Source organism: Barbatula barbatula, assembly GCF_947034865.1.
Source record: "Barbatula barbatula genome assembly, chromosome: 4".
NCBI lineage: Eukaryota > Metazoa > Chordata > Actinopteri > Cypriniformes > Nemacheilidae > Barbatula > Barbatula barbatula.
Genome location: NC_136768.1, coordinates 2,258,219 through 2,378,957, shown reverse-complemented (window position 1 = coordinate 2,378,957; position 120,739 = coordinate 2,258,219). Strand labels below are relative to the sequence as shown.

Genomic DNA, 120,739 nt, shown 5'->3' with positions numbered 1-120,739 from the left:
GTTTCTTGTGGCATCATGTTGGTAAACATGTGCGCACGGTGCGTGCCTTTGAAAATGACTTTGATTGGTGTAAAATAATACTTTTGGGTCACGTTCAATAATGTTTATGCCGTCACCTGAAACATGTTTAACTATAGTCAGAGGATGATAGTAAGCCAAAAGATATTTGCTGGGGATAAACGTTACACAGTAACATATCAGTCACAAACAAACATCACAGAATCCTTAAAAGATGTAAATATAATATAATAAATACCGTACATGTAGCCTAGATATAAAAGTTTGTATAGGTGGGAAGAATTGTGACATTTAAAGAAAACTACTATGTGTCATAACATAATTATTTGACCCTCACAAAGTTTTAGTGGATTGAATGGTTAAACGGGAATTGTATTTGTTTTAGCTGGTGATGCGTCGTCTCTGTGATGCTGTTAATGCTGACTGACAGGGTCTCTGGGAACGGTGCGTCCAGGCGGAGGTTTGGAGGAGGCAGGAGGGAGGAGCTTCACAAACTCCGAGTCCTGTGACTGAAAGTTTACAGATTTGGGAGTGAAAGAGAAGCTGAAGCTCGATCTACTGTCACTTTCTTGCCGCAGATCTTTCTAAAGGACGCGCACTTTCGTTCATCTTATCGACCAGGTACGTTTGCGCGTCTCCAGACTCGAGACTTGACCAACTTTACGCACTTTATAAAAACTCTTCCTCTTCGTTTGGTAAAGCATTAACCATTAGGCGTCATTATTATTGTGGCTTATCTCGCGTTTTATTATGAACAATTTCTATTATCTAGTGTGTAATAGGTTTTATATTGCATTTTTAAAAGGTTGGGCTGAAAAATCAAACGTAATATAAATATACTTTGTGCGTAGTTGTGCGTTTTAAACAAAGGCGTTGTAGTGGTGTTTTGTTATGTGGATGCTTGTTTATCAAAACCTTTTTATTTGTTTTATCTCTCTTTAAAGCTTTCCTCCCACACCCACCCTTGCACAGATCTTTATCTCGTTTAAGAATCAGTCTGGGTTTATTTTCCTCTGCCTTGGAAATAATCCTGTCTGTACTGGTTGACAAGCTGTCTAGATATTATTTGAATATCATTGGTGTTTTAACAACATGAGCAGGTTCTGTCCTGTATTAAACTGACGAGATGGGTCCCATAGCATTCCGTATATGTGGCTGCAGCCTACTCAACAACAGGAAGTTCTCATCTCTTGCTCATTTTGCAGAGGATGCATTACACTGGTCCGCCAGTCTGAAAATTGTTTAGCAATACTTGCGGGGCTTTGTGTAAGCATCTCATTCAGAGGTCCAATGACATAGTCTAAACAAGGCGGGCGCTATTATCCCATGCCTCCTAGATGTGTGCTATGCTGTTACATATTAAGATTCTCGGTGGTGTCGTCCAAAGTGGATTTGGTGTTTCCGCGCTCTTAAAATATTTGCGGCGTGGAATCACCGGGCATCAACGTTCTTATTTAGTTTAATTCGTTTCTGTTGTGGGATTTGGAAGGGAGGATGCTTTGGGAATTTTTCAGCTGAGAATGTTGGGGGATTTCGGTGTTCGCTTAACCTCGATTGTTCCTGTTTTAGTTTTGGCAGCCAAACCATAAATCCAGACACGCCGAAGGATGCACGCACGGTACTACTTATTGCAAACTGTTTAACACAACCGCACAGGCCATGCTTCATATCCTCCTGTAAGGCGGCTGCATATTTGGCTGATTCTCCAACCAGCTAAAACAATAGCGTGCATGCAGCTTAGTACAGAATCTGTCATATTCCGTCTGGGGAACTGGTTTTATTGCTCTGACCTTCAGCTGTACGAGAGCTTGAGAAAAAGTCTGAAAGCAGAATAGAGGAGTGATGAGACATCACGGTATCTGCGCGGACAGTGAGGCGTTGTGCACGGAACACTGCGGAGCGAGACGGGGCCAGTAATTGGCCATGAAACTGGATCTGATAACAGTGTGGTGTTTGGAAAATATGCAGGGAATGCCCTCGCCTTAAAAGGAACATATTGAACACGGTGACCGATTATTGGAATAGCTTCTGAAATGCTAAACAGGCCCATTTTGCTCCTTATGGGTTTCTCATGGGCCTCAGAGTTAAAATTCTCTGATAACATGGGTGGCACTGTCCTGCATTGCTGCAGTTTGTTGGCCCTCACGTTTATAGACTGTGTTTGAGTAAGTCGGTCCTTCAGACACATTTTGCCCTTCAGGTACTTATTTACTTAGAGCTGTTGGATTTACCAGAGCTTGATTTTAATCTCCCTCGAAAACATGCATCTAGATGAGCTGATAATTGAATTAGCATGTTTGCGTGTTAGAGGTTTCTCTTAAATGTGCAACGCTCTTAGCACTTGACCACAGTCAAGCTATTGGTTTTCCACAAAACATCCCCAAATGACTAGGGAACAGACATGGAAGATTCATAACCATCACTTGGATGCAACTAAAGCATATAAATAAAAAACATATATTTCTGTATCGCAGAACTGAAATCATATTTATTTTAGATATCTCTTACGAAATCTTTCATTTTTCATTGGCACGGTTGACATGCAGCGGTAACCTCAAGAGATGCAACCCAGCTGCCCCTCCCCTTTTTCTCTCCTCTGCTTTGAATCCGATAGCCTGTAATTTAAAAGCGTCGGATCCAGGAACCGCGGTTGTGTAAGACAGCGATGAGTGCTTTCGGAACAAACAAGCTCCACAACGACGGTGACGATCGGGAGACACGGCGAAACGGAGGGCATTCCTCAAGTGTGAAGTCAGGGTCGTCAGAAACTTTCTCTTGTTTATCTAGGTCCCTGCAAATATGCAATAAGTGCCGCAGATGTTTCTTTAGTAATATATAAAGCTAAAATTCCTTTTATATTAAATCCTTCTGCAGCGAGGGTGTGTTTTTTTTGGTGTGATTTGACTTTGCGGTGTGTTTGTTGTTCTTTTGAGACTGCAGGTTTCAGTGGAAAAGTCTCAGGGTGGAACGACAAATGTGCCCTGGGGCTGCTTCTGTGGATTGTCGGCTTACAAACAGACCACTGATTTGCAGTGATGTCAGGGGGATGATGGGTGACGGACATTTATACTTCACCACTTTCTTTCTTTAGGACAGAAGCATGTTAGAGCCCAGCATCCAGATGATTTACCGGGAGGAACACGGACATGTTTAGCCCCAACCCAAAATTGTTGCTAAAGTCAGGATCGAACAAGAATGCAAATGTTGAATATGTGTTTCAACAAATTAGATATGACTACAGGGCGAAATTGATATTCGTGAGCAAAGTCGATACATTTTATCACTTTATTATTTAAATAATTGCATTGTAATGTAACCAAACAGATTTTTTTTGCTGTGGTCTCATTCTCATCTGCAAAAACATGCACAGTCGATTTTCCCATCCTCAGCCGACTGAAGGCCCATAAATCCCTTCCCCACCTCACCCCGCTCCGGCCCTAAGCTAAACAAACAAATCTAATTGAGATATGTCCATCCGAAAGCACTGTGAGGAATTAGAGCACACATTTAGGGTCAACAATGATGCACAACCGCAAGAACGCATGAAAATTGACGTTGATTCTCGCATGAGGTCATGTTGATGCCGAGGATTACGTTGCAAGCGTGCCAACGCTCCCGTAAAGGGGACGAGGGAGAGCCAGCAAGCAATGATTCGACGGATGCCGATACCGATGAAGTAACAGCGCTCTAGCGAACAGCTACTCAAACAGACTGAACTCCTCCGACCTCCTGGCCTGAGAAAACATGCACGCTTTTCTTTTCCTCTCACTGTCAAGCCTTACATGGTCACATCTACATGCATTCGTATCGAGAGCCAAACCGGGTCAAAGAGCCAGCCAGTTTGGTGATGCGATGTTGCAGTTCGCATGATGTTGAGGTTGTCAAGTAACACGAAACAACCTCAGGGATGGTCGCATTGAAAACTGGTCGCTAGCGTAGCCATCGGCGGTCTTGTTTGTGTGTTTGTTAATGCTTTAATAGAGGTGGTGTGTGTGTGTCTGTTAATGGTAGCAGCCAGCGGTAATTGTTTAAGAGTGCCTTTATGGACTGAACTCTTTTCTTCTAATCAGAAGCATATTTACGTGCTAGCATGCTAGCCTCGGCGGGATCCTCAGGAATGCGAGGCGGCGCTGCACGCACCCTCTTTCGTTCCACTTCACATGTCGTTGCGTTGTTCTTGAGAGCCAGTTAAAGTCTGAGATCAAAGAAACCAGGGCTGTCATTCAGGACTCTCTTCCTAAGTGTATCGAGCATGTTAAATGAAATGCGTCTCCGCATAACTCAAACTGTACATAATGTTCATTATAGGGGGTCAGCGTGAGAGCTGAGAGGCACAGCGTCCGTCCACACAGTCTGTTTCTTCATCGTGCCGTAGCCGACAGCTTGCACGGAATCAGTTTGAGAGTTTTTAATCTGAAGTGTTCTGTGAAAAGAGGAACTGGCATTCGGGAGAGACTTGCCTCATGTGAAATGTGTTATTAATGATTCCCCGTTATAATCGCTCACGCTATTAATAAACATCTCAGGTCTGGCTTTCTAAAAGTAGGTTTTATTACCCTTCAGCTGTAGTCCAAGCTAGCGTATGTTGCTGTTCGACTAATGAATCTAAGCAGGAGGAATTGCATGCTGGGAATTTACTTGGTTGGTGTCCCGATGGTCGATAAAGATCAGAAAGTAATAAATCAAATCAAGTGATTAAAAAGTGGGAACCGTAGAAGTATACATTGTGCATGATATGTGGAACAGGAGCTTTGTCTCAAAACCTTGTAAGCTAACTATCTTTTATAAAAAAAGGCTTTCCCAGAATGCACCACAACAGTTGTTTATAAGACAAGATTAATATAAATAGACTTGGTTACCAAATCCAATAATAAATATGTCAAAAGCCCAATGGAGCGAAATTAGCACTTGGCGACGATGTGCCTAAAACAATAGCAAACAAGACCTTGTTTATTTCATCCTGGTCTGATGCGGTAAACAAAACGGCGATTCAAATTAACGTCAAGTCTGATGTAATTACAGACCCATTATTGCTAATGACAGATACACAAAGATTTCAAAAAAGTGGGCGAAGCAGTTTTGTGTCTTAGGCTTATTATAAGTTGTGCAATGCTGGATAGGTTTTGATGAATGCGATGGAGCTCAGTGTGTGTGTGTGTGTGCGTTGGGTTATGTTAGGCCAGCAGACCTCATTATGGTTTGTTTTAATGAACATGGCCTGAGTAACTAGAACAATGGGCACTTGTTACAAACCCGTCTGGCGGTCTGCTGTGTGTGTGTGGTTGCAATGCCACTCAAATCCGTGACAGACGTCTGCGAGACCACCACGGATAATGGGGGCTCCATTAGTTCAGGTTTAATGAACAGGAATTGAGTCGCAGATGCCCGGGCCCTCCTTAAACGCAATCGCGAGTCATAAAGGATCTATGTCAACTCAGCCAATGTCAGTAGACTCTTCATGGGTGTGTGGTACAGGTGTGTGATGGTAAATACGCCGTCTTTGGAGTCGCTCTAGTGGTACGGGGGATTTCTGAGTAATCTCATTTCCAGTTCAGCCACTAGTTACGATCCGACCACCAGAAACCCGAAACCAGCCCATAGCTCCAATATTCAATTATTTACAATTTCATGCTTGCCTGGGATTTGTGTTTTTCTTGTGAATGTAAAGATTACGCAGCGGACGTCATGATTTATGCAGCTTTTTCTTTAAATGCTGTTTCAAGAACGGAGGGGCGCGCTGATTCGATCTGCATGACCGAGAGCGCTGGCAATCAAACCGCCGCAATATTTCGCTCGACTTAAATAGAGGAATTTATCGTAAAGCTAAGTGCACGTGACTGCGTGTTGAAGAGGAAGAAAAGAGCGAGTTTTCCTGGAACTGGCAGAAAGAAAGATTTTGAGGTTTCCTGAAACGCAAGTAGCTGCACAGCCCTGTGGCACTAAACATAGACCTGGTGATTTTACCAGACGTCGCTCGACACCGTGACGTGGATGTCGCATCGACGTGGGCGTCCATATACCTACGTCGCCAGATTTACACAAAGTTGCCGTCTCTTAAGTGTCCGCAGCGCTCAGACCCCCTAAAAACGCTGGCCTGGAGCCATGCTAATAATAACAGCCAGCAGAAATATGCTCAGAAGAGGGGAGATCCAGTAGCGTAGCTGGAAGAGAGGGGCACGGGAAAGGGTTCAGCATTCACACAGGAATGTGTGATCTGAGGAAAAGTCACAGAGTACAGCAAAGCTGCACATGAATGTATTTTGCAATGAATGTGAACGCAAATGCTTTGCGAATTAATTTGTGAGACATAATCTGCGATTGCAGTGATCTTTTATTGAAGAAAATATGTTGGAGCGTTCCTTTGGATAAATTTGGACTCTTTTGTCGTCGTCTTTCTTAGGCTCCTGACAAAGTTTAGACAGTGTTTATAGCTGGCTGCTTAGAAAAGGACACGATTTACTTAATCATCCTATTGGCATAAACACATGAAGGTAACTCTATCGCCCCCTTGAGTAATACCGCCCGAGTCATGTGTTTGCAAAGCCTTGGTGTCAACGTAATGTGACGTGTACGGTCTATTTCTTGTGTTATGTATATTGTAAATTAAGCATGTACTTTCTTTTGGATGTCAAATGGTAGAAAGGCTTTGTTTCTTGTTGCGTCTCTGAGGCTGTGATAAAGATTCTTGCGGTTGCATTTAGTTTCATCCCTCACCAGCGAAGATCTTTCACTGCCCGTCGTGAGCCAGACATGTTTTTATCTCAGAGGGCTTTTAGCCAGTCTTGCTTTTAGTTAGCGATGACGTACATTATGTGCGTCCATTTGTTCAACTGTCACAACGCGTGTTCTGGTTGTTTGCTCACAAGAACTGTTTCCAGAATTTCTGAATGATGCTTCCCATCTCACAACCTCATGAATTCCAAGTAACGTCTTTCGGTGAGGTCATCTAGACGGATGCTTGATCTTATTTCTACATAACTCTCGTGAGGAACGCGGAGGCCTTCGGTTTTCATACAGTAGATTATTTTTCTATCAATCAATGATTATAAGATCTAACAAAACGGCACATTTCGTTGAATCTTGAGCTATGAACGGTGATGATTCATTTTGTAGCAGTATGGAAAAAAATGTGTCCTTGGTAAGCGAGTGTTGTCATTCCAAAGACTTGCGAGACATAAACAAACATCATGACAGAAGCTGGTTTTGAGGGCGCTGGGATTAAGGAGAACATGTCTTACATGGAAGCAATACAAACCCAAAGACTGACGCGCGCGGCCAACATGTGTAAGGCACGACTAAGACATGTCTCCCATGTTGATGTTGAATAGCGTCTTAAATCACTCAGTTCATTGCTTCAAGCGATGTCACGGTTATCCAGCAGTGTTCGACAGGCACGTTTTACAAGACACACATCCGGAACTCTTTAGCTTTGAGAAATACATTTTTATGTTCCATTAAACGCTCCAGCTAGTGTAACAGATGGGAGAAAGGACACATAGGGTGTTTATATTAATTGCGATTAAATGCAAATGTTTTAATAATTGTGACCCTGTCTGTGCAAACCCAGCTGAAATCATTTTATTTGTGATTTACTGATTTCAACATAAAATCACCTACGTAATGTGAAGAGCATTACTGAAAATATAAAATCTTTACATTCATTATTTATCATATTGTAAACAAAAATTTTTTTACTTTTTGAAATCATTACTAGATTTAGCTAATTTATTTTGGACTTTACAGACAGGGTCACATTTGGAGCGTTCAAAAACAAACTTGACATCCCAATGATACACCGCCGTACACGATTGTTTTCTGTATGATATCCTGCTTGACATCACGGTGAGCTCGTTCATGCCAAATCTTGATAAATGAATGCATCAGAATTGCTGGCACAAGCATATTTCATTTTTAATTGGTTGTGAAAATGCCTCTTTTTACAATATATGAATTTTAATCCTCTATAAAACTACATACGTTTTTAATGCATAGACCAACCATATCATCAAATCTCAGTCACACGCCTCTTCAACGCATATTCTGTCACAGCTGTATCTTCATGGCTGGATATTTGATGAATCTTTTTTCCACTCACAGTTATGTAAGAAGAGGCGCAGCTCTTAAAGCTAAAACCGCTCAATCTTGGACAAAAATGCTGGGAGGGAAAATAACTTATGTGCCATTTTTTCCTCAAGTGCAGAATAGTATAGAAGAGTGTTTGAATGTGGTTTGGGACAGCTAGTACCCTAGCTAGTATGATGATGCTGTTTATTGGCCCTGTGGAGTGCAGTGTTTAAATATGAGGGCTCTATCTGACTGCGCAGCATGTTAGAAAGCTTTGAGTTTTTCTTTTTTGTATGCGTGTTGCTTACGGGAAAGAGAGCTTTTTCCTACCATATTTGGTCATGTGGAGCCACGCCAATAGGCAGCAGACGTTTGATGCCGTACAAGCATCTCCATTTGGCCTTTTTCCTCTACTTTTTTTCACTTTTGAGGACCTCGCATGCCGACACTCGCTGATAGGGGTGCGATCTTTGGACGTGCATGAGAGGACCATTTAAAATCGGCGTTTAAAAATGCATAGCTTGAAAGCACGTGCGCATCTGAAATGCATTTTCAGGAGCGCAGCTGCTGTCGTGTAGTAATAAATGGCCCTGGGTGTAATGAGTTAATGGCTATGAAAATCGCCCATTCAGAAACGGAAACGAAAACGTTTTTTGGACATCCGAAACCTTTGTGCTTACATTTTTCTTTTTTACTTGGTGTAGGAAAGGAGGAGTGAATGTTTTGTTTAAATGACGACTGGTGCGAATTCGAGAATGTTCGACACTTCAACCAATTCCTCTTGAAGAAATAAATATAAAAGAAATACTACTTTTATATCAAATTGAAAACTCTTTGGGATTTTGCACCATTTGCATCTCACTAACCCAGCTGATGTGTTTGTCCTATACCTTTTAAAATGAACAAAATCAAGAATTACTTGATGAAAATGTTAATTGTTATTGGAGTATTTATATTAACTTATTACATTTATGGATCTATTATCCGAGAGCCTTCAATTGCATTTCGAATAATTCAAGTGGATTGATGCATATTTGGTGTCTTACCAGGTAACCGTAGACCAACAGGCCCAAAGTGATTCACAGGACATGCAGACGTGTCGGGGAATGCAAACCATTGTCTGGGAATGCAGGAATCTGCTTTTCCATCCCCAAGTGGAAATTAAATGATTCAATGATTTGGATTTGCTTGATTCCTTACATTAGAAATTTGTCTAAATTTGGTCATTTATGGAAAATAAACCCAAAAATCAGGACCCTGACATGAAGCTCATGTTTCCTGTGCCACCTTCAAAGGATTTATTTTGTGCTAAAACAGCTGACTCTACAATACCCCACCACGGGTATTACTAAAATAATGGAAAAGCTTTACAATGCCAAACAAACAAAATGAAGTATTCCAAAGACTGACTTTTATTAGTGATCAGAATTATGCCTGCAGATGAAATGAAGTATATTTGAGGGAGAATGTAATATGTACTGCTAAATCATATTTGTGGATTCTTAAAATAATGCCTTTTAGAATCAAATAAAAACGTTTGATTTATTTTCTGAAGAAGTTACATTTGGGGCATGTAGGGATAGTGAGGATCGTAAATTCCTCAGGTCATGCATCACTGCTCTTGCATTCAGGACCAGGCGTTTTCATAACTTAACCACGTTTTCTCCTCTCTTCTCCACTTGTCTTTTCTCTCTCCTCTCCTATACTTGCATATCTTCTTTGCCCAGTGACAGCCATGAAAAGCGGTTGCTGCAGTTCCTGCCAAGATCTCGTCTGAATTTATAGCAACACATCCTGCTCTTCTCCTTTCCTCGCTATCTCATTCCTTGGGTTTTTGCTAAAGATACTGGAGCTGTAAGCATGCTGACGCAATGGAGACGTGGAACCTGCCTTCAACAAGCCAAAAACTACCACCTCAGTTTATAATTTAGATATTTGAAATTTACAGCCCTCCAAACGGACAAAAAATATTGATGACTCATCTTGCACAACGAAGACTTTCGTCCAATTAAAAGCTTTCTAGTTTGACAATACCCCTCACCACTGACATATTTGGGACCTTGTTGAACATTAAAGGTGTCCTGAACTTGCAGTTTTTATTGTTTAATACTATTGTCTGAGGTCATCTTATGATATTCACGTGGTTTTTACATTCGAAAACAGTAAGTAATAGGCTATTTTCTACCCTCCGTTTTATGGACGTGCCGCATTGAAGACTTGGAAGTAAACGGCCATTGCTATGATTGTAAAGCAGTTTGCGTAGTAAACTTTGTTGGAGCCTTCTGTGAATTCGGTTAGACTCATAACGTTAGGTTAGGCCAAATATCTGCCTTTGTGTTTAGCAGAACAAAGAAACGTATACAGGTGTGGGACAACTTTATTTTTGTGTGAACTATCCCTTTAACTGTACTTATAAAAACATCTCAGTATATGCACTGAAATGTAGATTTTTTTAACCGTTTGACCTTCTGTAACGTTGAATGTCATAGATATATTCAATCTAGAATGCTCAGCATTTATATATAAATCTAGATTTTCAAAGTCCATTTTTGCTTGGTTCTCTGAAGGGCCTGTGGGGGTACATAACGTAAGGTCTAGAAAATACTGCCTCAGCGCATCCATCCCCTTCCCCTCTTAAGAGCTCTGAAACACAGCAGGTCTTTGAACGTCTAACACATAAACACAGCTGTGTGTTAATAGGAATTGTTTGCCTGTCACCCGGTTGTTATATTGTACACGGACCAGACCTGATGCTGGAACCCTGCCATCACCGTCCTGACACTGTCCTGAGATCTGCGGTCGTGTGCCGACCAATCAATCACCTGCCTTTATGGGACAGTTCGGTTTTCTTATTGCTCTCAATTTCCTGCACATCCCACCATAATTCTGTAAGGGGTCTATAGTCGTCTTCTCGTAGACAGATGGATGAACAGTATGGTTTTGGAGACACAGGTGCACATACTGTGTACATTTTCGGTGTTGCTTCAGTGAGATCTTCATTCTTTGCTCAACCCGTGTTGATCTCTTTACAACTCTGCAGTTTGTTGAGTGAACAGCATTCAGGAGGGAATTCAGTTCTCTCGTCTTCTCAGTCTTGGTCTTCCGGTTTCCTCCTGTCTGTCTGACTGACAAGCGTCTGGAATCTTTGCATTTTTAACCAGGTTCAGAGGGCAATCCGGCATGTTCCAAAACCAGCAGTCGGAAAATGTTTCTTGAATTATTTCAACGCTTTTTATTGCGACAGTTCATCATTCGAAAGTTTGTTTTGTGGTCAGACTGCTGTTTTATCATTATGTATGATCAGCACGGTCTAGAATGAACCTTGTTGCATCTTTCAACAGTATGTTTTGTGTCCGTGATATTTTTTTTTACCGCCATATTGCAGACAAATCTTATCTCATTGACCATAGTTAAATATTGTATAGGACTGTTAGTGTTTGTGGGCTTTAAAGAGTGAAGTTTTAGGTTTTGATTTAAAGGATTTGTTGGTAAAAGTCTGTTAGCGGTCAGCGGTTTCAATCCAGATGAAAAGCCATAGTTCACATTGCTGGCATACCTGGAGCATCTTTTAATGAGTTAGTGGGTGTAGAAGGCTTGCGTGTTTGAAGCTGTAATGCGCTAATGACGTTGAAGATTTCTGGGATACCAACCTGCACCTGGTTGTAGATCACCTGCACTCACACAAACTCGTAAACTTGGAACAGACATTTCAAATTTGTCTTACGCTTTTCTTGATCATGTAAAAGTTTGAACCATAAATAAGAACCATATCTTTCTTACTTTTTATTATCTGAAGAAGCTTTTTTTCGCCACAACGAAGCTTTTGTGAAACTCAAGGGTTCTTCAGATGTTAAAGGTACTTCGATGCCGTAGCAAAACCATCGGTCCCATGTTTCGGTGAAGTTTTATTTGTGTAATTAAACCTTGAGCATCAACGTTTTTAATTGATACTTCAGGTTTTAAACCGTAAAGGACCAATAGAAAATTAGATGATACATTTATGGTACCTTGTATACCAATATAAGACACACCTGCCCTCTTTTTGATATGTGCGTCACTCACTGTTTGCAGACTGTTCATCCGTGCAATTGTCCTGCTTGTTTGTTTAAGTTGGCTGGACAATATAAACGTCTTTCATTATGGCCTCATTACGAACTAAAATCGCAGTCAATATAACTGTACCACAATAGGACATGTTGAAAGCTACACATCTATTTGCGCTCCTTATTCCTGTAGGAAAAATGCCATTTTATACAGCGCTTAATAGCTCCGTATCACTGTGAAATGTACATTCCATTTCGCTCAAATGTTTTTTAATGTAACATGTCTGAGTGGCCGCTCCATCTGTTAAGGTCTTGGCGGAAAAAGACTGTCAGAATCTTCCTCCTTCGCCAGACTCCCGCCGCGGCCGTGGAGAGCGTGTTAACATAAACTCTGATAGCGAAGCCTGTGGACGTTAATGGACCTATATTGACAGACATGCAAATAAGGGCGATGGTTTATGTTGGCAAGATTCTGCTCTCTTCCCGAGCGGTAAATGTAGTCTCTCGCTCGAGTCGTCCAGAGAGGCTGAGGTCCAAAAGACGGTGGGTGGTAGATCCAAACATTAGTTATTTAATCCTTTTGGCAGCGGGGATGTAGATCACATCAGCTTTGGCTCTGGATGTAAAGAACAAGCTCTTTACCTCAATATTTGTCTCGGCGAAGTTGTTCAGGTTAAGTGTGTCGACTGTAATCTTGTAATTTTTAAGTGTATATGCGTAGTTTTAGTTTCAGACGTATAGTAATACAAAAACATAACTTTTTTATACTGACCTACATTAAGTTTAAGATAACACATTTAAGCATATACAGGTATGTATAATGCATAATACAAGTTGTTATATTGTATTAACTATGACTTGTAATGCACCCAATTACAATTTGTAATGTCTCATGAATAATTTTAACTATGCGTAAATATTTATTGTTACGCTTTGCATTTTTAATTAGCTTATTCCTTAACAACATTTGAATGTATTACAACACACATTATTAACAAATATAATGCATCATACCCTTGAATAGCTCTTTATAATGCATTATACTTAAAGGCTTTCAATGAAGTGTTACCAAATTGAATTAATCATAATTGATCATATTTGATTATTGATCACTTATTTTAGTATGTGAATAAAGTACAATGAACAAACGTTCTTGAATGCTTTTCCATAAACTATAGACAAGGCAGAATACATTTATACATATACACGGTGTACATACGCACATACAAAATGAAAATAAAAGTACATTTGTCTTCGTCTTTAATCAAAATGTAATATCTTGCTTTTTTTTCAACAATCTTCACATCCCGTGATTGATAAATTATGAACAAGTTGGTTTTATATGCTATCGTCGATCTCAAATGATTCAGAAAAGCATTTCTTTTAACTTTTAGGCAAACATCTCGAACCCTTTGACCAACGGTTTTCACTTCAACCTACACAACGAAATCTGTCTTCTCAGCCTTTACCAGCTTTTTTTCCCTTTGAGTCCTGCAGAGCCGAATCTAAATTGTTCTTGTGGTTTGGCACAAACGTCCACACTGTGTGTATTTGCGACCTGGAGAGCGTTGCAGACTGAGGCTGTGTAACGCTGCAATCCCATGGGTCATTGCAGCAATGAGGTTTGATGAAGGGTTAAGCAGCACTTACCAGAAACATAGTAATTTACCAGGTGAATGTGTTATTATAGCTACTAAGACAGGAGGCGTCTCCCTGCTCGCTGGGGGCCTGGAAAATGAGCCAAGACCCCCGTTATGAAACATTCTGGAGGGAAGACGTGAGTGTAGGAAAGACTAGGAGTCTTTATCCTGTTGCTTATGTGTTACACACGGGTGGTCCGCGAGAGGAAGAGACGAGTCCTTTTCTGCATTCTTTCTCACAAGACAGGACGTTATCGTTACTAATACACACCACGGCACCAAAACACAAATATAACACTCGGCACTGTAAGACTGTGTGTTGTTGTCTCTTGCGTTGCACTTCAAAGATTTACTTTTTATTTCTAGGGGGTTTGTTTAATAAGGTAGGTCGGCATGTGTTGTCGTCACAGCGCCGAGTCTGATGCAGGTTATGATACAGTTTCAGTTCATGAATTCGCGTTCCTGAAAACGGAAGATCAGGCTAAAGATAGTGCGGATTCCAGCGGTGTGTGAATGAGGGCACAGGGTTGTCAGATAAGGAAGATCAGCTCCATCGCTCCCTCTCTTTTCTATCTCACATTCCTGGTTTCTTATCTCTCTCTCTCTCTCTCTCTCTCTCTCTCTCTCTCTCTCTCTCTCTCTGTCTCTCTCTCTCTCTCTCTGTCTCTCTCTCTCTCTCTCTCTCTCTCTCTCTCTCTCTCTCTGTCTCTCTCGTGAATATGGAGGAGGGCTCAAGAAGGTGTTTCCTGTTCTTCTGTGTCATAGCATTGCTTTTGTATACTTTGAGTTTGAAGTACACACTTTGCATAAACTAACACCACCACAAAGGTGTTTTTATATCTCAATTTTGTCTCTTTATAGCTATGTACAGCAGTTATTATGGTTTTGACCTTTTACAGTGACATTTTATGTAAAAAAAAACTAACCGGCGATAACTGCATCAGTAGAAGAGAGATGGAAGGAATGATGTGGGGAGAAAATCACTGGAATGAGATTAGGAGTCGGGAAAGGGTGAAGAGAGGGACAGTTTGGAAACGGGAGAGAGGGAGGAGCTAGAGCTGCTGTGATTGACAGTTTGCACTATAATGGTAGGGAGAGAAACAGCAAAGGAGGGAGGGTGAAAAAACGGGATGGGAAAAGGCCGGATTTGGCCGTTTTGGAGTAGCTACAGCGGCAGAAAGAGAAACATACTGAAATACACTTCGTGCTGGGAATGAAAATTTAGTTTTCAATCTAGTTTTTAAGAAGTTACGTTACAAACGTTGTAAACAAACATTTTAGTTAGTTTGTTTGTTTTTGCAAATAAAATGGGGCTGTGGGGAATATAGACCACAGTCTGTTTCATATAGACAGGGTCTTGCCAAGTCAGTTTTCGTCACATGCAATTTATTTGGATGGATAGCAGAGATATAAGAGAGAAAAGATAAAAACATCACATGGCGATGCAAAATTGACAAAAAAATACAGATGCCATCTAGCTAGACTGAGACGCTAGATGCTTCCTTGCATTTCAGAATATACCAGAATTGGTAAATTCCTTACGATTTCCATTCCCTGTTTGGATTATTGAGAAAAGAAAAGTGTCAATAGACTGTTCCAGAGGTTATCATCAGTATGGTTAAGCTACGTCGGTCTCCAAACGCCTTGTCTATAGCGTCACAGGGCCGAGATTAATGACAACAGCTCTATATCTCCTGGGTGGGCCCTCTTTCTCTACTATGTAGTCCGCAGTATATTTAGTGAGACTCTTTCTGCTCGACTGAGTGGACATCCTGTGTTAAAATCCTATCCTCGCTCGCTCTCTCTCCCACACAATTTCCATTTTAAGTGGTATTATGAAAACAAACTTCTGATCTGTTTGATGTCAGGCTGAGAAAAGAATGGCTGTAAACGTCTTGCATATGGGAATGCGTGATTTTTTTTTTTTTTTGGTGTGTGTGAAAAGGTTAACCAAATACACACAGCTGCTGTGGAATCCAGACGTTCAGAACCATATTCAGTAATATGCACCATGCCGTGTAGAGGGAATATTTAGTGAGTTTGTGTAGGATTCGTGCGTGGGACTAAAGGAGATATATGGTATTTTTTCAGGGTCACGCTCTCAGGACTGAACATGGATGATGATTTCGAACGGCGCCGGGAGCTCAGGAGACAGAAGCGCGAGGAGATGCGTCTAGAGGCGGAGAGGTAACGTTTTGATCAATCTTGCATATTCCATTCAGATTCACAAGTATTTGTATTAATGAAGGCCATGTGTGCTACAGTTTTAAATGCGTGAGCCCTTTAAATTTGATGAATTCTGATAGGCTGTCTGTGTTTTTCATTAATCGGCAAAAAAATGCTTTTTTGTATCATTATTGTTAGTTATTGCTACGCTATTCAATCTTATAACCATTGTTATCCTTCTTTGTGCAAACCTTAAAGGGACAGTACACCAAGAAAAAATTTAATTCGGTCGTGGTTTACTCGCCCTAGAGTTGTTTCAAATCTGTATAAATACTGTATATTTGTTCTGGTACACACAGATAGTATTTTGAAGAATGTAGAAAAGCAAACAGTTCTGGGAACCTTTTGACTACCACTGTACATTTTTCTACCAAGCTTGTCAAACCTCGAGGGTGAGTGAATCATGACACAATTTTCATTTTTGGGTGAACTGTCCCTTTAAGTTATCAAAATAATACAACGGCACAAAAAATTGCAAAGATACGATATTGACAATCCAGTTAGTCAGAAAAATGTTGTGTGCAGATACTGACTGATCTTATCACCCTCTTTGTCGTCTGTGCGATGATGGAATTCACTATTTAAAGCAGGAACACAACGATAAACAAATGTTAAACATTCCAGGTTTGACACATTTGCGATGCTTTTGACCATTTAAGGAAATGTGACACTCCCATACACACTGGAACCGCTGATCCATTTTGCATCGGAGAGCACTGATTTCCTTTGAGCTCTGTGCATTTTGCTTAAAGCTGTGTCATGGAGACATATGGCCCGTCAAAAAGAATTGTGGGGAATGACTTTTAAACATGCAACTATAGCTTATTACTCTGAAAAACAGCTTGCCTTGGTGGATCGATTGTCTGCTTTGCGCTGATTCAGATGGTTTCCAAGTCCGGCATGTTCCCAAGGGCTCAAAGCTTCTTTACTATTTTCTTTTTATGTATATTTACCGCAGCCGGGAAGCTTCATATAATCCTATTTTTTATTTCTATTATCACAAGCTCTAAAATTTGGCAATTTTTACAAAGTACGTAGGGTGCGATCCAAGTGTCGGGTTCACGTCTACTAAAACCTTCCCGTTTCCTCAAAGCTTGTTTCCATAAAATGCTTTCACGTCTTTTTAAATATATGGGATATTTCCACCCAATCGGTGGGCAGAAGCTGGATGCTTCTAATACATCGATTAGAACCCATTATACTTTACAGCACGTCAGAAAACAAATGCCGTTTCTGACTTTACATTGTAAACCTCTGTAAGGGTGGAATTGTATGCCTCATGCCAAATAATGCATTTGGCAGCAAACGTATGCAACAAAAGATTAGAAATGCAACTCGTTCAACTCGACTCCTGTGTTTGTTCTTGTGGAGTCGTTTCAATTTGGCCTGCTCCTCTCCTGGCGCTCGTGTGTTCGATAAAAGATTCAATCGTGCTATTAAATTGCTTCCATTTTGCAAAGATGCTGTAACAATCAATATTTACTCTTTTCCCGTAATTGACCTAGTCAAAAGCACATGTCGCTGGCCCAGTCCGTTCGTCCGCCATCACAATGTGAAACGTAGCGCAGGCACACTTTTCGGGGTAGGAGCGATAAGTGCTGTCATCCTGCCAAAAAGCTGTACGTTAAAAGCGTTTACTCACGAAGATTTGCGGCGCTCCCCTTCCCTTATGTATTTACTGAGTGAGAACAGGGCAACAACGGGCGGGCAGATGTTGGCTCGGCCCTGACGTACAAAGTCTGATAACACGAGGCTTGGCATCCGAGCTGTGTTGCATTTCTATCAGGCGATGATGGCTTGACGTGCGCCAGTTCTTTCCTCTGAAAGATGTGCCAACATTTGAATGGGTAGAAATGACAAGTTAAAAGGAAGGAATATGTGCGAGCGAGCGAGATGTGGCCACGTGATCAAATTTTTCTCTACCTGTATCACTTTGACTCACACACGTCAAGAGGTTTGGCTTTAGTTGTGATGAAGTGTGAAAGAGCTTTTAGGTGGTCTCATGGACCGTACAGATCTGAGGTCCCCCATATGATTGGCTGGCCCCTTTATATTTTATAGGTATAGTTTTTTGGGATAGTTCACCCAAAAATAAACTTGTCTTCATTGAAAACGTCATTGACTCTTTCTTTAGTGGAACACAAAAGAAAACATTTTGAGAAAACAAAAAATATATCCGGGGTTTTGTGTTCATACAATTGAAGTCAATGGGGTCCAATGTTGTTTGGTTACAAAGGTTCTTCAAAATATCTTTTGTGTTCTGCAAAACAAAGTAATACAGTTTTGGAAAGACATAAAGATGTTTCTTTTTTTGGGTAACGTATAAAAATAATACAAAAGCCCCCTACAGGATTCACTAACACCTGAAGGTCTCCCATCCAGGTATTCGCCAGACTCAACCCTGCTTAGATTTCTGATCTCCATTCAGCCTGGCTTCCCACAGAAGCTGTTTTGCATTTTAAATAAAATGCAAAAGGGTCTGAAGAGTTCCTCTTTACACAAACGTACGCAGGCATAAATGCGCACACACGCCCCGTGTGACTGCAGTGGCCTTTCTAAAGACGGCTCCATGTGTTCCAGCACAAAGCTAGGTCACTACTTCACATGCACACACAGGAATGTTTTGACTGCTGGCTTGGTGAGGATTGCTCAGAGTAATGATTACTAAAACCTGCCGTTTCTATCCAGCTCAGCGCTACCATTAAGGGAAAATTTAAATGTAATTTGCTTAATTTTATTGTTGGTATTGCAAAGCTATCCATTTACATAACTAGGAGGAATAAAATCGAACAGAAAGGAGAACAAGAACATTTAACAGCTTTTAAGAAAATGGTAATATCACGACTTCTCGCTCTCTCGCGCTCTCTCTCTCTTTCTCTCTCTCTCTCTCTCTCTTCTCTCTCTCTCTTCTCTCTCTCTCTCTCTCTCTCTCTCTCTCTCTCTCTCTCTCTCTCTCTCTCTCTCTCTCTCTCTCTCTCTCTCTCTCTCTCTCTCTCTCTCTCTCTCTCTCTCTCTCTCTCTCTCTCTCTCTCTCTCTCTCTCTCTCTCTCTCTCTCTCTCTCTCTCTCTCTCTCTCTCTCTCTCTCTCTCTCTCTCTCTCTCTCTCTCTCTCTCTCTCTCTCTCTCTCTCTCTCTGTTATTGGAAGACCGTTTTGATTATCATCATATAAACTTTCTCAGATGTTTCTACTAAAATTCCTTGGATAATAGACAAAAATGTGCTAATTGTTGTCAGAGATATATGCTAATGTGCAATGCATGGCTTACAAGCTAAAAAATGGCGGGTTGTTTTGCTTCATGGATGGGTAAGAAATTTACAAACCAAACCACTGGGTTTTAATTATCCTGTGCCGGATTGTTTTAACCGAAATTGCTGGAATGTTTTATTTTGGGTCAAATATGGAAATTTTCTAGGTTCATTTAAACTAATGGTTGAGTTCATCCTTATATTATACCAAACAATGGGCCAAAACTACTTTTCACGGCGGCAGAATCGTATATTTCAATTTATGTTTATAATGTGTATAATTGAAGAGAAGCGAGGGGTTAGTAGATGCATAAGATGAAGATAGCAAAGGGAGCGTGGGAACAAAATGGTCTCTCTCGCTCTCCATCTGTTCTTATTCGTTCTCCAAACCTTAGTGTAGTGTCTGCGATTGCTCTCTTGAGCTTTGGTCCCGTGCACTGTTTTCATTGACATTTATTAAATCTTTGGACGAACTGAAAATCGCTGGGATACGTCCCGCGTTACAGTCTGGATGTTTGTCAGCTGGATGTAGTAATCCGCTCTGCGTTTTGTCATCTGTGTTATTATTGCGAGCATGAAATTAGCTGCAACATTAACTCCATGTCAGTGTGATTTCCCACACTGTAACCGTGGCTTTATTTATCGAGTTTATGAATGCAATAAAATGTTGCTCGCTAACCGCACACACTATAAAACAATTAATGTTACGCTCGCCTTTGAGACGTGCTCCATATGGAAACATGTTTGGCTGGGGTCTGGATTTAAGTCTGGAATGGCTACATGTATTAAAAATGCCGGGAGGTGGGATGCTGTTACAGCATTGCCTTTAAAGTGGAGTTTCTAAATCCCTATAGGTTTTCTTTCATAGAAATACTTACGGTGCAGAACGTTAAAGAAGCATCGCCAATCCAAAATCCACCTCGTGAAGTTTGATCTCTCGCATCACAAGACCTTGAATTATCCTAAATCATTCGATGTCTTTGTCTATAAATGACAAAGTTTGTCCATTGTTCTAAAAGACGTTGAAGGAACGCTTTCACAACCTTTACGGAACCCATCCGAGCACACTTTCCGAAAGTCATTTCAGCTTGTTTAGAATACATTTATTTTAAACGCATTATTTTGTGATCCTGTCATATTGAAATGCTATTGAAATTGTCTTAACATTTAGTCATTTAGCAGACGCTTTTATCCAAAGCGACATAGAGAGTTCAGGGAGCAATAAGCGATATGTCATACAGTAGCAAAGTTACTAGTTTCAACAAATGCCAGGCTGTTGAGAGAGAGGTTTTTTATTTGTCTTAAGTATTCTGAAGCGAATCGATGCATTTGTTTAAGATAAATATCCATATTGACAACGCTATAAACGTTGATGTCAAGCTTCCTTCATCTCTCGAATGCGCATGAACCAGAGGCTTGTTCTTCCGGCAGCAGACTGTGAATATGGATATTTCTCTTAAACGCATCGATTTGCTTCTGAAGAACTATAAAACCACGGAGCCGTGGCGAGCAGTCCTTGGATCGATGGATGCACTTTTGGGAGCTTCAAAATGTCAACACCCGTTCACTCCCATTCTACTGTTTGGAATTAAAATGATACGTGGTATTATAATGCCGACTGCATTATCCTTCCAGAAGAAAACCATATTCAGTTAGGATACCTTGAGGGTGAGTAAAGCATGGGGAAATTGATTTGGTCGTAAAGCATCCCTTTAAATTGAATTTTTAAAGACCGAGTAAAAGATCAGATTTTGCAAGCGGTCTAGAACTCTCTATATGATATCACTCTCCCCAAGGTTTTGCATGGGCGTTCAACACATTCCTGATCGCAGTACATTCAGGAAAACCTGCTGCTCTCTGTTCGCACATACAGCTTCTCAACAAGTTTGGTGTGTATTTCAAAAGAAATGATATTGTGCCAAATTAACCAGGATTAACTATCAACCACATATATGTCCTCGCCCTGTTCTCATCATGGTAACGCATCTGGATGTTTTACTATGTTTGAGTTTGTGATTCTCATTGTTCTCAAAGATGGTTCTCATTTACTAATAAGTCATTTTGAGGCAATCAGCATCAAACTGTTTAGATAATAAATCAATATTTGTTGTGAATTTAGTTTATCGTAATTGGTGTCGGGAAGTGATGCTGAATTGCTTCAAAGATTTTAGTAATTTTATATTCTTAAAGTGTAAAAACGTCAAGTGTATAAAGTGGACGGAGCTTTAGCTGGAGACACTTGTAGAATCTCAGAAAATGCGTGAAAGATCTGGAAACCTTAAGTTACTCACAAGTCTCCGGGCTGTCGGGTAGACTGAACGTCAAGGGCCTTCATCATCTGCCAAACCTCACACACAATCACACACAGCTGACAGGCAGTGAAAGTTCATCTCCAGCAGTAGCAGCTGTGACAATGAAAAACATCCTGTCTGCCAAAGTGACTTGAGCCCCGAGTCATGCTGTCTCCTGTGGAGTAACCGTGTGTGTCTGTTTTCAGGATGGCGAACCGAAGGAGCGAGGAGGATGAGGAGGAGGTCGCCCGTGAGCGCCGGAGGAGAGCACGACAGGAGAGACTCCGCAGTAAAGAGAGCGAGGAGGTGCCTGACAACACAGAGCTCAACAACAGCCACAGGTGACGCACACAATCCGTTACATTTCTGATGTAGACCGCTGAATGTGATTTTATTTAACATTTTTCTAATATAATAGTGGTTTGGAGGTTATAAGCACCAATATACGATAATTAGTACCAACTAACAAGAAAGTTGAATAGAAAAATGTGCAAGAACGTCTTTAGTATTGGCATTTTACACTCCGGCTGGCATGGCCAGTTTGTTCAAACCCTGATGATCAACATTATCACAACGTGAAAACATCATCTGAGCTTCACAGGAAGTGACATCATCTGACCTTGTTTACAAAGGCGTTTGTTAAAAAATTGTCATTTATTCACGGGTGTAATCTGGACCCTTTTTCCATAGCGCCTTTACAGTATATAATGCACAAAGCTATCACACCGGCTTTCACGTCAGAGACTAAACCTTTGTCGGACGAGCCATGCGTCGTCCACTGGTGGGCGGCGATGATGAATAACTTCCTGCATCGGGTCATGGTAGCGGAAGCTCTGGACTCCTCTGACACACACAGACACTGAGTCTTTGTGCTGTGAATGGACGCCGAAGACGGACAGACAAGAGCAGAATTGTTTCTGATGTGTGAGCAGACACAGCTCCATCTATTGTCAAATGAGCTGATGTAGAGTAAACGTTTGCCAAGCGGTGCCGTCAGACTATATTAACCTACAGTGTCAGGCGCATGGCGATGGGCTGAGCGTCCAATGTCCTAGTGCCCACTGGTTATGAAGTCCTATGTTGCGTATTATCACTGTCGGGCGAAACCAAAATGAACCCTGCTGTAATATTGCAGTGTTTATTATACATTATTGATTTGTGTGGGCCATTTTATTCAAGCGCCCTCATGATCTTTAATCGAAATCAAATTGTATGTCTCGGCCATGAGGGCCAGGCTTCTACCTACCAACAATCCAATCAATTCCCAAAGATTAAAATCAAGTCCCGCCCATTTTTCTCATTCAAGAAGCTGTTTCACTCAAATAAACATTGTTTCATGACGACTTTAACTATGAAAAATATTTTTTGTGTCTTAAAAATAAAGGTTTTGGATATACAAGGTTTCTGCTGTGCAGCGATATTTTGATGGATTGTCTCTTGTGGAGATTGAACCAATAGCCAATCGATTACCAGCCCCGATCTTTGTCCTTTTAGCCAACTCACATTTCAGTTTTTGCTTAAGGATTTTGCATATATATATATATAATGTATATGGATTATAGTGTTTTACCTATTTTAATTATTGTGGGTTTTTAGTGCGAGTTCTAATGTTTTTGTTGATCTGGTTTGGTGACCCTAAAGTTGACCACAGCAGCAGAAAAACTATTTCAATCAGCATCAAGCTTCATATTTAGAGCACCATCGTGTCTACTTATTCTAGATGTTTTATCTTCTTCTGTCCTCTTTTCTTCCAGCGTGACTGTGACAGAGACTGTGTCCTCCTCAGTGGTGACCTCCAGCACACCGGGAGACGAGGACGAGGAGGAACAGGCCCTGCTGGAGCGTCTGGCTAAGAGAGAGGAGCGCAGGCAGAGGAGAATGATGGAGGCGCTCGACAGACAGCGAGAGATAGAGAGCCAAACCTCTCACTACGGTCAGGAGGAGAGCGGCGTCGGCCTGCAGCGTGGGCGGAGCTACGAGGCTGAGGAGGAGGTGAACAGCAAGGAGGCGGCTCGAGAGGAGGAGAAGGAGGAAATTCCTCGAGAGGAGGTCGTAGTTGAAAAGCCTCGGAGGTCTTTCCTGAGGGAACAGGTGTGTTCGCTTTTTCTTTAGTTTTCTAGTTAATAACCTCTGTTTAGTGCTGAGGATTTGTGTTTATGTTATTTAACTTTGTTCACACGTAGGAATCGGTCGAGGAAGCTTCTAAAATAGCTGATGAGGTATAGTACGGAGATGGGTGCTCGTTTTTTGTTCTCTTTCGACACATTAAAGCATGTGACTGAATTTCCATTTCTAGGGCGAGCAGAGCGGCTTGCCTCCTTTCTCCAGAGAAAATGAGGTGATTTTAAATGAAGTGGCAGATGATTCTGCGGTTGTTTTGGAGACGGAGGTGGAAAATGACACTGCGGGTGTATGGGAGGAAAAGAGAGAGTTTGAGAGAGAGGGGTTTACAGAGAACGGATTGGATGAGACGAGAGAGGCAGAAAGCTTTGAGAAAGAAGAGACGGAGCTTTATGAGAATAATGAGGTTTTGGTAAGAGGCTGAAAATGTGCACGGGACTGTGTTAGGATGGATGGTTTGGATTTGGGGTGAAAAAATGAAAAACAATCCATCATTCTGAAAGGCCCTGTGGAATTTAAATCGATCTTTTGTGAGTTTATTTACAAGAACAACTCGAGGCAATGAAAAAAAGTCAATGTGTGACGAAACTTGTTTTATAGAAACAAGTTTCTGTTTTAAAAGGGTAATTGCGTTCATTAAACCATTTCATGGTGCGTTTAAAAGTTTTGGAGACGGGTGTGTAATATGTTCACCCCAAATTCTTAAAGCATCCAGGCATGGGTTTTAGCACAGCGTGTTGTGGTTTCACCAGCGTTTTTCATTCACAGTGTCAAAAAGTTCACATTAAAGCAATGACGGGATGCCGATCCGATCTGTGGTTACACATTGTGTGTCACTGCCTGCTGCACAACCGTGTGGAGTTGATGTTGTCTGTTTGTGCATGTGGGACGGTCTGTCATTCTCAGGAAACCATATCATTTGTATGATTTCTAGTATGTCGGTTACTGCCCTGGTTCTTTGGGATTTGGTCAAATTTTTGCAGCGTTCAGATCAAATCAAATATAAAAGGTTTTCCTGAAATGCTCTCGCACAGTTTCCTGTGAATGACACATGAATACTCCCCGCTCTTTCCTTTTATTATTTATCCACGGAGTGAACCAGTCGCACCCAGCAGTTCCTTTATTGAACATTATGTTCTTCCAAAACCATTTCTTTTGTTCACATTCTCTCACAAACACACACCGATTACAGCACATCACTCAGTTGTTTTTGTATGCGTGTAGACGGAGGATGAAGATGTAATGAGGAAGAACAAACATCCGAATGGAGCGGTGTGTGATGACAGCCCTCCCAAACACAAGAAAGCAGAGAGGACCTTCAGGTCAGTGCCGATGTAAATACTTAATAATTGTGATAAGATTGTCCAGGCTTCTTATTCCAAACAATTTGGAGATTTCCATATCAGATGGTGAATATGAAAATCACAGCGTGAGAACGTGCAGGAAGTTAAAACGACGTTGACGCGTGTCAGAACGAATCGTCTGTTTGGGGAGAACGTTGGACTTAACAAAATAAAGTTTCAACACAACTTTGTTTGCAACATAAATTTTGAGGATGTATAAGTGATTCTTGATGCACAACAAACAAAAATCAGAAAGATAATAATAAATATAATAATAAATTTAGTAATAAACAATATAGATATATATTTATGGAGAGAGAGAGAGAGAGAGAGAGAGAGAGAGAGAGAGAGAGAGAGAGAGAGAGAGAGAGAGAGAGAGAGAGAGAGAGAGAGAGAGAGAGAGAGAGAGAGAGAGAGAGAGAGAGAGAGAGAGAGAGATGAAATATTGATACATACATACATATATATTTAATTAATAAACAAACAAACAATTAATAAATTAATATATATGATTATTTATTAACAACAATCTTTGGTTTGTTGGTTTATATCTTAATCTTTATAAAGCGTTGAGTCATTTTTGAGTGTGGCAATCTGTATCTTACTATTTTCAAAGCGAAACGTTTCTTTCCAAAACAAACAAAGCCACAAGACCTGTTTATCTCAGATTGAATTACCAAACATAAGTTTGACATCTCTATTGACATCTAGAAAACAGGCCAAAGTTTTGTGAAGTATATGCGTGGTCACCCGATCCCAGAGTCCTACGGGCTTTGCTCAGCTGTAACCGGAGACTGTGTCACCTTAGACAGGAGCTTGCTGATTCACCAACATTCTGTGTGAATAGCTTATGTTCTCCTTACACGCAAACATCACATATATGACCCTCTTAACATTTCCCTAAACAAAGGCATTCTGGCATGTGCATTGTTTGTTTGTGCGCGTGACAGCCGAGGCAGCCTGCGCTCTTCCGAGGCACCCGAGACGGAGGAGGCGGACGGCGAAGACGCTCGCCTGGAGGCCGAGAGAAAGCTGGATGAGCTGCGGAGGAGGCGAGATGAGATGGAGAGCGAGGAGTTCGAGAAGATGAGGCAGAAGCAGCAAGAGGCCGAAGTGGAGCTGGAGGAGCTGAAGAGGAAGAGGGAGGAGAGGAGGAAGGTGCTGGAAGAGGAGGAGCGGAGGAGGAAGCAGGAGGATGCCGAGAGGAAAGCCAAAGAGGAGGTGTGTTTGATGAACGTTTCCTGGTTAATGTTTCACCGCTGTAATGGCGTTTTTTTTTCTTTGTGGGAAATCATTAATGTTCTTTCTTTCTGTGCTTGTGCGAAGAGGACTTAAAGTATACAGGCTTCCAAATGTGCCCATTTAACAGTAACGTGATATTGCTCACCGCTCCTCAAGAAATCTGTCACACATACCTTCTGTATATTCACAATCACGATAAGCTGTCATAATTCATCTGCATTCACATGACGTACAGTGTATATATATTTACAGACCTCATTCGACATGAGCTCCGTACCACCCTACGAGAATGATGGCCACCAGTCCTGCGCTCAGCATTGTAATGCCATGCGCTCCTTGTTGCTAATGAAAAGAGGCAGTAAATGAAAAAGGACTAATTAGAGATTAGAGACCGGCGGGCCGTGGCAAAAAACCCTGTCGTAAATAAGGCTTCTTTATGAAGCCCCAGCTGCTAAGGAATGCGGCCAGCTGCCAGTTCACTGTCGTCACACATCCACCGGGTGACATAGATAGATACGGTCTAGATTGTGTAGTTTATTTTTCACATTATTATCCTTGTTTATTGAAAGAAGGACATTCGCTGATATTGTCTGGGACGCGCGGATCCCAAATCAGTCCGTGTGCGATTGGCTTTACGTCTGTGGTTTGGTTGATGACTCCGTTTACAGGAAGCGTGCCGGTGTGATGGTGACCGTTTGTTTTATTCTGCAGGATGAGAAGAGACTGATGAAGGAGGAGATCGAGAAGCGGAGAGCCGAGGCGGCCGAGAGGAGACAGAAGGTGGAGGATTCAGTGGACGGAGAGGCCGGAAAGCCTTTTAGATGCGTCAGCCCCAGAGGATCATCAATGAAGGTTAGAAACGGAGCTGTCAATCAGCCCGGCCATCAGCTGACTCATGGGAACGCAGAGAACTCGTGATAAAGCAGTTATCTGCATTATCTCTTGAACTTAACAAGGAGAACAATGTGATGATTGTGCACTTGTGAAGTTAAAGCGAATAACAAACATTGTTTTAGACAAAATACATACGTTTAATCGAGCAAATGATGATTCTGAAAGTTAAAACAACAGTTCAGTCATTGGCATCAGTATTGGCGCGTCTAGTACCCACATAAAGCGATAAAAATGTTGTGTAAATATTTTTTTAAATAGGATAGCCTTGACATCATATCACAATATTTAAATCAATGTCAAGCACTAATAAAAAAGTGCTATTTGTTTTTAAACGATAAATAACTTGAGTCTTGAAAGACACATTTCGTTTTGTTTAATTAAATATTATAAAATAAGAAATATTCATTAATATAAATAATAAAAACAAATTGAAAAAAGACATGAATAGCAGCGTATACACATTAAACACAGATGCTGAACACCACACAAAAGTTTGCATGTCGACAATTTTTAAGCCTTTTTACTTGAATTTGCAAGGAAATTGACAATAGCAAGCCAGATTCAAAGTTCACATGAGCATTCAGCTCCACGTTAAACAATAGGCCATAGCTTTTGTGAACCTTGTATTATTTATCCTTTTACAGAAGTGACATTTAATGTTAAATATTGTTTTAAAAAAGAAACTGTGGCTACCATAATAAGGTTTTCTAAGAAAGTGAAATCTTTTGTGGTTGTATCAAAACTTACACATTTACTTCTCCATTTATACTTCATATACAGATGATTCATACACAGATGTGCTTTGTCATCTTGTACACTGTATGTATTGCATGTGTCGTGTGGTGTTTTTGACGATCTACATCGTTGCTTTATTTTGTTGCATTTTGCCAAACGTGATGATGTTAATCTCCTTTCCAAATTATTCTCTTATCTTCGCATGCTTTGAATAGCAGTTTCCCGCTGTCAGATGACTCTTTCCTTCGGAATCCGCAAAAACACAAAATGGCGTGGTGGTGTTTTTGCGAGATAAAGGCGAGCTTTTCTCTTGGAGATGTGAACTCTGGGGGGACGCAGGAAGACCATTAGACTAATAGGATTACTTTAACCGCATTCTAACACGGCACGTTTCAAACGCGCCTGAGAATGGGGAATTTCCTGCTGAGGTCTGTTTTAGGAACTCCCACATTTGGTTGGGGGGATGTGGACTTTTTTTGCCGACAGTGTATGCGTGTTTGTCCGCATGAGTTTGCTTGTTGCTTCACGGTAACACGTCCCTCCTCCCCAGCCCTGTCGTCATATGTCATGAACACCGGCCGCGGTTCCCATAGAGGGAGGGCCGTCTAGGGCCCTTGCTTCTCCTGGCCCTGTTACAGTTGCATACTGAAAGGAACAGGCTAGTCTTGTGGCTCTCAGAATAGCCGTCCCGACATACAACTCGCATCTCTGTGTTTTTGTGTGTGTGTGTGTGTGTTCCACATGTCTAAAGCAGTGACCTTTCTTAAACCTTTCTTCATGTATGATGTCTCTTCACAGATCGGTGAAAGAGCAGAGTTCCTCAACAGATCAGCACAGAGAAGGTGAATGCATGTTTTATTCCCTGTACAACTTTTTCACATCTTAGGTTTTCCAAAAACGTGACTAGTGTCTTTCCACAATTGCCCAAAAAGGTATAGACGTAAGTGCATTACAACACAACGTATCAAACCCAAGTAGCATTGTTTATTAAAAAACCATGCTTTTTTACAACAAGAAATTTACTAGACGTGTAAATGATGGCAATATTTACAAAAGTTGCTTTATGGCCTTAATTTATTTAATAAACTACTCCTGTCATTACTTTGACACCTGTGTGAACTTTATACAATACCTCCACATTTTATGCATCCATCAAGGTTATTACAGAAGTTAAGAAAACCAAAATATGAATGACCCACGTAAAGCCATAACATCTTATGTTAAAATATTTTACACGTTTACTTTATCCCACCAGTAACCTTGACGTGTTTACAATCTGTCATTTAAATTACAATATTTATATCAGTACATATCAAACAATAAAGAAAAGGATGCAAAAAATATGCTAAAAAAGGAAAGTCATGGGTGAAAGACAACATTTCAATCTTGAATTGTTAATCTTGAATAAAAAATATATGGATGTGATAAAATATATATACCAGATGCATCCATCAAAGTTATTACAAGGGTTAAGAAAACATTATTTGTTTGTGGATGCTATTTGGTTTCATATGCACTGAGAAAATACATTTGTAACCGTCAGGGTCCGATCTTAATTATCTAGACAAATTCATATTGATTTGTAATGTCATGTTTTATTCATATGTATCATAAATTCCAGCATGGACTTACCTGTCTCTCTTTGTGTGTGTGTGTCAGTGTCAGCTCAGTGAAGGCGTCTCACACTCCCGTGGTGTCTAAGATTGATAATAGATTAGAGCAGTACACCACCGCAGTGCAGGTGAGTCCTTGTAACATTATCATCTTTCCAAACGTCTCTTAAATTCAAGCGAAAGATAAATCCCAGACTACACAGGATACCCGAATAGAGCATTGCATGATCTCTGCTTTGCTCTCATTGACTACATGGTTGTGTACACTAGACTAAAATTAAACTACATCACTGTTAAGATCTCCAGTTATTTATGTTTCAGAAATGACAGAACTGGAACCAATTATTCCCTCTCTTCTCATTTGCTTTCTCTGTTCAGAGCAACAAAGAGGGGAAATCTCCCCGATCAGCTGCCATAGATCTTCCGATGGTGACGGACGGTATTCGTAACATTAAGAGCATGTGGGAGAAGGGGAATGTCTTCGGGTCTGGCGGGAGCCAGGCATCCACCAACAAGGTTTGGCACGTTCGGTGGGCGGAGGGAAACCCCTCTTCCTCTAGGATCCATTTCCTGTCAAACCTTGAATTCTGAACTTTGACCTTAAAGGGAGTGTTCTCTCCCGCCCTATACAGGATGCAGCTGTGATAAAAGTGGGCGTGGCTGGCCGCATCAACGATTGGTTGAATAAAACTCCAGAGACCGGCAAGACATCAGGAGGAAGACCCGCGGTAAGCCCTCGCACCTGTGCGTCCTGTTGGAGTCAAGTCTGCGAATCAAGTTGTAGCGTGTTGTCTGGCGCCATCTAGTGCTAGTGCCGATCACCCAAAAGAAAAGAAATCAGCAAATTGCTAAAATTAATTGTGTGAATAACGTTCGACAGGTTTTGAGTTGAATAATAGTATTTAGAACATGGCCTCCTGCGTATTACAGCATGCCAGAAGTCCTTTATCTCTGATCGGTTATTTTAAAAGAAAGGCTCTTATGGTTGAATGGGAATGCAGGAATGGATGCTGAAAATATTTAAAAGTGTTGGACCCTCGCTATGGAAACCCATCAGGTCAGGCGACGTCACTGCGCTTTCTCAAATGATGTCATACGTTTGTGTAGTCATGAATCAAGTCACACACAGTTTAGAGTATCAAGCTAAATGTGATCACAAGAACCACTGTCTGCCAAATCAGAGAAGTCCTTCATAAATTCATGAATGTTTGATGTATTTATAGACTATTAATTTGACATCGCAGTGAAAATGATGCTGTGTTCATTTATGGTTACTGTTTCTTATCCCGGGGTAGTTTTGTTGTGGGTTTAGTTGTTAGAAAGCAGAATAAGGTTACAGGGTGACTTCACACCTCATTTACACGTGCCTATGGTGTTTGATATAATAACGCAGACCCGGAAGTGCAAAACCCAAACCAACCTGTGGGTGCAGGTTTTTAAAACTTTGCACTATTTTGCTAATTATACTAATATTTTAAATTTAGCCAAAATAGACTTACACTTCATTTATTATTTGATGGAAAAAGCATATTTTCTTTAATTATCAAAAACGTATCAATTCGCTGCTGTCCTTCTGAAACCTCGTTTCTCCATATTTTGCGATTTTTATTTTTTTTATCATAATCGTTGTTTTTATTAAACATTTTTGTTTGCATCTCACCAATGAAAAGTATTAAAATAGGCTTGTCAGCAGTGTTTTTACTTTTCTTGAAAAACTGTGGATCTGAGGTTTCTTAAGGACACCATCGATATTTTATAGTGTTTATTAAAGAAACTGCATATTTAGTTTATGGTCTGATATGAAATGATGGCCTGGTTTCCTGTCTTTTTACATTTTTCCTTTCTCCTATACATTTAGATTTTCTTTTGCATCTCGGTACGTCTGTCTTCTTTTCCCCGGGGCTTCTTCCTTCTCCCTTTCTTCTGTTCTTTCTCTCTCTGCCTCAGATAAGGTATGATATTCACACATCCCTACCCTTCGAGCATGCCGTGTGTCCCTCCTCGTGGATTGGCATTTGTGTGACGTGAGTTTAGTAGTTCAGGGCCATCCGGTGTGTGATATTACCCTCTCTTCTCCCTCCTGCAGGACCTGAAGCCCGGTGACGTGACCAGCAAGCGCAATCTATGGGAAAACAAAGGTTCCTCTGATACGAAGGTAACACAATTCTCTCCAATCGGCTCTCTCGGTTATTTATTTATATCCAGAGCATTTTTCACGTCCCTGGAGAATGAATTTATAAAGCACTTATTTGTGCAAATAACAGCCTGTGGTATTTTTGGAGAATCTCGAAGACATTCCTTATGACCAACTTTGGAAACGATTAAAGAATAGTAATTCCCTCCAAAAAAGTCTTACGACACGTTGAATGAGAGTCGGACAGTAACATTGCCATAACGTTGCCTGTGCTTTTATTTTAAGACTTGCTAATTGTCTACAGATCTGACCGACCCGAGGAGGTAATTGTTGCTTCATCACAAAGGAATGGCCGTGTTTGATCCACGCTTTATGCATTCATCACCAGGCAGTTTAGGATCTCGCCTCACTCTTGCACACTGCCACGAGAACAGGAAGTTGTAGCAGGAAGGAGGAAGTACCTTTCCTCTGCTAATGGGGTATATGCACACATGTCGATGACATTTATCGGCTAAAATTTGAACGTTTTCTTACTAAACACATCATCACTCTGTGATAAATTCCTTAGTGCTATGAGAGCGGAAGTGACCCTGCTGGCTGAGATTTTAGCGGAAGCGTGTCATCGTCCCGCGTGCATATACCCCATTGACTCTTTGCTACGCTTTCTAGGCTCTGCCCCTTTTGTAACCCCACTCAAAACTTTCCAAACACATAACATCCATAGAGTTGCATTGGACACGAGCAAAAGCATGTCTGACAATATGGCACGTGGCAGGGTTGCTAAGGTAGCATAGCAAAGGGTCAGTTTCTCCTCTCTTTCTCGATCTCTCCCATCACCCCTGCACAAAGGACTCTGTCTGTCGTAAGTTTCTATTTTTAATGCTGGCGTGGACGTTTCACACTGAACCAGTTTACCAAACATGGCGGTCGCGCGCACAATGCAACTCACGAATAGAAACCAATTCTAATCTTCGATCTCGTCTGAAGTTCAAAATGCATATTTACACGAGCCCAGGGACTCCAGATCAAACTCACATTTAGAGTAGGTGCCTCTATCTTTGTATGTGGAGGGGGTGCGGGGCACGATCGAGATCTACTTCTGGGCCGTCACTGAAGTGTCAAGACCTGGCCAAGGCTGTGGTTAACCACACACTGCAGTTTTGGCCAGATGCTTTTGAAGGCTGGTGGACGGTGACGTATGAAGCCTAATGAAGGGAAATCTGCGGTCGTAACCGCATCGATGTTACCCAAACCGGCAGAGTTATTTGCTGAGGGCTGGAAAGAATGAAGGGCTTTGTATGTCAATTTGGAGAAGAAGTGCTATGTGAAAGCCACGCTAAGCATATTTGTGTTGTTGTACACGCGGCATGACGGCCACAAGAACTTCTGCTGATGGGTTTTGGAGCACATGTGCACAAAATGAGAGATTGAATGTTAAAATGGAAATATCATGTGGAATTTTATGTTTGTGTTTCTCTTTGCGTCCCTGTCTGCTTTTCTAGACGAGCAGAGAAGAGACTAAATCCGTCACCAATGGTAAGTGATGGTAACTTGTCTTTAGTTGAACGATTTTTTTGTATCCATTTATTTTCTTATAAAAATGAAGTAATATACTATATACTTAGCACGAGGCAGAGTTTAAGTGTATCCAAATGAGGTCAAAATAAAGTCCTGCTGTGAAGGGCAGGTGTCAACACCGGTTGCGTCAATGTTTAATATAAAGGCATCCGTGTTCACTTTGTGCTTGTGGTTCAGCTAGAGAGCCCTGCCAATGATAAAGCATCGCCGCAGGCTCTTTGTTTCCTGGGCACTGTGTTTTAAAATGCCTCTTTGGCATTGTGTTCTATTTTAATAGCAGACCATTTGTTCCTCTAGATGGGGACACTGTGACCTTCAAGCATAGCTAACGTTTTTGGGTAATGGGCAACGGGTCATTTTCTGAGGTTGCCTTGAACGCCCCACACACACACGCACACACACACACACACACACACACACACACACAACTGTGGGTTATGGGCGTCTATCTCTGCCAGAAGAACTAAAGCACTTTGTTAGTCACATTACTGCATGGGTGGACAGAAGATTAGCACGTTCATGTGCGATACGGAGATGAAAATCTACATTCGTTTAAGAACTGAACAATAGTCATAAACAAGTATCGGTGCTTTGGATTGGAAAATTATCATCAATCAACATTTAAAGTGCCAATTCTCTTCTTAGAAAATACATTTAAACTGTCTAAACTTTTTTATTGACCTTTAGCTAATATTTAGCATTAGACAAATGGTACATTTGTAAGTTGCTTTTCATTTAAGCGTCTGTTACCTGAATAAATTTAATGTAAATAAAACATTGAGTAATTGTAAGGCAACACAGAAACACTGACCTTCAAAACCTACTGTAAAAAACTGTTGAACTTTTATGTAATATTTTCAAAAAATATTTTCATGTGTTTAAAGACATTTTAAGGACGAATAAATAGAGATAAATTCATATAGACAACTTAAATGTAAACACTGGTTCGGAAACACTTATATGTTTGTTATTTTGTGACTTTCTTTACAGGAATGGGCCATTAACCCTTCAAAGATGCAAGAGAGGCAGGGACCAAGAGAACGCAAAACATTCCTTTTTAAAACTTTTTATAAACGTAATAATACCAAAAAAAAACGCAAGCATTTTATACTGCCCAGGAATATCCATGTGAGTTGATACAGTATGAAAGAGAGAGAAAAGTATATATTTGTTCACTTTTCACAGTCCAGCGTCTTGCACCATAATGTCTTTAATGTAGTGCTTTTGCACAGAACTTCCTTTGAGATGAAATTTAGGCTGTGAAAATTCAGCATGAATTTTATTGTTTAGATTTTAAACAATATATATATTTTATATATATAGCAGCCAGATCAAAACATTCCAAGATTCCTTGTGTGGAAGAACAAGGCGTAACATTCCAAAATAGTTTTTTTCGTCTTTTCGTCACCCTTTTCACCTAATTTATAACTAAAGCAAAGCTTCACGTCATATTTCATATCAGCCCATTTCGGACACCCGTAGAGTAGCTGTATTTTGTACGTTTTTTTAAATGGTCTTAATAATATATGTTAGCACATAGTGTAAGTTTTTGTAATTTACTTTATATTTTACTGCTCGATACATGATGCTGTCTTCGCTCACGCTCTCAATATTATATCATATCAAAGCAAGTTTTAAATCGGCAGAAGAACATTACCATTATCATTATTACATTATCTTGAGCTTTTTTACTCTTTGATGCACTGTTCTAAAGATTTTTGTGGTCGTCTTTCTAAGTGTTAATAACTATGTGTCTGTATTCACACACAAAAAAAGCAGTGTAACTGTTTTTAGAACTCTGAACAAAGGGAATGTGCACTTTTGGCCTAAATCAACAATATTTGACTCACTAAATTTGCATTTATGCACCGTCAACGAAGACTTTGGTTACTTATCCCACCCCTGTTGGAAAAACCATCTTAGACTAGTATGGTTTGACATGTTTTATGTTGGTTTTTGCTGATTTGTGTGTTTGTAACTGGTCATGCTGGTTTTCAGCGGAATTTTGGATCTGAAGATCAAAGCAAAAAACCTTTTAAAGTGGCTAAATAAGTTTAAATAATTGTTTTTATGGTCTACTACATTTTTGCAACAGTTCTGCGTTTTACTTCGACATTGTTTGTTGTTTGTCAGTAAATGTTGTCATGCAAACATTTCTCATAAAGAATATTCGTGTTTAAATATTCTGTATTTCTGACAATCATGTTTGTTTCGTCTTCCTAACACGTATTGTTTCAAAATACCACTATGCAAGTCGCACCACCTTTAATTAAAGTAACCTTGTTAAAACTATGACTAATTGTAGCCAACGTTTTCCTACAAAGCAAATGTTTGAACGATGTATCACGTCTCCGAAACCACAATAAAGAGATCCATTAAAACCCTGTGATGCCTCTGGATTGCTTCATCTAACAATAGTCTCAGTTCCAGCAGCCAATCAGAACCGAGCTTCTGTGTCACGTGATCTTGCAGGGGAGTGTATTAGGTGAGCTTTGGGGGTTTGTTTGAAGCTGTCTGATGCCTGGACCCTCGAGATAAGACCCCATTTCTCTCTCCTCGGTCAGATTTCAGGTAAGGGAGACTGTTGAACCTCATCACCCATAATGAAGAGTTTGTTAATGTCAGTTTATTCTCTTGGTTTCTAAAATCTGTGATTTGCATGCTCATTGGATAAAATTCTGACTTTGTGATAAATAGTATCAGATGGTTCACATCCTTTGGGTTTTTCCTCTTAACATTCCTGCCACCGTCAGCTTGTGATATTCCAACCGGAGTAAAAGTGGCTCTCGGTTATTAAACTAAAACTCCAAAGTGAGACCGTTAATCTGCTGTTAAGACTCTGTGGATTTGGAGAGATGAGGTCAGACACACCGTGCTCAGATTTCGTGCTCTCCTTATCAAATTAAGCTTTATCCGAGTCATTCATTTAAGTACTTTTACACGAAATAGGTTGAAGACCCCCAACAGCCCCAACATGCCTTAGCTGCTTAAAGGTGAAAAGTGGAAAAAGTGAATAATCTTTTGAGATTAACCATTAGAAACGGACACCAAAACGAGACCTTTTCTTAGAACAAAGTTCCCTTTTATTGGCCATTTGTGCCATAACTTCTAACCAAGTGTACACAAGGTCGCTGTTCGTGGATTGAGTCCATTCTCAAGTTCACAGGTGTCTTGACAGATGAACAACAGGTTATATTATGTACATATTCTGCATGTCAAAATGTGGGATGTTTCTGTTCTTTTACATTTGAGAACCTAACAAATTAGTTTTAACACGTCTAAACACAAAGTTTTGGTGCAACATGAGAGGACTGCCAAGGTTTAAAGTTTTGTGAATAGAAATGTCTGTTGCCACAAATAATGCATTAATAAAAAATGTGAATAAAGAAATTGAGTATCTTTCTCAGTATGAATGAAACACAATCATGTTGTTAAACAAAATATGTTGCAAGTTTAATCGCAGATATAATCTTTGAAGTCAGTAGGAACAATAAGGGGCACAAACTATGTACGTTTCAAAAATAGATGACAAGGACACATGTGTTGTTGATTTACATGGTGAATGAGTGGCAGGCTGGATGAGATCAGCCAAGTTCATTGTTTGGAAGACACCTGTCCAAACCTTTCTTTATTATTGGCAAGAATAGCCACCTCCACTCATTCATCACATGTTTATAATGTGACTGTATATTTCCTGGTGGACGTGCGGCATTCGGCCTCGAGAACATCTCTTCCTAGGACTACGAATCTATTTTAAGTGGTCGCCAGTTATTATTTAATAAACACAATGTAGAAATATTGCTCATATGTATGACGTTAAGGGTCAGAAGTTTGAATGTAAACATGGACCTCATGATGATTTATAGCTTATATTTATAACTTTGGATAAGATGTCCAACTTGGAATTGATCAACGTCATTGTGTAACCAGGACGGATTTGCTTTTATCAGGTATCAAAAAGTCATGTCCGACACAGAGGAAGTCGTGGAGGAAGAAGTGCAGTAAGTATGACCTCATTGCATCTCAAACATTGTAGCCTTTTTAGGGATGTGTTCAGAATGAAATTTAGCGTACTACTTACTAAGTAGGCAGTGCAGTTCATTTTGCACAGCATTATTTACTTTACAGTAGATGTATTACATTACATTATCATCACGTGACGACATCAGGTTGCATGTGACTTGACAACACATTGCTATTCACTTTTAATTCATGTTTGTGTCAATATACGTCTGTGCATACTACACACAGTGTATACTGAAATAAAGGATTGTATCTTGGTATGCTATTCCAAACTTCACCCAAGTCCTTCAGCTAATCTTATGCCATTCATGAATCATCTTGTATATTATATAATCAACTCGGTCATTGTTCATCTTCCGCTCTTTTCTTTTTCTCCCTTCACCGTGTGCTTGTGTAGGGAAGGTAAGCCAGTGTACCATTAGTCATATCCATGCACTAATCTTATGTCAGGAGCGCATGAGACCACTTTACTATAGACACAAGTATTGCATTTGTTATGTGCATGTTCAGAATGACTGTGGAATTGAATTACACGAGATATGTGGAGTAATGCTCAGAACTTCCTCTCGGATGTTGCCCCAATCCCCTTGTGTGCTGTCCAATGATCTACTTGTATTGATGGATTTCTTTACTTTGGGGAATCGTGATGTCTAAAAGACATATTTAGTTTCAATCATAATTATAGTAAGAACGTAGAAACACTTCTTGTATAGCTCATCTAAATATTTCTCATTTACAAGCTGTTGGGTGGATCTCAATGTTCTGACAATGATGATGACATGTGCACTGAATGAACACTTGATTCAGCATCTTGATAATGTAAAGACTGATCTCAGACTCCTTTTGCTGTTAAATCTATTGGCTACTAATCCTTATTATGTTCACACTGCAGTGGAGGAGGCTGAAGAAGAAGGTAAAAACAAGTTTATTGTTTTTCACCTGCATGCGTTTTAATTCAAAATCAACTTTAAAAGTCATTCATGATTTCTATTAGAAAATAATGTATTAGGTTAATAATTGAATAGTTGATTGGAAATCCCTGTTTCTTTCTAGACAAGTGTCTGTCACATCCAAATATTTGACACGCATGTGAACATACGTTTATTCATTTACACGATGTGCTAATATTTATTTCTTGCTTAATTCTGTCACACGTTCGTTCCATTTCCTCTCCATCAGAAGTTGAAGGTAAAGCTTTTGGATTTATGATTTATTTAAGTCATTATTTCATTCACTTAAGAAATTTGCTGCAGGATAATTTTTATCCACTTACAAGTCATACATCTCACATGATTTTCATTATTTGACAATCGTCCTCCATTTTAATTGTTTCTTTAGTGCAGCCTCCCCCAGAGGAAGGTAAATCATCCACCTTCTCTTTTGATTATAATTTCTTCTTAGACATTATTTGAAAGTAAATATTTTGTTTTATATATTTTCTTATTAGAACCAGCCCCCGAGGTGGAAGGTAACATTTCCCCAATTATATATTTTTGTGATTACTTCATTTATTGTAACCTTGTGTATTTTGTTTATTAACTGTTAATTTGTATGTCATTATTACAGAAGAATATTGATAGGTTATTTTCTAAATATCAGATCAACACTCAATCTGTGCAATATAGAAAATTCACCAAAACATTTACAAATGAACGAATATTATCCATTTCAGCAATTTGAGTCCTTTTCTTTTAAGAAAACGCAACTATAGTTTTAACTAATTATTTCATATTTGTACAGAAGTGCCTGAACCGGAACCTGAAGGTAAAACTCTTTATAACTTTAACTTGATATGCACGTACGGATTATTATTCCAACATTTTAGTATGGACACATTTTTTAGCTGATTTGTGGTGAGATGTGCAGGAAAAACATCTGGTTATTTCACGCTTTGTGTTGGTGTAATTGGTCACCACCCATTCAGTTCAATGCATTTATTTCTATGAAATCTGATTTAGTGGGTTTATGACATGAATCGTTTTCTCTGCTCATTACATTAAATGTGATGATTTCATGATGTAGATGTAAAGGTTTGTCGCAACGGGAGGGTGTCTGTTTGCGATCCATGTGCGTGAAGTTTGCATGACTTGATTCGTAGAGTATATGAGCTTGTTTTCATCGCATGTGCAAGATAAGGTCTGTCAGAACATTGGGTCGTCACATCAAACTGTTACCAAAAATAATGAGCCTGAAGAAAATGCACAGCTGAATATGTAAAATAGAATAATCCCATTTTCCTGTTTTCAGTTTACATTTGTTTGTTAATATGCTTCAAATCAAATTTTTGTTGATGTAATTTTCATTCCTTCCTCTACTGTGACGTGTCAGAAGCCCATGTTGAGGAGGAGACCACAGGTACATTATACACAAGATATATGATTACTTGTGAAAGTAAAATGTGACGTGTGCTGATCTCGGTATGTCTCGGCTGATGGATTTCCTGTGTTTTTCTCCCCAGATGAGCTAAAGCCGAAGCCAAAGTGTGTTCTATAATCTCCTTAGCCTTTGCTTTCTTTAATACACATATTCATAGTGTTTTGATTCACGAACCACACTTTTACAGGTTCATGCCCAACATCACTGCTCCAAAGATACCCGAGGGAGACAAGGTGGACTTTGACGTGAGTAAAATGTGCTTTGTTTCACCTATTATCCATCCCTTCCTGTGAAATCCTCCGAGTAAATGTAAGTGTGTGTAACAGGACATCCACAGAAAGCGTCAGGAGAAGGATTTAACAGAGCTGCAGTCTCTCATTGAAGCTCATTTCATCCAGAGAAAGAATGATGAAGAGGAACTGATCGCTCTGGTCAACAGAATCGTGAGTGCTGCGTACATTCAGCATCGCACATATTGGGTCATGTTGTGGATCAGATATCTATTATTAAAGTGCCAAAATAAGTCTGACTACATTAAGCTGCTTCTGTAACAGTTTTCTTTGTGGACTTCATGCAGGAGAAGCGTCGTGGGGAGAGGGCAGAGCAGCAGAGAATCCGTGCCGAGAAAGAGAAGGAGAGACAAGCTCGTCTCGCTGTGAGTGATGCTTCCTTCGGCCGATAGGACACTTCCATAATGCCACGGGAAGTTGAACGTAACGACAAACTAATACTGTAGTGCATCTCTGCAGGAGGAAAAGGAGAGAAGAGAGCTAGAGGAACAGAGAAAGAAACTGGATGATGATGCCAAGAAGAAGAAAGCTCTTACCAACATGACGCACCAGTATGGAGGAATCCAGCAGAAGGTCTGAATGAGGAGATTTCAGAGATGCCCGGTTTCACAGACGAGGCTTAAGACCAGTCCCAGACTAATGTCTTAACTGAAAACAGTTTGCTCTGACATATCTTAAAATATGTCAGCGTCATTGTTTTGTCTCGAGATGCACACCAGTGCTTTAGTCAGATTAGGATATTTAAGTCACTTTTATTAAAATGCCTTCGATAAGAATATCATAGTCCTGCCTTAAGCTTAGCTTTGTATGTGAATCCGGGCCTCAGTCCTGAAATGTTATATTAGATGGATTTGATTTAAAAATTGCACTGAAATGATTGACATTAGATCATGATGATAAGTACGTTACATAAGTCGCATGGCTACCTTCAAATGCACATTAATGGTAAAGGTGGTTTTTGGACGCATAATGGTGTGGTTACAACATCTGCAGGCAAAAATGTGTCAGATTGTGCTTGTGTGTATTCCTGCAGGGAGAGGGCCGCAAAGGGGCAAAGAAACAGACGGAGAGAGAGAAGAAGAAGAAGATCTTGGCGGACAGGAGGAAGCCACTTAACGTTGATCATCTGTCTGAAGATAAACTGAAGTAAACTCGCTCACACACTTATTCTGGAAGAAATTTGATCGTTCAGATTTATTTTTGCTTGGTCGTGTCTATAATGACAAGCTTCTGATTGGTCTTCGCAGAGAAAAGGCCAGTGAGCTTTGGCAATGGATGATGCAGCTGGAGGCTGAGAAGTTCGACCTCGGCGAGAAACTAAAGAGACAGAAATATGATGTAAGAATTGTTTTTCACATTTTGTGGTAGTTTAACGATTTAAAATTCATTCATTTAAATTTTGTTAATCTTAAATGCACATTGCTGTTCTTTTTATTTGTATCGCATTTACACCTTCACGGAGCTTTACAGGAAATCTACATAAAAATGCCACCAAAATGCAATTATTCATAACTATTTTTTATTCCTCCCCTCCAACCGCAAGTCATGTAAAGACACACTTTACACAATCTGATCTATTCATGTAAAATCCCATCAAGCTATTTATAAATAAAAATCATTTTTTATTATGAGGTACAAAGGGGTTTTTATGTTTACTTAAAGTTCGGGGAGCAATAAGCGATATGTCATAAAAGAGCAATAGTACATTAGATGCTAATACAAAGTTACTAGTTTCAACAAAAGCTAGACCAGCTAGTTTATAAGTTCAGATCTTTGGAGCTGTGATCACAGCGTCCATGGCATGCCTGTCTAAAACTGTGACTTGCTTCCAGATAAATGTCCTCCAGAGCCGAATCAATGAACAGCAAATGTTGTGAGTAACTGGTTGTAAGAGCGTAAAGCTCACGGGTGTTGTAGGTCAGACGCGTCACGTGTCTAGGCTCTCGATCGATTGCCGGGACATCTGCTCATCCTCAGGTTTCCATCCTGTTGGTTCAGTTTTGTACTTTGTGCTTAGTAAGGCTTCCGTGTTTGTCCCTTACAGATCACACAGCTACTCGCTAGAGTCCAAGATCATCAGAGGTAAGTACGCTGAGCCACACTGGTCACTTTCCCCTGGTTTCAAAGGGCTTTAGGTACAGAGGAAGAAAGAAGAGGAGCAAAGTTTGCTTGTCCTGTCAAGCCGACCAAGATGAATGGTGATTGTTGTGGGTTTGGTGTGCTTGACAGACCCCTGCTCTTCTCAGAACCTTGGCCTGAGGAGTCGAGTTTGGAGATAGCTCAGCATGTTGTCTCGACAAGACTGTTTTTTGCCTGTATGTGACCTGTCAAAAGGTTGGGACCTGCCTTTTTATATGAGTGTATAGTCCTAAAAAAAGAATCAGACTCAGATGGAAGTATGTCGTTTAATTTTGTATATGATATTTAATATAAAATGTATTCCTAGTTCTTATGTCGTAGGTAGGCTGCTACTTGTTTTATTTTTCATTTGTTTTACTTTTTATCTGACATTGATATATATATTTGTATACAAATACATAAAATTTGTAATAAATATTTAATGTATTCATTTCTTTACAAAACAAATAGCAAGCCTTTAAGTTGATTTGTCATATCATGAAAAACATGAACTCTGTTGACCCCAAACATTTGACAGGTCTTGTATGTTTGCATGTGTATTTGTGTAAATAATATGTGCCTCCGCTAATTCTGTGATCCGCCACTCTTGCTAATATTCATATTTCACTTAAAAAAATTATTCTTGTATTCGGTTGTTGAATTTGTAAGAAATCATCACTTAAGACAGTTTAATCATCGGTGTTCAATATAGACTCAATGTTATTTTCTTTGCAGTGCCAAAGGTCGTGGAAAGGGTAAAGTTGGTGGGAGGCTGAGATAAACAAGCAGGACATGGAAGTGCTCAAGAAATCCAGAAGTTTTTGTCACTGTTGCAACATAGATAGTTGTGGTCATTTTGAAGCTGTTGTGCTGTTCGATTGCAGTGTAAAAACAGTAAAGATACTTTTTTTGCTTTTGTCATGTTGTCTTTCTTTTTAAAGGTCTTGATATCCAGAAATCCTTAGAAATATTGTATTAAGAACAAAATGGTATTTTTGTACATCGCATTATCAACTGATATAACATGTCATAAGCAATAATAAGGCCATGGGTTTGCAGGGGTTCTCCTTTTCGACTCCAAGGCTCCCTATTGTATTAAACAATCCAACGGCCCCACTCACAAAACCACAATTTCTACCCAATAAAATATTTAAGCTCTTAAATATTTTAAACTAAAAATGGCCAAATAAGAAATAGTTCATGTAATTCAATGCTTCTGTAATAGTCTAATTTCACAATATTGGTCATTTTGAGGCCCCCTTGGAAGTCAGCTATGGCCCCCTTGTGGGCCCCTGTCCACCTGTTGATAACCACCGGATTTGAGGGAATAAATGTTAAATAGATTATGAACAATTCTAGATGACAATCATTGCTTAAATTGTTTCCCATAGCAAAATAACCAATCAAGATATTAATGCTGTCCCGTAGGGCAATGCAATTTACTCAAACCGCCACTGGTGGGCGCTGAAATGCACTCACGCAAGTTTATTATTAACGACAAAAAGAATTATTATAAACATTCGTCTATACAATGAAATACAATAGATATATAACAAAGATTTGCACATTAGGGGCTATTGTTAATTTACATGATGATATTAAAGAATTTACAAGTTTTCAATGTTTTAATTGCTTTTTGCTTCATTCAAGAAAGAAACAGATTCACTCCGATTTTCTATGAAGTAAAGCAAAAAAAGGTTGTTGTTTTTTTTACAGGAAAATGTACATTTGTGAACATACAATTTTGTCATTAAAATAATCAAATTAATTATATCAATCTGACTATACTTGATTCTACAGTTCTACCAAATACCAACTAAAATATGTTCCCAAAACAATAGAAATTGGTCATCAATGTTTCTTGTGGTAAGATCACATACATTTAGCCAAAGTGGTCTTACAAATGTGCAGTGCCAGAATAAGTGAACCACAGTTTCAGGGCAACTGTCACAAAAGGTGCAATAAACATCAATATAAGTTTTCAACTTTATAAAGTCATGTTTTACAGGGTATATTATGTATTAATTTGAATGATACCTTCTTAACTTTGTAATTAAATAGTGATTAGGTATAAGCCATTCCTTTTACCACACAATATATTTTGGAATCGCTTTACAGAATATAAGGCAAAGTCACAGAATTTCTTTGAAATAACTCCTTTATAGATCTGTTTTTCGCATTAAGGGAAAAACAGATATTGTTTTGTTTAAATATTTTGATATTTTGAAATTGTTTATTTGCAAATAAATTCACAACAGAAAAGCCTTGGCAGTGGTTGGTTGGGGGGTGGAGGAGAGTACTGACACAGAGACAATTATATTTAGAGAGTTGGACTTGAACCTTGGTGTTAGTGGTTTCTGACATTGACAATGTAACATTTCAAGAACACTTGCAAATGTGCAGAACCCTTTCAAAAGTTTTAAAAACAACTTACTGAATTACGACGCATGAGCGTTTGACGTTTTTTATACCAGAAGTTTAACTACTTTCTTGGATTCCATATACTAAGGGATTTGAGCCAGAACGTTCACACACTAAATATGAAATTTCAACCACTGACCCATAAGTTGTGCAGCCTTTAATTGAAATATATAACACATGTTGATCCAAAGAAGGCATCTTGTTGTCAGTAGTTGGTAGCTCAGTGTGATGAGAACTGGGCTGCAGTACAAGAACACCCAGGTTCATGCCACTGTTTAGATGGTGTTTTTCTCTTGCAGACTTTCCAAAGAAGGTGTGGTGCTGTAAGCGATTGGTAGCTCAGTGGTGCACCTCAGGGTGTTCTCATTGTTTTGTGGTATGGAAGGAAATATAAGCTGTAGTTGTTGCAGCCTTCCTCAGGTATAATGTACTGTTCTCATACGTAATGGGGTATATATGTTTGTCAGTGTACAGAAAATGTTGTGTTGGTAATGAGGGTTCAAGTCCTGCTTTTGGTGTCTGTATATTTCTCATGGAGAAGTAGAAGTATTTGTAGTATGTGGTGTCTTGTGGCTCAGGGGTAATGAACACTGGCCTTGTGCTTAGTGGATTAGGGTTCAAGCCCAGCTTTGGATAATGTATAATTTTTTTATGTGGCCCAGGTATGTACTGAAATGTTAAAATAACAAGGAGAATGGTTTGTTAGCTGTATTGCCTAGTGGCTCATGGGGCATGAACGATGGCTTTGGTCTTCGAGGTTCAGGGTTCAAGCCCCGCTTGGGGCATATACTTACCTTATTTTCTATATGGTATGTATAGAAAAGATAAAATTACCAGGAGAATTGTTACAAGCATGCAGTGTCCAGTGGCTCAGTGGTAAGGAACATTACCCCTAGATCAAGAGGTCTGGGGTTTGAGCCCGGGTGTTGACCTGCATCTAAATGGTGACCTGCAGGAGAGGGAGGAGTAGGAGTAGGAGACACATAGAGAAAAGAGAGAGGGGCAGGGGAGGAGAAGAGATGGAAGGCGTGGAGTAGGAGACGCAGAGACAGGAGGAGTAGGAGAAGAGAGAGGGGAGGAGTAATTGAAGGGGAGGAGTGAGAGAGCAGGAGAGGGCCCAGGGGAGGAGTAAAGCAGGGGAGGAGCAGCCCAGCAGAGCAGGAGAGGGCCCAGGGGAGGAGTAGAGCAGGAGAAGGCCCAGGGGAGGAGTGGAGCAGAGCAGCAGGAGAGGGAGAAGAGAAGGGGCAGAGCAGGAGAGGGAGTAGAGTGGAGAGGGCTCAGGGGAGGAGGAGCAGCGCAGGAGAGGGCCCAGGGAGGAGTGGAGCAGAGCAGAAGGAGAGGAGAGGAGAGGAGCGGAGCAGGAGAGGGCCCAGGGGAAGAGTGGAGCGGAGCAGCAGGAGAGGGAGTAGAGAAGAGCAGGAGAGGGCCCAGGGGAGGAGTGGAGCAGAGCAGCAGGAGAGAGAGGAGAGGAGAGAAGAGAAGGGGCAGAGCAGGAGAGGGAGTAGAGTGGAGAGGGCCCAGGGGAAGAGCGGAGCAGAGCAGCAGGAGAGGGAGAGGAGCAGAGCAGGAGAGGGCCCAGGGGAGGAGTGGAGCAGAGCAGCAGGAGGAAGAGAAGGGGGAGAGGGCCCAGGGAGGAGCAGAGCAGGAGAGGGCTCAGGGAGGAGCAGAGCAGGAGAGGGCCCAGGGGAAGAGTGGAGCAGCAGGGGAGGAGCAGCGCAGGAGAGGGCCCAGGGGAGGAGTGGAGCAGGAGAGGGAGTAGAGTGGAGAGGGCTCAGGGGAGGAGGAGCAGCGCAGGAGAGGGCCCAGAGAGGAGAGGAGCGGAGCAGGAGAGGGCCCAGGGGAAGAGTGGAGCGGAGCAGCAGGAGAGGGAGTAGAGAAGAGCAGGAGAGGGCCCAGGGGAGGAGTGGAGCAGAGCAGCAGGAGAGAGAGGAGAGAAGAGAAGGGGCAGAGCAGGAGAGGGAGTAGAGTGGAGAGGGCCCAGGGGAAGAGTGGAGCAGAGCAGCAGGAGGAAGAGGAGAGAAGGGGCAGAGCAGGAGAGGCAGTAGAGTGGAGAGGGCCCAGGGGAAGAGCGGAGCAGAGCAGCGGGAGAGGAGCAGAGCAGGAGAGGGCCCAGGGGAGGAGTGGAGCAGAGCAGCAGGAGGAAGAGAAGGGGGAGAGGGCCCAGGGAGGAGCAGAGCAGGAGAGGGCTCAGGGAGGAGCAGAGCAGGAGAGGGCCCAGGGTAAGAGTGGAGCAGAGCAGGAGGAGCGGAGCCCAGGGGAGGAGTAAGAGAAGAGCAGCCCCTTCTCTACCCCTCCCTTTCTCTACCCCTCCCTTTCTCTACCCCTCCCTTTCTCTACCCCTCCCTTTCTCTACCCCTCCCTTTCTCTACCCCTCCCTTTCTCTACCCCTCCCTTTCTCTACCCCTCCCTTTCTCTACCCCTCCCTTTCTCTACCCCTCCCTTTCTCTACCCCTCCCTTTCTCTACCCCTCCCTTTCTCTACCCCTCCCTTTCTCTACCCCTCCCTTTCTCTACCCCTCCCTTTCTCTACCCCTCCCTTTCTCTACCCCTCCCTTTCTCTACCCCTCCCTTTCTCTACCCCTCCCCTGGGCTAGGGTTAGGGCTACTCCCTTTCTCCCCTGGGCCCTCTCTACTCCTCCCTTTCTCTACTCCTCCCTTTCTCTACTCCTCCCTTTCTCTACTCCTCCCTTTCTCTACTCCTCCCCTGGGCCCTCTCTACTCCTCCCCTGGGCCCTCTCTACTCCTCCCCTTCTCTCCTTCTCTACTCCCCTTCTCTCCTTCTCTACTCCCCTTCTCTCCTTCTCTACTCCCCTTCTCTCCTTCTCTACTCCCCTTCTCTCCTTCTCTCCTACTCCTCTACTCCTCTTACTCCTCCCCTTCTCTCCTACTCCTCTACTCCTCCCCTGGGCCCTCTCTACTCCTCTACTCCTCCCCTTCTCTACTCCTGGGCCCTCTCTACTCCTCCCTTTCTCTACTCCTCCCCTGGGCCCTCTCTACTCCTCCCCTTCTCTCCTTCTCTACTCCTCCCCTGGGCCTTCTCTACTCCTCCCCTGGGCCCTCTCTACTCCTCCCCTTCTCTCCTTCTCTCCTCCTGGGCCCTCTCTACTCCTCCCTTTCTCTACTCCTCCCCTGGGCCCTCTCTACTCCTCCCCTTCTCTCCTTCTCTACTCCTCCCCTGGGCCCTCTCTACTCCTCCCCTTCTCTCCTTCTCTCCTCCTGGGCCCTCTCTACTCCTGCTCTGCTCCTCCCCTGCTCTTACTCCTGCCTCTCCTGCACCCTTTCCCTTCTCTACTCCTCTCTCGTGGGCCCTCTCTACTCCTCCCCTGAGCCCTCTCTACTCCTCCCCTGGGCCCTCTCTACTCCTCCCCTTCTCTCCTTCTCTACTCCTCTACTCCTCCCCTGGGCCCTCTCTACTCCTCCCCTTCTCTACTCCCCTTCTCTCCTACTCCTCTACTCCCCTTCTCTACTCCTGGGCCCTCTCTACTCCTCCCTTTCTCTACTCCTCCCCTGGGCCCTCTCTACTCCTCTACTCCCCTTCTCTACTCCTGGGCCCTCTCTACTCCTCCCTTTCTCTACTCCTCCCCTGGGCCCTCTCTACTCCTCTACCCTCTCTACTCCTCCCTTTCTCTACTCCTCCCCTGGGCCTTCTCTCCTTCTCTACTCCTCCCCTTCTCTCCTTCTCTACTCCTCCCCTGGGCCTTCTCTACTCCTCCCCTTCTCTCCTTCTCTACTCCTGGGCCCTCTCTACTCCTGCTCTGCTCCTCCCCTGCACCCTTTCCCTTCTCTACTCCTCTCTTGTGCCTTCTCCAGCTCTGCTCCTCCCCACACCTGTCCTGCACCGCTCCTCTCACTCCTGCACCTTTTCCCGTTCTCCTCCCCTCCCCTCCCCTGCTCTGTTCTCCTCCGATAATCCCCTACTCCCTTCTCTGTTCTCATCCTCCCCTGTTCTGTTCTCCTGCTCTGCTCCTCCCTTCTCTACTCCTCCCTTGTGCCTTCTCCAGCTCTGCTCCTCCCCTCCCCACACCTGTCCTGCACCGCTCCTCTCTCTGCTCTCACTCCTCCCCTGGGCCCTCTGCTCCCGTTCCCTTCCCTGATCGCTCAACTGCTCCCCCCCTCTCTGCGCCTGCCTTCTCTACTCTCTCTGCTCCTCCCCTGCACCCTCTCCTACGCTGCTCCTCCCCTTCACCTCTCCCCTCTGCACATCTCTCCTCCTCCCCTCACTTACCACGCCCTCCTCCCCTCACTTACCACGCCCTCCTCCCCTCACTTACCACGCCCTCCTCCCCTCACTTACCACGCCCTCCTCCCCTCACTTACCACGCCCTCCTCCCCTCACTTACCACGCCCTCCTCCTGGCCTTCTCAGCATGTAACGCCCTCTGAAGTACATGTGCAGGTTAGCCAGCTGGCTTTGAACCCTGGACCTTCTGGTCCAGGGCTAGTGCTCATATCCTCTGAGCCACCGGGTCCTGCATGTTTGTAGCTCGTGTCCTGGCGTATATATCTTTATTATCACTTTCCTTATGCGATCAAATTACTATTAGAGTACACACACTCATGCAAGCTGGACTTGAACCCTTGACTTTCAAATCAAGCGACAGAAGTTGTGCCACTGAGCCACCAGGTCCTGGGCACTTGTGCCACCTTTATTAATACCAATTTGATCGCATAAGGAAAGTGATAGAGTACACACAGAATCAGGCAAGCTGGACTTGAACCCTTGATTTCCTAATCAAGTGACACCTCCGAAACAAACGTTAGGGCTCCTGCCGCTGTACCATCAGGTTCCGCAGTTTTGCTACAACTCCTGGCATATTTATCTTTTTTAACACTAATTCTATCGCAATTAAAAGAAATTTGTCATATATGTTATGGGTTGGAAAGTAAGGTCATTATATAAAATACATTCATTCCCATGCTGTAAGTGCAATAGTTTTAATTATTTATTATTTAAAGGACTTGGGATGATATATAGGGAGAACGTTAATGTATGAAGCTTTACCCTGACAGGTATCAGTGCAGTGAGCACCAGACTGTAATAATCATATATCATACTCATCATCCTTTAAAATCAGAAAATGTATGAAAACTTGACGTCTCCATTGAGGGCGCCATACGCATGTGACCTCCTGTTTGATGTTTAATATCACCTATATATATATTTCCTGCGTCATCCAAAGTATTTTGTATGTTATGGCCAAGAATGCATATACTTAAGTATGTACAAGTCAGCATTGTAGCTCTATAAGTAAAGGCACGTTTAATAACACAGCTGTATCACTACATGACATACCAGAGCCAGTCACACTGACGTATCCAGATGTCTCCAATACTGCGTTATTTTATAAAAGATCCAACACGATGTGACCATGTTTATTTATATCTGGTGTGGGTTAAAGCCCAATTTTTACATGTGCGTCGGACCTACGAAAGGTATAACTGGTCATTTCGGGCATTGCGAAAAAGATGAATACACAGACAATGAATAAAAACAAAATACAGAAATAAATCAGTAAAATTACAAAATCTCAACAATAACTGGCATATTTTGTTCATTAAAATACATAAAATGAAAATAAAAAAATAATTGAATATACTGCATTTTTATGACATTAAAACTTTTTCACTGAGTTCACACCAAACGCGAATGTAATTAAGCTACAAAGTCATTGCAAAGACACGTTAAGACGCGAACTCCCTGCATGCGGTGCGAATGACACAAAACGGGCGGCGAAGGTCGAACATATCGCACTTTTCCCGCAAGTAACAAAGAGCGTGTAACGCGATTGTACGCGTTTGGTGTGCATCCAGCGTTACACGTGCAAAATAATTTGTCATCTTCATCTGCTGATTCGTCTAATGCGGATAAATGTTGACGAATCTGCAGGCCATGAATCAACAGCAAGGCACACGTTCAGGTCACGTGTCTCGTGTGACACGTCGTTCTGGAGCTCGCGCACGGAAGTGTTTGGTCGCATCTGCCTTCAGAAGGAAATATACAGTAAAGGATTTAATACAAAATGGGTATGTTTGGATGAATTAAAGCACATTGTGTCAAGCATTATAAAAAGATAACCTAACTAGCACAAATATGATCTTAAAGCTACGTTTTTGTATGTTTACAAGTGAAAGTTGCCGCTCCACCACCAGTAACGCTAATGCTAGGGTGTTTGTTTGTTTGTTAGCATGCTATAAAACAAAATAACTCATGAATCTAGACAATGTTAAAGGTTGATAAAATCGTATGTGTCGTGGTTTGTAATGAATATCAGCATTTACGTTATAGTCATTACTTACCCGTATAATCCCATGATTTACACAATAACCATCAGATGTGTTACTTGAGTAACGTAGCAATTGTTCATTATCTTTTCGTAGGGGGCTTCTTCTCCAGCCTCTTCTCTGGCCTGTTTGGCACCAGAGAGATGAGAATTCTCATTTTGGGTCTGGATGGAGCAGGAAAAACCACCATACTTTACAGGCTGCAAGTGGGCGAAGTTGTCACTACTATTCCCAGTATGTGTTGTTTAAACTGGACTACTACTGCCTTCACGTGCACTCGGGAACTCTATAGTTCACACTTTAACCCGGATGTAACTTTTTTTAATGTTAGCAGATACTTGATTTAGTAGTAAACGGGTTGAAATGGGAATTATCTAATGTTTCTGAGAGCACGTGAAGGGCAGCATATACTTACAGTTTATACATGTGATGCAACGCCACCTAATTTGCTGTTTTCAATCACACAGCCATTGGTTTTAATGTGGAGACGGTGACATACAAGAACTTGAAGTTTCAAGTGTGGGATCTTGGTGGACAGACGAGTATCAGGTGATAATCAGCGTCTTTGAAATTCTCCTGCTTTAAAATTTTGTTAACAGACCAAGCTCATGGTTTGATTTCCCCCCGCAGGCCGTACTGGCGGTGCTACTACTCCAACACAGATGCTGTGATTTATGTCGTAGACAGCAGTGATCGTGACAGAATGGGAATCTCGAAGTCTGAACTTGTGGCCATGTTGGAGGTTGGTCAGATAGCTGTACAATATTTGGGAATATTCTGTTGTTGTCAATACAAATGTTTGACCATATCTTCTCTATTAGGAGGAGGAACTGAAGAAAGCCATCCTGGTGGTATTTGCAAACAAGCAGGACATGGAACAGGCTATGACCCCTACTGAGGTGGCCAACGCTCTTGGTTTACCTGCGCTGAAAGACAGAAAATGGCAGATTTTCAAGACATCTGCTACTAAAGGAACTGGTCTGGATGAGGCAATGGAATGGTAGTTATTCTTAAATATACACTTATACGAGTGGTAACCATGAGGCGTTGCTTATTTGTTGCCAATGTGTCTCATTGCAGGCTTGTGGAGTCACTGAAGAGTAAGCAGTAAATGCAGGCAAGCGGTCTTGTAAATACCCTGATCTGTGAACTTCAGAGACTTCTTATTGCGTGCCCCTTTGGACCAATGAAGGTATAATGAAGGCCACGCCCCTCCCAGGACAGAGATGTTGCAGATGTGTGAATGGAGCGTTCTTGGACTCAACAAATTTTTTAATATTTTTTTCCCCTTTTGCTCCTTGTCAATTGATGCTTTGTAGATTTTCTTTCAATATTCACTACATTTGTACTTGTCAGAGGTGTTTGCTTCGTAAAATTGCCTTTTTCCTGAATAGTGGGTGCAACTGGTATACTTACTGGGTAGATATTTAAGATTGATTGTCATTTGTATGCTTTGGATTTGTAACAGCATATTTATATTTGCACGTGTACAGGGGATAGCGCTTCTGCATAATGGCTGCAAAATAAATATGCAGTCCAGTTGTATTGCCTCACGTACAGACTTTGTTTTATTTAAAACCACTACACAAATCCATCTATTTATACGGACAACATGGGGTTACGGTATCTGGATTGAGAACAGTCTCTCTCACTACCTCCAAGCAGCAGGAAATTCACTTCATTATGGCCAAGTCTCTCACCGAGCTGCTTTTAGGTTTCTTTGCTGTATGTCCTGAACGCACAGCTTGAATTTTCCTCTTTTTGGTCTCAGTTTTCTTAAGTTGCTTCTTAATCTTCTTTTTGGCTGCAATGTCAGGCTTGACAACAGCCTGCCAGGGTTTAAAAAAATATAGTTTGATAAACAATTAATAATATTGTAACATGTAATTAGGACAAGGTTTTTAACAAAAATGTTGCAGCTCGTACCTGCATGGCCTTTTGTTTCTTGCGGGAAGCTCGTCTCTGAGTTGCCTCTTTCCGTACGGCAGCAAAAGCCAAAGAGAAACGCTCCAGACCGACCAGTTTCTTCAACAACTCGATCAATTCCTGAGCCAGGTTTTTTAGTGTGGGATCTGAGAAAGGAAATAAAAATCAAATCAATACTAACGTTTCAAAATGACCTTGTTTTGTCCGTAAAGGGTTTAAATTGTGGCATCTTACCCTGGTCTGCATATGTGCTGTCCAGCTCTCTGTAGAGAGGAGCAATAATCGTGGTCAGATAAGGCCCGAGCCGATCCTTGCCAAGTTCCACAGCTATTGCTCCCAAAAACTTAAACACACAAGTTCTCTGAAAAAAAGAAACAGGGCAGAGACACAATCAAAAACACAACTTATGGACAATATCAAGCTCAGGGTTGTCTAAGACATTTCCAACCAATCCTTAAACTTGGCCTCTATTAGAAGTGTACAGACATACAAACCTTCAAAGGCACTTTAGGTGTGTTAGCTGCTTCTCTTTTGGCCAACAATGAAAGTTTCTGTATCACCCAGAGGAGTGTCGGACATCTGTTCTCATTTTGTTGCTCCTCAGGCTCTTGCACTTCTTGATGTTCCTCTTTATCCATCTCTTCATCATCCTCATCCTCTTTATTCTCCTCTGCATTACCTGTCGTTTCTTCCTCCAAACCCTCTTCAATACCTTTCACCTCCTCTTGTTCCTTAGTTTGGGTTACAGTATCAGAATCTGCTGAGATGAGGTAGATCACCTTGGCCACGTAGAGCAAGTTCTTTATCACCTTGAGAAAAAAAATACAAAAACAATGATTTTACATTTTGATTGGTTAACTAACAATAGTCGTCATGCCTCAATCTGGATTGGTCTGGTTTTCTCACCTGCTCCCCGGAAGCAATATCTAGAAACTTTGACTGCAGTTGGTAACAGAAAGATAAGGCCAGCTCTCTCATCTAAAGCAAAGCGTGAAGTTGGAAAAGTGAGATTAGTTCAGTGAATCTTAGTTATGTTTTAACGGCACATGTAAACTTTGAGTTTCTTGCCTTCTGATCCAAGTTGTTAAAGAGAAAAACAGAGGCCACAGGCTGTGTATTGTTATGTGAGCTCCACTGTGTCACCAGATCCTCTGGTTTATGAGCAGCAAACAGCAAACCAAAGATCTGTGAAGCTGTCAGCCAAACCCAAGAGTGAGGGTACCTCAGATGTGAATCAATATGACCTGGACGGAAACAATATATGGTTATAAAATATACACGAGACATTGATATCTCGTGTTCATAATGTATGTTTTAAAAAAACTTTGGTCCTTTGTGTGAGTATTCGCACCCCAGGTGTTTGCGAGCAGGTCGGCAGGTTTGGAGAGCTCCAGAAAGGCGCAATCTTTGATGAGTTTGATGATAAGAGTAAGGTAACAGAACAACAGTCGATCCGCAGCCTTCTCGTCCTCCTCTTCCTCAATCTGATCAAAACAGCAGTCAATTTAACGATACAACATTCAAGAAACGGAAATGTTTCAATACACAGAAACAGCGCTCACATCATCAAAGTTGGAGGTGTGGATCTCTCTCTCTATCAGGGGTATCAGGCCTTCCAGTCTTCGGTTGAACTTTTCTCCTTCTACTTCTGCAAACAGCCCACACATCTGAGTTCCCAGTCGCCGTAGGGCCACCTGCAATATTCCCAAAACACGAATCCTGAAAGCTGTAACATTCAACTCATCTAAACTTCTAAGAAAAACAAGGGTCACAACTGACCTTCTCGCCTGTTAGCCAGTTGTTGACCAAGGTAAACATGGAATTCTGATGCTGCAAATCCAACTTTCTCAACAGTGACTTGACTGCAAGGGCGGCCATTTTCTTACAAGAGCCCGAATCGTCGTTCAGCATTACCAGCGATAACGGCACAAAGAACAGGCCACAGTGCTCCAGCAAGAGATTCTATGAATAGAAATCATTCATGTTAAAGAAAACGCAAAACAATGATTTTGCATTTTGATTGGTAAAAGAGAAAAAAGCTACCTGCCGTAAAAGAACCATATTTTATATTTTCATCAGTTTTTTAAAACTTCTATATGTAAATGACCTGTTATTGGTTAAACTCTTCATGTGTGAAATTAATATGTTGTTAAATACAAAAATTGCAGCAACGTACAACTGTTGGTCAGATTCAGAACTATCGGCACATTTACACAATATTAACATTATGTGTTTCCCATTTTTGCCGTTTAGTTTCCAAACTCTTATTCCATGTGATAACACCTTAACAAATCAACGTGATGCACATACAGGTCAGACGATACCTGAGGGAATGTCTGGAAAATGAAAGCCAGCATCTCAAGTGAGGACTGCCTGCCGGTATCATATTCATAACTGCAAAGAAAACAAAAACACTTTAATTTGACTGACACAACCGACATTAGAAAGACATTTAGCTTAAAATATACCTGAGTTGGGCGACTATAAAGTCAAAATGATTCTTCAGTTTCTTCCCCAGTGGATAGTCCATCAGGTACCTCAGGTAGATCTACAGTAGGAACAAAATACTTTTTCACGCATATGCCTCTCAAAATCGGTATGATAATGTCATCCTAGTAGTATTTTTTCTGCAAGTATAGTGACGGTTAAAAAAAATAAGCACATACCTGTCTGCATCGCATGCGGACCTGTTCGTGCGGCCCGTTGACAGAGAGCTTGGCCACCTTCTTCATCACATCCTCCATTTCCGGCACCACCAGTTTTCTGGAGAGAATCGCCTGCAGCACAAACAGACACAAACGTAAGACAATGATGCTTGTGATAGTATCCAACATGAGATATACGCTTCTTAAACCTTCAGTGAAAAATCCTTTTGTATCATTCAAAAGAATTGAATCTTGAAAATTTCAATTACACTATGACCCACAAAATGTTCAATAAGTCCTATCTACACGCACACAGGGTTTTATACAAACCAAGGCAGATAATTCGGGTTCAACTTACCCGCAGGAGACCAAATGCGGTGGCTTGTCGGGAGTTATCATATATGTCCTCTTCTGCGTATCCCAGAAGCACCTGCAGCTGTGTTTCTGATATACGCTGCTTCACACTCTTCACCAAAACTGTTATAGCCTAAAAAATAAAATAAACTAAAACTTGACATCGGGAACATGGAGAACTGGTGAAAGAAGTCTCTCAGGGGTGAGGCAAATACCTTGAAGCAGTTTTGAACCAGTGGGAAGTTCTCACCGCGAGCTGCTCCTGCTTTGGCGTAGTCCTTCAGCAGAATGAAGAGCTGTTTGGTCAGCTGATCGAAATTCTGCTCGACGGCAGGCAGAGGAAACTTCAGGATCCAAATGAAGGCCTGAAGGGCTTCTGTAATGACCTGCGGTGCATAGGTAAATATCAAACAGTTTTGACGTATTAACAAAATCACGGAGACAGATAAGCAGGGAACGCTTATTAACTTGAAGACAGGAAGGTATTTCAGACCTTTACGTGCATCGAGCTGAGACAGTCCAGAAGGAGAGACACAAACGGATCCAACATCTCCTTCACTGACACCACAGATGAGTTCACTTTTGACGTCTTCAGACTGCAGTAGAGCAACTGTGAGAAGTGATTTCAGAAACAACACTAAATATATTTTCTGAAATGTATTTTATATTTTCACGTAGGGATAGGCGGAATGACCAAAAATGTATTTCACGAAATGAGTACATTTATTTTACGGTTAACAATATATTTCACGGTAACAATCTTCCATTATAATTCTATTCTTATATCTCATTTTTCTTAGACTATTTATTTGAATGCTCACAATATTCAAAATATATCTTCTAATATAGTTCTGACAATGAGATTTATTATTTATTCATCTTCTGGCTATATCATATGTATACACTAGGAAGTATAACAATGAAGTTTGAATATAAGCACAAACAATGAGAGTACAAGTCTATGACTGGTGTTATAAAACTGGTGTTCATGGGGTCTGTAGTGAAGGTCTTCATCGCTATTTACTCTATTAGATGCGCCGGACTGGAGCGAATCACCAAACTACAGACTGAAAGCAGCTCAAAAGTTTTTTTTACAGTTGACACAAAGGTTTAGATTGTCTTACGCTTAGACCCGTTTCCACCAGGATGTGCGTGTTGGTTTTGCTATTAATGGCGGCTCTGACTCCGCCCCTCTTGGGTGTGGGCAGCAGCAGCAAGCAGCTCGGCGGAGGCAGCCGAGGGTCCGGAGGGGGAAGGATCTTCTCTCTGGAAAAAGAAACTGTTTAAAAATCTCAGATCTCGTGCGAATTACGACACCAACGTTTTCACACACGCATCGTTTCATACTTGTTTTTGCCGGTGATGAGCGGGAGACTTTGGCTCACGAGGCCGTGGCTAAGCAGAAGGATGGACTGAGGACTCATGCTCTTATTCACTAGAAGACCAGCCACGATTCTCTTGAACACAGCGTGCACTCGCTTGGACACCTTTAAACTGACGGTGTTCTCCAGTATCTGAAAAATGGAAAATAAATCGTTTTAATCTCACTTTAAACTGAGCTTTCAATGGGGCGGGTGTCAAACGGTTGTTTACCTCCTTGAGGGGTAAGATGAGGTGAACAATGCGCTCTTGACTGCAAAACCGTGCCATTAACTCATACGCGTCGAAGCTCTTGTTGTGACGGGCTTCCATCACTTTGGAACAGATTCCTTTGATGTCCTTTTCCTCGGCAACGTCCCCAAACAGCTCGTTGTTAAAGATCTGGTCAGGGAAGAGCGAGTTAGCCCATGAAAATCCAAACACTCGACTGTTTGTTTGAAGAAAAACAACACTGAGGCTTTACCGTGATGAGCAAGTCCATGCACGGATCGAGATCTCCTCCGGTCAAGGATGGACTCAGGATGGAGAGTAATTGGTACGCGGTGAAGGTCAGCACATGGACCTGAAAAGCAAATAACATTTTGTACAAAAACACACTGCACAGTATACACTTCTTATGTGCTTAAACATGAATGTTACCTGATAGCCCTTCACTAGGACACCCTTCATCTCTCTGAGCAGATAATGAAGGTATTGATGTCCCAGCGTCTCTATAATCTTCACCAAAGTGCTTCGAGCTACATCACGGATCTCCTCGAAACGACTCTTCAGGTGAACGCACACTCTCAGCAGGACACTAATAACAGATATATAACAAAAAAAAGTGAAACGAACGTTAAAGGAACAGTTTACCCAAAAACTCTGTCTTAATTTACCAACTCTCAGTTTGGTTAAACCCGATAGAAAGATATTTGAACAAATGCTTGTAACCAAACAGATCTTGGCTAACATTGACTACCATAGTAGGGAAAATGACAATGTTTGTCAAAAGTGCTCCACAACGGTTCTTAAACAGAACAATAAATGTATGTACAAGCAATTATTCCTACTATGGTAGTCAATGGTGTACCAAAACTGTTTGGTTCCAAGCATTCTACCAAATATCTTTCTTTGTGTTCATCCGAACAAATCAATTTATACAGATTTGGAACAACTCAAGGGCGAGTAAATGAAGACTAAATTAATTGTTTTTGGGTGAACCGTTTCTTTAAGTATGAATTACTGAATTTGAGAAACACTTGATTTCTCTAGCATGTGCACAAAAATGCACTCTCTCACCCAGGTAAGTTGGCCTCCATGATGTCCTGCGGTAGAGACCTCATGAGCTGAATCATAGCGAAGGCGATGGGAACTCGGACCACTTCTTCGTCCATCACCTCCTTAGACTTCACAGTCTTGTGCTCTTCGTCACGTTTTACCTGAAACAAACGCAACGGCAAACAAATGATTCCAGAGCTCCTATGAAATTGTTTCACAGAAACAGAGCGAGACTGATTGGCTTTAATGTACAACTATATGCATCCATCACATTTCCTTAAATATTTTTATAATGAAAACCGACAATATTGAGGAGGATGAGGGAGCTCTGACCTTTGCAATGAGGCACTTGTGAAGTTTAGGCAGGACGCTCTGAGTGACCGTCTGATGAATGGAGGAAATCAGCGCCTCCAGATCTTGCTGACTCTGAGGAAGTCCACTGCTGACAACAGGGGGCGCTTTCTTCGCCTGACTCTCTTTGCCCTCTTTTGCATTGACAGACACTTGTGTTTCGGTATCCATGGCATTCGTTGTCCTGGAAGCAGACGCTCCCGCATCATCCGTTTCCATGGCATCCTCATCATCGCTTTCGTTCATCTCCATGGTTTCTGCCTCCTCGTCTTTAGCCTCTTCCTCCACAACAACAGGCTCTGATACAAAACAACCACAATTAAACACCATGCAGATGAACAAGCATACGATGACTGTCTCAAGGTGACAAACCAACCTGTCGTTCTGTTTTTGGCAGCTTCGACTTCTTTACTGAGGGTCTGGTGGTCAAAATGGAAGGCCTCAAGAACGGTCACCAGCAAGCTGCAACGACAAAAAATCCAGCGAAGTTTTAAAAGAAAAATATGTGATCGTCAACAAAGGCACACAACCGCACTATGTGTACCTGACAGCTAGTTTTTGTTCCGTTAATCCCATCTGTAGTATATGGACGAATTGCTTGAGGTAGTACAAATACTGAGACCAGGACAGACGTTTGCATACGGCACCAATCAGCTCCACTGCGGCTGTTGTCATGGGCTCATACTGGGACACAAAATTATTTATCGTTTTAAAACCGACAATAAAACAGCAGTGATGAAAAAACTGACAAAAAACTGACGAACAGACCATCAGCAGCTTTTCGTCAAACAGAGCGATCATGGCATAAGGCATGATGTAATTCTGCATGGCGCGTGAAGACATCACAACCGTGCCTTCGGTCAGCTGCTTGGCGAACTTTCGGAGCGCTCGTCCCCTCCTGTGCATCTGAAACGTATGTGAATAACGTCACAACGGTTTACAGGAATTCTCCACACTGTGGGATGGCGAAAGCAAGCGTCCTGATGTTACCTGGATGTGTTTCATATGCTCAAAGAAATCGGACTCTGGATCGTTGTGATCCGTCAGCTGCACCAGGTCACGAAACTCTGATCGGTCGGGGAAGGTCTTGATAAGACTGGCCAGAACTGTGGTGAAATCGTTTCTCACACTCTGAAAAAAAAAGAGTTGAAATAATGAGATCGAAAATGAAAAGAAACACAAAATACGATTTTTTGAAGAACATTGCAAACTAAACAACATTGTCCACCAATTGAGTTGCAACCACGAGACATTTCTGAAAAAAATCTAATTTTTTGTTCAACAGAACAAAATTTATAAAACTATTTTCCCTACTATGATAGGCCAAGTACTGTTTGGTTACAAGCATCCTACATAAGAAAGAGTCAGGATCTGTTTGGGCGTTTGTACCTCAGTCTTGCTCTTTAAACCCTTGCGCACTGCATCTAGTATTGTGCACTGCACAATCTCTCTGTATTCCACTTTTGGACATCCGACTGAGGCGAGCTGTGTCATTACCACTGACAGACACATGGTGGCGCAGTCAGCCAAAGACATGTCGCCGATCTGTGACGAAAAAAAGAAAAGAGCATTCAATGTAGGTCATGTTCCAAAGAAGGCCAAAAAGATCCATTATGTGATTTAAGAAATGAACGGAAGAGATTGCTGTATCACCTCTATAGAGTGAAAGCAGTTGTGCATGACAGCGCTCAGGTAGTTGAGATCCAGCGTGCTCATCTCTTTAATGTACTTGTTGGCATTCTGGAAAGCCGCCAGTCGAACATCGAAGTGAATCTCATCTAGATGTCGACTGTCAAATGCGCTGAGCTGGCGTAGAGAAGAGACACAGTTGCACATAAAGGAAAATTTAATGAAAGAAAATCTTTTTTTTCTGAATGTTATAATGAGCGTTTACCTCAATGACAAGGTCTTTGATGTACGTAAGGTCGCCATTCAGGTCCGACAGGGTCTGTTTGGAGAGCAGAGTTCCATCAGGAAGGTTTTAAAGAGGACAGATATATAAAGTATGTGTTGAAACTGACCTTGAACACCTCGCACAAAGCCTGACGCGGGACTTTGTCGTGGATGACGGAGCAAAGTTTACAGAGAGGTTTGAGGAACACGTGGGGATCCGAGCATTGCCGCAGTAAGTTCTGCACCGTACCGAGAATGTCCAACTCTGTTTCCTAAAGGAAAATTATGTAATGAGATAAGTTTTACCGTTAATAATCAATTACAAATTTTATATTATAAGTCTGGGTTAAAAATAAACAAAACAGAAATGGTAAATAAGATGCAAAAGTTACAGATTGGACCTTTTATTGCACACAAATTATTCAGAAAAATATTTCCGAACAGCTGGTGAGAATAAATAGTTTAATTTCACTAATTTAAAAAAAAATGTTTTACAATTTTATCAGGGACAATGGGTTGAGTGTGGGGCACAGAAAAACTACAGTCATTTTAATCAAGTTTACACACCTGAGCAGTGTTTGGCTTGTGAAGGTAAGGCAGAAGTAAACTGATTAGCGTTGAGCTCTGTTGCTTATCGGTCACAAACCTGCTGATCCTGAAACCGAACAAAAAATTTTAAACAACAGTTTCGCCCACAGAACATCCGTTAAAACGCACATACAAAAACAGACATACTTTGAGAGGACGTTGAGCTCTTTGCTCACTTGAGTTCTGAACTTTTTCTTCTTGAGCCGTTCGGAGTTCCTCACGACGCTGCTTAGGTACTGAAGAACCACAGAAACATGAGGGAGCAGCAGACGGCAACCCACCATCAAAGATTCTACAGAAACAAGAGAGAGAGATATGCATCAAGTCAAACAAACCAAATACCGGTACAAACCGCGAGGGCTCGGCTCACAGTACCTGTGCTGTCAGAGCTCGGCTCGGCCTCCGGGATCACACAGTTGTTCACGATCAGCTCGGACTCGTTCTCGGTGGGTTCGAAGTCCGGAGTGATCAGCAGACTCTCGGCCATGTCCATCACCATGGCCACAGTGTTGGGAGACACGTTTTTGACAGAGAGCAGAGAAAAAAAGTTAAGGAGAATGTCACACTCGGGGTGGCCGGGTCTCTGCTTGGCAAGCAAAGGAAAAAATCTGAAAGAAAAGATGGGAGTATGTTATTTATAATAAAACAAATAACATCCAAATAACATTAAATGATATAATCCTAATAAAAACCATTGTGATTTTTTCTCTTGCAACCTAAAAGCCGACTGGCTCTTCAATAATGAAGTCACCTTGCATTTCGGCTCCAGACATAGATGAGCTTCAGGAGTGGAGTTGGTGCATAAGGGCTTTCAGTCGGCAGACGACAAACCTGATAACCAAAACACGCACAATAATCTGAATGAGATGGTCTGAGAACTGCCCTGAAAAGTTTTAGATGCTTTGTGATGCTTAAGGTCTGACTTTTTCTAGCGTGGTGTAAAATATTTGTCTCTCAAACAAACACACACAAACCTGAGGCCAAACCACCGCTTCAAACACAGCATCCAGCTCATCTGCAGTGAAGCTGTAAGACTCAAAGCCTTCAATGAAGTCCTGTATGTGCAGAATTCCCAGCCGACGCAAGTTCTTCAGAGGGCTGATGCAACCGGTCGTCAGCTACGGCAACACAGAGAACAACACGGGACATCAGTACCCCAAAAACTCCAACTGAGTATATAAGAAATGTTTTATTTTTCACCTGATCCCTATGATCCAGTAGGAAGGAGACAGAGGCTGTGATGCAGAGCAGAATCTGCAGAACTTTGGGCAGGTGGATATGGATGAGGTGACCCAGTTTATGGATGATGATGTCGATGATGTTGAGCAAGCTGTGCAGCCGACCCACAGGCAGAGCGGCGGATGGATCCGTCTCGTCTACGGCCCGCTCCACCGCCGCTAAACACGGACCTGGTCATCGATGAAGAGCGTAAACAGGAGTGTGTTTTAAGATAATGGGTGACAAAAACCCTCACAACTTTCAGGCATTTATTTTGGGTGTATTGTCAGGCCATGTGACGTCAGTTCTGTCTTTTGAGTTAATGTATTTCTGTGTTTGTAGGACGATGTCTGGACACTACTAACACATCTGTAAGACTTCAGTTTCCTTTCTGGGTTTTTTGTTGATGTATGTGTGCCATGTGCTCCTCTATCTGGAGTCTGTAAGCTCCGCCCCCTTGTTTGCATCCTCATCAGTTCACCTACCTCACCTGCTCTCATCATCACTTAAAGGCAGCATTAAAAGGCATGTAAGGGGTTACCTTCGGCATGGTGATGAACAGGTTCCAGCAGAAGATCTATGAACATGCCCAGCTCCTCCGGCTGACATCCCGCCAGGAAACGCAGCACTATGGACGAGCGTGAGGTCGCGGCCGACCTCCCCTGAAACTTATTACCAATCCTGGTGCGCATCCGCCCATACAAAATCCTGCAGAATAACCACTCAGCATCACATTTACTCTTGGAGAGGATGCAAGATTGTCACACGAATCGTGTGTGTGAACGCACCTCATGAGCATGGGGATGAGTTGAGGTCGGTGTGAGGTCTGCACCACCGTTCCCTCGTCTGCAATGTTGAAGTGGACAATTTCATCTTTGAAATACTTGTCGTCCAAAAGCCTCTCCAGGTTAACTCTGTAAATAATGAGAAAATACGTCAATCATTATGGACATAAATTAAACTAATGAGGAACATCAGTGCTACGGCAAAGTTTAGAAAAGGTCTCTCAGTGATTCTTCAAGCCATCAATTGGTATTTATAAATTATGTTTTAATCTGGGAAATTAACGTTCGAAAGCATAACAAAAACAAGGTTAGGAAGTTCTATTCTTCCTTATAACATTTCCTCACATAAATCTAAAAATTAGGTCAGCAAGACAAGCCTCAAAGTATTTTCCCTGGTACAAAATATCAAAAGTGAACAACTCAAGAGATGTGAAATGAATATCATAATAGACTAAAAGACTTCCTGAGGCAACCGATCCGGATCCAACCCTGAACCAGTTAGAAGAAACCCAAGAGCTTTACTGTAGATAACATCACTCTCAGCTCTGGATATAAGGCTTTCTATTCAGACGGTGACCTACTTACTCCACCTCATCCTGATAAACACAGTTATTATTGTTTCTGGAAAGAAAAATTATGAGCAAAGCCAGCAAAGACCTGACAATGAATACTGGCACTCACTTGTATGGAACAATGTTTGGGTCTTTGTATGTCATCAAGCAGTCCAATGCTATTTTCTGCATTTGTTGGTCTTTATGACATAGTAGCTGTAAATTTTAAGAAATGAGATTAGTTTCATAGACGTTCACACTGCAACGATGATGCGAAGCTGGAAAAACTCACCTCTGTGTACAGTTTGTATAAGCTCGGCTCCAGGTACAAAGATCTGGGGTTGGTGAATTTGGAGAAGACCTTCAGGTGAGCAATGAGTTGCCTTTAAAAATAAAAAATAAAGTTGTTTGTTAAATATATATATAAATTGAAATTCTTTAAGTAGGTCAACAGATGAATAAGAGAGTTGTTAGAGGATCAGATTTTCACTTACTTGGCAGCTGCTCTTCTTGGCACTTTCCTCTTGGAGTGTTTGGAATTATCCTCATTTTCTTCATCCTCCATGTCAGCATCATCATCCTCAGCCATCTCCTGTTCTGATGAAGAGCTGATCCTCTTCAGAAAGTTTTGGGTGGGAGCCACTAGCAGGTCGGCCGGGTAGAACTCATTACTGCCGTAAACAGAAATCACAAACAACAGGTTTTTATAGGGAACTTTGTCCGTTTGAGTGTAACTTTCAGCGTTGGTCAGACAGGCCGTTTGCCCGTTCCATGCACCTGATGAAGCGCAGCAGTAACGGGCTGAGCTCTCGGCTGCGTGGCTCCACTCTGTCTGGAACCTGGGCCATGGTTCGCCACAGCAGATTGCGGAAGTTTGTGAAGTCTGTTCGCTCGCTGGGATCTGATATCTGGTCCAGCTGTTCTAGAAACAGAACTCCAACATCACCGCTGTCAATCACATCTGTTCCCGGGCCTCTTATCCGCACTACGGCTCGATTATTTCCATCATCCTCATCATCTTCCTCCTCCTCCTCCAATTGCAGCTCTTGCTCTGAGAACCGAATAGCATGCGATCATGTTTATTTAAAAAGCATATAATGTAATTATTTTCCAGGATGTATGAGCAAAAGAAACTGGGTGCCTTATTTTAAAACAAACTCACCAGCTAAACCAGCAACCATCTCCAGATGTTCACAATACACCTTCCAGAATGACTTATTGTCCATTTCTTTAGCATGTGACCTGGACCAATAAAAAAACATTAAACCACAAATCAACACAAAATAATGGGGAGAGAGAGAGAAAAAAACGTAAGCATCAGTGTTGCACTTACACCAGCAGATCAATAACAGGATCCCACAAAGGTTGGAAATTCACAAACAGCATTGCAATAAGATAACGGAGAGGAGCCTGTAAAAACAAACAATAAATTCATTAAGACAACACTTTTCAAGTCATTCACACACCGGTTAAATGCATTTATTAAAGGTTAAGCTTGCCACCTCATGGAAAGGTCCGCGAGGCAGACAGGACTGAACTAGATCATGACGGAGTTTACGAAGATGTAGCAGCTTTTCTCTGTAGTCCTGAACGGTGGCTGGAATTAGCTCTGCTTGCAGACAGATGGAAAACACCGTCTGTACGGTTGAGCTGTCCTCTCCCTGAAGAAAAAAAACCCAAAGTTATATTTATTAACACATCTGTGGATATCTGTTTACAGCAATGTGTAACAAAAATCATTACCTGCGCTGGGAGATCAGCCTCAAAGTTTGACATAATTCTCAAAGTCAGTAGACGAATCTATAGAGAACAGAGAACGATTATAATTTGTAAATGCAAAACTGCTCACAGAGAAGTGATAACACACACTGTGTTACTCTTTACCTTAGACAAGTTGGAGGAAAAATTGGAATGAAGAACATGATATAAATCCAGCAGGGAATCATGGGAAAGCTGCGAGGAGCAACCGTTTAGGGAAAGTCTGGTGTAGTACAGATCTCCCAGCAACAGCGCTGAAAGATCTGTTGGGAATTTTCTGAAATATGCACAAACACAAAAATAAACCTTATTATCCAAAAATAATGTTTTGACGCAGATAATTGTGTTTTTTATTGAGACACGTACTCTATGATGCCTCTGACCAGCTCTACTGGAAGTAATGATAACACCACTGCCGTCTCTTTGAAACTCAGCAGTGTGCTAAGGGCCTGTCGGGCTACAAACAGACCACCTGAGACGACAGAATTACAGGGTTAGGATCTCAATACACCTTACAAAGTTGACATTTCTATTACACAGACTTTACCGACCTCTGCCCAGGGTTTCACTGCACACTTCACCCAGTAATCTGTTCAGCAGACTGGTCACTGCCGCTATAACTCTCGCTGCTTCTAAAGGTCTGCAAAACAACATCTTGGCATTATATCACAAATACTGAACTACTTCTTTTAGCCTATAACTTGTAATAAAAAATGGCTTGGACTAAAACGAAAATGTTATTAGACAAAACACAATTGCAGAGCCAGGCAGAATCTAGGCCGGATTTTTTGTTATTTCTGGAAAAGTCTGCAAGTGGTATTAAAGGTGTTAATATACAATTAACAACACATTAAAATCTAAAGCTATTGTTTTCTAAACATTTCCATCTTTAAAATCAGAATACACCAAACAAAATGAATACTCTAGATTATACTGGGTCAATAATGTGCATTTCAAGACCATATAATTATATTGTGTCAAATTAAATATTACCTATGCAAGAATATTGCACTTGATACCCACAGGATTCTGGGTTGAAAAATAATTTTACCTGACATGTGGAAGCAACACCAACGCAGCCCAAGGAAGAGAAAGATCAGAAAGCGGTTGGTCCACAGGGACGTCTATGAAAGACATAATCATCTGGGGAACAGACACATGCTGGTCTCTTTCAGGTCCAGATGATCTAAAACAGAATTATCATAGGTCACTTAACTTTTTTTTTGTAAAGAGTTCATTTGCAAAAATGTGTTTTGAAAAAAAATCAAAAATAATGTTCTAAATTGTGTTGGTAAGCTGTATTGTTTGAGTTACTATTACTTAAAAACAGCAGTTTGATTTGTATTACTTGGACGGCACTATAAAACATGTTTTTTTAAATGTATATGTTTTTGCAAACAAATCCTAATCATCATAAGCTCGCAGCACTTTAGCCGAGCTCATACCTGAGGTGCTGCCCAGTAAAGACCAATGGGTACTTCTCAAAAGCCATGGAGCCGTCTGTGGGGGGCGGAGCTTTGGACAGAATCAGTCTGACCAACAATTCCAGAACCAGATGCTTGTTCACAGAGTCTTCGGCGTAGAAGATTCGCTCAACATACACAAGCAAACTTGGCAAGAACAACTACCGGAACATACATATAGTAGATCCATCAGAGTAATATTAAAACGGACAGAAGTTAATCTTAAAGATGCTTTATCGACACAATCATACCTGCTCAAACTGTTTCATATCAAACATTTCTTCAGAAAACGCTAAAATGAGGTCTCTGTCTATTCCGCTATTGAAGACCTGAGAGTGACCGGAGAGGAAATTAGATCATCGGGAGCACAGGATATCAGAAGGACACACAAACATTTGTGCAGGTTAAGACTGAACATACCTTTTTTACTAGATCCTGGATACTGCTAGCGGGTAATGACAGATTCTCCCCCATAAGAAAAGAAGTGACCACTTGCAATAATAGTCTGCACGAGGAGTACGAGAGTCCGGAAGCCTGAACTAGATGAAGAAGCGTCTACGTGTGACAAAAACATAGGTGTTAAATACAAATATAATACAATATATCATATGAGAGATATGATTTCTAATCTTTTAAGAAACGAAGCACACAAACTCACCTCACAGACCGACGGTGGATTTGTGATCTTCACTCCTTGGCGATGCTCCACCAGGGTGTGGTAGATATACAAAAGCCTCTCCAAGTGTTCATTAGCCTGGTTGGCATTGCTCGCTTCTAGTTTTTCAAGAACTTCTTTCAGAGAGCCCTGCAAACAGCGAGTCGATGTGCCAAAAGCAAAGACAACAAACACAGTACATTAAGAACTGGATCATAAACACAAGTTCCTGTTATTTTGAAGAAGGTTAGAACACATCTCCTCACATGTAAGGCATCCCAAAGCGGCACTAGATGTTCTCGATCAACATAGTTGGCTGAAGACTCGACCATTTGATCCAGAGCTTCTTTAACGGAGTCCAAAGAGACATCCTGCGTGTCGACTGGTCCAAGTTTCTTCAGCACCACTGGAAGGGCCTGAAAATAAGCGTGTCATTAATTCCCTCTGACAGAGTAAATGCTAGTTGTCTTGGCTTTCTGGAACAATGATCTTACTGTAGCGGCACAGGAGTGGAACATGTTGCGGACTCCACGACACATTTCAAAGATCAGCTGACCTACTCCTTTGACCTTCTGAGGATGCTCAGACAGGTTGGAGAACATGAGTGTAAACAGAGCTTCATGGTCTACAACCTGTGGAAGAAGAGACGGGCACATTTAGCCTACCGACTTCTCATTTTCAAAGTAAGTTAGAAGGAATGGTAAAGACTTACTTTTCTCATCAAAAAAGAAAAGCTCTCAGCAGCAAAGTTACGGATATGATCCTTCTTGTGAGCCAAAAGTTTACTGTAAAGACTGATTTGAAAAAAAAAATACATATAAAGCATGTACGCAGTCACGTCATCATTTTGGTATGTTTGATTTTGTCCATTTGAACCTTTTGAGCAGTTTTCTCACCTGTAAATCTTGTCCATATCCTTTACCATCATCCTCCAGAGGTATTTGTAAAGGTACGACAGACAGGTGAAAGCCCATTCCAACACCTCAGTGTCCTGTTTGTCTAACAAAGATGTGATGATGATGAAGAAATCAGAGAAGTGGGGGTAAAAGTCCATCTGGAGGTCCCGGGCAAGCTGAACTATAAGACTAAAAGAAACAAGAATTGTTATCAAGCTTTATTAAAGCCTTGCACCCATTTTACTTTTATAATTGCTGAAAAAATCCAACAAGCCTTATTGATGTCTCTTGATATACGTGCATGTATTAACTAAACCTGCTCTTACTCCAATAGAGGCTGATAAGCCATGCTGTTCTTCACAGAAAGATGCGTCTTCAGACTCTCCACGATGGTATTTTGGTGAAACACTAGCATGTTGAAGGATTGACTCTTCCTCGACACCTCTCGCTGAAAGGTAGCTGTAAAGCACATCCCTGGATTAATGCTCATGCAAGTGATATGAACATCAATGCCGATAAACAAAATCTCACATGCCACACCAACAAGAACCTTGGCCACTTACTGAAGTGTTCTGTCAAATTGAGGTCTTTCCATTTCATTAGACTCTCAAAGAAGTGGGTTTCCACCTCCTAAGAGAGAAAATGAGCAGAATGAGAATTATATTGTTTCTTAGACAATGTCAGCAGAGAGTTATTTAAAAGCAACATACCTCAGCATAGCTTCCCGTTCGATCAATGCGATGGATGACATCTATGTTTACATTCGCGAGTCTTTCGGAAAACGTGAGATACTGAAACAAGAATGAGATTGATAAGACACTTTACATTCAATTCTACAAAATTCACGGTTGAAAAAAATCACATCATTTTGCCACATAATTCAGAAATATTGTGTAATTGCGACTCTACAGTAAGTACCGACACAAAAGCAAGTGTGTAATGTGTGAGAAATAAAACAAATTTCGACAGCGTGACGCGTGGTCTCGAGCACGAGCTGTATATTCTACTTATAAAATAAACTTACTCGGAAAGTATTTTCTGACTTATGCGACGCGGGCTTTGTTTTCAGCTTCATTTTGTTGTATTATTAGACAACCAAAAACCGTAATACAAAAACTAGTAACTAGCAAAATAGAAGTGAATGGCTGTGTTGAAGTTGTTGATACACATGCCGTGTAAGGAGGCCGCCATCTTGAATGACGCATCACGGGCAATGCGCTGACTTTTATTACTTTTCAAAAGAAAAGCACATCTTTCAAAATAAATGACTATAAAATAATTTCCTTTTCTGATGTTACATTATAAGAAATATATATATGTTGTATAGTATTTAAACATTTCAACTTGGAAACAATAAGGTTTCATTTGTTCACATTAGTAAACTACATTCGTTAAAATAATAAGCTATCAATGAATGATAACTTATACAGGATTTCAGTGCTGAGGTCGAGACTCGGACTAGAGGCCATATTTTAATGAGCTTGGTCTTGTCATGCATTTTGACTCGGTCTCGACTCTAAGATGTAAAAATTACATCTTTTGGACATATCTTTGCAGAGGGAGAAGTCATAATTGTAATAAAATGACCTTTACATCACTTACTATGTGGAGTTTTTTACTCTCAACTAATAATATTTCTTAACTAATCAGTCTAAGTACATAAAACACAGTGTACATGCCATGGTATATTTAATGCACTCTATGAGCTTGGTGCCAGTTTTGTTTCCACCAAATATTGAACATATTCTTGTTTCAGACCCACCCAACCTTATGTGGACTCTGACTTGGACTCAACCCTCTCTGGTCTATGTATTGACTTGGACTCAACCCTCTCTGGTCTAGGTATTGACTTGGACTCAACCCTCTCTGGTCTATGTATTGACTTGGACTCAACCCTCTCTGGTCTAGGTATTGACTTGGACTCAACCCTCTCTGGTCTATGTATTGACTTGGACTCAACCCTCTCTGGTCTATGTATTGACTTGGACTCAACCTTCTCGGGTCTCGGTCTTGACTCGGACTCAACCCTCTCTGGTCTATGTATTGACTTGGACTCAACCCTCTCTGGTCTAGGTATTGACTTGGACTCAACCCTCTCTGGTCTATGTATTGACTTGGACTCAACCCTCTCTGGTCTATGTATTGACTTGGACTCAACCCTCTCGGGTCTCGGTCTTGACTCGGACTCAACCCTCTCTGGTCTAGGTATTGACTTGGACTCAACCTTCTCGGGTCTCGGTCTTGACTCGGACTCAACCCTCTCTGGTCTAGGTCTTGACTCGGACTCAACCCTCTCTGGTCTAGGTATTGACTTGGACTCAACCCTCTCGGGTCTCGGTCTTGACTCGGACTCAACCCTCTCTGGTCTAGGTATTGACTTGGACTCAACCCTCTCGGGTCTCGGTCTTGACTCGGACTCAACCCTCTCTGGTCTATGTATTGACTTGGACTCAACCCTCTCTGGTCTAGGTATTGATTTGGACTCAATGCTCTCTGGTCTATGTATTGACTCGGACTCAACCTTCTCTGTTCTCGGTCTTGACTCTGACTTAACCCTCTCGGGTCTCTGTCTTGACTTGGACTCAAACAAGCTGGTCTCTACTACAACACTGCAGGATTTATTAATCTTAAAGAGACAGTTCAATCAAAAATGAAAATGTTGTCATCATCTACTGCCACAGTAGGGCAAATAAATACATTAACTAATGTTAAAGAACAACATGTTAATGTGTTTAAGTGTTACCCTTATTACATTTTTCTTTTTTACTAAACATGCAACAGTTGCTGAACAGTTTTGCTCATAAAATGCATCTTATTGCTGTAAAAATGGCTGCACTCCAAATAAGCTTGACAAGGGTGGGCTGGTGCCAGGTATGTGGCTCAGAAAGCAATAACAGCCCTTGAACTGAAAGAGAAATGAGTTACCTATCCAGAGCGTCTCCGTCGTCCCACACTGCAAAGACAGGCTCCAGAACAGATGTCTCTCTATCGGTGACCTACACAAATGACTAGTACTGAGCCTGTTGGATTTCATGGAGTAAATTCTTGAGGGTCTCCAAAACATTTTGCTAACCCACCTGCACCTGTGAAATCCAAAGGTCCTATTCTGAAGTACACCAGGATGACAAGTACACCTTCTTCAACATCCTTCAGTGCATGGGACTATGTGGTCTTTACATTGATGCTGGTCATCTCTGCAGGCATCGGGCTGTATTTCGCCTTTACTGGGGGAGGTCAGAGAAGCTCCGCAGACTTTCTGGTGGGTGGACGGAGCATGACAGCAGTACCCGTGGCCCTGTCTCTGACAGCCAGCTTCATGTCAGCTATCACAGTGCTTGGGACACCAGTGGAGGTGTACCAGTATGGAGCTATCTTCATACTCATCTGCTTTGCTTACGTTCTGATGGTGGTTGTGAGCTCTGAGATTTTTCTCCCTATCTTCTACAGACTGGGCATAACCAGCACCTATGAGGTGAGATGGCAACACAATTTAATTTTTTTTACCAAAATAGTAGATTCTCTATAGTGCAAATCAGACAGACAAGGATCTGAATACAAAGGTTTAACATATTAAAGACAGAAAATGATTAAAAAGTTACAATCACTCATTGAGGTTTTTACAAGAGAATTGATTTAAAAGTTGCTGTATTGTTTGATTATTTATTTGCAGTACCTGGAGACGCGTTACAATAAAGTAATTCGTCTCATCGGAACAGTCCTGTTTATAATACAGACAGTAAGTTATTTTTTTGCTATACAGTTTTAGTGAATATACAGTTGTCTAAAGGCATACGAGTTTTATGTCTTTCTTCTCTCAGGTACTTTACACAGGTTTGGTAATTTATGCTCCGGCTTTGGCTTTAAATCAAGGTACATTTGAACTTTTTTGCACTTCACACACATATTATGCCATGTGTAGGTTTATCATGTCGTCACTGTAGATTTGTCTGGCACTCATGACTTGTTAAGTGCATAAGTGTTCTCGATAATCCACACACACAGTGAATTCTTTCTCTACAGTCACAGGTGTGGATCTTTGGGGCGCTGTAATATCAACTGGAGTTATCTGTACCCTCTACTGTACATTTGTAAGTTCACTAAAACACAAGCAACAAATCCTAAACGAAACGATAATAGGCACATACTGATTCAATTCATGGTCCATTTGGACACTTAAAAAAGTGCCATCTGCTATTAAAGTGATAATATAATATATAATGTATATACCTGTATACTATATTTCTTGTCATATCTTCTTTGTTCTTGTTGGAATCTATGTCCTAAGTTCCTCTTACCTGACAGGGTGGTCTTAAGGCAGTGGTGTGGACGGATGTGTTCCAGGTGGGCATCATGTTGGCTGGTCTCTTGGCCGTAATCGTCCAATCAGTGCTGCTGCAGGGAGGAGTTTCCACGATCATCAGTGACTCCTACCAGGGTGGCCGGCTTAACCTCTGGGAGTGAGTTGACTGTCTATAAAAGCATGAAGCATTATTTAAACCTGCCATCACTCATGATTTGTCCACCTTTGATCCCAGCTTTGATCCCAACCCACTGAGAAGACACACATTCTGGACCATCGTGGTGGGAGGAACGTTCCTCTGGACCAGCGTTTATGGGATCAACCAAGCTCAGGTGCAAAGATACATATCGTGCAAGTCACTGTTTCATGCCCGGATGTGAGTATCACACAAAATACAAGACTCAAATAAATGGAATGCAATATGTATCGTTCTTATTGTTTCTGTTTTGTGTGTACGCAGGGCCTTATACATTAATTTAGTGTCGCTTTTGGCTATTACATTATGTGCAGTATTTAGTGGCTTGTGTTTATACTCCGTTTATAAAAATTGCGATCCATGGACCGCCGGTGTGGTGTCTGCACAAGACCAGGTAGAACGTTGTGAACCTGTATGACTTTCTTCTGCAGAACACAAAATAAGATATTTCAAGGAATACTACTAATTAAGCCACATTGGTTCTCATTGACTTCAATTGGATGTACGCAAACATATCTCAAAATATCTTTTTATATTCTGCAGAAGAGTTTTGAATGGCATGAGGATAAATAAAAGTTGTATTCTTAGGTGAACTAGTCCTTTAACGATATTAGGATTTTAAAAAGGAGTTAAACCACATTCACTGCCTGCATCTCTCCTTAATATGGAATAAGCTAATGCCGTACCTGGTGTTGGACATCTTGAAGAAATACCCTGGTGTGCCTGGACTGTTTGTGGCATCAGCGTACAGTGGTACTTTAAGGTTTGTTGTGTATTAAAGAAACAGGACTAACACACCATCATCTCATTCCAAACCCATTTGACTTTCCTTCTAGCGCAGAACACAGTATGAGATCCATACGTTTTATCACAGTAGTGCTTTAAAAACATTATATGATTTTGTATTTTACTACAGTACAGTCTCCTCCAGTGTGAATGCACTGGCTGCAGTAACTATCACCGATCTGATGCGACCGTACCTCAGTCTGTCAGATAAACAGCTCTCATGGGCTTCAAAGGGAATGAGTGAGTCAATCTTTGCCATTCAGGCTAAATAGCATTTCTAAAGAACCCATCTGACCGTCTTCTCCATCGCAGGCTTGTTTTACGGTGTTGTGTGCATTGGAATGGCTGGACTTGCATCTTTGATGGGAGGGATGCTACAGGTGTGTTAAAAACACACATGTGCATGAATAAAAATTTGCTTTTGAAAGTGAAATTCAGACACGTGTGTTCGTCCCCTAACAGGCTGCTATTAGTATCGTTGGAGTGATTGGCGGACCTCTACTGGGCCTTTTTTCTTTGGCTGTCCTGTTTCCCTGTGCTAACTCAAAGGTCAGCACAGTTACTGTAATAGAAAATTGTGATTTCTTGCAATAGAAAGTGTAAAAGTCTGGTTGGCATTACAGGGAGGACTGGCCGGGCTGCTGTGTGGGCTCGCTCTGTCTCTGTGGGTGTGCATCGGAGCACAGATATACCACCCGCTTTCAGAAAACAATAGACCTTTGGATCTCTTAACATATGGCTGTAACCTTACATTACCGGCAGATGGCTTAAACTGGACTATAGGGCTTGCAGAAAGAACCAAAGATGATTTTGTACTGAAAGAGGAAAATCTAGACAGGTGCGCACTTAAAATAATTCAACTGCAAAATATACATGAAATCCATAAGTAACAACCAACTATTGATTCTCTCAACAGGCCGTGGCTGGCTGATAACTGGTACTCTCTTTCATACCTCTACTTTTGCCCGATGGGTACTTTGGCCGTCATCATCGTGGGTCTTATCGTCAGCGTTTTCACAGGTAAAATACATCCGCCTTAGTTTCTGACATGTGACACACCTGCATACTGCCTCCTTTGTTCTGTAAAGCTGATGGCACTTTTTGTGTCCAAGGAGGCAGACAGCTAAAACTGCAACCAGGGCTTACGCTATCAAAAGAGGATCTCACCTGTTACAAAGCCTACAATGCATTCAAAGAAAAGGTGAATATACACTTTTAACACACATATACGTATAAAAATAGACATAACGCACATTATTCCCATTACTGTCTATTGTTTGGACTCACAGATTACAGGCAGTTCGGGAAAGCTGGATCTGGCACAGGAGCTGGAAAAAACATTTGGAAAAACCAACTTTGCTTTCTGTGATGTAGAGTCATCTGCTCCGACTCCATAAATATACACATGAACATAAGAAATTGTCTCTTAAATCAGTGGTAGTAAAAATAATCATGTTCTTTACTTTTCTAATATGTTATACAGACATATAAATACGTACAAGGCAACCCCCTGAAGAATATTTTAAGTGTCACATATTTCAGTCTGTTACATGTAACAGAGAATCTCATGAGAGATCAGTTCTCCGGTTCATAATAGCGTTTCTTCAGTGTTCTGTATTTCCTGAGGAAATACATCGCCTCAAGTTCTTTGATCACAAACTCTCCACGGTCGACCAGATTTTTTATTTCCTCAGGATCCGTCACATCTTTGTTCTTCATGAAAGCCCCTTTAAGACGCTCCCTGAAGTATGTTGAGCCTTTTGGATAGTCCCGGCCAAGAAACAGAAGCTTTGGAAGAGTAGGAGGAAATAAATTAGTCAAGCAATAGATATTAATCACATTAGTCTTGTTAGTGAGTTCACTTGTGCAGGTCTTTGGTATTTGCTCTTTTTAGTTAATAATTTTATGAAGAGTATAGAAAATATAAATAAACTTGCCTTTCTCTCATGCAGTGTTATATCTATTAAAGGTTTACATGAATTACCAATGGATAAAAATTGAACCGCATTTAGGAATATAGTGAGATAATGCTTACATTCTTGTACAATCTGATCACCTCTCCTCTCAGTGGATTGGTCATTTTACAGTATTTCTCCTGATCCGGAGATGAATCCAGACCCCAAACAAAACATAACATTACACGTGTACAAATGTTTTGTCATAAATTGACAAAAGTATGCTTGCAAAATATAAAACACAATCTTCAAATATTTCTTTAATAAACATGTTCTTTATTACACCAATGTCATTGCTCACCTACGAGTCAAGTTCATAACACAAGCGCTCGCTCAGACGTGCGGGGGAAATGCCATGGCATGGAGGTTTTTCAAAATAAAAGCCAATCGGCATATTACATTTTCAAACTTGATACTACACGTTATTTTCCACACGAATAAATTATGTGTAATTTTAGATCAAAGGAAACATGTTTTAAAACATTGAAAAATTATTCAAAGCTCTAATGTAATTCAAGTTTTATATTAACTCTGATCACCCTGAATAAATATACAATACACATAGGCCATATTAAAACATTTACCCCCAATATTGCAATAGATTCCTATATGAAACCTCCCTTTAATGGAAATATTCTATGCATTTAACCATATCATGTAGTTATATCATGTGAATTGAAGTCTGCAGAGTTCCTCTCGGTTATCCAGATGCACCCCCGCTCATCTTTCTGTACAGAAGCAAGTACGCCGTCCTGTCTCTAAAAGAAACAAATACCTACAAGAGCTTAGAATATATTATATATTTAATATACTATTTATTTAAAAGGTATTATCCTCTTTATTAGTGTTTATAGTCGTTAAATGTACCCTTTATACGTCTCCTGCACATTTTCCCAGGTGGCCTAGGACAAAAATGTATACAAAAATAAAACAAAAGTTTTTTTTTATTTCTATCTTGAATTAAATTATCATCTTTAAAATATGGTCTTACTTGTCGAACAGTGCTGTCATCGGCATAGAACCAATTATGATCATGAGTGGGCCGGATGTAAGTAGTGTAATGACCACATAAGGCAGTTCCTATATGCACTATGACGGCATAGAGACTGTAATACTCTTTAGCCTAGAAAAAAAGTAAAGTATACGCATTAAACAAGTCTAGCCTTATAGTAATGATGCTATGACTGATCAAATTTGTGTAACATGATATTTATATATATATATGTACATTTTCTGATTGTCCAACATTAAAAATGTTCATCTGTAGTGTTTCACCGAACGTGACTCTGTTTCTGAGTTTCCTGGTAAATCCATCATTTCTGAATCTCTTGAGGTGGATACACAGCACTGGAGGCAGCGACACAAGTTTCAGTTGCTGCATGGAAATTTTTTTACAACCGTAACATACCCAAACAATTATCTGTTAAAATAAAGTAAATGTCACATGCTTTGAGCATGTGCTCCAATTTTTTTGAATTTAACTTAATGCCAGTTAAAATGAATACATCATAAATTTACAACAGCGATAAAAAATTGTAAGGCACACACATGAGTGGATGGCTGTTTCATCATGCACCTGTCGCAGTAACACTCGTCACCATACATCAGAGGTTGCTGCTGGGTAAAGGATTGGACACAGCTCTCCTGAACAACATAAAGAGTTATATTGATGTAATCCATGTGTGTGTGTTTTAAAGTCGTTGACTTAATAAATTGCTCATTGCTCTACATTGATTGGAATATTTTTTTAACAATGTTGATCTTCATTAATGACTTACCAGGGTGTTGTCTCCCTCATGAATCGCCAAAGGGAGGCTGGATAAAGAGTTGGGCGTTTTTTGAATGAGTGTGCATTCTTTACACATCACTTCCGTCTCCACCTTTATCTCATAGAGTTTACGGATTTCCTCAGCCTGTCGAAGCAAACATTTTATGAATTGTGTGTATTGTAATATGTGCTTTAACACAAATGAAACCTACCAGGTCTTTATCAGTCATCTGTTTCTGTGTGAGATTGAGTATTCTGTGGAATATTTCATCTGCATCATGTTCAGTAGATCCTACAGGACAATTAAAAACACACAGAAGTGGAAGCATTACAATTAGTGCGTAAAAATCACATCTATGTATGAATGTATGTAATGCTTCTACACGTCAAAGAGGCTGAATTGCGTGTCAGATGCATACTGTATATGGAGTGATGGTGGAGACAGTCAATGAAGTCTCTGTGTGAAGAATGATGATTTGAGTCTTCCATAGCACGCAGAGTGTTCTTCAACTGCATGGGCACATTATTCTGCTCAGCCTCTTCTGCTGGACGGTATCTTTAAAAAAAACAAGGCTGGACCATATTGTTAAACTATTAAGTATCCTATTCAGATCCTATTACAGCATACATAATTTGCGATTGTGCTGTGTTGTGTTATTCATAGAGATGAAGTTTTACTTGTTCAGTAATTCCCGAAGTTCTGGGGTGACGGAGAAAGACTGAAGCAAAGCATTAATACAGCAGGTCAGGCCGTAGTTGGTAAGGCCTCTCACTTCAGAAAATAAAACAGATCCTTTTATTATTTGCAACATAATGTTTAAGGTATAATATCTTATATTGTTTAATATATAGAGAATATATGTACAATATGTATAAGCTTAAGCATATAAAGAATCATTTGTCCTACTTAGAGGTGGGTAGAGTATCCAAAATCTTTACTCAAGTCAACATTTTTATATGATATTTTAACCAATATTTAAATTATTTTGTATTATCATACGCAGATATCTTTCCAATATACACACAGAGACTAAAGTAGGACAAATACAGAAGAGACAAGCATTTCTGTAAATTCAATCTAGTCCTAATATCAATGTAGCCTACACAACTACCTTTGTTATTTAGAATAATAGACCATGGCAAACTAAAGTGAACCTGCAGAGTTATGCGATCACAAATAATTTAACTAAACTAAGATGATCTAAAACACCTGCAGTGCTCTCTTATATGAAATACAAACCAAACGAATGGTTTCACATGATGCGTCACAGATGTGTGTTGTGAAAAGCTCTTCCTTGTAAACATACATGTGACCCTATTCAGACGGGTTTGCCCGTTGTTCAATTAATGCTTTCAAAAGAATCACTCACTCGGGAAAGCCCGTACAAAGACACGACCACCTTGAAATAAACAACGCATTTTATAATGCATATTTTAAAATGAAGGAACTAAGGAACGTCACGCAATGTAACGAAGTAAAAGTACAGATTTTCTATTAGAAATATACTCAAGAGTAAAAGTACACACTTTCAATTTTGACTTTAAAAGTACATATTTTCCTAAAATGTTACTCGTGTAAATGTAGCGCGTTACTACCCACCTATGGTCTTACCATAAACTCTGTAATAGTCCAATGAATAACAGCGAAAATAACGAATTGATGTCATTTTAATCCAAGTAAGCCCCATCCACAGACATGTATTAAGTACAAAATCTTCAGTGTTCTGTTTTCAGTAGAAACACAATTGCATTTAGCTGTGTGCAATAGAAACCGATCGATTTATAAATATACATAAGAGCCCGAGTCGAGTCTGTTACAATACTCCGATCACTGTAACTTGTCAGGATCGGATACAAACATGCACCGAAAAGGTCATTTTTACTTTCACTTTCGATTCATGCGCAGGTTTGTCACCAATAACACGAAACTTATCTGTGACTGCACGCACCCTGCCGGAAAAACAACAGAAACTGTTACAGAGATGTCTGATTTAATGTTCATGCAGCCTATTGCTTTTAACGGGATCTGTGTTTCTATACTGGTAATGTGTTGGGTTCTTTTGATGGGATGTTATCAGATTGTTCTGCGTTTGAAATGAAAACCATTGGTAACTGCATTGTTTTTCTCAGGGATTACAATGATCAGATCGTTAAAAACAAATATACACACTTGTATGTTATGTTTCATACATACCTCTTTGTTTATATGATTTTTAGAATAGCTACCATTCCATACACATTGAGTTATATTTACATTTTTGTACTGGTGAGTTGATATGCTGAACTTTGTTACATGTACAGTTCAAATCAAGCTGTGATGGCAAAATCCCCCCCAAACGAAAGAAAACTGTTACATTTATTTTCACAATTTCTCATCTCCTAGACATTGTATTTTTAAAATAGGTTATTAGACTAGTCTAATGCAGACCATGGGAAAGTGACGACTATGGCCAGACCTTATGTATTTATAAAAATGTGAACACTTTTTTTCACAGCGAGGTCCTTGACACAGAAATAATTTAATTCCAGGCATTGGCTTTGTAATACGGTCCAAACATGGTATTCCACGCCTGTTGCAGGAGTCCGTGCAAGTGAAGGAGCCAAGGGAATGCTGATGGAAGAGCTGAGAGCGGAGAAAAGATATTTAATAATGTGAAAACTGCATAAAGTGAGTGCATCAAAATAACTGATGTCCTCAGCCTTCTTACCGGGGTCTATACGAATAAGAAGCAGATACAGCAACATTACAGCCAGAAAAACTCTTGGTAGAGAGATGGATCGGACTCTCACACTGGCTGCTGAGAGACCTCTGAGCAACAACTCCATGACCGAATTGAGCCTCTTGCTCGAATTATCTGTCAATCACACAAATGTACACATGATAATTCCATCTGTGATATGCCAGAATATTGAAGTCAACTCATATTACGTTTATGTCTGCAAAATAATTTTATTCAAAGCAAATAAACAGACCTTTATGTGAAGCAGCAGTTGATGTCGTCACAGCTACGGATTGAGGATCTGGGTCGGACAATAAAGCATTTTTCTCTTTTTGAAGGTCTACCAAACTACGGGCAGCTTGTCTCTGTTCCTCTGTGAACGCAACCTCTCCCACATCACTCTCCAGCAGCTCCAGGGCTTCGGCCGTGCGACCCATCGGTATCAGTATGTGAAGAAAATACAGTTCAGACACTGTGCTGTACCCTGATTGGCTCATGTTACTGGAGCAGTGCAGCCAATCATTAACTGCGTCCTTCATGACTGCCCATTCACCTACTTTCACGTACAGCAGAATGCTGGAAAACAACATTTGGGAACCATTAGTCGATTTTCATGCCAAGTGATGTTAAATTGCATGTTATTTATTGGTTAAAGTGTGGCAGTTGAAAAAATCCCTCGTACCACATCTGGATAATCTTTGCAGGAATTTTCATAGTTTCTCCATATTGCTGTAAAACCCATGACAGAACTCCACGCCATTGATTGAGCTCCGCCAACGCCTGAATCCCCACTATAGTCAAAGCAGCTTTCAGTTCTTCATGCTTGAAGCTGGGAGGACAAATATGTATTGTTAATGAACATATCATACAAATCCTGTTTTTGGTCATGAATGAGATTCTGAATTAAATAAAACTTACATGTAAATATCAAAACAAAATGAACAGGATGCAAATACTATAATATTCTATAACATAAGAGTCAATCATAATTTAATGTGGTATGTTGGTATCCTGATTTTTCTAATATTGTTGCTAAAACTGACATATGCCATGTGTTTAGGTTAAGTATGCTCAATGCCTTAATCATAAACTAGCCTACATTTTATCTGCATTCAGTCTGACCCACCAATTCTCCTCCTGCTCTGCAGAAGCCAAACTCTCTAGTCCTTTCTCACACGTGTCCAGGGCAGCCTGAAAGTTTTTCTTCACCATTAAATATTCAATGGCAGTGTCCACAGGAACCGCTACCGGACTCGCAGGTGGACTTATCAGCCGAACCGAGCCCGACCCGCGGCCGCCAGTTAAAGATACGGACGAACTGCTCCTCATTACTATTAAATATTATTCCATCTTAAACCCAATTGTTACACTAAAAACGTATACAAGATTAAATCAGTAAACACATACACACTGCAAGTTTCGCAGCTGCGGTTCCGCAAAGGACCCTTGGGAAAATACCCGCCAAGTTAAAAGTCATTCAACGGTTGGTTCTTGACAAAATAAAAGTCACCTAGTTTAGTCACTGTTCGCAGATACATACGTATATTTAACATACAAGTACATCATTTATGTTCAGTGTAATACAAAGCCAAAACTGAAGTGATTTCATTTCAATAAAATCTGCAATATCACTGCAAAACATTCAATTCAATTTTAGATTTGTTCATACAGATAAATTATGTCCCAAAGGGATCACTAGTCCAAAAAAAAAGACATGACACACAACAACTCATCCATTTCAATTTATCACATAATTAATATGAATGATTATATTGTCCACTAACTAAAGTCTTAAATCCATTCATTGGCAACTTCTGTATCGGTGACAAGGAGCTTTCCCCTGTCCATCAATACTTTCATTAACCCTTTTCTCCTTCTCCATGTCACCCTCAGCCCATAATCTCTCTCAGGTGTGTCCTCCACCAGGACACTTGTATTGTGAGTTTGTGGAGGGGTCTTTGCCTGGTTTGGGGGAAACAAGAGATGTGAAACGCTGGTTGAAGATGCATTGGTACAATGTGGCATTTCCGGTGTCTCTACCTCCGGAGGTGCAGGAACTGAGGATGTGTTTGGTGTTTGGCCTCCTCCTAACACTGGGGTGTGAACAAAACCTTCAGATGTCCTTTTCTCATTTCCGTGGATAGGTGGGATGCTTGAGACCTCCGTATGCCTGGAAGCAACTGGTCTAACCACAGATGGAGCAGTTCTTCCTTTCACCCCTTTCCGAAGAGACGGCGTCCGTTTAGGGGTTTCTACAAGTTCTTTATTAAGACTGCGTGAAGAAATCGGTCTGTCTTTCTTAGCCCCTGAACACCTTACTACGTTGATTGGTTGTTGAATGTTTGCTTTTGTCTGAAGGTTCTTGTGGGGCTGTGAAACTGCAGTGTTCGTCTCAAACGAAAGTGGGGAGTATTTGCAGACAGCCGTTCGTCTGTTGTGATGCAAAGACAATCCCGCTGCTGTGTTCGATCTCGTACTTTCCCTTCCATGACGAACTGCTTTGATATCATGTGAACTAAACTGCGGAGACACCTGCAAATTGATAATACATCTCATTAACATACCTTTGCCTAAAAAAACATTTTAAACACAAAAGTATTGACTAGGTAACCAAGCATATGCTTACCCAACGGGAACGTTGTGCATTAGCTCTCTGTTGTTCTTCTGATATAAACGTTCTGGGGTGAATAGCACTCCGAAGCTGTGGTCCAGAGTCATGCTTTGGTCCATTAATCTGACCCTCAACAAACAACAGCTGACATTTGTTTGGGTTTAACAGTCTCTTTTTACTTGAAACTCGGGGCATTAGAAGTCATGGTAAACTGCATGGGAGAAATACAAGATCAGATCGAAAGGAGCAGAGTAAAACAATGTCTATGTGCCACCATAAGACAAAAGCGGATCATTTGGGGTGTTAATTATTCGTACTACATCTAATTTCATGATATATTTAAGCATGCTCCTTTTTTTTGCCTGTTAATATTAACTATAAACTTCATCCTGCAGTCACGCGCACATATCCTATACGTTTTGTAATTCAAGGCATGAAACGAAAGCTTACTCACGCGTAGCTTTGTTTCTGAATTCATCCGTAAAGTTTTAGACTATCCACCTTTAACAGAAAATGACAAAACGTCTGATAGAAATTGCTGATGTAAAGGATTTCTCAATCAAAAAAATCAAACAATCGCGTCCCAGACGAAAACAGCAACATGGGCGGGCTTAGCGGTCCGGAAGTAGTGCGCTACCACACACGAAAGTCACGCCCACTGAGTGACACGCTTAATGAATGCAGCGCCGCAATCTGTAACTTACAGATTGCTCTCTGTTTAGAACGGAAAAAGTTATTTGAGCCATGAAAGATTAAATCATCATCTTTTCATAGTAATGTATTGTTATATTAGAAATTAATATACAAACACAAACTTTTCGCCACACAGTTGTTCGTTGTGGAGTAATAAGTGTATCCTTATAAAGGGGAAATTGTGTTTTTTCAAGACTGCATTGACAAATGTGTCTGGTCCATTGTACATATTATGGATGGGGATGGAAATTTCCCGTGTTATTATTTGTACTCGGAAATCAAATGTTTTACAGTCGAAAGTACCGCGAGAGCGGACTGGAGGCTACTAGAACAGTCTGCTCTCGCGGTGCTTCGCGCAAACTCGCCGATAAATGGCCCCGCCCACGCGCGTCCACCATTGATCATTGTTAATCACGTGACTGCGCGCTGTATAACTGCGCCAAAATTCAAAACCTCTGAACGCAAACAAAAGTCCCGGGACCTGTCTTTTATTTACCCCATCAAGACACACTTTTATTTTTCAACAACATTGGCAGATAAACCCATAACAAGTCATCGTCTGCACGGCCGACGTGATATGAAGGTTTGATCTAATCTATGCTATTTGATGCGTGCTTTTTAAAAGCAAGGAGTAACTGTACCATTTGGGTGGATGAGTCGCTAGGCCGCATGTCAGATATAGTGCGATCGTTTATATTTTTAAGTTTAATTTAAAGAGAAAAGCATTCGGACGTGGGTCGAATCAACGATCCATTAAAAAGCGAGTTTTTAGAAATGAATGCGATGGATTAAAGAGGGTTTTGCACTGATGATAATGCAGACATGCATTGTACGATAGTCATGATCTTAACGATACAGATCAAATAATTGAATGTAAGCAGTTTGTAACGGTGTTTATTTTCTACAAGTAAAAACGTCATTGAAAAGTCGTTGGACAAAACGTCATTTTTCTATCAATCGTTAGATTGGACTGAGATCGGTAAATACACATCTATGCTATTTGTGTATATTGTATGTATTAATTGATGAGATATAGCTTTTAATACCCATTTCATCTGTTTTTGGTCGGAATTTGGATGTAGTTGACATTCTGTGATCCGTTAAAAAGAGATGTTGAATTGAGTCCTTATAAAAACGTATTGTTATATAATACAACACATGACAATTACTATATTATACCTAGTATTGTAGTAATTAATCTATGTTTTTATTTTGTTATACAGTCAACGGACAGCCCCATTTGCTGTGATCAGAGCAAACAATGAGGGAGAGCCCAAGAAGACCCATCATCCTGAAGAGGAGGAAACTGCCATTTCAGAAGAGTGAATCCGATGCAGGCTGCGATGAGACTGACGGGCCTCCCTGTAAGGTCACCCCGACGGCCTCCACTGCCCGTTACTTCCCTGATGGTATTCGCATCATGGACCACCCCACCATGCCGGACACGCAGGTGGTGGTGATACCGACGGCGGCTGATCTGCAAAGTGTCATAAGTGCCTTGACGGCCAAAGGGAAAGAGTGTGGCCCACAAGGGCGTAACAAGTTTATCTTGCTTAGTGGGAGTACCGGTTTAGAAGAGGACAAAACCTATTCGGGGAATTGTGGCACGACACTGAATGGACCTCTGGTAGATGTGACCGTGGATGGCAGTGTGGATGCTAAGACCGCCTTAAAAACTCGTCAGTGTCTTTAAGCAAAGTTTTTGATTTGATGTAGCTGATGATTCTGCGGGAATATGTTTGTCACCCTTTTTTAAACGTTTGTGTGTTTTTTAGTGAAAAAAGAGACAGAGTGCTTTCCGCTCGATGATAGTCTCACCAACATCCAATGGCTGGGAAAAATGAGCACAGACGGGCTTGCAACGGAACCGGATGATAAAGGCTCCAGCAAAGAAAATATAAGCGACTGTCATGAACCTCAACAGGTGCGTAGCATAAAACTTAACTCTGGATTGGTTGGCATGGGGTGATTGATATAGGACTGTGTATCCGCACAGGTCTTTTGCATATAATTTTTTCTATTTTGCACATACATTTTTTTAACCAAATGTTTTCCCTATCATCAGCCCTCAAAAGGTGAAGAAGCAGTAAAAGACCCTCTATCCGAGAGACCCCCATACTCCTACATGGCCATGATTCAGTTTGCTATTAACAGTAAGCAGAACAGACAGATGACCTTGAAAGAAATTTACAACTGGATCGAAGACCATTTCCCTTACTTCAGAAATGTCGCAAAACCTGGCTGGAAGGTAGCATATACAAATAATCAAATACATTTTTACAGTAACCTCTAATGTAAGGTTTCTAAATGTGAATTTTCTCGTGTTTTTCGTACTTAGAATTCCATACGTCACAATCTCTCGTTGCATGACATGTTCATACGTGAGGCGACTCCTGATGGAAAGATCTCTTATTGGACTATTCGACCGGAAGCAAACCGCTGTCTCACCCTGGATCAAGTTTACAAGGTGTGTGTTATGTCTTTGGACCTCATCCCTAAATATATTAAATCATACAACCTCTTCAATTCACAAGCTGAGGGTTTACCCAAGTGAAATCTCTTTGTCTGTTTAAAATCCTTCAAATCTGTCTTATTTGCTCACTCACCCCACAGCCTTTGGTTGACCCAGTGGCCCCCAATTGCCCTAAGACCACACAAGTTGTTTACCAACAAGTAAGACCTCTTTTGATATTCTAACTCACGCTCACAGAAGTCTCGTAGGACACAAATCAGGGATGAGAATACAAGACAAGTTATTTTGTTGCAGCCATACCTGAGAAGTTCAGGCAGACAGGAAGGAAGCACGTTCATCCGAGAGCTCTGCTTGTTTTGTTTCTTTTAACCATTGGAGGGTCCAGTTCTAGCACAGACAGTCAGCTCTAACACGATGGTTATAAATTGAATATCACAACGTTTGTAAACTAAATTGTGTTATCTCTTCAGCAACAGAAGATGCTTTCAGCAGAACCGAAGAAAGTGATGGTGTCTGTTGGCATGGGTGAGTATTTGAGAGGAGAATTTCTTTTACAAAAATATAATTGCAAACATGTTACCCAGAAAACTGCATGAGTGTAGTGTTTTTACAGTGTTAGAAAGACATACAATGGGTTTTCAAAAATCAAAAGTTTACGTAAAAGTACTGTTCAATTCTGTGCAATAACAGAAATGAACCTTTTACATCAAAACTTGTTTGTGTTATTTTAACACACACATTTGATTTATTAAAGACAATTTAGCTATAACAAGTAAGTAATTTATATCTTGGCTCAATTATATTTTGTTTCCCTGTGTTTAGAGAGAAAAATTAAGCCGTTGCTGCCTCGGACCGACTCGTATCTGGTTCCCATCCAGCTTCCGCTGACTCCGTCGCTCCTCCTGCCCTCCACCAGCCCCATGTCTCTCTCCACCCCTCTATATCCTCAAAGCTCCTCCACTCCAAGATCCAGTGGAGGGGGCAGGAGAGTCCGGATTGCTCCTAAGGTAAAAAAGGAGATGAAATACATGAGACAACATTTGGTTTTAAATGGTATGTTAGCATTATGGATTTCTAACTCCTGTCTGTTTTGTGAAAGCTCTCTCAAACCGACGTGAGTTCCGTGATGCTGTGCGCTCCCGACACTCAAAAGCTGAAGGAGGAGCCTTTGTGCGTCCCTGTGACTCCGTGCGGAGCTCTGCCCCCGAAAACCAGACAGCGAGAAAACAGCAGCTCTCGTCGCAAACAGCGCCTGGTCTTGCCAGCCACCGAGGAACCCGTCCTGCTCTTCCCCGACAGCACTCTCTTTGACTCGGGCGTGGTCTCGGACATCTCTACCTTCCAGGACACCCAGGAGGCAGAGCCCGACCCAGAGCCTCAGCACGAAGGTAAACCCGAATCCTACAGCCCTTGCAGGGAGAACACCTTTAAAACTCCTATTAAGAGCAGCCATCCTTCCTCATCCACACCCAGCAAGCCACCCGCCGCTCTGGAGCCATGGAGGATCACCCCTGTCAATAAAGGAGTCGTGCTGGACTTTAGTCCCATCCGTACACCCAGCGGGCCGCAACTTACCCCACAACGACACGAACACTTGCCGTTCAGTTTCAACAGCACACCTTTTAAGGAGTTAGCCCTTTTCAACTCACCTCGAGAGTTGCTCACCTGCGCCCGTCCCTCACCGAGGCGCTCCACCCCTGCATGCTCGAGGGAGCTGCAAGTGGGGGCCGCCAACCGCTCGTTTACCGAGGGTCTCGTCCTGGACACCCTGAACGACAGTCTGAGTAAAATCTTGGTGGATATTAGCTTCTCCGGCCTAGAGGACGATGATTTCGGCATGGCCAATATCAGCTGGTCCCAGTTTATCCCAGACCTTAAGTAACTAGCATTTTTTCATCTTTCGCCTCCACTGTCTTTTATTTTCCATTCTCTCTTGTTGTACATATATTTTCTTCTGTTTTGAGTGTTTTTCTATGCTGACGAATGCAATTTCACTGCCTTTTATGTGGCGTTTCAGATGCATAGGTCTTTATTTGCTTTATTTGAAGTTGGTGAATGTACTTTAGATGTTATTTGCACAAGTCGTAATATATATGTGAGTCAGAGAGAGAGTATTATAAGATATGTAAGGTGACATACATAGTATAATTATTTACACTACCCTGCAATAATTTGACTGTGTTTTTATTTTGGATGATTCTGAGCGCCCGGAGCTGACCGCAACAATCACCCCTTATAGACTCCTGATAAGAAAATAGTCTGCTAATAGAGATTTGAAGAGAAAAAGACTCGACTGTATTCAAAACCTTTAGTTTGTCCTGCAAGCAAGGGTTTCTAGTCGATCACAGATGGTCACACAAGTGTTGCACTTTTATACTGTGTCTCGATACAGTTCGGACATTTTCCAACAATTATTACATCACATACTGTGTGTTTGTTTATGAGCATGTCAGGATAGTTTGTCTGGTTTGCTGTGTTCGTGTACTTCAGGCATCAAGAACGTAAGTTTATATAAACCAAGAATTTGGTTTATTCCAAAGCTTTTAATGTGCATAAGAGGTTAACAAGTGGAGAGTTCAGTTCATATATGCTAAGCAAACACAATTATTCATGAAAAGCAGCCGTGAGAATTTGCTGGTTTTGTGATTTTTTTTTAATGATGTAATTGCAGTCATAGAACATGAATGACATGTTTGGTGGGCTTGACCATTTTGGGTAAGATATCAATGTCATTAATGACATTTCTCAGTAAAATCCCTGTTCACTTTTGGCACAAAAAGACTTCATTCATAATGTGTAAATTCATATTAAATGTGACCATTGTTATCTTTTTGGCATTTGGATTCCTCGAACAGAGAACGGTGTTCTCTTGCTATTGTACCTCTTTCTAATGAATAAAAGGACACTTTGTAATACATGTTTTGGTGTTTATTTGTGAGTTATTACAAAAATCATAAATCAACAATATATATATATGTGTGTGTGTGTTTTACATTGTTTGATGAACACTCCCTCAGTAGGTTTGAACTTCTTGCTGTGTCACTTCCAGAAGAATTTGCAGCTGGAGGCTGTAATAATCTGCAAAAGAGAATGTTGACCTCAAAATATTTGCAAGACTTATTTCTATTTCAATGTAAATTAAAGGTATGAATATGATACATATGGTGCATTGTGTTATTTTCTAGTGGTAACAACAAAATGAACTCACTGAAGAAGTTTTTCCAGCGGTTGGGTATAACCGATGTCTTCATTGTCAGGTAATATACCGGGACCACTGCGATTGTGAGTGCACAGCTTATCCCCGTATTCCAGGGGTCAGAATACAAGGACAATCCCACAATGAAGAAGCACACCAGGGTAAAGGTCGCCGCGATAACAATAGGAACCTAAAAATAGTGATTTATTTTACAGACAAACAGAATTGAATTACCTTCACTTACTATATCACTTAGCACACCGACCTTAAATGGCCTGGGATGCTCTGGGAATCTGTATCGATGGATGAGCATCCCCAGGGTTGTCAAGGCGATGAAAAACCAGCGCGAGAAAGAAGCAAAGGTGATCAGTTGATAGATCTCTCCTCTTGCTATCATGACGATCACCAGAGGATACTGCAAACAGGAAAAAGATCATGAATGTCACAGATGAACCTGACAAGAATGGATGGATGAGAGGCTGAATGTGATTGTACCAGAAATAATATAGCGGGCAGTGGTGTGTGTCGTCGAACGTGGATCATTGATAAGATGGCTGGCATTTGACCCTCTCTGGCTCCCACAAACAACATCCTGCAGAAAGAGAAATGACAGCATGTCAAGAGGTTCAGTCGTTATGCTAAAAACAAAAGGAGACAGAATTCGAATTATTACATTACATTTAAGAATTCTGTCTATATCCATCCTATTCTCTAGATTCGAGAGTTTGAATGTTTTGGGAATCTGTGATTCCTTAAGGGAACATTACCTGGTTGATCCAAAAAATCCTCCATTTAGAGCCCCGAGGCATGAAGCCGCGACCAGTACAGGAATTGCTGGAGCTAAACTCAGCAGAGCACGACTGGCAAAAGTCTGCAAGAAGAAATGACTTAACACTCTTGACTTGAAATTATACAAACTCCAAATGAAGTCCTATGATTTTGCATGCAATCCATCACTGACCACTGCCACGGCATCCGACATGAGCAGCTCATCTGCTGTCATCATGGTGTAGTAAGCCACATTCACCAGAACATAACAGACAGTGACAGTAACCATGGAGAAAACGATGGCCAGTGGGAAAGTTCTGACAAGAATAAAAAAGTGGTTTTGAAAAGAAACGTAACGGAGAATACTTGATACGATGCTGTGAAGGAGTTTGGTTGAGATGACTACCTGTTTGGGTTAATGACCTCTTCGGTTAAGTAATTTAAATAAAACCTGTGAGCAAGAGCCAAATTGTTCGAGTTAGACATTTTGTTTGCGGATTCGCATAGAGACATCAATATTCAAACCCACCATCCACCATACGCATAGAGTCCAGAATAAAAGGCCAGCGGAAGTTTGGTCATAGAAAAAGATTCAGAGTCAAACGCCTCCTGGAAATTTGCAGTTTTCCCTAAAAACAGAAAAGATTTACACCAAAAGTCTGAATCCAGAAAATCTGTAAATAGCACATTGTATTCAACAACATGATTCAAACTGATTCTCACCATTAAACAAAGCCATGATTCCTGGAATAATGATCAGGATCAAAGCGAACATCTTGATGAACGTCAGCGAGACCTGCGTACGAGCAGCTAAGGACACGCTCCAGCAGTTGACTGCCACCACGAACGCTAGACAGAAAAATTAAACAGGTCACGTTAAGAATATTATTTAGTGATAGTCCAATCTAAATCATGAAAAACACAGACTTATTGATGTATTATCAATCTGAAAGATCACTCACAGACTCCCAAGATGCTGACCAATTTGATCAGAACTGTTGGAGCCTCACAAGGCATGAAAAATGGTTCGACTACATAACGGCCAAAAGCTAGAGCCACATAAGCGGAAACTGCGGGTCTAAAACAAAACATGGCACAAGATGCTTTCATATGTTTAGCAACACAACAAAATACAAACATGTGTGCACAGACCTGATGAAAATAAATTCACTCCAAAGCCGCAGGAAGCCAGGTAGGGGTCCAAGGGTCTCCAGCAAGTAAGTGTAGTGACCCCCCGATTTGGTAAAGCTTGTGCCCAGTTCAGCATAGCACAGAGCACCTGACAAAAACCACCAGATGTTCACATGGTGGCGTATTAAAAAAAGCATTTCAGAATAGTTATTTATGCTGAATTTTTAAAGACAGCTCACCTAACAGAGAGAGAACACCACACAGCGTCCAGACGATCAGAGAGACCCCAACACTGCCTGAGTTCATCAACACACCTTTAGGAGCGATGAATATGCCACTGCCCACCACAGTGCCAATGATAAACGAGATGGAGGGCAGCAGGCCTATTCTTCTCTTCAGGTAAATCGGTTCATCTTTTGTTGTGTTCTTGCTCTCTTCTTTTGTCGCATGCTGAGCAGCGGACTCTCGTCTAGAGACTTTCATCCTTCAGTGGTCAATTTAAGTTCTTCCAAATAACCACACTGAAAATAAACCTGGAACGTAAACCTGGAAGTAAAAATGCTGATGATTTTGAAACATTCTAAACCAAAAATTAACATATAATGTAAAATCTGAAATATTTTAAGTTCTGCACATTAGGATGCTGTTTCCTTAAATGGACCAAATGAGGTCATAACAAATACAAACAGGTCGTAAATTCATGTTCTTTTTTTAAAGCTTTTTTAATTTCTCTCTCAAATGTGGATGGTAAAATGACTTTTGAAAGTGCACAATCACAACACATCACAAGACCTTTGGACCCTCTGGATATATATGCAGTTTCACAAAAGCAAAAAACGTCCTAACATTTGATTTCCATAGCACTTTAGTCAAACTGCATTGTTTCAAAGCTTTACAGAAAACATTTGAATAGAAAGTTAATAGAAAATCATTCTTTTTTATCTCCAAGCACAAACTAAAGGTGACAAACCCCACGTCATGCTTAATAAGCAAGCAACCACAAGTGATGCAAAACACACACAGTTTTAACGTTTCTGAAGTTATATTTGCAAATAGTCCAATTTTAAAAAATGTAAGTCGTTTAAATACAAATGCAAATCATTATTTTTTCTACTTACTGGTCAGGGGTAAGACTTGAGTCTCGGTGTTGATTGTTTTTCTTTCTTGCTGCAAAGTAACAAAATTACAAAGTAACCCTGGAAACTCTTCCATCCAGCCCAGGACTCAAGAAACAATGCATGCAGTCTTTCCCAACTCAAGAAATTAAAGCTGTTTAGAGATTCAAAGACATGTGCCGTGTGAATGTGTGTATGTGTGTAAGTGTGTATGTGTGTGTGAGATAGAGTCTGAGTCCCTGCTGTGTGTGTGCTCAGCTGGACACAGGAATCCTTCATTAGGACCCCCTCTCTTTATTGAAGCAGCTGCAAAGTTCATTTCGTTGGAACATCAACATAAAACTACTTTACAGTTTCGCAAAAGTTGAACAAATCAGTGGCTAAATGGATTATTGAATGAGCTTTCAGAACAGTCTTCAGACGAATCCCTCTGCAGGAGCTTAACCATAACTGTTATGGGTCAGGGGCCGTCTCTCTCTCTCTCTCTCTCTCTCTCTCTCTCTCTATTTCTATTCCTATCCATTCAATCAAACATCAGACATGTGCATTATAGTCTCTTGCACATTGCTATGAGCCTCAAATGTCTTTTGAGTTTTCTGTCACACATCATTAAAAGCAATGCAATGATTATCCAATATGCATTGATGCATTTATAGGCATTGCAGTGACTAATAGAAAAAAAGTGCAGATAATTGCAAATATGGGATCCCTGAAACGGATGGAAAACATCTAAAGCAACATGTTGTCTGGATGTGTTTACACAGCCTATAATGAACCCAAAAGACTCATAGCCCAGTCACTTCAAGTCGCATAAATATATAATTCATAAGTCATTTGTGTCTGCATATTATAATCAGATTACGCAAATAAAACTTAAAATGTATTTTATCACTATTTATCCCATCATGGCATGATGCAATCATGTTTTTCGAAATATATTCCAAACATATTTAATAGTTTATGCATCTATTTCAACATAGAAAATGTAAAGAGCAATTTGCTTCATAAATGTGATTAAGATAAATCTGTCAATGGAAGTCTTATTTTAATATAACCAATATATATATATATTATGCTTTCTGAGCGCAAATACTACTTGTCATAACCACATTTTGTATGATTTCATCTGCTAAATTGTTTTCCTGTCAAGTGTTGTGGGCGGGGCGAAAACACGTTACGGCAGCCACGTAAGCACGGAACCAGGAAGTGTCGAGCACGGCATCAGAGACAGAGCAGAGTGAGTACGGATGACTTCAATTAAATTAATAAATATGTTAAAAGCAAATAATACATATTATGATTATTATGCATATGTTGTTTCCGTTTGCAAGTTTGGATAACATTTGAGCGGCAATTGTTTGATGCGTGCGTTGAATGAATTTCGTGTAATACACAAACAGAAGTTACTTTATCTATCATGATCAGATTTATGTTAGACTTAATAGTCGTATATGTATCTCTTTATATCTATACATGTTATATAAAGTTGCTGTTGGATGAAAAATGACTTTTAATAGTCAGATTGCAGTATTTGGTCAACTGGTCTGTTATGCTCAATGGTAATAGTTTAGCATTACAATGTATATAAATACTATTTTAGTTTGACATAAATAGTTTTTGTGGACTGTGATATTGTGTGATTCTGTTTGCTAACAGTAAAAAGCAAAACAAAAAAGTATTCAAATAAAATTGGATCTAAGAATCATGAAGGTGGCATTGTTTTTTATTCCAGAAATGGCTCAGTTTGAAGAAGTATCCCTAAAGTCCGAGCTGCATCCGAAGCCAGAGGGGCTGATGCTGCAGTACGGCACGGCGGGATTCCGCACGCAAGCCAAGCACCTGGACCACATCATGTTCCGCATGGGGCTGCTGGCCACTCTGAGATCCAAAAAAACTAAATCCACCATTGGAGTGATGGTCACTGCCTCCCATAACCCAGAGGTACTGAAGCACATCCGCCCGTGTCTTTATTCACTGTTATCACAATAAAAGACACATGATGGGATATTCATCTCTAAAGAAAAGTTGTCCTCTGCTCATCTTTTTCTATTCCTCAGGAGGATAATGGCGTAAAGCTTATTGACCCCATGGGGGAGATGGTGACAGCATCGTGGGAAGACCATGCCACACAGCTAGCAAACGCTGAGCAGGACTCTCTTCTCGCCGAGCTGGAAAACATTATTGAAAAAGAGACCATTGATATGAATGAGCCAGCCAGTGTCTACATTGGCAAAGACACCAGGTAGTCTGACGTTCCAAACTAGACAGGTTATTTACTGTTTAGATAAATAAAATAAATTGTCTGAAGTGCATTGCATTTAAAGAGAAAGGGCCAAACCTGAAAACTATAGTTGCCAAGCCAGTAAATCCAGATATCAATGAGCTCAGTCCACAAATTCGGGTTTGTTTACTGTAACAGGAGGGTTTTTAGACGACTGGTTATGTGTTCATTTGTAAGGTGACTATATCATTCCAAAGCATTGTTTTTTCCCCCCTGTTTGCTATTATTAGGCCAAGCAGTGGGAGTCTGTCTCAGGCTGTGGTGGATGGCGTGTCCTCATTGGGAGGCAAAATTCACGGTGCGGATTCTCTAAAATTACAAACCCAGGACTTACTTTGCAAAACAGTTTAAGTAATTTTTTCTTAATCAAGTCGTCCGCTGGTTTCATGGCTGTTTATTGGTCACAGTTTAAGTATACTTGCATTGCACTGATAAATAACAGTACAAAGGTTATTGAATTGCACTGTTGATAGCTCTGACAGATTTTAACTTTGTCTTTGTGGGTGTGTGTGTCTCATTCAGACTACGGTCTGGTCACCACTCCCCAGCTGCATTACATGGTGTGTTGTTGCAACACAAATGGCTGCTATGGTAGTGCCACTGTGGAGGGTTACTACCAGAAACTCTCGCATGCTTTCCTTCAACTCACACAGAATGTAAGACCAACCTACAAAAATAGCTACAGTGAATATGAAAAAAGACTTCCATGTTTTGCACATATCCACTTATTCCTCTGTTCCTCCCTTTCCTTGAAATGAAACTCTTTTGTTACTGTTCCTTTTAAGACTTCTATCTTTAAATAACCTCTGCCATGACTGACAAAACGGAGCTTCTCATTGTTCTCAAAGGCACCAAACCGCACTGATGACCAGAAAAGGCTGGTGGTGGACGGAGCCAATGGTATTGGAGCGTTGAAGATGAGAGAAATGGAGGCGTTTCTTCGCTCCGAGTTGCAAGTGGTGCTTTCAAACGACGGTAGTCGTGGAAAACTCAACCACCTGTGTGGAGCGGACCATGTTAAAGTCCAACAGAAACCTCCTGAAGGTCTGTGAAAATCACAGAGGTGTGAAAACATGAGATCCTTTTACCTGCACCTTTCATCTGAATCTAGAATTGCAAAAACTCTTTTAGGACAGAAGCCGTTTTGTTACTCGTATGACATGATGCTGTATTTCCGCACCTACGTAGGTTTGCAAAACATCCTTTTGTACTAAATCACCTCATGAATAACTCAAGAGTCAACATCTCTCTCTAGGTTTAACTGTTGAAGCCGGGGAACGCTGTTGTTCATTTGACGGCGATGCCGACCGAATTGTTTACTATTACACTGATTCCGATGGACGCTTTCATCTCCTGGACGGAGACAAGATTGCCACCCTCATCTGCACGTATCTCAAAGAGCTGCTCACACAGGTTCAACGCACATTGCACAAATACACAGATCAGGTGTAGAATCGCCGATCACATCCAGTGTTAGTTTTAATAGTGCTCGTGTGTTTGCAGGCAGGGGTCGATTTGCAGATCGCAGTTGTTCAGACGGCCTACGCCAATGGAAGCTCCACTCGCTACTTGGAGGATGTTATGAAGGTCAAGTTCTGGTGTTTTTCTAAAACGTCCTGTGTGTGATTTATCGACCGTCACTATAAAACCACGTCTTTACGCAGGTCACGGTATGCTGTACAAAGACGGGCGTGAAGCATCTACATCATGCAGCGCAGCGGTATGATATAGGGGTTTATTTTGAGGCCAATGGACATGGAACGGTAAGTTTACAAAGTTTTAACCAGAAAACCTTGAGATTCTCTTTCAACCAAACTTTTAATGAAACAGTTTTAATGTAGATTTTAAATACTGATCTTACAACATATTGCATGTTTCATATTGTATATCTTTATTGTATGAAGCGTTATTTACAGTAAATAATGATGACTTGATTTATTGCGTAGAAAATTTGTGTCTTGTCCGAACGTTTCAGGTTCTGTTCACCAAAGCAGCACAGAAACAGATTCTGGAGCTTGTCAAAGATTCAAACGCAAACGATGAGAAAAAACGAGCAGTTAAACTCTTAGAGAATACAGTTAACTTGATCAACCAGGTAAAGACAGACCATCACTTTGTTAGACCTCTAAAACCTTTAATGCATTGTTTCATGTTTGACAAACCTTTGCCTTATTGTGATTTTGACTTTCTGTCTCTCTGCAGACGGTTGGAGATGCTATTTCAGATATGTTGGTGATTGAAGCTGTGTTGGCCATCAGAGGAATGTCTGTCCAAGACTGGGATGCAATTTACACTGACCTGCCCAACCGGCAGCTTAAAGTCAAGGTGCGCACTTACACGTGTTGCATGACAACTTGCAACGCAGGTTAATTTGTGCAGATGTGAGCTTACATTAACAATTGCTCTCTGTGCTTTCAGGTGTCTGACAGGCGTGTGATCGACACAACAGATGCCGAGAGACGAGCCGTGACACCAGAGGGTCTGCAAGAGGCTATTGATTCGCTCGTGAAGAAATACAAACAGGCTCGGGCTTTTGTTAGACCCTCGGGCACGGAGGATGTTGTGAGGGTCTATGCAGAAGCAGACACGCAGGTACTCAAACAGATAAACATATACCACCAGGTGTCCACCTGTATCATTATGCTTATTTTTAACAGTAAGATTGTAATGATGAAATGTGTTTGTTTCCAGAAAGGTGCAGATAGTCTGGCTCATGAGGTCAGTCTGGCCGTGTATCGCCTTGCTGGAGGAGTGGGTGATGAACCCAAGGCTTTACATTAATCACACACATAGAATCTGTCCAATGAAATGTCATGTCAATATTGTAATAATATAAAAGTGTAATTCACAGTAAATTACAGTGACACAAACAAGTTTGGAAGATGGCAATTTTTCCGGTTTACATTTGAATGTATGAACAGTATGAGTGAAGTTTATAATCATGGAAAATTAATCTACACTGTAAAAAAATCAGTTTTGACTTATATATATATGTCATGTGACTACAATTCTATAATATACATTTTTAATCTTGTTATTTTTTTTATAGCAATATGAAATAAAAAATGCAGCAGACATAAAAATAGACTTGTAGTATTTACTGGACTGTATGTGGTATGAAGATTTGATGATATTTTAATATATGTATGTTCTCAAAGGCTCTTTACAGAAAATTGAAATAAAATGTATTTAACATGCAAAACCATTAGTTTGATACCACGGTTGGTTCTATAACATTAACGCTAGTCGTGAACAAACTACCATGAAATCAAAATTTCCGTGCACATCATTATTATTTTTGTCAGGTGCCTTTCAAATCTGTAATAAAGACGTTTTTGTTGGTTTTAAGAATTGAACAGGCAGTAATAATGCAATAATAAATGAATGAAATAATATCGTTATGACATATAAATCAAAAGAAAACTATGACTAGGGACAATATGAATGAAAGCATGTCCCTGCACGTAAACCACAAACTGTACATAAAATATAAATATTAGATAAATATATCGTTTACGAGTAATATTTATAAACGACCCCTCCCCCTTGTCATCTTCATGACGTGCGTCACGGCGCGAGGGCGGGACCGTGCTGATTGGCAGTTCTATCCCCTCCCCTCCAACATGGTAGCACGTTGCCTTTTAGGTTGCTCGAATGCTCTTCCCCAAATGTTGTATCCCATCCCCAAACAGCCTTGTCTGCGTGCCCGCTGGCTCGAATTCCTACACTTTGAAGAAGGAGGAATAACATCCAATTCGCGTTTGTGCGCGAGGCATTTTACCGAAGTCTGCTTTAAGAACTGGAGGCAATATGAAATGGGTTTCGTCAAAGTTCTGTATTTGTTAGACACGGCTGTCCCGTCCGTGTACACAGTTGGACTGTCAACGAATGTCAAGGTTAGTCAAACGAATGAAGTAGCTGAGCTGACCAGACATATATAGTCGTATAACGGATGTTCAATAATGCCGTTTTGTACGTTCGTCCCGCAGCCACTTACACGAGATGTGGAATGCCAGTGTTCCCGCATATCCGTCAACAGCGTTAAAGTACAAGCGGCGCTGTCGAGTCCAAGACCGAAACGACGGAGTAAAGGTAACACGGTTTGCTCATATCCTAGATAGCACAATCCATCTGGCTTACGTCTGCATTTACATCTGCAATACATAGTTTACGTCTCGGTGACGTCTGACCGTCTGTAATACGTCTGCTGGAGATCTGGAAACATCTGCTGTAAGAACAGCTGCTAAACATCTTAGAAAGAGCTGTTGTTCATCCATTGTGAATTATAAACATTTTACAGACATCTTCTAGATGTCTATATGACGTCTGAAGGCAAACATCTCCGAGACGTATTGCAACCGACGTAGAGCAAACTATGTGTTGTAGATGTCTTGCAGACGTCAAATAGACGTAAGCCAGAGGTATGTGTGCTATCAGGGTACCTGTTTAGTTTGCGTTTGATTGTTTTTTCCTTGTGTTTGCAATTGTAGCGGTCCAGGTAGATCTTTCGTGCCCCTCCGAGCCCTGCTCCACTGAAGCTGTTCATACACAGACTCCACCTGTTTATTCGCCGGACTACCCTGAGGTCCTGCAAAGACTTTTGTAAAATCTTCCCCACTTGACTTTTTACATATTTTTGAAGGCCTGGGCTGTAATTTTAATACCTTAAGACTTGTCCGCTTCCGATGGTGTTGAAGTTGGAATGGAAGAAGGGGACCGGGATGGACGGATGATGCACGCTCACTTTTCAATACAGCAACAATCCTATTTGCTTGCAGTTTCTTCCATGTCATGGGGGGCGGCAGTATATTCTCCCTTTTCTGCTTATAAAGCAAAAACATAATGAATATGAATGTGTACTTAAATGCCATGACAAACTTCTTGGCACAACTGACATGCAAGTAGTGTTTTACATTAGCATATATAATGTATAGTTTGTCATGTTTATTATTTGATGATTGTGTGTTACTATGCAAAACAAGTTATTTTACAGAAGTTAAAATAGTTTTGAGATGTGTTTTGACACAGTAAAAGTCTCTTTGAATGAACTAATTCAGGATTTGTAACTTAATGGGGTGTTTTCACGTACAGGGATTATTTTAAGACATGACTAGACCTTAGTTAAATTAGGTTTTTACAATCATGCTTTATAAAAAAGCTTTACCTGTGTGCATTTTGAGATGAAACAAGAGCACTCATGTATTTTAAAACAAGTCACTGTAAGCTATTTTCAGTCTTGACAGCTCTAACATTTATTTTAGTCTAGAACTAGTTTTACACCCCAACCGGGAAACCGCCCCTTTGTGATCTAAATTCGTGAGCAATATTCTGCTCTATGTTTGCACCTTCTGCTCCTTCTCCTATACAGAACAACAAAAACCTTAAATAAGACACATCTGATGTGCAATCAGTTTATTTGTATGAGTCAGAAAATACACGGGAGGTTAAATGCTTAAATGTTTAGCAGTTTAGTCAAAGCAGCACTGGACAGGTTTGTTTATAGTGACAGGTTCCATTGGATTTTGCTATTAGCGCTGTGTTATTGAACATTAATATTCATGAGTCATCGGGACTCAAGGGTCTACTTCAGTCATTCTCATCTGCGGCGCCAGAAATGGTGATGGTGCGTTCATGCATGTCCCTTTGAATCATGTCTTCATCTGTCTTAACTGTTCTGAAACCAAAGAGAATTAAATGTAAAACATTTCATGATACAACACATTTTAGAATGGGGTGTCCGTACCTGATGAGGACTGTTTTCCTCTCCGTCATCTCCACGGCCTGTTCCTGGGTGAACTCTTCTACGGACTCGTGATGATCGTGGTTGACTAGTTTGCTCTCTGAGCTGCTTGAGGAGGACACAACCTTCTCCGAGACGGCTGAGCTCATTGCTCCAGCGACCGCCCGGCCACCAGCCGCTGCCACCCCCATAGAGCCGAACGCCACCCCGGAAGCGGAGCTGACCAATCCTGAGCAAATGGTGCTGCTCATGAGTGACAGACTGCTCACCATGGTAGACAATCGGCTGTCCTCCCCCTCAATCAACTTCCTGTAGGTGGTGATTTCGATCTCCAGCGCCATCTTTGCATTGAGCAGTTCCTGATATTCTCTCAGCAGAAGTGCGATCTTCCCCTTAAAAGACTTCAGCTCCTCCTTAAGTTCCTCTATACGAACCTGAATCATGGTTTAGTGGGTTGTCAGAAATTGCAAAGATTTTATTTAAATATCTTAAGCTACATAGTATGTGGAATGGATCAGTACACACTCTCTAGACATCTATGGAGGCGTGTCCTTACCTTTAGATCATTCTCCTCTCTCTTGTATCTCTCCTGGGCTTCCTGGACCTGGAGCATCAGAGCTTCATTCCTTGTTTTAAGAGCGTCCAACTCTCTTTGCTTATTTTGGGTCTATCATCACATGCGTACATTTTAAATTCTGTTTGTAGAAGTTGAAATTATATGAGGAAGGAGGAAAAAACGTTTCCCACACCTCTTTCTTGTAGCCGGTGATTTCCTCCCTGACGCTCCTCGCCGATTCCACGTGCCGTGATGTTACTTTATTAAGATCTTGAAATTTAGTTTTATACCAGGCATCCATTTCCTAGTGAACACCATTTATATTAAGTCATTGCAGGTATATGATAAGGTCTCTTTATTGTTTGTGATGAGTACCTGCAGATTTTGTGCGGCGATGCTGTCATATTGGGTCTGTATCTGTTTGAGGGCGTTGGCCAGATCAGGCAAAGAGAAGGCCACATCCACTTTAGCTACGCCTCCATAAATCTGAGCCATCAACTCCTCAATTTCCTGATGGAAAGGAACATTATATGAATTGATATTATTTAAGGTCAGTATGTCGTCAGTTTGCTTATTTGAACAAATTTAAGATCGATTTACTTAGAAAGAACACTGCTAACTAACTTTCCAATTTTATTTTCATTTCAATTGTGCATATTGTGTACCTCATTTGATCTTCTCTATTGAAATAAATATATAAAATGAACACATTTATGTTGTTTTGAAAAATTTATGTTTACTACTGTTGTCTGTACCTTTTTGTGAATTCTCTGCAAGAACTCAAGCTCTACCTCCAGGTTTTCCAGACGCCTTTCCAAGGCGATTCGGGAAGACGTTGCAGCATCTACATCCTGCAAAACAAAGTCATTTTGGATTCCACCATTTGTTGTTAATGCATGTAAACCCAATAAAAGTTAAATATATGTTCAGCATTAGAGCTTCAGATGAGTCTCATCCCTCTCACCGGTCTGAAAGCCTCTATGTCAAGCTCCGCCTTCTTCCGTGCCTCCACAGCTTCCTCATATTTAACCTTCAGCATTTCCAGCTGACCAGCCATGGCATCCCGTGCTGCATGTGCCAGGTCCTACACAGGGTATGGGGTACCAATCCGTTACCGTGGCAACCCTCACCAAATGTGATGCATTACACCTAACTGAACTTCACTCTCTCTCACCCTCTGAACCTTCATTTGGTCTGCAATTCTTTTCAGCTCCCTCAGCTGCTCCTCGTAAAGCTTTCGCAGACCTGAGGGCTTCACATATTGGCCCTTGATGGCATCAATCTCAGCCTCCAGAAGTTTGTTGCTTTGCTCCAGAGAGCGCACCTGTGATGACCACAAACCAAAAGCAACAAAGCGGTCTTTACAAGTCAATGGAGAGAGGGTAAATCCAATTCAGAGGTGCATTAATGTGCACATCTCACCTTCTCAATGTAGACAGCTAGACGATCATTGAGGGCAATCATCTCCTTTTTCTCGCTGGTCCGAGAGCTAAGGAATGCCTGGTTCTCGGCAGCTGCGGCATCCAGGTCTACACCACGTCCAGCAAGCCCCAGACACAGCGCTCCCAAACTCACACTGCTGAACATGGGAACAGCACAGATGTTTACAAAGAAAGTGAGAAACTAGGCCAAAATATATATATATATGCCAAAAAAGGCATTTAGCTGATGCTTTTATTCAAATAAAAATATATACATATAAAAAGAACTTGCTGACCTGGTCATGCGTGACCTGCGGGTTGCAGACTGCGCCCCGCGCCCCAGTGTCCCGCTACGGCTGTAACTTGCGGAGCGATGTCGCGCGGTCCCGCGGGTGGGCGACGGGCTGGACACGCGCACCTGCAGGGTGGATGAGCAGGACATGCCACCTTCAAAGTGACGGCGGTACGATGACATCCTTTCAGGACTGCGACTCATGTTGATGTTGGCGGGATCGTACGGCTCTTCAGAGATGATACAGAGGAATGGAGAGTCACTTTCTGTGCGCTCTGCTTCATGATGAATCTTTTATACCTGTTTTTGTGATCCGGCCCCCTGGATAAGGAATGTCGAACCATGGTCGAACCCTGAGCTCAACTATCTGACGCGACACCGCGAAGAGCAGAAAATAGAGGAGTGTGCTCTCCTAACGGAGACGGCAAGCCCCGGGGCCTTAATAATGAAATTCTCTGCACTAAAACTGTCTTAAACCTTAAAGATTGAAAGGCTGATGATTTCATCGAGATGGTGCATGCTCATATAGGCTAATTAGGTTATTATAATTTATTACATGTTATTGATTTAGTAGCCTATCTATTTGTTATAATACAATTATGAAATGTACTAATAATATTTTAATACGTACAATTTTACATATTATATGTAGTAGGTCTGTAAGTAACATTATATTGAATTATCATAATTGAAAGGGATATTTTTAGAAAAATATGATTATAAATAGAGATACTCCTACATTATCGAAAATTAAATTTAACAATGCTATCCTCAGAAAGAGACCGCATAAGACGGAAAATGTGTAAATAAATAAACTAGGATATCACCCATAGCATTTTGTAAAGACCGAGTACCGGTATTTTAGCTGATACCGATGACTGTACCTTTTCCCAACACAGTGAGACAAATAAAAATAGAACAGTTTCATAATTACAAACAACTCCACCTTAAAGACATTATGAAAAAAATGATTTTATGTGCTTGTCACAAACTTTCAAAGCTAATTTCACAACAAATTTCATTCAGTTCTGAGGTATCGGTCTTTAATATACCTGCATTATTATGAGTTAAAGTATGAGTAGCCTACATGAGCTTAGTATCGGGCCTATACTGGTATCGGTGCATCCCAAAAATAAAAGAATAGATAAAAATGTATAGAATTAAACACATTCCGAATAAGCGATGAAATGCTGATGCATAGCCTACTTTTTGGCAATGAAAAAGATAAAATTGTTGTGTGGCCTGAATTTATGATAAAATTTACATACATACGATTTATTCCTACTATTCGTAGAATCTGTTTGTTTACAAATGTGTGTATTTATTTATTATACGCGAACAGCGCAAATTGAAAATGCCCGGAACTAAGGCGCGAAGGCTCCGGTTTCCGCACGAGCGGCTTTATCTGTGCGCTGAAGTTACACGGAGTGTTTATTGCGTCGCGCTCCTCGTCTGATTTGATCGGAGCTTATCTTCAATTAAACACAATTAAATATCGAATTAAGGATCATTTCTACCTCAACGGCCTCAAGATGGCAGGGAACTTCTGGCAGAGCTCACATTAGTAAGTCTGGCAATATTTTACAACATAAATTGCGGACATTTGGTCTTTCTCTCGAGGATTTGTTCGTTTCTAGCGTAGCTATAAGCGAAATCAAACATGAAAATCTATGTTTTAGCATAAAGACATTACTAACATGTCAGTTAATATTGTGATACAGAAGATACGGCATGTTGCTCCCGGTTGATCGTCTGATAACAGAACATTGTGCATTATTAGCTTTAGCCCGATGGCTAGTGGCTCTTGACTGCAGAAACGTCAGAAGAAACTTAACATTAATAAACCGTATAAACAGAATAAATGTTTCTGTTATTGACAACAGTAGCTCATCCCAATTGCCTAAATTATATCAAAAAATGCCTTTTAGTCCATTTTAATGAGACTGTGTTGGATTACTATATTGGTGCGAGTGTATGAAAGTGTGTCGTTATGATGTTATATGGCTTTTATAATTTTTGTTCTAATGTTATATCTGTGTGTTTGTTGTCATAGTCTACAGTGGGTTCTGGACAAACAGGATCTGATGAAGGAAAGACAAAAAGATTTCAAGTTCCTCACCGAGGAGGAGTACTGGAAGCTACAGATCTTTTTTGCCAATGGTATTAAGCTTATTGCAATGTCATGTTGAAGTTTAATGTTGAGGAATTACTCTTAACAGCTCGTATATGCAGTATTAAATAAAATACACTCAAGAAAGAAACAAAGGGAACATCTAAAATATATTTTTTTACTAAACACACTGATTAAGTAGAAAAGTGCTCCAACAGAGCATTTACATTTAGTCATTTAGCAGACGCTTTTATCCAAAAATTCAGGGAGCAATAAGCGATAGAGCATTGATGTTAAGGGAATTAATAATTATAAAAAAGTTATGCAAGCTCTTATTAGTCTCTATAATTTAAAATTCATTTAAAATGTAAAGCAGTGAGCCCTTTAGACACTTTAAGTGCACTGTAGTTCAATTGGTCTTCTTCTGGCAGTGATTCAGGCCTTGGGGGAACACTTGAAACTCAGGCAGCAGGTCATCGCCACGGCAACTGTCTACTTCAAACGCTTCTATGCCAGGTGAGTGTGCCATTGCCATAGTTACTGTCTCCTCTTACATGGCTACAAAGTTCATTTTGTAGTAGCAGCAGCAGTACAGATTGATATTTTGCATCAAAAGCAACACATGTTTTTATATTTTACATTGAAAAAAAATGCTACTCTTCATTTAGATACTCTTTAAAGAGCATAGATCCCGTGCTGATGGCCCCTACATGTGTGTTCCTGGCCTCTAAAGTAGAGGTAAACGCTCCGTCAGATTCCGTCAATGATTTCTTTAATCTTTATTATTTATCGTGAAACGATAAGTAATAACATATATATGTTTTGTCCTCAACAGGAATTTGGTGTTGTTTCAAACACTCGCCTTATTTCAGCAGCAACGTCTGTATGTAAGTGACTGTTACAGTCTAACAGTAAACTAGCAATTCATTAAACTGTCGATCAGCCAATTTTCAGTATCAGAGTTGTAAGATCATTAGCATGTTAGCTTTTTTTCATGTTATGTAACGTTTCCTTTTTTAACAGTGAAAACGCGTTTCTCCTATGCCTTTCCCAAGGAGTTCCCCTTCAGAATGAACCATGTGAGTCAAACCTTGCCACACAAGAAGAGTCATGACACACATCGGGCATATGGAAGGCAGTGTTACCCCATAACAGATGGGCTTGTTTGTCCCTAACTCGCAAGAGCTGAATTAATCACAGCGCTGAGATTTTGGAAATATGACTGATCCACTAAATATACTTCCTGTAACCGTTTGTGTGTGTGTGATGGAAATACTGGCTTACTTGCCGATGTATTGAGCTTGTGTGTGTGTGTGTGTGTCAGTTCACGTCCTGCATGTCACCAGGTTTCTGACACTCAAAAAGGAGTGACATTCCTCACACTCTTGACACCTTCAGAGGAAGGTCTAGTCACCCTGGTAAATGGCTCGGGTCATATGGCGTGTTGGTGATAAGTGCAGTATGATTATCAGCAGTCTTATTTGTAGTGTGCGGTGTCGCTCAGGCAATGTAAAGAAACATCTTGGCTGTCCAGAGCGCTGGAGGAACATTAATGGATCATCATGGGTGGGAAGATGATAATTGGCAGAGTACAACGCGTTGGTTAGCACGCTAGTGTGACACACTCGTCATTTCATGGTGAGCTCATGTGGTCCTGACTCATGTCTCTCTGCCCCTCTCTAGATATTGGAGTGTGAATTTTACTTACTGGAGCTTATGGTTGGTATTAATTAATAAATGCTTAATAGTTTATTACTGTGTATGGATGAGTGGAACAACGAATGCTTTGACTCTATTATTGTAGGACTGTTGCCTGATCGTGTATCACCCGTACAGACCTTTATTGCAGTATGTGCAGGACATGGGGCAGGAGGACATGCTGCTACCTTTGGCTTGGTGAGTGTGTTTAAATTTTTATCCAGATATTAAATATGAAGTTATATTAAAATGTAAATATAGTCAGTGTGCGTTGCTTTATTATCTTATTATATATGCCGTAACATTCTGCGTCTATATCTGAGCATAATCAATTTTTATCGCGTTAATGTTTTGTACGTGCAGGAGGATCGTCAATGACACATACAGGACAGATCTCTGTTTGCTTTACCCTCCTTTCATGATCGCACTGGGTAAGAATCGCACCCACTTTACACATTCATAATAACAACATCTGGCTTGTCTGGCCCAGATCTAGGCTGTGGAATACTAGATGTTCAATGTCTACTGAAAATCTGCATGTTGCACACTTGTATACTGCAGGAACGTATTGTCATATATACTAGTCATGTCACATGCTGTTTGATAATTTATTCTTCCAGCGTGCCTGCATGTGGCATGTGTGGTGCAGCAGAAAGACGCCAGGCAGTGGTTCGCCGAATTGTCTGTTGACATGGAGAAGGTGGGAGTACTACTGTATTATTATTATTAATAATTACTAATAGATAATGAAATTCAGGTTGTGCTAGCAACAAAAAATATTAAGGTTTGGAATCCAAAGTGATAAATTGCTTTGGATTAAAGCTTTTGTGAAGTACATAAATGTAATGTACATTCATGCAATATAATTTGCAGATCTTTATCTAAAATGTAATGACGGAGCTTTTTTGTCACAGATCCTGGAGATCATCAGGGTAATACTGAAACTGTATGACCAGTGGAAGAACTTTGATGATAGAAAGGAAATAGCCACCGTGCTCAACAAGGTGCCCAAACCAAAACCCCCACCAAACAAGTATGTCGGACTCTAGCCATAATCCTTATAGGGCTTATAGTTTGATTTCAAGTCCTGGAAATCTGATGATTTATAAAATCTTTGTCGTAGAAATGTGTAGTAAAGGATATTATATATTTTAATGTTTTGTCCAGGAACAGTTATACAATTAATTGTTACACTTAAAAATAAGGTTTAATTGGTTGACATCAATTATAGCATTAGGTGTCATGATTATAATAATTTAAAGAATTTTAATTATCAGAAATATTTTTTTATATGTAATTTCTTCTATGTTTGGCAGTGAGACTGACCAGAGCTCAAACGGAAGTCAAAACAGCTCATACAGTCAGTCATAGAGCGCCCCCTGGTGAAGGACCAGAGGCAGAGTGATCAAGCACATCCTGACACATGTGAAAGCTGCTCATGTCAAGCACATCTTTTCCAGGACGGCGGGAAACTGGCACACACATCCTCTCTTTACTCTCCTCCTGGTTCTTCCACTAATCCGAGCAGATGTAACGATGCCGCTTCGTTCTCTCGCCCAATCAGAGCAGCCTGTGTCATTCTGGGGGCGGGAGGGAACTGATGGTTTAAGGCCTATAGGAAATCTGCTTTGAATTTGAATATGTTGTCAAGCTTAAGGCAGTAATGTAGTACACTTTACACTAAAGGACACACGCAAACAAACCCGCCTCCGTGAGAGGTGCGGCTTTTCTTTTTCTCAAAGTTGAAGTTCTCGGTCCTGACTTCCTTGAAAAGTACCATGAAGCTTTCCTTCAGCTAATGCTTTTTGGGAACAAAAAAAACTTGATCTTTTTTGTGTCTGAGAGCGACGAGTAGAGCGTGTGCCGTGTATATGTGGGTTTGCAAATGGTTGTGTGCCTCTTGTTTACCGTATCACAGTTTGTATTCCTCAGGGAAATGGATCAGTCCTCCTATAAAGTGGCTGTCTGTAAACGGACTGGCCACAGGGCTATATGGCAGCGATCTTTTGAACCCTTGTACTGTGTAATCGAATCCTGGTTGGATGCTTTTTATTTTACATACATGTGGATGGCAGTAGGCACTGTGAGTTGGAATGCATAGATCATAGTTGATCACAACATCCTCCCAAACTATGTGTAATATGCTTTTCTCATTTATCCCTTGTCTTCTGTATTATTTGTTTTGTTATGAATTTACTGTGTAATTGTGCTATATGTATTCGTTTCATTTGATTTTAATTTCATTTGTAGTTTTGAATTGGACAGTAAATGTATATTAAGCTAGCACAAAGGCTTTACCCCTGAAGTAGGCACACTCATTAAATTTAATGGAAGATAATATCTTCCAGCACATATCTTGCGGGTTTTGGTCAGCATTGTATTGAGGAAGCGAGCATCACCATCTAGGGTGTGGCTATCAATCCTTAAATTCCCATCAATGTTGAGATCATAAGAGTGAGGAACAGATGGCTTCTGTGATCCTGAATGCCACTTGTTTCTTTTGCTTTGTCTTTACCGTGTTCAGTAATTGAGCATGTTACCGCATCTTTGAGTTTATAAATGCAGCTCCTTGTCTGTGATGCCATGTATGTGTTATTGAGCTGTAAATATGTGTGAGGCTGGGAGGACTGGATTTGGTTCTGTTTGTATGTATAGAGCTTGAAAGCCTTATTGAATAAAAGCTGCTGTTGAAAAAATGGTCTGACCTTGAGAATTTCATGCTCATAAATAGTTTGATGTCAATGTGTTGGATAACAACACCCAACCAAAGGGGGAAAAAAGATGCTAGGGCTTTTTCTCTTTATAACTAAAATAGTTTTGGACAAAAGGTTGAACTTACAAGTATGAAAGAACGTTTTGATACTGGAAAAAGATAATAAACTATTACGTATTTTAAATGCAAGAACATAAACATGGTTAACATAAGAAAAATACATTTACATAAATTCAGTAAAGAATAAAAAAACATTATTTACTAGTTTATTAATTCACTATATTTAATACCAAAGAATGCAGTTGTTTACAATTATGTACAGCTTGATAAATAAAGTCATGTGATCCCATGTTTTTCATGTGGGAAAGGTTTGTTATTTGTTTAGATTCATTTATAAAGTAGAAAATGGGCTAACCGCTTTATTTTATAAGTTGTTTTCTTATTAAAATAATTTCATAACATTGCGTGATGGACTATTATGAAATGTCGCTGCCAAACACTACGCAGTATAGCTGACCAATAAGGGCAGAACATCTAGGCACCGGCCCCGCCCTCTCGCAGCATCAGCACCTACGCCCTTGCTGACGTCAGCACTCAGCTGTTCGGTAAACAGCGGCTGTGAGCGGCTCCGGACTGATGCCGACCGCACCGCGAGTCCCCGCCGACATGCCCGCTGTGCTCTTTCAACCCTCGGCCTTCATTATCACCACGACTTCCTCCTCCACCCTGCGGCACCGATGAAGCCTCCGCTGCCGAACCCGAACCGGGCCGAAAGGCGGACAGAGGAGAGAGAGGATGTACTGGCGCGTCGGGTTCGCGTGGACCCGCTCGTGCGTGCTTGAGCTGGCCCGGAACAAGAGCTTCTCGCTGGGCTTATGCGGCTCCGAAGGGCCACTCTCGCTCTATGGCTACATCATCGCGTACCCGCTGCAGGAGTACGGGGGGATCATGTCCGCGTTAGCGTCCGACACCTGGTGGAGGAAAACCCTCTTCATCACCGGGGGCGCGCTGCTCGCTGCCGCTGCCTATTTACTACACGAGCTACTTGTCATCAGGTATGACCTGTCTGTCTATCTGCGGTACATGTTATACGTCAGATATATAGTGTGTTTAATACTACTAGTTATGACATTATTTTTAAAATTATATATACATATACATTTCTGTATATAATGCATTGAACATGCATGTTCCTTAATTTTTCATCTGTAAGCTGTTTATGTTGTAATGGCATATTATTTTATGGGATACCCTTGGATGTTGCGAGAAGTCTTGTGTTACCCCCCCCCCAGCTGATGGAAGTTTCCATCTGATCTAACAGTACATTAATGACCAGTGCAAACACAATGCAGTCACTTGATATCCATCACTCACATTGATGGAGGAATACATAAAACACCTGGCAGCTGAATGAGATTTGAGCAGGATACTATTACGCTGCGGGATATTAGATATATCCTGGTGTACATCATTAGTGTTGTCGATGTGCCATTTCAAGGGCACCGTTGCACAAGTCCCTATGTTTAGGTCTTACAGAACCGTCTGCTTGTGTTGGTGTATGGTGGGCAGTATGACCTTTTGTGAGAGAGAGTAAATCGTGATCTGCCTATATAATTCAGAGTTTAATCCTGCGCTTTAGGTTTGTCTGTGACCTTTGCAGAAATGCAACATTGGTAGTTCTCAGCAGAACATCTCGTGTTACATGAGATTCTGGGAAGCTCTCACGTGCATTTCAAAGCTCATTGAATTGTTTAAAAAACGTTCGGTCAGATTAATTCGCTTTTAAATTCAAGAAAGAGACAACAGAGAGTTTCAGCACCAGGGAGGTGGACAGCGACAAATTCCATCAACTCCATTAATTCCGTTTTAATTGTAGGACGATCAGAAATGTATTTATTTCAGCTTTGTGTGTATTTTTATAAAAATGTAGAATTGTATCTATTTTTGATCATCTTTCATATTTGCCGGGCTGTAGGAAGGAACAGGAGTTGGACTCTCAAGATGCCATCATTCTACATCAGTTTGCACGGCCTAAAACTGGAGTCCCTAGCCTGTCCCCCTTCTGTCTCAAGATAGAAACGTACCTGCGGATGGCAGACCTGCCCTACCAGGTATCTAAGGAAGTAGTGAAATATTCTAGAAAATACATTGAAATACAGATGTTTCTCTTTTCTCTGCAGAACTATTTCGATGGGAAGTTGTCTCCTCAGGGGAAGATGCCTTGGATCGCACATAATCAGGAGCAGGTGTGCGGAACAGAGTTCATCATAAATTTCCTGGAGGAGAAGCTCGGTGTGAACCTCAACTCTAGCCTGAGTCCTCAGGAGAAAGCCATCTCGCGCGCCATCACCAAAATGGTGGAGGAACACTTTTACTGGTGAGGCAGAGCTACCTCGTGCCAATATAGAAAACATTTTAAATTCTTCTGTATTCACGTTTACACATTTGATTCTTATCCAAAGCAATAGTGAAATGCGTACATTTGTAACCTTAAATGTGCTCCCTTAAATTCAAACCTATGAACACAATTTATCAATGAACCAAATTTGTGTTTGATGCAGGACGATCGCGTACTGTCAGTGGGTTGATAATGTGGAGGAGACGCAGAAGATGTTGGTGACGAACGGGCCGCTAAGTGACATGCTGAAGTGGATCTTGAGTCGGGTGAACGGTGGGATTGTAAAAAGGGAGATGTACGGCCACGGCATCGGACGTTTCTCTAAAGAGGAAGTTTACACACTGATGGAGAAGGACATGCGCACGCTTGCCACTCTTCTTGGTATGTTTTAAATGCTGAGCTGTTGTTTATGAGTAGTGGTAAAACAATCTGTGGCGGTTTTAGGGTGAGAGGCATTGCCAAATATACATTTTTATCAGATTTTTCATATAATGTGGATTGATCACAGAAGGTTTTGTAAACAAGGGTTCCAAAATAATGCTGCAGTGGATCTCTGCTGCCCTCTAGTGTTTAAAATGTAAGGCATGCACCCTAAGGCATGCATTTGTTTACTTAGTTTGGTGATTTTAAACAATCAGACAATCTGCTATTATTTTTAAATAATATTATTTTAGAATCTATATTTATATAATGTAGATATGTTTTATTTATGAATTTGTATGTATTATTTTATTAATGTATATTATGTTATTGTTTTGAAGTGGGTTAAGTTGGTTCTGAGTCATATCTAGAGGCCAGAATAGAGACTTGATGGTGGTCTGCACCATTCACATTTTTAAGTATAATGTTGTAAATATCTATTGATTTATAATATAATTTTCTACCATAGGCAATAAAAAGTATCTAATGGGCCCGGAGTTTTCCACAGTAGATGCATCTGTATTTGGCCATCTCGCGCAGGCCATGTGGACACTTCCAGGAACCCGTCCTGAGCAGCTTATCAAAGGTGAGGTTGTCCTCTTTACTGTAAACATATTTACTGCAACAGGGTAAGAATACAAGTATACAAGAATCTTACAAGCATCCGTTTTGTGTATTTCTATTTCCTCTCCTCTGTAGGTGAGTTCATCAACCTGGCCATGTACTGTGAACGAATCCGCCGGAAATTCTGGCCAGAATGGTTTGTGGATATTGATGATCTCTACTACGACGGACTGAGTGATGAACCGGACTCTCCTTCCCAGCTTCCGGATTTGGGTCTGTACTCAAACAGCGACAGCTTCCAGGAGCCGGAAAGTCTTCCCTCACACCGCGACACACAGACTCCAGACAGTGACGACACAGGACGCTCTCTGTTCGATTCAGATATGGACACCGAAGGATCAGAAATGGAGCAGCTGAAGGGTTAACCACACCCCCTTTTTATGATGTGTTCGCATGGGCTCCGCCTCTTGATCTCCCACGGGCCCAATGGAGCCCAGTTGAAGGGGTGGTCAAATGAAGAGTGTTTTCTCCAGACTCTGACCAAGACATGGCAATAAAGCAGGCAGCGAAGGTATTATGAAACATTTTCTTCACCGAGAAATAAATCTTATTATACAGGCCAGAGGGAACTCAGATCATAGGGCATAAAATTTAAAGATTTAATAAATGGGATGAAAAGGAGTGAATGATGTTTCTACTGAATCACTCCTCCCAGTGTGTGACATCCTCACTGTGCTTAAAATCAGCTGAATGACATCACATGACACGTGGCTCCCCTCCATTAAACATCTGTGTTTGTTTTCTGAAATGTGACTTTATTATTATACGGGTAGTGAGGAGGATAAAATAATCTTGATCTTCGCATATCTGGACTGTGCGAATTCTAATGTGCATGTAAGGTTTTATTCAGTCAAACCTCCAAGGAGAAAGGACAATTTATATAAATGGTCGTGGCGAAAATGTGAGAGTAGATTTGGGCAAATACTGACTTCAATCTCAAGAATGTTAAATTTCACATCAAATCTGTGGAGACATGATTCAAGTTCTGTTTCTGGAAGTCTTAACATCATGGACTGTAGTCAGCATGTTTGGTAGATTTTCGTACCATAATTATGTAATGCTTCACCTGAACGTGAAAATTTGGTCATCTTTATATCATTCTAAAACTTTAAGACTTTGTCTATTGAAAAGAAAGGATAAAACCGAAAGAATATTAATTGTAAATCTTATTAAGACTTGGCAGAAAGATGCCTCATGCCTTGTTTGAAGTCACTGATGTCAAATGTCATTGGGTTGTGTGTGCTGTCTCATTTTTAGGATGCGTTTATCTATTTGTTTTAGTTGCCAACATAAACGTCAATTATTTTCGCCTGGTAAATGCAGCTCCATTACATCAATCTTCATCTTTTGTATGTGTGTCCAAATTTGTGTTACGCAAGAGCTCCCACTTATGTACTGCACCACATGATGATACTTCAATGTATATTATAATCACAAAAAAAACACGTAATATGATTTAGTAAAAAATTTATCAGAATACTGTTGTCATACAGCAATGTTACAAAAACTGGCTTATTAAAATGCAGCTATGCACAGGGAGGAGGTGCATAGCACCATACAGAAGAGGAGGGATCGAGCTGATGCTGGTGTGTGTGTGTGTTTGCTGCATGAGTGAGTCACTGTGTCATCGTCACACATGAGTTCCTGTAGGAAGTGATCTCAGAGGGGTTCATACACAACCAATCATACACAAGACTGGAGACTTCTGTTTCATAGTGATGCATAATCGGTATTCAGCTGTGCCATGTACACATTTCTTGTTACATGCAATGTCCTTTCATTTCAAAAAAATATTTAACCTAACCATGAATTACATTAAAAGATAAATGAAAAGTGTTGATATTTTCATGTCATACATGACCTTATCTACTGTAGGAAATCAGGACACATGTAGTAAGAGACAATTTCATATAAATCACATCTAGATCTTATATGTGATTTCTAAACTAAGGTGCTTTTAGGAAAACAATGCTATGGCTTAAACATGTCTGCATACCATTAATTGTTAAAAAGTGCAAAACAAATGTCACATAGTAAGTATATAAGGAGTCAGAAATTGGCCAGTCTGAACCAAACCAAATATTAGACAACACATCTTTCATTTGTTTGTTTATTGGTGAGTTTGAGATTGTGTCTGATGCCAAAAGCAAACATCTAATTTGTATTTTATTTGTCTGTTATTTTATGTACTATATTCTATATTATATTTTTGTGTATTACCTGGACCACTTGACCTTTAAATATATATATATCACTTGGGATGTCAATTTTTTTGTAAATACCACAATGATGTCTTAATTTCTTTCCTAATTTATTCGTCTTTTAATGCATTTCAGATAACACTCAAACTGAATTTTCCTGCTGCATATTTAAGGTTTATCGCTATAACAAAAACACTGCGAATCCAATTGCTTGTGAATGTCAATAGATCGCTTTGTATTTTATTTCTAGCTAGTTTAAGCATTCCTACATGACAATCATACAGAGCACCCAACTCATGTTCTTTGACACTACGGCAACCAAAAGATGGATTCATGCTGGAGAGGCAAAGATCAAACGTTATCAAAATTATTTTCTCATGTGTTTGTGTGCTGATTTTAGAGCTGTATATGACAGAATCAATGTTGTGTATCATGACCTGGTGGCTTTATGAGTTTATTATGTGCTGTACAGAATATTGGGGAGGGAGGACTTGTGTACATGAACCGATCCCTGTAAAACAAGACCCGAACTTGTGTGGCCAATGTATTAAAATGATTCATGAAATATAGCTGTAACCATTTAACTGCCCCTGTTTGTGGTTTCTCATGCAGACATCAATAGTATGATGCCAAAACTAGACTTTTGGATTAGCTATTATAAATGATAAAATGTGCTATAGGATGCACTGTTTAATGCCTTAAAAATGTAAAGTAAGTTAAGAAATTGTAATAATTTAAAAATATACATTTTATTGGTTTATTGGAGAATTTGCAAATGATTAAAACTATAAAATACATTGTGATTGTTAGAAAGGTTGTTTGTGTCATGTGATTGACACATGGATGTGGTTGGGATATCCAGCAGGTGACTTTCATTTGTCTCAATTAAGACACGGAAATACATTCCACTTCACACATGAGAGCTCACATTGTTCTTTTAATGTTATTTAGTATTAAATCCTGACTCCATATGTGCCATCAACTCCAACACTAAAACCTTCGAGAGGTAAGAATTGTATCTTAAACGCTATTTAAATGACATTAGCATAAAAACGGCACAATCTTCTTATAGGTACCATCAGCATATCCGGAGATATTAGGTTTAATGTGTGATAAATAGTTGTGACTATGTATTTAATAGTCACATCCCTAAAATCTGCAATTGAAGAATTGGTGGCCTATGGTTCATGAAGGACACTGCTCTTCTCAACCCTTAAAGTCACAACATGACCAGAAGATGGCGCACATGACACACATTTATAGCTTCGGATGAGAGTTTCAATTTTGCATGGCCGTCTAAATCCAGGCCCCGAGATGCACAATTAATTGAAAGCACAAAGAAACCAACAGATAAAAGCAAAATCCAATTGTTTGTTTTCGGTTATTTTACAAACAAGGTCCAGAAAATAAATAGCTAATGAATGGATTTTAACCGTAGTGGAGGATAAAATTGGTCTATCTCTACAACATTGTGTTAAAATCATGGTTATATAATTAATTCTAATTAATACATATATTTGATTATAAAAGCACTATTTTAATATCAATCTTATTTGACTTATCATTTTTATAATAATACAATTACGCATTTTTATATTGCTTCCATTTTTTAACATTGCAGCCTTCATTTTTTATTATTGATTTATTCTGTAAACTTTAAATTGGTTAAATTTAGCTCTATTATTTTACGCACAGTACCATGCAAATCCACAAATTGTTCACAAAAGACTACTCCCATCTGTTTTCTGCACTAATCTGTCATCATTACGGGCAAAATGGTCAAATTTTGCCTTACACGAAATTGTAATGGGCTGCAGAGGATCTACAACTGCACGTCATCCCGGGGCAATGCTATATTCCACTTGCCTTAATGGTCACATAATCTGTGAATCTGTTAGCGGCATTTATCTTCAGTATCTTCCTCCTCGTTATAATTTACCACTGCATAGATTCACGAGAAGCACGTCTTCGTAGAAAAATGTATTCTTTAATGACAAATGTCTTTTAAAAACTGTGCAATTTTTTTCTGTCAAAACCAACGACATAAATGGTCTCAATATAGGGCACACTGACTGAGGTTGTGCTTTGGCAGTACCAGGTTAGGTGCACACATATACAAATATACAAGTATTCACAGAGCCATAGAAAGTTAAAATAAAAAAAACATTTACGCACAGTGTCCTTTTTTTCGATGCAGGTCATCAAATTAATAGCAACACAGCTGGTGTAATATTGTAATATTAAAGAAAATACGCACGACTGCTGACAAAAAATGAAAGTTTTGGAAGAAAAAAAAACAATGAAAATATATCAAAACATCAAACAGGTACAAACATGTTGAGGCTTTTGCGTTAACACAGTGATATAATAATAATCCAGACCCAATTTGAAAGACGCAGCAGAAAAAAAAACTATCCACTGTGGATAACATTATTATTATTAATATTAGTTCGTTGCTTTAATAATTTTTTTGCATATTTTCTAGCCAAATTACAATATAAAATATCTGCTTTTTGTCTGTACTCTGAAATATCTTAAATGATATTGTGTTTGAGTTCTTTCAAATTTGCCTCCTACATTAAATCAGGAGCAGGCCTAATTGAAAAGGGTAAAATCATTCACAAGAAATCATTAAGTCGGTGTCTCAAATCACGAGCGCCTTTTGGCTGCGTACAAATAATATGGCCATATATATTTTACATTTTATTTTAATAACAAAATTTTGAAGGACAACCCAACTGGATTTGTAAATATTAAAGCTTGTCCTGCTATTTATTCATTTCCTCAAACAAATCCGTCAAATGTAATCGGTAACAGTGCAGTACTAGAGATTTTAATGTTTCCTCAGGCCTTGTATTGGACGCACGCTCTGTTATGCACCAGCAGTGTGAATCCGTGATCTGCATGAAATCGGGTTGTTTTTCTGTGTACAGCCAAGCAGCACTTGGCAGCCTTTGTTGTAAGCAGAATTAGATGCAGCAACTTTAAGAGAATGTCTCATGCTATTTAAATTGAACTGTGAATGGTTAGTTTTATACGTATGAATAATAATAAAAATAATAAATAATTCATTGTCATTTATATTTATATTTGGAAAAGAATGAGATGCAGTCATTGCACTGGATTAAATTCAATCAGTATTAAACCTTCGTGGTTATGAGGGGAAGATGGCGTTGGGGAATTTGCGCCCCTGACGCCTTTTCACAGCTTTCGGTTGGAAGTGATAAAATTCTTTCACAGATCACCGGACTTTAAATTAAATATACTATGTCTAATAAAAACATTCGTTCTTTAGGTTCCCCCGCAGCGTATCGCCTAAGTTTACCGGAGCGCGTTTCTCGCGCCCGCGTATTGTTCGGGCAACAATGCCCGCTGCGCTCCCTCCGAGGTGCCGTAGACACAAATCACGACCGTCGGTCCACCGTGAACGGACTTGTGCCCGGGACAAAGAGACTGTCGATTCTGTTCAGGTCGCCGTCTGAGTGCGCGGTTTCCCCTTTTTTTCAGGGAACAGGTGTCTGAGCCCCGTGGTGAGGCGAGGTGTCCCCGTACACATCCTCGTTACCGGGCATCGGTCCGTTCTGTGGCGTCATCCTCTTCTCCTTCTGCCTCCGATTACAAAACCAGACCCGCACCACCTCTTTCTCCAGCTGTAGGCTGTCCGCCAGAGAGTTGATTTCAGACCCCCCGGGTTTGGGACACTTGAGGAAATGGCTCTCCAAGGCCCCCTTGACACTCACCTCGATGGAGGTTCGCTTTTTCCTTTTCCTCCCCTGCGCGGCTATCTTATCCAGGCTGGTCGGACTGCCCGAGGTGGAGTCCGCCTCTTCCAGCCATTTGTTCAGTAAAGGCTTGAGTTTGCACATGTTCTTAAAGCTCAGCTGAAGCGCTTCGAACCTGCAGATTGTGGTCTGGGAGAACACGTTACCGTAGAGCGTGCCCAAAGCCAACCCCACGTCCGCCTGCGTAAAACCCAGTTTGATCCGGCGCTGCTTGAATTGCTTGGCAAACTGCTCCAAGTCGTCAGAGGTCGGCGTGTCCTCGTCCGAATGCTCGTGGTGTCCCTGATGAAGGCTCTGCGGGTGGCCGTGCTCGCTAAGGTGCGGGCTGTGGTGGTCCTCGTGCGCATCCCTGAGGGCGTGATGGTGCATCCCTTGCTCGCCGTAGCCGGGCTGAGAGTAAATCATGCTCTGTCCGTTTGAGGTGGTCATGCTCGCCAAATGAGCTGTAGTCGTCGCCCGCCAGGCGTTCGCGTCGTGATGCGGGCTCGGCTGCACCAGATGCGCTTGTCTGGACGTCAGAATTGGCGAATGCTGCAGATCCTCCACTTCGCCCTGCAGGGTGGGCTTAATGTCCTGCTCGCCCAGCGGGCTGGCGGGCCACGGCGAGCCCTCTCCCCCGTGAGACAGCGCCGCCGTCAACCACTGGTGCGCGTGGCTGAGCGTGCTCCCGCTACTCTGCAGGGTGGTGTACTCGCTCTGCAAAAGACTCTGCGCGTCCCTGTAGACCGGCGGCGTCTGCTGCATGCTGCCGGGCTCCGAGTGCGCGACGACGGACGCGCTGGACGTGAGGATGCTGTAGTGGTTGGACGCCGCGGTCGCCATAGTGTTCGCGAGCGCGCGTTTAGACAGCTACTCTGTGCCACAGGCGGCTCCCCAGCGCGCCAAAGCCGCGAGGATGCAGAGGCGCGCACCTGAGATCCGCCTCGCTCTGCTGTTTATTGGCCAGAAACGCTTGACAGATGCGGTTGCCACTAACATCGGCGCGTTCATTGGTCACAGTAGATTCAACACACAGCTCCCCATCCCGTTGCGTTGCGTTCCTCGGAAAACAAGCACAGAAGTATCAGAAGTGACGGGGCGCAGTGGGCCACTTTGCTCCAAAGGTACCCCGGACTGCCTTTAATTTAACATTTCATTTAAACTATGGTTTAATTTAACTTTTAATTTCTTTAATGTGCTTTTTTATGTCATTCATATAAGACGCAGATCTTAGCGTTGGTCGAGTAATTCTCGCTTGTTAAAAACATGTTATTTATAATGATTTAGTTTTCTATATTAACAGAAAACAACACATTTTGTTCAATATTTTCTGTTAACCACAGTTAAATATACTACAGAATAATTAAATACAGACGTACTGTCAAAAACAAAAAAGAGAACATTCATGTTTTGTTAATCTATTAAATCCTCCGTGCAAAGACAACTGCAGAGTTCAATGAAGTATTCTGGCATTTGAAGACACCAAATAACCAACAATAAAATATAAGAAAAATATCTGATTTATGGGCGTCACTTCTTATATTTGTGCTTCGGAAAACTCGGTTTGTTCTGATGGGAATTAAAACGGAATTTTGGAGTCTCCCTCTGTCTTTCACTCGGCTCGAGGAGGGGGCATATTTCTCGCGCCCCTGTCCGTTGCCATGACGAGAGGTGAATGAAACAACGCCGCCCACGTCACAGCTGCTCGAACCTTTTCTCTCTCTCCCTCCGCACACATAAAGCCTCATTTCAAAGCCTGAAAAGCGCATACAGGGCATCACAGGGCCAGTGAGAGGTGAATGGACAGACTCTATCTCCACCCCAGCCAAGGCGTTTTGTAAACATGGATCCACATTAACTTTATGAGCACCCTTGCACGTTTTTTGGCATCAACTGGAAGGCATTTCTATCTTTTTACATTATATGCAACAATTCGATGTTCAAGCTATAAGTTCAAACAAAGTCTACTTGTATTTAAGGTCAAAGCAAAGTTTAGTATGCAGTTCGTGTTACGGTGAGCGTCAATATTTAAAATACTGCAATGACCAAAATGTTTGCATTTTTGCGTCAAGCAGTACATACGAAAGTAATTTAATGTGAGATATGTGCATCATACTGTCTGCGACCCTTAAATCCCTTTGAAAATATTTGCATAATTCAGAGTTGATATAGAAAAGTGGAAGTGCATGAATGGATAGATTGCAAGGAGTTTTGGTGAAATAGAAAAAGCGCTCATGTTAATTGAGTTGTAATTTTAAGATTCAGAAGCGTTAACGTAGTCGTGCACCGCCAAGCAGAAAACACATTAGCTTAATAAAGTAATATGCAAACTATGGCTGTTCAATTATTCGCGTCTTAATAGCGCATAAACGATGCTAGACCCGTTAAAGGAACG

General features: G+C 40.9%; 16 protein-coding genes and 1 long non-coding RNA gene across 33 annotated transcripts; 9 read left to right on the top strand and 8 right to left on the bottom strand.

Moving 5' to 3' along the window:
- The first annotated feature begins 507 nt into the window (after window positions 1-507).
- Window positions 508-35,573, top strand: cald1a (caldesmon 1a). 8 transcript variants are annotated; one of them, XR_013786508.1, is made up of 17 exons: window positions 523-639; window positions 15,857-15,952; window positions 21,736-21,870; window positions 23,284-23,620; window positions 23,713-23,748; window positions 23,826-24,062; window positions 24,875-24,972; window positions 25,944-26,214; window positions 26,947-27,087; window positions 28,663-28,706; window positions 29,524-29,605; window positions 29,856-29,993; window positions 30,110-30,205; window positions 31,564-31,632; window positions 31,897-31,934; window positions 33,114-33,147; window positions 34,180-35,573. XR_013786508.1 is itself a non-coding variant. In XM_079454183.1 (17 exons), exons 2-15 carry the CDS (start codon window positions 15,879-15,881, stop codon window positions 31,919-31,921), a joined length of 1,764 nt encoding a protein of 587 aa, XP_079310309.1. In that variant the 5' UTR covers window positions 523-639; window positions 15,857-15,878; the 3' UTR covers window positions 31,922-31,934; window positions 33,114-33,147; window positions 34,180-35,573. The 8 variants fall into 8 exon arrangements, 5 of the variants coding, with proteins under 5 accessions (XP_079310312.1, XP_079310311.1, XP_079310309.1 ...); XM_079454183.1 differs by having other exon boundaries at window positions 31,916-31,934; XR_013786507.1 differs by lacking the exon at window positions 23,826-24,062.
- Window positions 35,574-35,657: 84 nt separating this feature from the next.
- Window positions 35,658-42,914, top strand: tnnt2e (troponin T2e, cardiac). 2 transcript variants are annotated; one of them, XM_079453988.1, is made up of 15 exons: window positions 35,674-35,760; window positions 37,140-38,125; window positions 38,551-38,571; window positions 38,660-38,680; window positions 38,953-38,976; window positions 39,541-39,567; window positions 39,671-39,692; window positions 39,776-39,833; window positions 39,915-40,031; window positions 40,166-40,243; window positions 40,338-40,451; window positions 40,912-41,024; window positions 41,126-41,216; window positions 41,923-41,960; window positions 42,732-42,914. In XM_079453988.1, the coding sequence occupies exons 2-15, from the start codon at window positions 37,981-37,983 to the stop codon at window positions 42,775-42,777; spliced, it is 915 nt and encodes a 304-aa protein (XP_079310114.1). In that variant the 5' UTR covers window positions 35,674-35,760; window positions 37,140-37,980; the 3' UTR covers window positions 42,778-42,914. The 2 variants fall into 2 exon arrangements, with proteins under 2 accessions (XP_079310115.1, XP_079310114.1); XM_079453989.1 differs by lacking the exon at window positions 38,551-38,571 and having other exon boundaries at window positions 35,658-35,760; window positions 37,140-37,238; window positions 42,732-42,913.
- Window positions 42,915-50,300: 7,386 nt separating this feature from the next.
- On the top strand, window positions 50,301-52,496 carry arl1 (ADP-ribosylation factor-like 1). The gene is made up of 6 exons (XM_079454951.1): window positions 50,301-50,439; window positions 50,794-50,931; window positions 51,165-51,246; window positions 51,328-51,439; window positions 51,519-51,697; window positions 51,778-52,496. The coding sequence occupies exons 1-6, from the start codon at window positions 50,436-50,438 to the stop codon at window positions 51,806-51,808; spliced, it is 546 nt and encodes a 181-aa protein (XP_079311077.1). The 5' UTR covers window positions 50,301-50,435; the 3' UTR covers window positions 51,809-52,496.
- utp20 (UTP20 small subunit processome component) lies at window positions 52,240-69,634 on the bottom strand. The gene is made up of 62 exons (XM_079454950.1): window positions 69,442-69,634; window positions 69,128-69,208; window positions 68,981-69,047; window positions 68,744-68,876; window positions 68,418-68,606; window positions 68,234-68,315; window positions 68,016-68,153; window positions 67,788-67,937; window positions 67,525-67,671; window positions 67,287-67,421; window positions 67,118-67,195; window positions 66,849-67,027; window positions 66,455-66,589; window positions 65,955-66,043; window positions 65,770-65,875; window positions 65,530-65,680; window positions 65,389-65,445; window positions 65,148-65,306; window positions 64,979-65,055; window positions 64,808-64,887; window positions 64,423-64,696; window positions 64,140-64,316; window positions 63,938-64,028; window positions 63,776-63,861; window positions 63,098-63,223; window positions 62,851-63,017; window positions 62,292-62,500; window positions 62,066-62,209; window positions 61,843-61,922; window positions 61,467-61,699; window positions 61,239-61,383; window positions 61,071-61,158; window positions 60,632-60,775; window positions 60,505-60,558; window positions 60,264-60,416; window positions 60,000-60,155; window positions 59,601-59,741; window positions 59,379-59,516; window positions 59,155-59,294; window positions 58,987-59,072; window positions 58,593-58,909; window positions 58,281-58,420; window positions 57,642-57,798; window positions 57,466-57,564; window positions 57,216-57,383; window positions 56,970-57,136; window positions 56,747-56,888; window positions 56,116-56,232; window positions 55,838-56,008; window positions 55,627-55,755; window positions 55,290-55,400; window positions 55,092-55,171; window positions 54,948-55,017; window positions 54,403-54,585; window positions 54,186-54,317; window positions 53,975-54,107; window positions 53,692-53,867; window positions 53,530-53,601; window positions 53,118-53,432; window positions 52,858-52,984; window positions 52,624-52,769; window positions 52,240-52,526 (listed from the first exon to the last, which is right to left on the bottom strand). Exons 1-62 carry the CDS (start codon window positions 69,490-69,492, stop codon window positions 52,371-52,373), a joined length of 8,424 nt encoding a protein of 2,807 aa, XP_079311076.1. The 5' UTR covers window positions 69,493-69,634; the 3' UTR covers window positions 52,240-52,370.
- Window positions 69,635-71,324: 1,690 nt separating this feature from the next.
- slc5a8 (solute carrier family 5 member 8) lies at window positions 71,325-75,940 on the top strand. The gene is made up of 15 exons (XM_079454569.1): window positions 71,325-71,889; window positions 72,088-72,153; window positions 72,236-72,287; window positions 72,438-72,505; window positions 72,720-72,874; window positions 72,953-73,093; window positions 73,178-73,307; window positions 73,588-73,676; window positions 73,830-73,939; window positions 74,012-74,079; window positions 74,162-74,248; window positions 74,323-74,537; window positions 74,616-74,719; window positions 74,812-74,900; window positions 74,989-75,940. Exons 1-15 carry the CDS (start codon window positions 71,539-71,541, stop codon window positions 75,094-75,096), a joined length of 1,833 nt encoding a protein of 610 aa, XP_079310695.1. The 5' UTR covers window positions 71,325-71,538; the 3' UTR covers window positions 75,097-75,940.
- lyrm5a (LYR motif containing 5a) lies at window positions 75,275-75,990 on the bottom strand (the record flags this gene model as incomplete). Of its 2 annotated transcripts, XM_079454581.1 has the most annotated exons (3): window positions 75,956-75,990; window positions 75,735-75,794; window positions 75,275-75,487 (listed from the first exon to the last, which is right to left on the bottom strand). In XM_079454581.1, exons 2-3 carry the CDS (start codon window positions 75,777-75,779, stop codon window positions 75,275-75,277), a joined length of 258 nt encoding a protein of 85 aa, XP_079310707.1. In that variant the 5' UTR covers window positions 75,780-75,794; window positions 75,956-75,990. The 2 variants fall into 2 exon arrangements, with proteins under 2 accessions (XP_079310707.1, XP_079310706.1); XM_079454580.1 differs by having other exon boundaries at window positions 75,735-75,962.
- usp18 (ubiquitin specific peptidase 18) lies at window positions 75,904-79,312 on the bottom strand. Of its 6 annotated transcripts, none has more exons than XM_079454570.1 (10): window positions 79,023-79,312; window positions 78,101-78,194; window positions 77,842-77,978; window positions 77,635-77,714; window positions 77,433-77,567; window positions 77,203-77,298; window positions 76,883-77,029; window positions 76,646-76,777; window positions 76,522-76,556; window positions 75,904-76,412 (listed from the first exon to the last, which is right to left on the bottom strand). In XM_079454570.1, the coding sequence occupies exons 1-10, from the start codon at window positions 79,108-79,110 to the stop codon at window positions 76,355-76,357; spliced, it is 1,002 nt and encodes a 333-aa protein (XP_079310696.1). In that variant the 5' UTR covers window positions 79,111-79,312; the 3' UTR covers window positions 75,904-76,354. The 6 variants fall into 6 exon arrangements, with proteins under 6 accessions (XP_079310696.1, XP_079310698.1, XP_079310700.1 ...); XM_079454572.1 differs by having other exon boundaries at window positions 79,035-79,294; XM_079454574.1 differs by having other exon boundaries at window positions 77,842-77,995; window positions 79,035-79,174.
- On the bottom strand, window positions 79,074-81,582 carry pex26 (peroxisomal biogenesis factor 26). Of its 2 annotated transcripts, XM_079454576.1 has the most exons (6): window positions 81,550-81,579; window positions 81,269-81,473; window positions 80,825-80,971; window positions 80,396-80,718; window positions 80,131-80,277; window positions 79,074-80,045 (listed from the first exon to the last, which is right to left on the bottom strand). In XM_079454576.1, the coding sequence occupies exons 2-6, from the start codon at window positions 81,469-81,471 to the stop codon at window positions 79,942-79,944; spliced, it is 924 nt and encodes a 307-aa protein (XP_079310702.1). In that variant the 5' UTR covers window positions 81,472-81,473; window positions 81,550-81,579; the 3' UTR covers window positions 79,074-79,941. The 2 variants fall into 2 exon arrangements, with proteins under 2 accessions (XP_079310702.1, XP_079310703.1); XM_079454577.1 differs by having other exon boundaries at window positions 79,608-80,045; window positions 81,242-81,582.
- A 284-nt stretch (window positions 81,583-81,866) lies between these two features.
- rhno1 (RAD9-HUS1-RAD1 interacting nuclear orphan 1) lies at window positions 81,867-83,340 on the bottom strand. Of its 2 annotated transcripts, XM_079454579.1 has the most exons (4): window positions 83,208-83,340; window positions 82,769-82,964; window positions 82,183-82,674; window positions 81,867-82,104 (listed from the first exon to the last, which is right to left on the bottom strand). In XM_079454579.1, exons 2-4 carry the CDS (start codon window positions 82,946-82,948, stop codon window positions 81,934-81,936), a joined length of 843 nt encoding a protein of 280 aa, XP_079310705.1. In that variant the 5' UTR covers window positions 82,949-82,964; window positions 83,208-83,340; the 3' UTR covers window positions 81,867-81,933. The 2 variants fall into 2 exon arrangements, with proteins under 2 accessions (XP_079310705.1, XP_079310704.1); XM_079454578.1 differs by having other exon boundaries at window positions 81,867-82,674.
- A 502-nt stretch (window positions 83,341-83,842) lies between these two features.
- On the top strand, window positions 83,843-88,835 carry foxm1 (forkhead box M1). Its single transcript, XM_079455434.1, has 9 exons — window positions 83,843-84,029; window positions 84,670-85,125; window positions 85,222-85,370; window positions 85,512-85,694; window positions 85,785-85,913; window positions 86,060-86,119; window positions 86,390-86,444; window positions 86,742-86,926; window positions 87,019-88,835. Exons 2-9 carry the CDS (start codon window positions 84,708-84,710, stop codon window positions 87,799-87,801), a joined length of 1,962 nt encoding a protein of 653 aa, XP_079311560.1. The 5' UTR covers window positions 83,843-84,029; window positions 84,670-84,707; the 3' UTR covers window positions 87,802-88,835.
- Window positions 88,829-92,558, bottom strand: LOC306893542 (cystine/glutamate transporter). Its single transcript, XM_079455435.1, has 13 exons — window positions 92,133-92,558; window positions 91,254-91,560; window positions 91,036-91,162; window positions 90,846-90,961; window positions 90,607-90,732; window positions 90,413-90,512; window positions 90,290-90,334; window positions 90,077-90,200; window positions 89,883-89,986; window positions 89,611-89,707; window positions 89,381-89,530; window positions 89,128-89,305; window positions 88,829-88,997 (listed from the first exon to the last, which is right to left on the bottom strand). The coding sequence occupies exons 2-13, from the start codon at window positions 91,495-91,497 to the stop codon at window positions 88,933-88,935; spliced, it is 1,476 nt and encodes a 491-aa protein (XP_079311561.1). The 5' UTR covers window positions 91,498-91,560; window positions 92,133-92,558; the 3' UTR covers window positions 88,829-88,932.
- A 728-nt stretch (window positions 92,559-93,286) lies between these two features.
- Window positions 93,287-97,797, top strand: pgm3 (phosphoglucomutase 3). The gene is made up of 13 exons (XM_079453976.1): window positions 93,287-93,366; window positions 93,862-94,070; window positions 94,187-94,371; window positions 94,641-94,708; window positions 94,933-95,066; window positions 95,259-95,454; window positions 95,666-95,823; window positions 95,914-95,997; window positions 96,075-96,173; window positions 96,386-96,505; window positions 96,613-96,735; window positions 96,829-97,002; window positions 97,102-97,797. Exons 2-13 carry the CDS (start codon window positions 93,864-93,866, stop codon window positions 97,189-97,191), a joined length of 1,638 nt encoding a protein of 545 aa, XP_079310102.1. The 5' UTR covers window positions 93,287-93,366; window positions 93,862-93,863; the 3' UTR covers window positions 97,192-97,797.
- Window positions 97,798-97,967: 170 nt separating this feature from the next.
- LOC306893528 lies at window positions 97,968-99,683 on the top strand. Its single transcript, XR_013786591.1, has 3 exons — window positions 97,968-98,306; window positions 98,400-98,502; window positions 98,901-99,683. It is a non-coding gene; the product is annotated as an uncharacterized lncRNA (long non-coding RNA).
- Window position 99,684: 1 nt separating this feature from the next.
- On the bottom strand, window positions 99,685-102,623 carry ngs (notochord granular surface; the record flags this gene model as incomplete). Its single annotated transcript, XM_079455414.1, has 10 exons — window positions 99,685-100,084; window positions 100,154-100,584; window positions 100,707-100,817; window positions 100,900-101,010; window positions 101,082-101,216; window positions 101,462-101,557; window positions 101,671-101,790; window positions 101,881-102,030; window positions 102,129-102,285; window positions 102,424-102,623. The coding sequence occupies 10 exons, from the start codon at window positions 102,621-102,623 to the stop codon at window positions 99,997-99,999; spliced, it is 1,599 nt and encodes a 532-aa protein (XP_079311540.1). The 3' UTR covers window positions 99,685-99,996.
- Window positions 102,624-103,804: 1,181 nt separating this feature from the next.
- Window positions 103,805-108,948, top strand: ccnc (cyclin C). Its single transcript, XM_079454995.1, has 12 exons — window positions 103,805-103,983; window positions 104,473-104,579; window positions 104,961-105,045; window positions 105,198-105,267; window positions 105,365-105,416; window positions 105,553-105,608; window positions 106,213-106,248; window positions 106,334-106,425; window positions 106,591-106,658; window positions 106,848-106,927; window positions 107,142-107,260; window positions 107,544-108,948. The coding sequence occupies exons 1-12, from the start codon at window positions 103,952-103,954 to the stop codon at window positions 107,596-107,598; spliced, it is 852 nt and encodes a 283-aa protein (XP_079311121.1). The 5' UTR covers window positions 103,805-103,951; the 3' UTR covers window positions 107,599-108,948.
- Window positions 108,949-109,489: 541 nt separating this feature from the next.
- faxca (failed axon connections homolog, metaxin like GST domain containing a) lies at window positions 109,490-115,164 on the top strand. Its single transcript, XM_079455439.1, has 6 exons — window positions 109,490-109,995; window positions 110,916-111,051; window positions 111,121-111,317; window positions 111,502-111,719; window positions 112,228-112,344; window positions 112,458-115,164. Exons 1-6 carry the CDS (start codon window positions 109,736-109,738, stop codon window positions 112,745-112,747), a joined length of 1,218 nt encoding a protein of 405 aa, XP_079311565.1. The 5' UTR covers window positions 109,490-109,735; the 3' UTR covers window positions 112,748-115,164.
- Window positions 115,165-118,086: 2,922 nt separating this feature from the next.
- pou3f2a (POU class 3 homeobox 2a) lies at window positions 118,087-119,371 on the bottom strand (the record flags this gene model as incomplete). Its single annotated transcript, XM_079453987.1, has 1 exon — window positions 118,087-119,371. Exon 1 carries the CDS (start codon window positions 119,185-119,187, stop codon window positions 118,087-118,089), a length of 1,101 nt encoding a protein of 366 aa, XP_079310113.1. The 5' UTR covers window positions 119,188-119,371.
- Between the last annotated feature and the right edge of the window lie 1,368 nt (window positions 119,372-120,739).

What these genes read in the sequence shown, in the direction of transcription:
- tnnt2e (XM_079453988.1), top strand. Translation starts at nt 37,981, where the DNA reads ATGATGATGACATGTGCACTGAATGAACACTTGATTCAGCATCTTGAT. An exon ending in GCAGCCTCCCCCAGAGGAAG is followed by an intron (nt 38,572 to 38,659) that starts GTAAATCATCCA and finishes TTTTCTTATTAG; the next exon opens with AACCAGCCCCCGAGGTGGAA. An exon ending in AGAGACAAGCTCGTCTCGCT is followed by an intron (nt 40,244 to 40,337) that starts GTGAGTGATGCT and finishes GCATCTCTGCAG; the next exon opens with GAGGAAAAGGAGAGAAGAGA.
- LOC306893542 (XM_079455435.1), bottom strand. Translation starts at nt 91,497, where the DNA reads ATGAAAGTCTCTAGACGAGAGTCCGCTGCTCAGCATGCGACAAAAGAA. An exon ending in TGGTGTTCTCTCTCTGTTAG is followed by an intron (nt 91,163 to 91,253) that starts GTGAGCTGTCTT and finishes GGTTTTTGTCAG; the next exon opens with GTGCTCTGTGCTATGCTGAA. An exon ending in GGATTTTTTGGATCAACCAG is followed by an intron (nt 89,708 to 89,882) that starts GTAATGTTCCCT and finishes CTCTTTCTGCAG; the next exon opens with GATGTTGTTTGTGGGAGCCA.
- foxm1 (XM_079455434.1), top strand. Translation starts at nt 84,708, where the DNA reads ATGAGGGAGAGCCCAAGAAGACCCATCATCCTGAAGAGGAGGAAACTG. An exon ending in ACTGTCATGAACCTCAACAG is followed by an intron (nt 85,371 to 85,511) that starts GTGCGTAGCATA and finishes CCCTATCATCAG; the next exon opens with CCCTCAAAAGGTGAAGAAGC. An exon ending in CCCTGGATCAAGTTTACAAG is followed by an intron (nt 85,914 to 86,059) that starts GTGTGTGTTATG and finishes CTCACCCCACAG; the next exon opens with CCTTTGGTTGACCCAGTGGC.
- usp18 (XM_079454570.1), bottom strand. Translation starts at nt 79,110, where the DNA reads ATGGGGCTTACTTGGATTAAAATGACATCAATTCGTTATTTTCGCTGT. An exon ending in AGTTTATGGTAAGACCATAG is followed by an intron (nt 78,195 to 79,022) that starts GTGGGTAGTAAC and finishes TATTTTCTGAAG; the next exon opens with TGAGAGGCCTTACCAACTAC. An exon ending in ATGAGGGAGACAACACCCTG is followed by an intron (nt 77,299 to 77,432) that starts GTAAGTCATTAA and finishes TATGTTGTTCAG; the next exon opens with GAGAGCTGTGTCCAATCCTT.
- pex26 (XM_079454577.1), bottom strand. Translation starts at nt 81,471, where the DNA reads ATGAGGAGCAGTTCGTCCGTATCTTTAACTGGCGGCCGCGGGTCGGGC. An exon ending in AACTGCTGCTTCACATAAAG is followed by an intron (nt 80,278 to 80,395) that starts GTCTGTTTATTT and finishes TGTGATTGACAG; the next exon opens with ATAATTCGAGCAAGAGGCTC. An exon ending in TCTTATTCGTATAGACCCCG is followed by an intron (nt 80,046 to 80,130) that starts GTAAGAAGGCTG and finishes CTCCGCTCTCAG; the next exon opens with CTCTTCCATCAGCATTCCCT.
- ccnc (XM_079454995.1), top strand. Translation starts at nt 103,952, where the DNA reads ATGGCAGGGAACTTCTGGCAGAGCTCACATTA. An exon ending in TTCAAACGCTTCTATGCCAG is followed by an intron (nt 105,046 to 105,197) that starts GTGAGTGTGCCA and finishes CTCTTCATTTAG; the next exon opens with ATACTCTTTAAAGAGCATAG. An exon ending in ATGCTGCTACCTTTGGCTTG is followed by an intron (nt 106,426 to 106,590) that starts GTGAGTGTGTTT and finishes TTGTACGTGCAG; the next exon opens with GAGGATCGTCAATGACACAT.
- cald1a (XM_079454182.1), top strand. Translation starts at nt 15,879, where the DNA reads ATGGATGATGATTTCGAACGGCGCCGGGAGCTCAGGAGACAGAAGCGC. An exon ending in AGAGGAAAGCCAAAGAGGAG is followed by an intron (nt 26,215 to 26,946) that starts GTGTGTTTGATG and finishes TTTATTCTGCAG; the next exon opens with GATGAGAAGAGACTGATGAA. An exon ending in GCCAGGCATCCACCAACAAG is followed by an intron (nt 29,994 to 30,109) that starts GTTTGGCACGTT and finishes CGCCCTATACAG; the next exon opens with GATGCAGCTGTGATAAAAGT.
- slc5a8 (XM_079454569.1), top strand. Translation starts at nt 71,539, where the DNA reads ATGACAAGTACACCTTCTTCAACATCCTTCAGTGCATGGGACTATGTG. An exon ending in GCGTACAGTGGTACTTTAAG is followed by an intron (nt 73,677 to 73,829) that starts GTTTGTTGTGTA and finishes ATTTTACTACAG; the next exon opens with TACAGTCTCCTCCAGTGTGA. An exon ending in TGATGGGAGGGATGCTACAG is followed by an intron (nt 74,080 to 74,161) that starts GTGTGTTAAAAA and finishes GTCCCCTAACAG; the next exon opens with GCTGCTATTAGTATCGTTGG.
- arl1 (XM_079454951.1), top strand. An exon ending in AGTTGTCACTACTATTCCCA is followed by an intron (nt 50,932 to 51,164) that starts GTATGTGTTGTT and finishes TCAATCACACAG; the next exon opens with CCATTGGTTTTAATGTGGAG. An exon ending in AACTTGTGGCCATGTTGGAG is followed by an intron (nt 51,440 to 51,518) that starts GTTGGTCAGATA and finishes CTTCTCTATTAG; the next exon opens with GAGGAGGAACTGAAGAAAGC.
- faxca (XM_079455439.1), top strand. Translation starts at nt 109,736, where the DNA reads ATGTACTGGCGCGTCGGGTTCGCGTGGACCCGCTCGTGCGTGCTTGAG. An exon ending in TGGCAGACCTGCCCTACCAG is followed by an intron (nt 111,052 to 111,120) that starts GTATCTAAGGAA and finishes TTTTCTCTGCAG; the next exon opens with AACTATTTCGATGGGAAGTT. An exon ending in GTGGAGGAACACTTTTACTG is followed by an intron (nt 111,318 to 111,501) that starts GTGAGGCAGAGC and finishes TGTTTGATGCAG; the next exon opens with GACGATCGCGTACTGTCAGT.
- utp20 (XM_079454950.1), bottom strand. Translation starts at nt 69,492, where the DNA reads ATGAAGCTGAAAACAAAGCCCGCGTCGCATAAGTCAGAAAATACTTTC. An exon ending in TTTCCTCCAACTTGTCTAAG is followed by an intron (nt 65,446 to 65,529) that starts GTAAAGAGTAAC and finishes TGTTCTCTATAG; the next exon opens with ATTCGTCTACTGACTTTGAG. An exon ending in AGAAACAAAAGGCCATGCAG is followed by an intron (nt 52,527 to 52,623) that starts GTACGAGCTGCA and finishes AAACCCTGGCAG; the next exon opens with GCTGTTGTCAAGCCTGACAT.
- pgm3 (XM_079453976.1), top strand. Translation starts at nt 93,864, where the DNA reads ATGGCTCAGTTTGAAGAAGTATCCCTAAAGTCCGAGCTGCATCCGAAG. An exon ending in CAGTTAACTTGATCAACCAG is followed by an intron (nt 96,506 to 96,612) that starts GTAAAGACAGAC and finishes GTCTCTCTGCAG; the next exon opens with ACGGTTGGAGATGCTATTTC. An exon ending in ATGCAGAAGCAGACACGCAG is followed by an intron (nt 97,003 to 97,101) that starts GTACTCAAACAG and finishes GTTTGTTTCCAG; the next exon opens with AAAGGTGCAGATAGTCTGGC.
- rhno1 (XM_079454578.1), bottom strand. Translation starts at nt 82,948, where the DNA reads ATGCCCCGAGTTTCAAGTAAAAAGAGACTGTTAAACCCAAACAAATGT. An exon ending in ATGCACAACGTTCCCGTTGG is followed by an intron (nt 82,675 to 82,768) that starts GTAAGCATATGC and finishes ATCAATTTGCAG; the next exon opens with GTGTCTCCGCAGTTTAGTTC.